The 144,179-nt window shown below is 43.1% G+C and overlaps 1 protein-coding gene and 1 long non-coding RNA gene across 3 annotated transcripts; one reads left to right on the top strand and one right to left on the bottom strand.

Annotated features, from left to right (window-relative positions):
- Positions 1-43,004: 43,004 nt before the first annotated feature.
- On the bottom strand, positions 43,005-71,413 carry LOC120862221. Its single transcript, XR_005720716.1, has 6 exons — positions 71,346-71,413; positions 65,868-66,002; positions 64,682-64,744; positions 52,186-52,319; positions 44,716-44,877; positions 43,005-43,195 (listed from the first exon to the last, which is right to left on the bottom strand). It is a non-coding gene; the product is annotated as an uncharacterized LOC120862221 (long non-coding RNA).
- A 169-nt stretch (positions 71,414-71,582) lies between these two features.
- Positions 71,583-107,544, top strand: HS3ST1 (heparan sulfate-glucosamine 3-sulfotransferase 1). 2 transcript variants are annotated; one of them, XM_040238342.1, is made up of 2 exons: positions 71,583-71,792; positions 105,758-107,544. In XM_040238342.1, the coding sequence occupies exon 2, from the start codon at positions 105,869-105,871 to the stop codon at positions 106,805-106,807; it is 939 nt and encodes a 312-aa protein (XP_040094276.1). In that variant the 5' UTR covers positions 71,583-71,792; positions 105,758-105,868; the 3' UTR covers positions 106,808-107,544. The 2 variants fall into 2 exon arrangements, with proteins under 2 accessions (XP_040094276.1, XP_040094277.1); XM_040238343.1 differs by lacking the exon at positions 71,583-71,792 and adding an exon at positions 71,825-72,592.
- Positions 107,545-144,179: the final 36,635 nt, after the last annotated feature.

Genomic DNA, 144,179 nt, shown 5'->3' with positions numbered 1-144,179 from the left:
GACATGGAGTTCAAATGTTACCCCAGTTCAAATAAACATTGATTTAGTTGTCAAGCAATCTTTACTTGTAAGTGTTTAAAGTGATCACCATTTGGACAAATCTGAGCTTTGCAGTCAGTTTCTATGCCTGACATCTATGGAATGAAGTTTTCCATCTTTAAATGAAAGGCCACTATCTGGGTTTCAACACTCTTTTGCAAAGTGACATTGATAATACCCACCTCACATATTTGTTGAAAGGATTCTGGGAGAAAGTCAGTATTAGAGAATCAGTACAGCATCCTGTTTAGGAGCATACACTGGATTCAACTTCTGTGTTTCAAGCACAGCTTTGCCACTCATTAGCTGTACAAACTTGGACATATTAGTTAATCTCTCTGTTCCTCATCTTTATAAAGAGGTATAATAGTAATAGGCATTCATGACAGGGTTAGTGTAGAATTAAAATTTAAAAATATATATATTTTTAGAAGAAAGCCAGGCAGATTATAATCGTGATACAACCATCAATAGTTTTTATTGTTATAATTTGAAAGTATTCAGGCACAGAGTTTATTCTGAACAAATATTAACTACATCCTTTTCCTCTCTACAGTAATTCAGTAGCTGGGAGGCTGGCTTTTTCTCTCCGTGCAGCAATGAGAAGGTAAGGAGGCAAATAGAAGGAAAGACTCTTGGTCTGCATGCTTTACCCACTTGTCTACAACGCTTCCAGATAGCATCTTTTTGGCTAATTCCTAAATATGACTAGACAACCCAGAAAAACCTGGAATGTGAAGAAACTGTGATGGAGAAAGACTAAGATAAACTAGTTGAGGAATGAAGACCAGGAAGCAGATTCTAACTAGTATCTACAGAAAACTAAGGGCACACTGCTATCAAAAAAGAATAATTTGCCATGAGAAGCAAACCATGAAACAACAAGGAAGAGTTTCTTTGGAGTTTACACACACACACACACACGCACACACACACACACATATATATGTGTGTGTATCACTGGAAGGACTGATGCTGAAGCTGAAGCTGCAATACTTTGGCCACCTGATACAAAGAACTGACTCATTTGAAAAGACCCCGATGCTGGGAAAGATTGAAGTGGGAAGAGAAGGGGATGACAGAGGATGAGATGGTTGGATGGCATCACCGACTCAATGGACATGAGTTTGGGTAAGCTCTGAGAGTTGGTGATGGACAAGGAAGCCTGGCATGCTGCAATCCATGGGGTTGCAAAGAGTCGGACACAACTGAGTGACTGAACTCAACTGATATATATATATATGATAAAATTAAAGGAAAAACATATACATGGGTTGAAGATAATGTCAAATAAATGACATAGAACCTAGAGCTAAAAAGATAAAGATGAATTTGAGAGAAAAGATGAGAAATAAGTCAATGGGCCCAGCATTGGACTCAAATGAATTCTCAAAAAGAGTAATGGTATTGATTGGGGAGACAGGCAGAGGGATATTGCCAAATAAATAATACAAGAAAAGTTTTCTGAACCTAAGTATGAATACTCCAAAGAAAAGTCCAAATCAAATATACAACTACACAGATATCAAACTGTCTAAGATTAGAAAATAAATAAAATTAAAAGGGAAAATACTAAGTGATGGGAACAATGAGGAACAACAAGTATTCTTATACACTGCTGATATGAAAACAGAAAGCTGCATCCAACTTCAGAAAACAAATTGGAGATATCATATAAACTTAAACGTAATTATGCTGTGACCCAAGATATGCTGTTTTCAATTATTCACACAGAGAAGTGAAAACAAATGACCACACACAAGTCTGTAAAGAAGTGCCCATGGTAGCTTTATTAAATATGATTATTTATTATTTAAAAAAGCAACCCAAGTGATCAATTCATCAACTGGTGATTGGATAAACAAATTATGGTACATCCAAATAATGGAATACTATGGAAACCAAAAGGAACACATTACTGATATATTCAACAACATGAATAAGTCTGAAAAGTATTTTAATAAATTCAAGAAGTGAGACATGAAAGCCTACATATGGTTTGATTGCATCTGTATGACATTCTGAAAAAAGCAAAACAATAAAGACAGAAATAAGATGAATGTTTTCCAGGGATGGGAGATGGAGGACTGGGGCTTACGAAGAAGCTTAAAATTCTGGAAAGATTCTGTATCTTGATAGAGTGGTAAATTTATAATGATATGTTTTATGAAAACTTGTCAAAATGAACTTCAAAAAAATAGGTAAAATTGCTTGTGAATTTGCCTTTAATAAACCTGGATTAAATAAAAAGATAAAAGGTTTACTGAATAAAAAGGAGATAATTTGTTAAGACCCACATTGCATATGTCATTAAGAAATTTCAGGAATGATACCAGCAAGATGATAGAGTCGGAAGCTTTGGAATCTTCTTGCCTGTACAAACACCAATTCAGCAATAATTCATGGACAAATTATCTTTGTGAGAAATTCAGAAATTAGATGAAAGACTCTTATAACCCAAGAGAATGTGGAACCAGGCTCACAGAAGCCAATAGGGAGATTCAGGTTACCTTCTCACCTCTGGACCTGCCTCTGACACAGCATCAAATTACCAGGTATTTTGCCAGGATAAATAATATGTTAGATCACAAAACAAGTCTTAGAACATTTAAGATTGAAATCACACCAAGTATTTTTTTCTGACCACGATGGATTGAAAGTAAAAATTAATAAAGGATGCTGAATCTGTAATACTTTGGCCACTGGAAGAGAAGAGCCGACTCATTGGAAAAGACCCTCATGCTGGAAAGGATTGAGGGCAGGAGGAGAAGGGGACTACAGAGGATGAGACGATGGGATGACATCACCGATTCAATGGACATGAGTTTGAGCAAACTCTGGGAGATAGTGAATGACAGGGAAGCCTGGCATGCTACAGTCCTGGAGTGGCAAAGATGTAAAGATAGGACACAACTTAGCAACTGAACTGGAGAAGGCGATGGCACCCCACTCCAGTACTCTTGCCTGGAAAATCCCATCGACGGAGGAGCCTGGTAGGCTGCAGTCCATGGGGTTGCAAAGAGTCCAACACGATTGAGCGACTTCACTTTCACTTTTCACTTTCATGCATTGGAGAAGGAAATGGCAACCCACTCCAGTGTTCTTGCCTGGAGAATCCCAGGGACGGGGGAGCCTGGTGGGCTGCTGTCTATGGGGTCGCACAGAGTTGGACACGACTGACGTGACTTAGCAGCAGCAACTGAACAACAACACAACAATAGCAGAAGGAAAACTGAAACATTCATAAATGTGTGCAAATTAAACAACACACTCTTGAATGACCACTGAGTCAAGGAAGAAATAAAAAAAGAAACAGAACATATTTTGAGACCAAGGAAAATGAAAACACAACTTACCAAAAACTTAGGGGATACAGTAAAAACAGTGTTAAGAGAAGTGTGTGTGTGTGTGTGTGTGTGTGTGCACGCACGTGTGCATGCACTCAGTTGCTCAGTCATGTCCAGCTCTTTGCAACTCCCTGGATTGTAGCCTGCCATGCTCCTCTATCCATGGAATTTTCCAGGTGAGAATACTGAAGTGGGTTGAGAAAAGTTCACAGCAATAAATAGCTCTATTAATAAAGAAGAAAGATCTCAAATAAACTACCTAAATTTCCATCTAAGAAAGTGAGAGAAAGATGAAACCTAAAGTTAGCAGAAGGAAAGAAATAGCAAATATTAGAGCAAAAATAAATAAAGAATAAAAAAATAATCAACAAAAGTAAGAGTTGGTTTTCAAAAAAAATGAACAGCATTGATAATTCAGTAGTTTAACTAAGAAACATAGGAAAACACTCAAATATATAAAGTCAGAAATGAAAGAGGAGACATTATATCTAATACCACAGAAATAAAATGGATCACAGGAAACTACTGTGAACAATTATAAGCCAACACATGGTATCACCTATAAGAAATGGATAAATCTCTAGAAACATATCCTGGTAAAACAAAATCATGAAGAAATAGAAAGTCTGAGCAAACATGTCACTCATATAAACTGAATCAGTAATCAAAACCTCCCAACAACAACAAAAAACTCAGGATCTGATGACTTCGCAGGAGAATTCTACCAAATATATAAAGAAGAACTAATGTCAATCCTTTTCAAATTCTTCCAAAAAACTGAAGAGGATGAAGCATTTCTAAAATTGTTTTATGGGCCCAGTAATATTTTGGTACCAAAACCAAACAAACATACAGTTAGAAAAGAAGACTACAGGCCAATATCCATAATGAACACAGATACAGAATTTCTCAACAAAATACCAGCACACTGAAACCAACAGCACATTTAAAAAATTATACACCATGACTAAGTGAAATTTATCACTGGGGTGCAAGGATAGTTTAACATAAAAAAGTTAATTAATGTGACACAGTACATTAAACAAAACAAAAGGCAAAAAACACATTATTGTGCCTATAGATGCAGAAAACATTTATCAAAATCTTGTTTGACACAATTTAACCTTTCATAATAAACACCATCAACAAGCTAAAAATAAAAGGACATTACTTCAACATAATATAGGCCATACATGACAAGGTAATGTCATGGTCAACAGCAGAAGATTGAAAGTCTTTCCTCTAAGAACAGGAATGAAGCAAGGATGCCTGCTGACTCTCACCACTTCTATTCAACACTTTACTGTACGTCTTAGAGTAATTAGACAAGAAGAAATAAAAGGCATATAAATTAGAAAAAAAGTAGAATTGTTCCCATTTACAAGTGTCCTGATCTTATATATGGAAAACCATAAAGACTCCATTAAAAACAACAACACAAACTCTAAGAACTAATAAGAGCACTAATTTCATTCATGCAGGGCCCACCGTCATAACTTAGTACCTCCCCAAATCTCACTTCCTCATATCATCATATTGAGGATTAGGATTTCAAAATACGAATTTTAAGGGATTACCAACATTTGGACCATATCACATACTCATAACAAATTAAACTCCAAAATATATAAGGAACAATTCAGTGGTGAAAAACAAACAAACATTTAACTTGATTTTAAAATAAGGACTTAAATGAACATTTATCCAAAGAAGATATACAAATGGTCAGTAGGTAAATGGAAGAAAAAATGGTCAGTGTTGCTAATTGCAAATAAAAACCACCATGAGATATCACCTCAGACCTGTCAGAATGGCTATTATCAAAAATAAATAAAAAATAAAAAGGCAGCAAGTATTGGTGAAATGTGGAGAAACTGCAACCCTTTTAAACAGTTGATGGAAATGCAAAATGGTGCAGCCTCTATGGAAAGTAGTTTGGAAGTTCTTCAAAAAAATAAAAATAGAACTATCATATGATCCCACAGTCACACATTCAGTGTTTATCCAAAAGAATAGAAATAAGGATCTTGAAGAGATATTAGCACTCCCATGATCACTGCAGCACTACTTACCAGGCAATACAACCTAAAGACACATTTATAGATAAATAGATAAAGAAACTGTGGTTTATACACACAATGGAACATTACTCAGCCTTCACAAAGAAGGATACTTTACAATATTCAATAGCATGACTGAATCGTGAGGACATTGTGCTTCATTTTAAAAAGCCAGTCACAGAAAAGCAAATAGTGCACTATTCCACTTGCAGGAGGTTTCTAAAATGTTCAAGTTCATAGAATCAGAGTGTGGAGTGGTGGTTGCCCAGGACTGGGGGCAGGGGTAAACAGAGATGCAGTCATCAGCAGGCATAAAGTATCAGTCAAATGAGATGAATAAGCTTTAGAAATATGCTCTAAAACGGGAAACTATAGTCAACAGGGATGTATTACACATCCAGAACTTTGTTAATAGGCTGGGTCTTACACTGCGTTCTTTTCTCACAATAAAATAAAATTTTAAAAAAAAGAAGAAATTTCAGTACACTGAAGAGTAAACAAAGTATTAACAATCACAGAGAGAAAAATAGGTTTTCTACAAAGAAGTGAAGGACAGGGGACTTCCCCGGTAATCCAATGGCTAGGACTTTGTGCTGCAAAGGCAGTGGGCATGGGTTCCATCCCTGATCAGGGAACTAAGCTCCCACATGCCCATGTGGCATGACTTAGAAAGAAAGGACAAAGCATCTTCAGATACATTAAGAACACAAGATGCCACAAAACAATAGAGAGAGGATTCCAAAGTAATAAGGGAGAAATAATTGAATTGTATATGAAGGCCAATTGTCAGGACAGACAAGAATGTATGAACTATATACCCCAAACATTCACTCCTAGGAAGTTACTTGGGAATATACTCCGGTAAAATTGACAATAAAAACTAAGAGAAAGACGTGGCTTAAAAAATAAAGATAGTACATTTAAATCAAGACAACAATAAATGTAAGCCCAGAGAACAGGGTGCTGTGAAGCCATTTTAGAGAACATACAGTTTAGATTCAACCAGGTCATGGAAAGAAGGATGCTATGAGAAAAAAAGAATTAAACAGAATAAGAATAATGCTTGAAAATGTAGATTGGCAAGAGTGACATCACCAAGACGGTGACAGTTTATTCCCAACTTTGCTTCCCCCCACCACACACGCACCCAACAAGAAGAACAACTAACAATTATTCATGGACAAGACACCACTGAGAAAATTCTAGAATTTGGTGGTGAGGTTGAGGCACCCTCTGTACTGCAGAGACTGGGAGAGAATGATCATATGACAAGGGCAGAGTTTTCAAGAAAAAAAGTTTAAAAAGAAAAGGAAAGCTACTGGAAACTTCCAGAAAACAAAAATGGCATCAGGGAGTCATAATCTTTATTTGAAACAGCCTTAGAATTTTGAAACTGACAGTAGGCTTTCAAGAGGATTCCAAGCACCCCTCCTCACAAATTTAATACACAATATGAGAAAACAAGGCAAGACTGAAGATGCGTTGATTTAAAGAGTTTAGTGCTAAAATCACATAAAACAAATGCCCAAAGTGACTCAAAAAACTCACTGAGATAGAAAATGAAACAGCAGAATTACATGTTTGTACAACAAAAAATCTAATTTGAATAAACTGCCGTAGAAAATTGATCTGATGTGTGGGAATTAATTTTTTTCTTTTATTATCAAAACATAAACGAGGCATATAAAATAAATTAAATATGAAACTGTGCAAAATTAAAACAAGGATTTGGTGGATACGACACAAACTTTGGGAAGCATAAACATTACATGTTTCCCTACTTCCACCACCATTCAAGTTAAATTGTTATACAGAGGAGTGCCAAGTTTATCAGTTAACCTCATATATCATCTTCCCTGCGCCCCCTCCCTGCTCCACCAGCACACAGAACTTGCCTCTTGGTGTAACAGAGTTTTAGAACTTGTCTTAACATGATTTTCATTTACTGACTTCAATCATTGCCAATTGGCACTGATACTGTGAGTACATATGCTCTCTTTTCAAACATCTCTAGCTGAGTCTCAAGGTATCATATTGGCTCACCAGAATGAAGATTGTCTTAAAATTAGAGAAAGGTTCTTTTCCTTTATTAACTTCTTTCAAAGAGATATATTCTACTGGAAAATAAAATTCTTACTGAATCAAGCAGCCTTGCCAGTCTATGGTACTGTTCACAAGTACCTAAATCACAGATATTATGTTCCTTTGATTGCCTTGAATAGTATTGAGCGTTATCTCAAGTAAGGAAAATGAAGGTGAGATTTACCTAAAATACCATAGTTCGCTTATTCAGCCATTCATCAGTCGTGCACTGATGAGCTGTGGTGCTGTTGCTGTTTAGTCACTAAACAGTGTTTGACTCTTCGGCAGTCCCATGGACTGTAGCCTGCCAGGCCCCTCTGTCCAGGGGATTTCTCACAGAATACTGCAATGGGTGGCCATTTCCTTCTCTGGGGGATCTTCCCAGCCCAGGGATCGAACCTGTGTCTACTGCATTGGCAGGTGGATTCTTTACCACTGAGCCAGTAGAGCTGCCCGGGATTCTTATTGAGCATCCAATTATTGATCAATTATTGAGTTATTGAGCATCTAATACTGGCAGGCATGCTGTATTATGGGGGTACAACAATGAGTAGATTGTATGTAATAAGATTTGTGTTTGAAAAAAAAAAGTTGGCTGCAGGGTAAACAGGTTAAAGAGTGAGAAAAGGCTGAGAGTGGAAGGAGACTGGATGCCTGAGTGACAGATAACCCACAAGACCTGATGTTGGGGGAGAGAAAGAAGGATGTTTCGAGGTCACCTCCTAGGGGTCAAACTTCTTACCCAGATAATGTTCTAAGGAGAACCTCTAACAACTATCCTGCTGGGCTATAGAAGGAAATCCTTTTGCAGGAAATCCCTGAGAAGCCTCCTGTTAGGGTGGTATGTGCCACAGGCACTTGGCTTATCTCAAGAGTTTGCATGCTCATAAATTCATTCAACTTCAAGACTCGCTAATTACATTCTCATATTTTAAGCCTACGATGGAAGAAATTCAAACCACATGGGTGTGTGTCTACAAGTCAAAATTTGCTCAAGATAAACCAGTGGTAATAACTTAACCTCAGGCCCAGGGACTCTTGAACATACTTAAATCTTGATGATTTAAGGGGGATGATGATGGCTAATAAACATGTTGGAGTTCTTTCCAGATGGAAAACAAAGATTTTCTCTTCCTAATTCCCCCTTAAACTTGTCATTATTTGGCAGAGCTGGTCAAAATAAATGTACCATGCTTCAAAGCAGCCAGCACGTGAGAGGCCAGATAGCAGCGAGATGAAGCCACTTGTCTCAGCAGACATATGCTCTGAGCACAGATGTTTGGGAGATGGGGGTGGGCACTTGTGATAATGTATGGCATCATTTCTGTGACCTCATGATAAAAGCAAACAAGAGAAGCAAAATATGCCACTCACCCGACTATAAAAATGAAACTGCCACACAACTCTGATCCAGTGCATGAATTCTGTCTTTGCCTGAAAGAGTATTTTCATCAGAAGGCCAGTTATTCCTGGTTCTGGAACACATTTTTTGTGAAAGAGCATACCACTTAGTCACTCAGTCATGTCCAACTCTTTGCGATCCCATGGACTGTAGCCTGCAGGCTCCTCTTGTCCATGGGGATTCTCCAGCCAAGAATACTGGAGTGGATTGCCATGCCCTCCTGCAGGGGATTTTACCAACCCAGGGATCGAACTCAGGTCTTCTGCATTGCAGGTGGATTCTTTACAATCTGAGCCACCAGAGAAGCCCATGAATACTACAGTGGGTAGCCTAGCACTTTTCCAGGGAAACTTCCTGACCCAGGCATAGAAGTGGGGTCTCTTGCATCGCAGGCAGATTCTTTACCAGCTGAGCTACCAGGAAGCCCTGAAAGATGGAGTATTTTTATCAGAAGACCAGTTAATCCTGGTTCTGGTATGTTTTGTGTGTGTGTGTGTGTGAGAGAGAGAGAGAAAGAGGGATGGAATCAGCAAATAGGAAAGAAGGGTTTAAGTTTAATTTAGCTAATATATTAGGCCACATTCATGAGCTGTTCCAACATTCTAAAAGGATAAAGAAAAATGAACAATTACCCAGCTTCTAATGTCATAAACTTTGAATGCATGTCTTTACTAATGTGCTCAGCAATCTTGTGAGGATGCCATTATTTTCCCTAATTTCAGATGATGAAACCAAAGTCTAGCAAAGTTACACAACTTGCCCAACATCAACTAATCAGGCTTTAATATGGCAAGGAACAAATTCGAATCTAATTCTAAAGCTCACATGGTCACCTAAGTCTCACTTCTCAGTGGTAGATAATGTGTAAAATACAAGGCTGTGTGGTTGTAATAAATATAAATAAAACAACGCAAGAATGATTGAAGATGGCTCACATTTGAATACTAAGTCATGTGATGCTTAGTGCAAAGCTACAGGATTTCCACAGAAATGTGTAATGAAAGAAATATGAGATCAAAAAGACCCTAGTTCTGTAATAGGGAAGAACTAATCTGACTCCATAGTAGATCTGTGTCTTTTACTTCGATCTTTGTATTGCTCTTGCTTCCAGTGAAGAATGTTTGTGGGTGAACCTAGAGCCTGTTACATGGAGTGAAATAAGATAGAAAGAGAAAAACAAGTACCGTGTAATAACATATATATATATATATGGAAGCCTGGTGTGCTGCAGTCCATGGGGTCATAAAGACATGACTTGGCAGCTGAACAATGAACAACAGTATGGAATCTAGGAAAATGGTAGTGAAAGTGAAAGTGAAGTCGCTCAGTCATGTCCGACTCTTTGTGACCCGTGGAGTGTAGCCCACCAAGCTCCTCCGTCCATGGGATTCTCCAAGGAAGAGTACTGGAGTGGGTTGCTATTTCCTTCTCCAGGGGATCTTCCCGACCCAGGGATCGAACCCAGGTCTCCCACATTGCAGGCAGACGTTTTAACCTCTGCACCACCAAAGAAGCCCTTAAATACAAGAATACCTCCTATAGAGACAGAATTTCAGCTCCAAGTACTAACATCAAAGATTTCAAGGGAGGAAAGGAAGCCAGGTTGAAAGAAGAAGGGGGAGGAGGCGGGAGAGGGGGCCAAAAAGGGTGGCCTTGCAGACATCTCCTGCCACCTACAGATACCCAGGCGTTGTGGGACTTTTCCCTGGGCCTCCAGAGAAGGGAGGACTGGGACTCGGCCCTACCAGAAATCAGACCAGACCAGAACCAGACCAGAATTCGAGTTCTCTGCCAAGAGGAGGTGATCAGTCTCCAATCCTCAGCTCAGGCTGAGGGCCCTTTGACCAGATTCCTGCGTCCAGGACTGGGGGACTAGAAAAACAGGGAAGGATAGGAAGGGTTAAGGAGAGGAAAGAGAGAGGGAAGGGGAGAGAGGTCAACTGATGAACCTATTTGCAGGGCAGTAATAGAGATACAGACACAGAGGGTGGACTTGTGGACACACTGGGGGAAAGAGAGGGTCAGATGAATTGAGAGAGTAGCACTGAAATATATACATTATATGCATAAAATGGACAGCTAGTGGGAAGCTGCTGTATAACACAGGGCGCTCAGCCTGGTGCTCTGTGATGACTTAGAGGGGTGGGATGGGGAGGGTGGGGTGGGTGGAAGACTCTAAAGGGAGCAGATACATGTATACTTACAGATGGTTCTCTTTGTCCTATGGCAGAAACCAACACAACATTGCAAAGCAATTATCCTCCAATTAAAAATAAAAATTAAAAAAAAAATTTTGCCTCTGGCCTGAAATATATAGGCTAGCCTATTCTCAATGCCCTTACCTGTAAGAGTACAGCACTTTTCCATTTATATATAAAAACTCAACATTCAGAAAACTAAGATCATGGCATCTGGTCCCATCACTTCATGGCAAATAGGAACGGAAACAGTGACAGACTTTATTTTGGGGGAGGCTCCAAAATCACTGTAGATGGTAACAGCAGCCATAAAATTAAAAGATGCTTGCTCCTTGGAAGAAAAACTATGACCAACCTAGACAACATATTAAAAAGCAGAGACATTACTTTGCCAACAAAGGTCCATCTAGTCAAAGCCATGGTTTTTCCAGTAGTCATGTATGGATGTGAGAGTCGGACTGTGAAAAAAGCTGAGTGCCGAAGAACTGATGCTTTTAAACTGTGGTGTTGGAGAAGATTCTTGAGAGTCCCTTGGACTGCAAGGAGATCCAACCAGTCCAACCTAAAGGAATATTCATTGGAAGGACTGATGCTGAAATTGAAACTCCAATCTTTGGCCACCTGATGTGAAGAGCTGACTCCTTAGAAAAGACCCTGATTCTGGGAAAGACTGACAGCAGGAGGAGAAGGGGACAACAGAGGATGAGATGGTTGGGTGGCATCACTGACTCAATGGACATGAGTTTGAGAAAGCTCTGGGAGTTGGTGATGAATGGCGAAGCCTAGCATGTTACAGTCCATGGGGTTGCAAAGAGTCAGACATGACTGAACAAATGAACTGAACTGAAAAAGTTTCAGAATGGAGAATAGCGCTGGTTTTGTTGGAAGTTTACAGAAACATTGTGACCTGACCTACCCCAACAAAAGATTCCTGCATCAAGAAGTTTGCAACAACCAATCTTGCCCCTCACCACCTTGTCTTTAAAAATATTTTACTGAAAGCCTTTAGGGAGTTCAAAGTTTGGCGGGTGGTCATGAACAACCTCTTTTCTTACACACACAAATATTTTCCAATATTCTTTCCTGGAAAATTTGATGGACAGAGGAGCCTAGCAGGCTGCAGTCCATGGGGCCACAAAGAGTCAGAGATAACTAAGCAACTGAGGGTGCGCATGCACGCACACACACACAGACGCACATGCCACCTCTCTCCTTGTATGGCCCTGCAGTAAACCTTTTTCTGCTCTATATGCCAGTGTTTCAGAATTGTTTGCCTTCACCATGTATGGTCACACAAACCTGTGTTCTGTGACATTTTGAGTCTCAGCTCTCACCCTTACTTTCCCTGTGACCTGGAGCAAATTCCATAACCTCACAGCCGCTGGTTCATCATCTAAAAAATAAAAGTTGCCCATATCATAGAGTTTTTGTGAGATGAGATGATGTGATTAAATTACTTGACAGTATGCCTGGTCCAACGAGTCCATCCTAAAGGAGATCAGTCCTGAGTGTACATTGGAAGGACTGATGCTAAAGCTGAAACTCCAGTACTTTGGCCACCTCATGCGAAGAGTTGACTCATTGGAAAAGACTCTGATGCTGGGAGGGATTGGGGGCAGGAGGAGAAGGGGACGACAGAGGATGAGATGGCTGGATGGTATCACCGACGCGATGGACATGAGTTTGAGTGAACTCCGGGAGTTGGTGATGGACAGGGAGGCCTGGCGTGCTGCGATTCATGGGGTCGCAAAGAGTCGGCCACGACTGAGCGACTGAACTGACTGATGCCTGGTCCACAGTACCTGCCTGCCAAATGTCAACTTCATGTCACCTCAAGCTAGTGACACTGAGAAAGAAAAGTCAAGGAGGAATTCATGAACCAAGCTACTATCTACAAGGCAAGCTGAAAAAGCATTTATGGTAAAATTATGGGCAGACTTCTGTATATGTTTGTACATGAATGCACATATATATGTACCTTTAAGGTTTATGTAGCTAGAAAACAAGGTCATTTCAAAACTCTGCCATTATTCTATCTATCTGAGACATGTTACTCCAGTTCTCTGCCAGAAAAAAAAGCAAATTTCCTATTCGTGTCACCAGCATGATGGGTGATGCACACTTGTACATTTCCAGCCCAACTCCCAGGAAGAATGAGTATGAATGCAGCAATTAGCACACTGTTATACTAAACTTCAAAACCTTGTCTGCTATACTTAGGATCACAAACTTGACACTTGAGCACAGTTTGGCAAGGAAAGAGTTTCTCTCTGGCTAAATAAACACTGTTTTCCATTTTAAAAATGATAACTCCAATTATACAAAAAAATAGAATATACTCCTCCCCTAAAAATGTCTCTTAGTGCTCCCAAGAGATATTGCCTCTTCCTGTAACGGTTGTTAGCAGAGTTTGCTTACATTCTTACAGTTTTATTATAGATACCCTACAATTTTACCCAGGCTTTTCCTTCAATATCGCAAAGATTATCTTTAGCAGAGTGGTTAAATCTCTGAAACATTCTCTTCCAACAACACAAGAGAAGATTCTACACATGGACATCACCAGATGGTCAATATCAAAATCAGATTGATTATATTCTTTGCAGCCAAAGATGAAGAAGCTCTATATAGTCAGCCAAAATGACTAGGGGCTGACTGTGGCTCAGATCATGAACTCCTTATTGCCAAATTCAGACTGAAATTGAAGAAAGTAGGGAAAACCACTAGACCGTTCAGGTATGACCTAAATCAAATCCCTTACAATTATACAGTAGAAGTGATACATAGATTCAAGGGATAAGATCTGATAGACTGAGCGCCTGAAGAACTATGGACAGGGGCTCATGCCAGTGTATAGGAGGCAGGGATCAAGACCATTCCCAAGAAAAAGAAATGTGAAAAGGCAAAATGGTTGTCTGAGGAGGCCTTACAAATTGTTGAGAAAAGAAGAGAAGCTAAAGGCAAAGGAGAAAAGGAAAGATTCCCAAAGATACATTTGAACACAGAGTTCCAAAGAATAGCAAGGAGAGATAAGAAAGCCTTCCTCGATGATCAATACAAAGAAATAAAGGAAAATAATAGAATGGGAAAGACTAGAGATCTCTTCATGAAAATTAGAGGTACTGAGGGAACATTTCATGCAAAGATGGACAAAATTAAGGACAAAAATGGTATGGACCTAACAGAAGCAAAAGATATCAAGAAGAGGTGGCAAGAATACACAGAAGCGCTATACAAAAAAGACCTCCATGGCCCAGATAACCACTCATCACTCATCACTCACTCATCACTCACCAAGAGCCAGACATCCTAGAATGGGAAGTCAAGTGGGCCTTAGAAAGCATCATTACAAGCAAAGCTAGTGGAGGTGATGGAATTCCAGTTGAGCTATTTCAAATCCTGAAAGATGATGCTGTGAAAGTGCTGCACTCAATATGCCAGCAAATTTGGAAAACTCAGTGGTGGCTGCAGGATTGGAAAAGGTCAGTTTTCATTCTAATCCCAAAGAAAGGCAATGCCAAAGAATGTTCAAACTACCGTACAATTGCACTCATCTCACACGCTAGTAAAGTAATGCTCAAATTTCTCCAAGCTGAACTTCAACAATACATGAAGTGTGAACTTCCAGATGTTCAAGTTGGATTTAGAAAAGACAGTGGAACCAGAGATCAAATTGCCAACAATCTGCTGGATCATCGAAAAAGCAAGAGAGTTCCAGAAAAACATCTACTTCTGATCTTTTGACTATGCCAAAGCCTTTGACTGTGTGGATCACAATACACTGTGGAAAATTCTGAAAGAGATGGGAATACCAGACCACCTGACCTGCCTTCTGGGAAATCTGTATGCAGGTCAAGAAGCAACAGTTAGAACTGGACATGGAACAACAGACTGGTTCCAAATCGGGAAAGGAGTACATCAAGGCTGTATATTGTCACCCTGCTTATTTAACTTATATGCAGAGTATATCATGGGAAATGCCAGGCTGGATGAAGCACAAGCTGGAATCAATATTGGATGCAGAAATATCAATAACCTCAGATACACAGATGACACCACCCTCATGGCAGAAAATGAAGAAGAACTAAAGAGCCTCTGGATGAACGTGAAAGAGGAGGGTGAAAAATTTGGCTTAAAACTCAACATTCAAAAAACTAAGATCCTGGCATCTGGTCCCATCACTTCATGGCAAATAGATGCAGAAACAATGGAAACAGTGACAGATTTTATTTTAGGGATGCTCCAAAATCACTGCAGATGGTGTCTGCAGCCATGAATTTAAAAGACACTTGCTCCTTGGAAGAAAAGCTATGACTAACCTAGACAGTATATTAAAATGCAGAGACATTACTTTGGCAACAAAAGTTCATCTAGCCAAAGGTATGTTTTTTCCAGGAGCCATATATTGGTTTGAGAGTTGGACCATAAAGGAAGCTGAGCACTGAAGAATTTATGCTTTTCAACTGTGGTGTTAGAGAAGACTCTTGAGAGTCCTTGGACTGCAAGGAGACCCAACCAGTCAATCCTAAAGTAAATCAGCCATGGATATGAATTGCAAGGACTGATGCTGAAGATGAAACTCTAATCCTTTGGCCACCTGATGCAAAGAACTGACTGCTTAGGCAGAAAGAGAAGGGGACAACAGAGGATGAGATGGTTGGATGGTCTCACTGACTCGAAGAACATGAGTTTGAGTAAACTCCAGAAGTTTATGATGGACAGAGAAGCCTGGCATATTGGAGTCCATGGGATTGCACAGTCAGACAGGACTGAGTAACTGAACTTAACTAAATCTTTGAAAACAAACTGTGATATCCAGGGCATTCCCTCTACCTGCTCTGTGTCCCTGAGCTGGGGACTCAAAGTCTGTAAACCTCAAGCTTTTACATGCAAAGTGAGGATAATGAAAGCCACCAACTTATTACAGGGCCCTGTGAGGGTAAAGTGAAATGATCCATGTAAAACTCTTAGGAGAATCCTGGGTAAAAAGTAAGAACTCAATAAAATTATTATTGTTTATAAGTAGGAAGACTTTTTTTTATTACAAATAATGACAACAACAAAAAATTCAATTGACTTCAGCTTATGGAAGCACATTTATTTCCAAAATGCCAAGTCTGAACGTAGACCTGGACAGAACCAATCAATGTGGTGGTTCCCACTCAAAGACAAGCCCTGCCTATCAGGGGGCAGGACACCCACAGCGGAGTGATGTTGGTCCAATCCCCCACAACCCTAATGCCAGCAGAGAGAGCCTCTTCCTGTTATCACATGCACAACTCCCAGTAGTCCTTTGGACTGGCTCAACCTGGGTCACTTGCTCACCCAAAGTAATGACAATTGCTTAGGGAATTTGATGCTTTGAATGACTAATTGTGGGAGGTCAATTAGTAGCCCCCCAAAGATGTTCACTGATCCAAGGAACTTGTGAATTCGATACGTTACAAGGCAAAAGGAACTTTTCAGATGTCGTTTGATTAAGGACTGCGAGAGAAAAAGATTACCCTGGATGATCTGGGTGCCCCAGTGGAATCACAAGCGTTCTTATAGGAGGAATGCAGAAGGGTCAGAGGTCAGGCAGCATGACAATGGAATCAGAAGTTAGAATAAAATAACTACAAGCCAAGAAAGGCCAGCAGGCTGTGCAATCTGAAAGAGACAGGGAACATATTCTCTTCCTGGGGCCTCTGAAAGGAAACAGCCTGCCTGCTGAGACCATGAGGTTAGCCCCATGAGAACCATTTTTGACCTCTGACCTCCAGAATAGTAAACCTCTATGTTTATGATCACTTGTTACAGCCACACCAAGAGAGAACAAAGATGCCAGTCTTGGGTCATGATCTTCACTTCCCTGTGTATTCAGATCACATGCAGGAAAATGGAGGAAGAATAATTCTCAAGAAGGAAAACAGAGATTCTGCCATCAGAATAGAATGAATATTGGGGTAAAAGTTCACGTCTGCATATCAATGTTGGCTTTGTTGCTGTAGCCTTTTGCTGTTGTTATTCTTTTTTTAAAAAGTCTGCATAAAAAACACTCCCATTGTTGACTATATCTTTGAGTAGCTTTCTATAGTATATTTACTTCATCTTCTATACTTCTAAGTTGGATCCTTTAACAAGGTATTTTTCTTTGTTCATCCTGGACATGCATGATGTTGAGATAACAGCAAGGCGATCTGTGCAGTCAGTTGACAGGTTATATTCCTATTAGTGTTGATCACTGGACAAGATCACATGACCTAGTAGTAGTTATAACCATGATCAGACAATCGAAAAACGAAGTCAGTTCTGGCAAGTTAAGTGTTAGGCCCTCTTCCCTCCCTAACAGGTTTGTTCATCTTAAAGATCCTGCTTTCCTTCTTTGGGTCCTGATTCATGATCTGCAGATTGTGTGTGTTCTGTGTGTGTTCAGTCGTTCAGTCATGTCTGACTCTTTTTCGACCCCATGGGCTGTAGCCCGTCAGGCTCCTCTGTCCATGGGATTTCCCAGGCAAGAACACTGGAGTGAGTTGCCATTTCCGTCTACAGATAAGTGGGAGCTGAATGAACAAAGTGATCTCAAAGTCATCTTCTGAGTTCACGGATCTGTCACTCCATATTAGTGGCATCGATTGCAAGGGAATCACAGCCTCTGGTGCACAGAGATTTTGGGATGTGGGGAGCAAACAGTTCTGAGTTTGGAAATGTTGGGATAATAGTCAAAAGAAAGTTGACGAGAGGCCAGAAACACTCAATTCCAGGGCCAAATACAGCATCACCCAGTTTTCTCTCTTACGTACTATTACGCCTGTGCTCATCAGGTCCGACTCTTTGTGGCCCCATGGACTCCAGGCTCCTCTGTCCATGGGATTCTCCAGGCAAGAACACTGGAGTGAGTTACCATTGCCCCCTCCAGGAGGTCTCCCCGACCCAAGGATCATGAACCCTCATGAATCCTCATCTCTATGTCTCCTGCATTGGCAGGGAGGTTCTTTACCCCTGTGCCACCTGAGAGCCCTCTTATGTAACTATAAGAACAATGTATTGAATCCACAGCCAGGATAGTAGAGGAGGCTATTAGTGAGTGAGGAAATGGACAGGGAAAAATTATTTTTCTGAGAATGGCAGCAGTATACTGAAATCATCTGGGAGACTTTTTTTTTTAATTGTCAATGACGTAATCACAGAAAAATGCCCCTCAGCCAAGTTAATTCTGATAGTCTCTTTAAATGTCAGGATTCAAGGTGGAGGGTCTTGGGCAATGTGATCAAAGTCTCACAAGTGATTCTGGCATCTTCATTCCCCAATCTACCCCAGCTGCCCACTCCTATTGGGTCTAGATTATATGTAATGTCTTTTGCATTTTCGGTCTTAATTTGGATTTACCTTCTATGTGCTGCTTCTCCTGGTGTAGGAACTCAATACCCACTGAAAAAAGACATGGAACTATCCCCATTATCTTATTTCCCACCCGATAACTTTTCCTGGGCCAAGGTGCAGACAGAGCTTTATTCCAGCCATGTCCAGAGCGCAGAGCACTAACCCAGCCCAAAGTGACCTCCATCTGACAGGCTTAGGTGGCAGAGGTTCCCCCAGGACTCAAAGGTAGAATCTTGAGTTTCCCAGACAAATGCACACAGGTCAGAACTCAAAAGTGGCTAACACACACAGGCTGTCCCCCACAGAGGGCTTCTGGCCACTACACAACATGGCAGGTTCAGAAACTCAATTTTCCCTGACAATTCAGTATCAAGCTCTGCAAGACAAGCTACTTCAAGATCTGTCTGGCAAAGAGGGACAAACAATTTTGTCCTGGTCAATGGGGGTAGATGCTCTATCCAGGGAAGTGTCTGTCATCAAGACCCATGCTATGCTGGACCATTTACAACTCTTTCTAGGACTGCTCTAAAAAAATAAGAACATCTTTATCTAATGTGGGGTCATTATCACTATTTATGACTCAGAACAAACATTCAAATCATGGGGAAATAAAGCAATTCAGCAAATGAGAAGAGACTAGAAAACTAAATAAAAAGAACCACTGGGATAGGACATCTCTGCTTTATCAAAGACAACAACACTTTTTAAAAATTAGAATATAATGGCTTTACAATATTGTGTTAGTTTCTGCTGTGCAATGAAGTGAATCACCTATACATATAAATATATCCCCTCTCTCTTGGACCTCCCTCCCACCCCAGCCCCATCTCACACATCTAAGTCATCACAGAGCACCTAGCTGCGTTTCCTACTCTTTGTAGTGGGTTCCCACTAGCTACCTAACTTACGCATGGTAGTGTATATGTGTCAATCCCAGGCTCCCAATTCATTTTACCATCCCCTTCATCTCCTGCATCTACATGTCCATATTCTTTGTCGCATTTCTATTCCTGCCCTGGAAATAGGTTCATCTGTACCATGTTTCTAGATTCCACATATATATGTTAAGAAGCCATGATTTAAAATGAGAAGACTACATCAATGTCTTTTACAAGAAAATGAGGAGTCAAAAGACCTATAAGGAATGATTTACTATATGTCAAAAACTGTGTTACTTCCTGTTCACAACCTTATTTAATCTTCACAACCAAATTTAGAACTATAGATGATTCTATAGATGAAAACATTGAGGAACAAAACACCAGAATGTATTGTACTGGTGTATATGTGGGAAGAAAAATCTCTCCTTCCGCCCTTTCTCGCACAACCTAAATGCTTCTCTTGGTTTGAACTGAAGACTCTTTGCCCTCTCATGCAAAATATTCCAGGGCTCACTTCCTGGAGGAGTTAAGGTGATGGTGATGCCTAGAACAGGGCCTCATTAATACCCACCAGTCACTGTGCACCTGATCAGATGCTTGTCTGGGACTCCTTGACAAGTCACTCGTGTAATTTTAGAATTTTGTTTCCCAGTGACAGAAACCAGCATCAGTTGGCAAAAGTAAAACAAAAATTTGGTATGGACCAAATATTGGGGCATTTGAACAAAGGGGCTAAATAAGGTGAGGGGATAAATGTAGGACCTATTGGTTTTTAAGAAAACTGAAACCAGGAACACAGAAAGCTGCCAGAACACATTCTCTTTTTATCCCTACCTTGGTTTATACCTATAGTCCCACATGACCCTCAATATCTTGCTAGGGGTAGACTTACTCCATGTAGTAGGAAACTTATCTCTCACCTTCTGAGAAGGACTGACTTATATTCATTCTGGTCACAGATTTAGAAATTAGCTCATCTCATCTTCTTTATCCTTTCCTCTGTTGATGGACATTTAGGTTACTTCCATGTTGTGGCTATTGCAAATCGACTGCAATGAACATTGGGGTGCATGTGTCTTTTTGAATTGTGGTTTTCTCTCTGGGTATATGCCCAGTAGTGGGATTGGTGAGTCACGTAGTAGTTTTTTGGTTTTTTTTTTTTTTTTTCAGTTTTTTAAGGAACTTACATATATACAATGGAATACTGAAAGTAAAATTGAAAGTGCTAGTTGCTCAGTCGTGTCCAATCCTTTGTGACCCCATGGTCTGTAGCCCACCAGGCTCCTCTGTCCACAGAATTCTCTAGGCAAGAATACTGGAGTGGGTAGCCAATTCCCTTCTCCAGGGGATCTTTCCAACCCAGGGATCAAACCCAGGTCTCCCAGACTGGAGGCAGATTCTTTACCAAAATGAGCCATCAGAGAAGCCCCAGTGGAATACTATTTAGCAATAAAAAGAAATGAAGTTGGGTATTTTGTAGAGACATAGATAGATCTAGAGTCTGTCATGCAGAATGAAGTAAGTTAGAAAGAAAAAATCAAGTACCTTATAATGACACATACATATATAGATAGATCTGAAAAAAAAAATTAGTACAGATCATTGTATTTACAAAATAGAAGGAACAAACATATGGATACCAAGGAGGAAAGGGAGGAATGGGATGAATTAGGAAATTGGGACTGACATATATCCTCTATAAATACTATGCATAAAATAGATAATTGGTGAGAACCTACTCTACAGCAGAAAACTCTACTCAGTGGTCTGTGAAGACCTAAATGGGGAGGACATCCAAAAAAGAGTGCATACATGCATAGGCATAGCTGACTCACCTTGCTGTAGAGCAGAAACTAACACAACATTGTAAAGCATCTATATATCAATAAAAAAATGTTTTTAAAAAAAGAGAGAAAGAAGCTCACCTCATGTTGGCTGTCCACCCTTGGACCATCAACTAAGGCCAGAGAAGTAGCTCTGTATGTTCATGATAGCTCCTGTTCTGACAACACAGATAAAGAGGAAAAAACAAACTTTCCAGAATAGTAAGCCTACTGGGCTAACTGTACCACTGGCATCCAGGACATAATGGAGGCAAACATCCATGGGGCAAGAGAGAAGTTTCTACTAAGTCTAAGGTAAACATTTCAGCATCCTGGAAACTCTGTTACATTTTCAAACTCGGAGTAGGCGGTTGTCAAGACTTTAGAGCCTGCCTGCACTCACTTATTCATTCCTCAGACATTTACTTGTGCTAAAATAGAAGAGAAAATAAGAATAAGATATGATCCCTACCCTCAGAGTTTACTGCCTGCTGGGGGAAACAGACAAATATACTAATGATGTCAGTACTGTGAGCAGAGTGTATTAATGAAGGTACATAGAGGGCAGTGTTTTTCACGCTGTGTGTTGAGACCCATTGGCAGGTCATTAAATCAATTTAGTAGGCTGCAGACAGCATTTTTTTTAAAAAAGAAATAAAACAGACCAGAATATATCAGTGGGCATTGCACAGCAGTAAAGATGCAAGAATTTTGGTGAAACAATTGCATTTCAATTGCGTGGGAAGCTGCGTATGTATCGGCTTGTGCACAAAGTCATGATGTAAAATATATTTCTAACTTGAGGTCACTGTCAAGAGTCTTTGAAAGATGCTAATATGGTGTGAGTGGGAACAGGGAGTAGAGATATCTAGATGAGACTCCTAGGAGATGGAAGAGGAAGTTTTCTGAAGAAGGGAGCTCTTCGGCTGAACTTTGGAGAAAAGGCAGTAATTTCAAGAGAAATGGCTCAGTCATGTCTGACTGTTTGCAACCTCATGTACTATAGCCTACCAGGCTCCTCTGTCCATGGAATTTTCCAGGCAAGAATACTGGAGTGGGTTGCCATTTCCTTCTCCAGGGGATCTTTCCAACCCGGAGGCTGAACCTGTGTTTCCTGCCCTGCATTGTTAGGCAGATTCTTAACCACTGCACCACCTAATAGAAATGTCAGCTTCTGAAAAAGGCACAGAGAAGTCATTCAGAAAGCAGGACAGACTGAAGAAGTCTTGTGACTGGAGAGTAGCAGTTGTTGACCTACAATGGGTCACGCCTTGTGCCTTGATCCCTCAAGTTACCACCCAAGGACCAAGAGCTGATGATGAAGAGATGGGAAGAACATGTTTATCACTGCAGGCATGAAGTCATGAATGACAATCAGATTAAAGTATTACAGAAATTTAGAAGTGTTAAATGTTGCTTTTGCTTAAGAACCCAAGAAAGCTTCATGAAGGAGGAAGCGGTTTTTTTTTTTTTAGTTATCTATAAATATTTCACAAATTTGGCACAGGAATCAAACAGGCAGGGTTTATGTGCCTGAGTGTGGGGAGCTGGATGGGGAGGAAGATGGAGAAAACATTCCAAGAAAATTTCAGCACCAAAGAGAAAAAGGAGACTTTGAGTAGGTCCACCTCTTCCATTGAGGCTGCCTCAAACCAATGGTTGTTGTTGTTTAAGTTCTTTATACAATGGCAAATAAAATCAAATTCATTATTTGACACTCACACATATGCTCATTGGAGGGAATCAGTCTTGCATTTTGGTTAAAAATCAGATCTGCAGACAGGCTGCCTTACTTGCTGTGTGATGTTGGAAAGTTACCTCATCTTTCTGGGCTTCAGAGTTCTCATGGGTGAATTCATAACTGTGGCCACCATGGAGGTATGCTGCTCAGATCTTGAAGAAAGAACTGGATAAAAAGCTGACAGCAGTGTCATCAGCTATCTGCAGCACCACCACTGGTTTCCCCTGCAGAATTCAAGCTGAGGCCATGCCCTTCAATGAAGAAAATGAAAGTGAAAGTCACTCAGTCATGTCCAGCTCTTTTGAAACACCATGGATTGTATAGTCCATGGAATTCTCCAGGCCAGAATGCTAGAGTGGGTAGCCTTTCCCTTCTCCAGGGGATCTTCCCAACTCAGGGATCAAACCCAGGCCTCCCACATTGCAGGCGGATTCTTAACCAGCTGAGCCACCAGAGAAGCCCAAGAAGACTGGAGTGGGTAGCCTTTCCTTTTCCAATGGATCTTCCCAACCCAGGAATCGAACCAGGGTCTCCTGCACTACAGGCGGATTCTTTACCAACTGAGCTGTGAGGGAAGCCCTGTGCCCTTCAATGGCCCTAGTCAATGACAAAACATGGATACACACACCATTTGTCCAGCCTGGGGCTTTGTTAAAAGGCAAGCTTCATTTTGGATCTCCTCCTTGGGACTGCCAAGACATTGTCAAAACTGCATCATAATCAGAGTCTCACTCTGCCTATTAGTGATTCTGCTTCCTCCAGACTCTGCCCATTCAGAGGTGTCAGGGCTGCTCTGTGGCCTGAAGGCTTTCCCCACCCTCTCCTGCATCGTCCCTCTTTATCTTTCACTGGCAAAATGGCGAAGGAGCCCCTTATACTGCCCAAGCATCTATTTCCCTGAATGGACACAACACCCAAATACTGACTGCTCCAGGTCTCAGTTCTTGAATCGCTGCTCCTTCTTATTTCCCAGATAAGCCCACTTCATCTTTTAGGGTTTTGATCCCATTCCCATGTTGAAGTCTCTCAAATTTGTGACTCCAGCCCCAAACTATCTCCTGAACTCCAGATATATCCAATCCCTCTTTAACATCTCTACTGGCTCTCCAACAGGAACCTAAGACAGAACTGTCCAAGTTTAAGCCCACCATCTTTTATCCTAAAGCTGGCCTTTCTTCTTTCTTTCCCATCTCGGTAAATAGCAACTCAACATTTACAGGTGCACAAATGCTTCAGAGTCATCTTTGATTTCCCTCATTCTCTCATAGTCCATATACCATTCATCAGCAAACCCCATGGGCTTTACCCCTCAATAAATAAACCAAAAGAACAACAACCAAAAACCAAACCACTGAACCCAAGCAGTTCTCATCCCCTGCACCAGTACAACCCTGTCTCAGCCACCTGTCCACCTCTCTGGATTACTGCCGTGGTCCCCTACTTGGGCTTCCTATCCCTGCCCTTGACCCATCCAATCTATTCTCAACACACCCAGCGCTGGGTGCTCTGCTGTGCTCAGTCACTCAGTCAAGTCAGATTCTTTGTGATCCCACGGACTGTAGCACACCAGGCTCCTTTGTCCATAGAATTCTCCAGGCAAGAATACTGGAGTGGGTTGCCATTTCCTACTTCAGGGGAGTTTCCCTACCCAGAGATCGAACCTGAGTCTCTTGAGTCTCATGCATTGGCAGGTGAATTTTTTTTTTTATTTTTATTTTTTTATGTTCAAGTAAATCTTTATTTACAGAAAGAGGCAATAGAAAGATTTGGGACCCCAGCTGCAGTTTGTCAATCCTTCATTTAGAATAGTAACTTTAACTGTGAATTCTTTACTACTGAAATCAGAATACCCTTTTAAAATGCAAACCATCTCATGTCATTTTCATCTCAAACCCCCCAGTAATACCCCCTGCCATTCAGAATGAGCCTTTCACAAAATAGTCTGTAAGACCGCTGTTAGTTGTTCCCTCCTCCACAGTGTTCCCCTTGTTCACTCATTTCTTGTACTCTATGTATTCATGCATGTATGTCTATGTATGTATGTATGTGTTTAGTTGCTTAGTCATATCCAACTCTTTGAACCCATTTATTTGACTGTAGCCCGCAAGGCTCCTCTGTCCATGGGATTTTCCGGGCAAGAATACTGGAGTGCATTCCTCTCCAGGGGATCATCCCGATCCAGGGATCAAGCATGCATCTCCTGTGTCTCTTGCATTGCACGTGGATTCTTTACTTGCTGAGCCAATGAGGAAGCTCCTGTACTCTAACTACATGAAATTCACACCTGATCCCAAATATTCCAACAAGTCCCTGAAAATGAAAGTGAAAGTGAAGTCGCTCAGTCGTGTCCGACTCTTCCTGACCCCGTGGACTGTAGCCCACCAGACTCCTCTGTCCATGGGATTCTCCAGGCAAGAGTACTGGAGTGGGTTGCCATTTCCTTCTCCAGGGGATCTTCCCAACCCAGGGATCGAACCCGGGTCTCCAGCATTGCAGGCAGACACTTTACCCTCTGAGCCACCAGGGAAGCCAAACATGTCCCTAGCCTGGGGTTTTCTTCATGCTATTTCCCCCAGATAACTGAGTGGCTCCTTCTCTTCCCCTCTCCCCATTTCTGCTCATACATCCCTTATCAGCAAAGCCTTCGCTGAACTCTCTCTGAAAAATTGCATAACCCAGAACTCCCTTTTCCCTCCCTTGCTACACTTGTTTGTAACACTCTTAACATTTAGCTTAATTGATGTTTGTCTTACTGCTCTCTTATGCTCTGCTAGGATGTAAATTCCAATGGGCCAAAATGTTACACTTATTTTAATCCCTATCATATTTCCTAATGCCTATCTCAATGCATTGGGCTTCCCTTGTGGCTCAGCTGGTAAAGAATCCGCCTGTAATGTGGGAGACCTGGGTTCGATCCCTGGGTTTTGAAGATCCCCTGGAGAAGGGAAAGGCTACCCACTCCAATATTCTGGCTTAGAGAATTCGGTTGCAAAGAGTCAGACACAACTGAGCGGCTTTCACTTTCACTTTCATTTCAATGCGTTGTATGTGGCAGGAACCCAATATGTGTCTGGTGTATAAATTAACGAATTAAGATAATAATAGTACTGACCTCATACAGGGGTTGTGGTCTCCAATGATTGATATAAATACTTTAGAACAGTAACTAATACATAATAAATACTCAACAGCTGTGTTTGTGCTACTAATATAAGCATTGACAAGTATTAGTCATGTCTTCCTTGTATAAAGGGAGCACATAAATGCAGTCTCCATTCTGGGGACAATGTTTAACAAAATAATCAGGTAGGGGCTACAGAATCTAGACGCATCTATAAAATGGTTTGTTCAGGAAAATTTAAGACAACACATCCCATGTAAGTAAGAATGTAAAATTCACCCACAAAATGAGAACTCTAGCTTACTGTCTTCCTAATAAACACATTGTATAAATACTGCACAGTTAGATTTCTAGTGTAAATGTCAATTTCTTCTTCAATAATGTGAAGGATTTTTAGCTAGGTTGAACTGAAAGGCATAACTCTAGTTTGCCTGGATTTTTTCCTCTTTCATCTCTGAAGTTTGGAAACTATTTTTTTTTTCAACAAATATTTTTGGAGTGCCTGATATATCAAGGCACTGTGTTAGGGGAAAATGATTCAGCAGTTAACAAGACAGGCTTGGTTTCTGCCTTCATAGAGCTTATGCTATGAGGGGGACTTCCCTGGGGGCTCAGCTGGTAAAGAATCCACCTGCCAATGCAGGAGATGCAAGAGACAGGGATTCGATCCCTGAGTTGGGAGACTCCACTGGAGAAGGAGATGGCAACTCACTCCAATATTCTTGCCTTGGAAATCCCCTGGACAGAGGAGCCTGGCGGGTTACAGTCCAAAGGGTCTCAAAGAGTTGGACGTGATTGAGCGCTCATGCACACACATACTTAGGCTATCAAGAAAGGGGCTAATTAAAGAAATCACAGTAGAAAACTGCTACTGTAGTGGAAGTACAGGATGCATATGATAGAAACAAGTAACTTAACTCAGCGTGAGGAACAAAGATGGGAAAAAAGAACTCTTTGCTTCTCCAAAAAGAAGATATTTAAGGTGTGTGAAGTTGTCCTTATAAAGATTAAAATGCAAAACAAAATCAAACAAAAACCCTCCTAACAAAGAAGTTATCCTGGTAAAGCATACAAGGATACTTGTAGACAGATGGGAAATATGTACAGTGGCTTGAAGCCTGGCGAGAACATCAGATCTCCCAGTCTTAAAAATTCTGGAAGGTGTTCTTCAAGGTAAAACAAGGCTTACCTGCTGTGTCGCATGAATGACTTGCCCATAATGAGTTGAGTTTCTCAGACTCTATTAGCAAATACAGAAAATTCTTAATCTTCCTTTAATGCATGTTCAAAGTTGTCATTAAACATTAATAAACAAGGTTTCATTTTTAATATGGCACACTCCAAATATGTCTCCTGAACACTTTTAAACTCTGGCCAGGATTTCCTGTCTGTTATCACGGCCCTGCAATCTGTCTCACTTAATGGCAAGAATCTACAGCTGGCCTTCCCTGCTGGCACAGGGGTAAAGAATCTGCCAGCCAATGCAGGAGACCCAGGTTCAATCCCTGAGTCAGGAAGATCCCCTGGAGAAGGAAGCAGCGATCCACTCCAGGATTCTTGCCTGAGAAATCCCATGGACAGAGGAGCCAGGCGGGCTACAGTCCATGGGGTCACAAAGAATCAGACATGACTGAGAGACTAAACAACAACAATGGGCCCTGGGCTTTGGACATTGACCTTCTTTCCGGGCTGGAGTATATGACTACTATTGCTCTTCCAACTTAGTACTGGAGACAGTTCAGTTTAGTCTCTCAGTCGTGTCTGACTCTTTGTGACCCCATGGACTGCAGCACACCAGGCCTCCCTGTCCATCTGGAGACAGAGCTGAACATAAATCCTGAATGCAGGCACCACATGAGCGCTTTGCCAATTCCATCTACTCTCAGGCCAAACTCCAGATGTTCCACAGGCCACTCGAGGGAGTGACAGATCCCAGGAAATCTACAGGGTAAATAAGGAGATAGGGCATGTAAACGCAAAAAGACACTTAACAGCACAATACGAGCTTTGTAGAACGACCAGTGGTTTCCCCAGATAACAATAGAAAATCAAGAAAAGGAAAGACCATCATAATCAGGAAAGATATCTCAAAGCAATAGCAGTTTGAACTGTATCATGAGGAATGAGTGGGATTCTGAAAGATGAGTATCAGCTGGATAATTCACACAGGGAGAGGGAAGGTGTGAGAGGGGGAGGCAAAGAGGCAGCGGAGAGAGCATAAGTTAGAAGATTTGTAGCAACCTGCAATCAGCGTTCTGAGGTATAAAAGAGACTCTGTCTTAGTGATCTCTCTGCTTGCAAACTTAGACTCATTCACCCATCTAAATGCGGACGTGGCTGGTTATTCAAAACCTAAGATTCTGCAAAGTTTTAGGATAGGATTTAAATCAAACCAAGGAAATAAAAACCAATGTTTAAAGAGTAAAGTCATGAATCATAAAGTCAGCTATTTTATAGTTTGAGCTATTTAAGTTTGAAGCTCAAGAAATTACATGTTTAAGTGCCTAAGTAGTCTTCAGTTGACTTTTAATTAACCTCTTTTTCCCATTTCTCATCTAGGGAAATTGAAAAATATTTTTATAGGCCAACAAAACTTACTTTAGAAAAAAATTATCCAAATTTGAGAGTCACTTATAATAATCTTCCAAAACATGTGATGTTTGCAGTTGAATCAAGCCAAATTGTATTTATTCCATATCAGTCCTAGCTATCTTGGCATCATTCTCCTATTAATAAGATTCAGGCAAGGCTTAGCCTTCTGGTGCAGAAGTGAAAACCCACAGTGATTTTGAAATGATTTTCTCTAATCAGGTTACATCTCGTTAGTTGTGATTCCTTTCTTTTAAATTCTGATGTTTGCAGATGCTTTTTGTGGTAACAATATTTAAAATGTTCTCCCAAGTATATGCCTGCCTCTTCCTACAGATCCTTCTTTCTCTGTCCTTCTGGGTTGGAGGAGAAAGTTGTTTTTTTTTTTTTTTTTCTATTTAGCTTAACGTATATCTCAGTACAGAAAAGGAAGGAGTTTCTATTTCTTTACACTTCCACCTCCAGCTCTAAAGAACAAGATCATGGTAGATTTGCCTATATGTATATGTGTATATATATATATATATATATATATATATAGAGAGAGAGAGAGAGGTTCAGTTCAGGTCAGTTCAGTCGCTCGGTCGTGTCCGACTCTTTGCGACCCCATCAATTGTAGCACGCCAAGCCTCCCTGTCCATCACCAACTCCTGAAGTTCACTCAGACTCAGAGGTTAGGTCATTCATTTTTGATTTTGATGGTGGTAAGTGGAGTCCCCTAGCCACTTTGGAACCCCAAATTATGAGATTCTTATGCCTTCCATGATGACTAGCCACCAAAAAATGATCCCCTAGTGTGTCAGTCAGGGTAGGCTAGATTGTGCTGCAGTAACAAATATACTTTACGATCATGGGGGCTTAGAGAAATGGAAGTTGATTTCTTCCACCCACAAAGTCTGATGTGGCTTGCCTGGGATGCTCCTCCATCCTGTGATTCAGAGATCCAGGGTTTCTTCAGCTTATAATTTAGCCTCTTTAGCATGTTTCTTCTAAGGTCACTTTAGCATAGGGAAGATAAATGGGGGAGAAGCACACTGGCTTGTTAACTGTCTTCACCTGGAAGTAATGTATCATTCTGTTTCAGATTCTTTGGACAGAAGGAATCACTGGCTTCAACCTAATGGCAAGTGCAAGTGAGAAATGAAGGGAGATGCCCAGAATATTTGTTGAGAAATAACCATCTCTGCCTCAGTCAGATGACTGATTGCACTTGGTTATCCTAAATCAAGCTCAGAAGAAGCAAATGGAAAACATACTCTTTTCAACACATTGAAATGAAATCACTGTCCAGAAGTAACCTGGAATGCAAAGTATATACATTCTGGAGAAAAAGTATACTTATTGCCCCTTTCCAGCAATAAGACTTTTGGCAGGTCTCGTGGACACTCTGAGTCTCAGTGTCTTCATCTGTAAAATGGAAAGAATACTGACAAAACAGTTGTGAGGATAGAAAAGGAGGTAGCAAAAATACTACATATTCAATTTGAAAAGCAGTCATTATTATGATTGTATTTTGTTGATACTAATAAAATGGTGATATCATTATCATCATGCAAAATCATGTTTGTCATATTTAATTGACCAAAAATAATTAAGACAATTTTTAAATGTAAGCATCTCTGAGACTTCCTAGTTAAGCTCACAAGTGGCTTTTGAGCATTTAACTTACTATTAGCAGGAAATATAGCATATTATTACCTTCAGAATATCTCATTTCAGATATTTTTTAAACACCAAACTTTTGAGGTAATCCCAACAATTTTAAAGAGAACTTGGAGTAAGCAGAGAGGTGTGTTTCCATGGCAATATCTTAAAAATACACAGGGAAGAGAAGAAGGAAAGGGGGTGCTCATTTAATGAGCACCTACATGATATTACATAGTGTGCTTTAGATCCAATTTCTGTCTAGAATGTGGGGAATGCTATGACGTCAGTATGATGATCACAGTTTTATGGAAGAACAAACATGGTTAAAGGTAGAGAGAGTTTCCTCAACCATTTAGAATGTGGCCCCAGTGGGATCTGACCCATCCCTTTGCCTGCAGCTCCTACCCAGGTTCTCCCTGAACCACTGAATCTCCTGCAACTGCAACTTCTTTCTGATTCCCATGCTGAATTTCCCATGATCCCTTGGCTTTATTTCTCTTTGTTCCGAGACATTTTCAGGGCTTCTCAGGGGAATCTTCATCTCCAGCTTGCTCTCTTACTAACACACTTGTCCTATTCTCTTCTGACAATAAGATAAATATCCTTAGATGCATCACCTTGCCAACTCAAAAAGAGTTCTTTCTTACTGTAGAATGCCTGTGATAAAAGTGGAGAGAGGGGCCTTCCCTGGTGGCCCAGGGGTTAAGAATCCATCTGCCAAAGCAGGAGACATGAGTCTGATCCCTGGGAAGATTCCACAGGTCGTGGGGCAACTAAGCCCATGGGCCACAACTACTGAGCCCAATTTCTACAACAATGAGAAGCCCATGGACCACAGTTAGAGAAAGCCCATGCACAGCAATGAAGAGCCGGTGCAGCCAAAAATAAATAACTTTTTTTTTTTTTTTTAGGAAAGTGGAGAGAGCTAGAGTACTGGAATCACAATGCTGATCTATCTTATGGAAGATCTAGTAGGCAGGGATCGTCAATGCTGATCCAAATCTAGGGGAAGATGTGGTGAGGAGCAGAACACTGGCATGATTCAAAGGGTCTCCCCACAGATTGCTTCTTAGTTGAAAAAGGAAGACCAGTCACCATACGCTGGTGAAAACGGATGACACTTAGGCTTTGTGCTCAGAATTACCCTTGGCCGTGAGGAGCAGGTGGAGACCATAGCCTCTGGATGTAATGTGTTGAAGAGGAAACACCATCCCTTACAAGTCACCTGAATCTAATCAAAAGGGAAAAATCAGGCAAACCCACAGTGAACAGTTTATAACTGGTCTGGATTCTTTAAGGACTGAGAAACCTTCCAGATTAAAGGAGACTAAATAAATGTGATGACCAAATGGCCACCAGACTCTGTACTAAAAGAGAAAGGGCTTAAAGGACATCATGGGACAATTCACAAGTATGCGATATTAGAAGGTAGATTTAATCAAAGTATTGTAATAATGTTAAATTTCCTAAACGGAACAGTGAAAGTGAAGTGAAAGTCATCCAGTCGTGTCCAACTCTTTGTGATCCCATGGACCATACAGTCCATAGAATTCTCCAGGCCAGGAGAGAATGGAGTGGGTAGCCTTTCGCTTCTCCAGGGAATCTTCCCAACCCAGGGACTGAACCCAGGTGTCCTAAATTGCAGGTGGATACTTTACCAGCTGAGCCACAACGGAAGCCCAAGAATACTGGAGTGGGTAGTGTATCCCTTCTCCAGTGGATCTCCATGATCCAGGAATCGAACCAGGGTCTCCTGCATTGCAGCCAGATTCTTTACCAACTGAGCTATCAGGGAGGCCCCGGTGGAACAGTAGTGTGGCTGCTTAAGAGAATATTCTTATTCTTAGGAATTACACACCAAAATATTAATAAGTAAAAGGGTAGAATATATGTAACCTACTTTCAAATGGCTCAGAAAAACAATAGTTTAGACTTTATAATTTACACATACATAGGTCCATGTATGTGCAGAAACATGTGTGTATGGGTATATAGCTGTATGTATGCGTGGAGGACGATAAACCAAATGTGGCAAAATGTTACAGACGGCTGAATCTGGCAGAAGTGTAACTACAAGTTCTCTAGAGAGAGAGAGAGACTGTTTTTCTGCCAATTCAATGAGCTTTAGAAGTTTAAACAAATTGAAGTTTCTATTAATAGTGAGTAATTACTGTGTGCCCATCATTTGCTATGGTGTGTCCTAGGCAGGTCACAGGTATTTTTTCTAATTTTTTTTCAGTAGCTCTGGATGTGGAAATCATTTTCATATTTTGATATGAGGAAATTGAAACAAGATATACTCACTGCCGGATGTGGCAGGGTCCTGGATCTGAGCTCAGGCCGGGGTCATTGTATATCACTAGACGGGGTCATTCATTTGTGGTCAAGCAGAAAGAGGCAGGGCTTTGCCCTTCCAGAGCTCACAGGCCTTGCGAGGCTAGAGAAGGAATATAGATAGAAAAGACAAATACCATATGATAACCCTTACATGTGAAATCTATTTAAAAATACAAAATACCTTATTTACAAAACAGAAATAGTCCTACAAACACAGTAAACAAGCTCCTGGTTGAGGGAGAGGGATGAATTAGGAAAACAGGATTACCATATACACCCTGCTGTATAGGGGCTTCCCAGGTCACTCTGCAGTAAAGAATAAGGCCACCAATGCAGCAGCCCCGGCAGACAGGAGTTTGATCCCTGGGTCAGGAAGACCCCCTAGAGGAGGAAATGGCAACCCATTCCAGTATTCTTGCCTGGAGAATTCCATGGACAGAGGATTCTGCTCAGCTATTCGCAAAGAGTCCAGCGTGACTGAGCAACAGAGCATATGCAAGCAATTCTGGATATAAAATACATAGACTCTAAGTATCCACTTACAGCACAAGAAGCTACACTCAGTATTTTATAATGACCTACAAAGGAAAAGAATCTGAAAAAAGACAGATGTATGTCTATGTATAATTGAATCATTTTCTGTACACCTGAATCTAACACATTTTAAATCAACTATACTTCAATTTTAAAAAAACACACATAAATAAAGAATTAAAAAAATTAAACTAGAAAAAAGGAAGAAAAGTAACTGGATGGCATAGCTGTCTGAAGTGCTGTGAGAGGTACTGTTATAGTCTTCCAACCATTATTCATTGAGCACCTACTAGGTGCCAGGTGTTATGCTAAGCTCTCTGGGACCAGAGCTATGGGAAGCAGAGCCCAGAGCTCCCATTGCAGTGTGTGTGGTGATGCTTGAGGGCAAAGTACCTCAAGAGCACCTATGATGGATGGGCATCTCATCCAGACTGGGGGCCTCTCAGAGAGGACACACCTGCTGCCTTCAGATTCCTAGAGATGGATGAACTTGTGAAATCTGGCTCACCTCTATGTTCTCAAGCCTAGCATGTAGGGAACTCACTAACTGGTGAACTTGAAAATAGAGGTGTTATATCTTGTGTACCTGGAGAAGGCAATGGCAACCCACTCCAGTACTCTTGCCTGGAAAATTCTGTGGATGGAAGAGCCTGGTAGGCTACAGTCCATGGAGTTGCAAAGAGTCAGACACGACTGAGCGACTTCTCTTTCTTTCTTTCTATAGTTCCTTTTGGAGAAGGAAATGGCAACCCACTTCAGTGTTCTTGCCTGGAGAGGCCCATGGACAGAGGGGCCTGGTGGGCTACAGTCTATGGGGTTGCAAAGAGTTGGACGCGACTAAGCAACTAACACACACACATACACACATACATCTTGTGTACAGACTGCAGTATTCCTAATTGAATGAATGAGTGAATGCAAGAGCAAGTGAATAAATCCTCACCTGCAAGGAGCATAGTGAGACGAGCTCTGCCATCAGGCAAGCTTCTCTGTCATCCTTCCAGGCCCCCAGGGTCAGCAAGTCTTTCCCGCATTGGTCTAGCAGTTAGAGGAATTTGGGGGGAGGCAGCTGATGATTAACACGTCAGGGTGGTTCCTGGTTACCCTGGCTTCTGTGTTTTCCTTTCAATTGGAGGAAATGCTTTACTAAGAAAAGCCATTCAGATCTCTCTTTCTCTCACAGTCTCTTTCTTTGCTTCTGGTGCTGCTAAGTTGCGTCAATCGTGTCCGACTCTGTGCGACCCCATAGACGGCAGCCCACCAGGCTCCTCTGTCCCTGGGATTCTCCAGGCAAGAATACTGGTGTGGGTTGCTATTTCCTTCTCCAATGCAGGAAAGTGAAAGTGAAGTCACTCAGTCCTGTCCAACTGTTCATGACCCCATGGATTGTAGCCCATCAGGCTCTTCCGTCCATTGGATTTTCCAGGCAAGAGTACTGGAGTGGGTTGCCATTGCCTTCTCCTCTCTTTCCTTGAGTCGCTCAATACTTTTTCAAACTCTTATTTTCACCAAAGAAAATCAAGCCACCTTTCTGAAGCTCTACCTCTTGTTTTGTCTTAGTCAATGTTGGGCAAAGCCAGCAGCCCACAGGCCTTTGTAGATCAGAAACAAGGGTCCTTTCGCTCCATCCAAAGACCATAACCATCACAGTAACACAACTACATCCTTCCAGTTTTGCTAGGGGCTTTTCCGTATCTTTTTTCATGTACAGAGTACTTTTAAAGAATGTGTACAACATTTGTGGATATACTGCTTAGGGATTTCCACATTCCTTTTGATTGTGCTGCAAAAACCTGTTTGGAAACCTCGGGGGCCTGCTCTTGGTGGGAAAGGGCCCCCTTAGGACAGAGCTCACTTATTTCTCTGCCCTTTGCTCAGCCAAACATACCAGCCAACTCAGCTGCTTGCTCCTGCAGTAGCAGTAGCAGCGTTAGTCGCTCAAACTGTAGCCTGCCAGGATCCTCTGTCCATGGGATTCTCCAGGCAAGAATACTGGAATGGGCTGCCATTCTCTTCTCCAGAGGATCTTCCTGACCTAGGGATCCAACCCAGGCATTTTAGGCAGATTCTTTACCATCTGAGCTGCAGGGAAGATCTATACATATTCCATATATTGAAGCCGCAATGGCAATCCACTCCAGTACTCTTGCCTGGAGAATCCCATGGACAGGGGAGCATGGCGGGGCTACAGTGCATGGGATTGCAAGAGTCGGACATGACTTAGCGACTAAACCACCACCACCAGTTCTAGGTATCATACATTTCATTTGATACATAGATCTCATAGCAGGGGAAGAAAAAAAATATCAGTTGGAGACTAGTAATCAGTGGCAAAGTTACAATATCTTCTTCATAGTGTTTGTAAAGAAATATAGGCCCAGAAAGGGAAACTGTTCACCTAAAATCACAAAGTTAATTAGTGAGGGAGCAGAAACTAAGTCCTCATCCTCGGTATCATTCTGATTTCTACTACAGAACACGTGACTGCCGCATCTGGCTAAACCAATCAGTGAATGAAAAGCACAAGTGATCTGGACCAAGAAGGGAAAGAAACACAATATTTTTTTTTTAAGATCTTGAAAACTGAAGTTTCTGTGTTCCTGGTAGATCTGATTCTCTGACTCTTGAGAGGTTCCAAAAGGCCAGGTGAAGCCACCTCTCCCACCAGGAGCCATACATTCCCTCCAGAAACTCACCACCATCTCTTCTGGCTCCAGAATGTTCTTCCAGGCAAGAAATAACTCACCCCCATCCTGACTAAGTAAAAGACTGGATTAGAGGCTTGAATGAAATAATGGAAGGGGACATTTTCTTTCTAATGTAAAACAATAGGACTTTATCATGTTCAAGCTGCCTTGCAGCAGCAGAGAAAGGCAATCAGCTTTAGGCAATGGAATCACCAGAGCTTCCCTGCTGGCTCAGATGGTAAAGCATCTGCCTGCAATGAGGGAGACCTGGGTTGGATCCTGGGTTGGGAAGATCCCCTGGAGAAGGAAATGGCAATCCACTCCAGTACTCTTCACTGGAAAATTCCATGGATGGAGAGCCTGGTAGGCTATAGTCCATGGGATCGCAAAGAGTCAGACACGACTGAGCTACTTCCCTCACACACTCACTCCACGAAATCAAGGACTTCACTGGTGGTTCAGCAGAAAAGAATCCACCTGCCAATGCAGGAGATAAGGGTTCCATCCCTGGGTCAGGAAGGTCCCCTAGAAGAAGACTAACTCCAGTATTCTTGCCTAGGAAATCTCACGGACAGAGGCTACAGTCCATGGAGCCTCAAAAGAGACACAACTCAGCGACTAAACAACAAGGGAATCAAGGCTCCACCATAGCTTTCAAAAACCACAGAAGGGAAAAGGTCCCCAAGCTGCACGAAGTTCCTTTGAGAAGGCAAACTCAGATCTATTTTAGCCTCTTCCTGTGAGTGAATGGCAGCCCTGGAGATGATCCTTGGGGACACGGCCACACCATGTCCCCCAGAGGCTCTGGGAAAGTAGGGGAGACCAAGGCAGTGGCTGCAGCTGAATTAGTATCTCCAGGGGGGCCAAAGGACAGTTATTTACAAATTTTCATCACTTTCTGCACACTTTTTCCTTCTGCAAAGAAAAAGATGTTGGTTTATAGCTTCCTTACCTGTAATTTCTTCCAATGGTTTTTATACTGTCTCTTTCTTCCTTTTTTCCTTCATTTCTTTCTTCCTTCCTCCAGTAATCAATCTCTCTCTCTCTGGCAAAACAGTACCACATTTTCCTGTTCAATCCCTGAAGAGTGTACCAATTACACTTATTTTAAAATGATGATAATAGTATAATTACCAAAAACCATTAAAAGCAGTTAAATCCTAAAAGCTTGAACGTGCTGATCCTCCATGAAATTATACTGATTTGATAGAGTCATGTGAATAAAATGTTATCTTTTCATCTTAAAAGAAGTGGTTATATCAGTATTTCTTTTATGATGTCTGCGTTGTTTCCTCTCTGTGAAGAAAGAACTTTCATTTCCATAGTCACACAGGAAATTAAGGAATGTCTATTCAACTTTTACAGATTGGGGCATGCACTAAGATTACCAGTTTCCTCCCCACTCTTATTGCCTGGCTAAGCAAAAGAGAAATCGTTCTGTGGTTGTTTGCTATATTACAAAGCACTAATATTGACCAATAACAAGTGAAATGACCTGTCAAATTTTCCACATGTCCCATAGGTTAGAGTTGACCAAACGGCTTCAAAATTTTTCCATACACTTTTTTTTCTAAAAGTTTAACCTACATTTAATTCTACTCTCTCACATTTGCTGAATCTGTAAAGTTGAACATGTTACCATACTTCTCTGCAAGTCTCTTTCTGCATATGTAAAATGGAGACAAGACCAGTATTCACAGGTTGTGGCTAGACTGAGCAAGTAAAGACGAAGCTTAGTGGGATGTCCCACATATAAAACTCCTTCGTCAATGCGATTTCCTCTAATTTCACTGGAGCTGCGCACTGACCTGATGAGGTTGATGGTGCAGGTGAAAAATATAATTTGTGTCCCACATAGAGGCAACTGAGCTGAGAGAAATAAAATGAACTGACCAGAATCTCACAAGTGGTTAACTATCACTTTAAACCACTAGTTCTCAACCGAGGGTAATTTTGCCTCCAGGGGACATTTAGTGATATTCACAGACTGGGAATTGTCACATTAGAGGGATTATGCTATTGGAAGCTAGTGGGCAGAGGCCAGGGATGCTATTAAACATCCTGCCATACACAAATACAACCCCCTACAGAAAAGAACTGTCCAGACTAAAATGTTAGTAGTGCCAAGGTTAAGAAACCCTGGCTTAGATCCATGTATTTTGACACCAAATCAAAAGTTCTTTTCAATTTGCGTTACATTTCCCAAAGTACATCAAAGCACCCTGTGAAACTCACGCACTATTTTTGTTGTTTGAAAGACAGTAGAATAGAATAGAAAACTTTAAGGTTTGACATATCTGGGTCCATTCTCAGCTCTGCTATTATTAACATTTAATCTGTATGACCTCAGGCAAAATTAACTCATCTGAACCCTGGTTTCTCTAGTTATGAATTGTAACAGGACACTTCAAAAGTTAGAAATAATATAACAATGCACCATTCACAGCAGCTACAAATACATTTATTATTACAGTTGGTGTATCATTTATGGATGAGGGTGTGGATAAATGAGGTACTTTCCAATTTTTCTACAGATACTAATGAATACCCACTATGTCCTAAGCACACAGGGGAAAGAGAGAAATAATACAGAAGAATGCACACTTAACTCCATGGAAATCCATTATCCCCAAAAGGGAGGATTCCAAATCATCTAAATTATTGGATAAGATTTAATTTTCTAGGTAATCTAAATTTAGATTATCTTCCATAACCCAGTATAATAGAAAGACTAAATAAGAAATAGAAAAATTTCTTTGCACACTTTGAGGGTTAAGTCTCTAAGTTGTATCTGACTCTTTTGTGACCCCATGGACTGTAACCTGCCAGGCTCCTCTGCCCATGGGATTTTCCAGGCAAGAACACTGGAGTGGGTAGCCATTCCCTTCTTCAAGGGATCTTCCCAACCCAGGGATCAAACCCCCATCTCCTTCACTGCAGGCAGATTCCTTAGCACTGAGCCACCACAGAAGGCCTTTCAGTATACTATGAATATGTGTGACAACATAAGAGAAAAAAGTTGAGATCAATCTAGAAGCTCCCCAAATGTAAGGTGAGCACAAAAGCAAAACTGTTTTAGAGAAATGAAAGAAGGAAAACAGGTCAATATCAAGTGGGGGAAGAGAGTCTCCTCCTGTAAGAGGGCCAAGTCCTCCTGGGGGTGTGGGGATGTCTGACCTCATCCTTTGTGCCTGCCTTTTCTTTCTCTTTACCTTTGAGACTCACCCTCAGTGCCTGCCCCAAATTCTGTCTATCAGCCTGTTAATTGCTGATGTGTCAGTTCTCTGCCTGGGAAGGGCCTGACTTTGGTAGAAGCTGAATTTATGATTAAGGCTGGTAGATAAAATACAGGATGCCCAGTCACATTTGAATTTCAAATAAATAACAAATTAGTTCTTGTAAAAGTATAAAATCCCAAATGTTACATACAAATAATAAGACATACTTATAAAAAAATGAATTATTGTCTACCTGAAATTTAAATGTAACAGGACAGTCCATATCCTTAATCTGGTAACCTTACTCTGAACAACGGCAAACCTAGATTCTGATCCAAAACCAAGTTGAAGGGGAAGAGGGTACCCATATAATCATCCATCCACACTGTGCCCCATCTAGACTGAGAGACAGGAAAGACCTCACCTCTAGTATTCATGAATGTATAAATATTAATACAATACAAATATAACTTTAAACAGAAGTATCTTCAAAACTGAAGTTTTGGGGAAAGAGTGCACTGGAAGGTTGAAAGTACCCAACCACCCTGGACCTCACCAAGGAAGGAGGCCTTCTCTTTATATCAATTTTATATCAGTATTATTGGACCTCACAAAGCTCTCACAGGCAAGCATCATTATGTGTATTTCACAAATGGGAAACTGAAAGCCAAGGAGTAAAGCAACATTGAATCTTAGTCAGAAGTGAACTAGATGTACACCCTGTTAGTGAAAGTCGCTCAGCCATGTCTGACTCTTTGCAACTCCATGAACTATACAGTCCATGGAATTCTTGAGGCCAGAATATTGGAGTGGGTAGCCTTTCACTTCTTCAGAGGATCTTTCCAACTCAGGGATCGAACCCAGGCTTCCCACATTGAAGGTGGATTCTTTACTAGGGAAGCTGCTATATGTATACCAAGAAGGCTAAATTTTTAATTTCAGCTCTACGCAGATATTACTACCAGAAATACCTTAACATTTTTTAGTCTCTGATTATCACCTTGTGGCAAATAACACACAGACCACAGGGTAGAGGGAATATTTCATATTTGATGAATGCAAAATAAAAACTTGTACTGAAAGAGGTACCCAAAAACTGATAACTACTGGTATTAATTTCTATGGAGTAAGTTTCCCATGAACAGTGATGCTGTGACTAAAATCAGGGACCTGGTATGTAGCAGTCATGGGGACATGGAGTTATTTAATAAAACAGATTTAAATTCATGCCTAGTACTCAGATAATTTCTTCAAATTAAGCACTGGCCTCCCCTATAACCCTATTTTTAAATGTAAATTATAATGTGATACTTTAGTAATATCTTGAATCACACACATGTTTAATGAATTCAATTTATCAAATCAATTTTCTTATTAACAGCAGACTCTGGCCAGTGACATGTCCTGACTATAAAGTTCTTCATGGAGAATATCCCATTCTTTGCTCATCTCTGAGAAATTGGAAGAGAGGGTATCAACAGGCAAAGATAAGGTGGTGGGGAAATCTGGAGCACAAGTAGGGAAAGTGAAGGCCAGTGAGTGTTTATAGGAACTCTTTTGATGCAAATCTCTTTGATGACAGATATCTTCCACAATCCCCATCTCTTTAAGAAATACAACATCCATAGCATTTTTCAATGAGGCAAAATCATTGTTATTTGCCACCAGGGATCGTAATCTTGCAAAAGGATAAAGTTAGTAATATCATTTTACTAATCATTATATCATTAACTTTAAACTTAGTGATATAAATATTATAAATATTTAAAGTTAGTGAGATAAATATAAATATAACTTTAAAGTTAATGATATAAATAAATAAATAAAGTTAGTAATATAAATACAAATATTAGTGATATAGAGTTAGTGATATAATATCACTCAAAAAAAATTTTGAGCGAAAGTCAGCCTCCCTCATTTATACTGGAACTAATAGTCAAGAGTCCTGGGATGTAGGAAGTGGAGGGCTGAATGTAAGTGCCATTAGTTCATGCCACACATCACACCTGTTCCCAACTCCAACCAACTTTGGAAACCTTCTTGGGAGTTGACTTTGAAGGAGTTTTTGTCTGTACAAACAATCAAATTTACTACTTGCTATTTCTTTAATGTTCAATGTAATTATTTAGAAGTATACCAGGTAAATTTTCTCTAAATATATAAGCAGACTTACTCTATTCGTAAATCAAAATGTAAACTATAAATCATCTTACACCTTGAAAGGTTGATTGCAAACCTTAGTCAAATTCTCTACCTCAACAAAAGCATAAACCTAATGTATAACATTCCTTTAGTGCTTCAAACACCTTAGAAACATATTCACAAATACGTGATATTCACAAAGTATCATAATGCTTATAAAATATATTGTTATATTCATACTCAGCCTAGCAGAAAATTAGTGATCATACAGGTTTAGCTAATTTATCCATTACTCACATACTTTAATATATTTTACTGCATCTTTCCAGGTTACAGAGATGTATTGAACATAAAGCAAAGAGATTATGGTTGATCAGCTGAGATTGTTGAGTTATCAGTGAATTCACTAGTAGTCACACCAAAGGCCACAGTTTGAACTTCTAAAGTGAGTGAAACCCTAGCAGGTATTTCTTATCAAGGTTGTTTCATTTTGTCAATCAGAATGTCCACAGTCACAGCTTTTCCTGCAACTCGCTGTCTCTGCTCTCTCCCTTCATTATTTCTGCATCATGGATGCACTGAGCTGACTTATGTCCTCCCCAAACTCCTTTTATGAAGTCCTAAACCCCAGTATCTCAGAATGAAACCATAATTGGATATGGCATCTTTAAAGAGATAATTTAAACTGAGGTCATATGGGTAGACTCTAATCCAATATGACCGATGTCTTTATAAGGAAAGTAAATTAGGACATAGGTGTATGCAGAAGGAAGACAATATAAAAACAGAGCAAAACAGCCACCTATAAGTCAAATAAAGTTGCCTAGGACAGATTCCTCCCTCATGACTCTGAGAAGGAACCAAGCCTGCTGACACCTTGATCTCGAATTTTTAGCCTCCAGAACTATGAGAAAGTAAGTTTTTGTTTAAGCCACTCAATCTGTGGTATTTTGTTCCAACAGTCCTAGCAAACTAATATAAGTCAGTTAACTCCAGTTTACAATTTAACACAACCTACATGTTTTGCATCTCAGGAAAATTGATGGAGTCATGCAGCCATTTCTTTCTCTAGGAGACAAGAGGCTGAGTTAACCTATCACGTAGTCTTCTTGAATTTGACCCATTATATGGAAACCATAGGGCTTCCCTGGTGGCTCAGATGGTAAAGTGTCTTCCTGCAGTTTGGGAGACCTGGGTTCGATCCCTGGGTCAGGAAGATCCTCTGAAGAAGGAAATAGCAACCCACTCCAGTACTCTTGCCTGGAAAATTCGATGGATGGAGGAGACTGGTAGGCTACAGCCCATGGGGTCGCAAAGAGTGGGATACGACTGAGAGACTTCACTTTCACTTTCTTTTCATGGAAACCAACTGGCATGCTTTCTACTCTCATTTTTCCCTATGGTCACTTGTGCTCACAGATCTTTGCTCCTCTGGGTGTAATTTCTATTTCCTAGGTAAAGAAACAAAAAGACAAAATGTAATACATATATTTACTTGGAAAAGCAGAATGTCATCTATAGCAATAGTTCCTTACCAATTTTAGCTCATTTTAAAATTTCATTCACCCTTTCTTTTGTATTATAATTATCATCTTATACATTTTAATGAACTTATTTCATCTTTGAATGTCATAGCTTTCTTATAGACTCAATTCATTCCAATTAGCTATAGTTAATATTCTTGTTTGATGCTTAAACTGTTATAACTTGACAAGTAGGAGTTTCTTAAAACTATCTCCTTTGTCCTTGCAGTATGATCCTTGCATTTTAAAAAAGTTTCCTTATCTTCTGGCACTCACTGTAGCTCAAACTCCATCCTAATTTTTCTCCATCCCATGGAGTCAGTTGATCTCCCTGGAGTCTTGGTTCTCTCTTACCTAGTATTGGAAGATGAGATGTGGCCACTTGGTATTCATAGCTATGTTTTCCACATGAGTGATGGGGGATAGGAAGACACCAATGCTGGAACCACCCTGGGGAAAAAACTGAAAACATCTATTTGTCATCAAGGTCATGAGGCTCATAAGCTCTAATTTAGCTGTAAGATTAGCATGTGTTAAGTCACTTCAGTCATGCTTGACTCTTTGTGACCCTACGGACTGTAGCCCGTCAGGCCCCTCTGTCCATGGGATATTTCAGGCAAGAATCCTGGAGTGAGTTGCCACACCCTCCTCCAGGGAATCTTCCCAAACCAGGGATCGAACTCAAGTCTCCTGCACCTCCTGCCTTGCTGGTGGACTCTTTACCATGTGGTGCTAGTGGAAATGATACCCCACTCCAGTACTCTTGCCTGGAAAATCCCATGGACGGAGGAGCCTGGTGGGCTGCAGTCCATGGCGCTGCTAAGAGTCGGACACGACTGAGTGACTTCACTTTCACTTTTCACTTTCATGCATTGGAGAAGGAAATGGCAACCTACTCCAGTGTTCTTGCCTGGAGAATCCCAGGGACGGGGACCCTGGTGGGCTGCCATCTATGGGGTCGCACAGAGTTGGACTCGACTGAAGTGACTTAGCAGCAGTAGCAGCAGCAGCTATTGGAAAAGAACCCATCTGCCAACACTGGAGACAGCGAAAGATGTGGGTTGGATCCCTGCATCTAGAAGACTCTCTGGAACAAGGCGTGGCAACCCACTCCAGTATGCTTGCCTGGAGAAACCCATGGACAGAGGAGCCTGGTGGGCTACAGTCCATGGGGTAGCGATGAGTCAGATACACTGAAGCAAAGCATTCTTTCGTTCTTCTTTACCACTTGCACCACCTGGGAAGTTATTTTAAAAAGAGCAATACTTTATTTTAATTTATTTCCATTTCAATGTGCTTAACTTAAATTTTAACCTATCACCCCAATTCTAATCATGGCTCCATTTTTACTTTCTTTTTATGTCTCATCAACCACCATTTTGCAATCACTTTACTGACCCCAAAAAATTGAAAGCTGCCTCTATATCTCCTCCCTCACTCTTGGGACAGATGCAAAGTAATCCAGCCCCGTTCACACATGTGATCCCATTTAGGTCCCAGAAGGTGATATTTCATAGGCTTCAGGCCTCATTTTCTAAGGATGTAATTTACAGGCTGAGTGACCTTTACCTACTCTCTTCCCCTCTTTGGACCTCACTAACTCATTTATACTGTTTTTTTTTTTTTTTAACTGAAAAAAGAAAAGAAGAAAAAGAAAAGGCCAGGTCTCAAATTCTATGATTCAGGAAGGCATCAGGTCCAGGATCAAATCTGCTTCATTAACTAAAGTATCTTTACAGAATGAATATGGAGGGAAGGAAGAACAAAACACCCAAGAGCTCTCCTGGTTCCTATAAAATCAGACCCTGAGAGCCACTCAGTCATTCTTTGCCGATGCGAACCCAAAGATGAAAAGGGTTAACCTGTGTGTGAAAGCACTTTCTAAGCTTAAACCCTGGGTAAATTTTCTGCATTTTTATTATGAATTAGCAATCACAATAATGACTGAGTTAACACAGGCATTAAGCTGTTAAAGCTCTCACCTCAGTGTCAGCAGCAAAGATCTTCCAAAGTCCACGGACCCTGGATTTCCAATTCAGGACTCCATCCACCAGGTCATGCAGCATTTCAAATATGAAAATGAACTCCGTGGATGAAAAGCAATCATTCACCCATGGGCCAAGCTCTCATCTTTCTCTGCACACCTGTCGGGAAGAGAGCCAACCGGAAAGGCTCTACTTACCTGAGATAAAGGCCAGTCCACTAAGGACCGTGACGCTTGTGCCCTGCCCTTGAGCCCTGTAGCACACCAGCTGCATCAAGGTTGTAAGGCACACAAGCCTTCCTGGCCTATTTTATTCATTGCAGATCCCAGGGATAGTGTTCCAAACTCTGAATGAGAGGCACACTTTTGTTTCCATCCCAGTGTAACCTAAGAAAGCAGGCTCTTGATACAGCAGTTTAATTAGAGTATGCAAATCGCTATGCTTCCATTTCTCTCCTGTGTGTTACCAGTTGTGCCTTATTTACAGGAGAAGAGAATGCAGCTCAGAGAAGTGGTGGGGATGATCAGAAAAATTTTAAAAAGGAAAAAAATAAGGAAGCAATCTCCCCTCCTCCAGAACAATGTGCTTGTGAGGATGGTGAGGGATAAAGGGTCACAAACTTGCTCTCCCAATTCCCATCATGTGACATCATTCAATATGCTTAACTTGTGAGATGACTGGTTAAACCATGTCCCTTCAGCATGGCTGAAAAGTGAGGTGCATGCATTGTAAACAACATGTGACTTGTGTAAATTTATTTTTAATATACAGACTCTAAAGTATACTCTTTAATTATTGAAGTATAGTTGATTTACAGGTTGTGCTAGTTTCCTGCAAGGCAGGAGACCTGAGTTTGATCCCGGAGTTGGGAAGATCCCCTGAGGAGAGCACGGCAACCCACCCCAGTATTCTTGCCTGGAGAATCCCACGGACAGAGGAGCCTGGAGGGCTATTGTCCACAGGGTCTCAAAGAGTCAGACAGGTCTGAAGTGACTTAGCATGCACGCATGCATGACTATATCAGTCGACATATTGATCTTCATTTCCATGTTAGAATGGCAAATAAAGAATTCCATTTTGGATATAAGTTTCTAATATCTGAGAGAGATTTGAATGGAGCTGTCAAGTATACAGTTAGACTAGCAATCACAAGAAAAAGTGAACTGGAGCCATAAACCAACGAGGTGTCAGGACAGAGAGGGGAGTTGATGGGGTCCTTTAGTAACAAGGTTTTAAATAGAAGGGAATGCTAACATTTGGGCGTCCCAGGTGGTTCTGTGTAAAGAATCTGCCTGTCATGACAGGAGACACAGGCAACATGGGTTCAGTCTCCTACGTTGGGAAGATCCCCTGGAGGAGGAATTGGTAACTCACTCCAGTATTCTTGCCTGGGGAATCCCATGGACAGAGGAGCCTGGTGGGCTACCGTCCGCAGCATCACAAAGGGTCAGACAGGCCTTGGTGTCTGAGCATGTATGCATGCTAAGATTTAGAGCTTAAGCAGGAGAGGGAAAGCAATTGAAGGAAACAGAGAAGGCAAGTGTAAAGAGTGTGCAGAGTAGCAAGCTTGTTCCCAGGAGAGAGTGGTGTTTCAGAAAATGGTAGACAAGGGTGTCAAGAAAGACTGATGAACCATATTACATTTTGCTGGAGGGTTTAGTAAGATTAGAGGAGGACATGCCTACTGGATTTGATTCCCAGGATGTTTGGTGACCTCATGGTGATCTCAGCAAGAAGGTGGCCATTTCAGAAGACTCCGATGCAAAGTGAAGCACACAAAGCTCATGCCCCAGGAAGGGTATTTTCTTGTTATTGTTAACAGAAGCATGTTTTATTTTGGTATAGAGAAATATATGCATGTTCTGTCTGAAAATTAAGGGAATTAAAGAAACGCATGAGAAGACCAACAAAAATGTGTTTTAAATTTAATCATCAATAATCCTCGCCTAAAATAAAGCCCTGGAAGAATGTTGTGTGTCCAATTCCTCTGTTTTCTGTTGGTAGATTCTGCTCCTTTAATTTACTCCGTGTAATTATGATTAAATTTTATGCACTGTTCTTTTTTCACTTCAGTTTTTAACAAACAAACTTTAAATGCTTTGTAAGCATAGTATACCACAAAGTGTGCACATCATATATTCATCCCATTTAGATTGTTTCTAATTTGAAAGCTATTACAAATAGAGCTGAAACGAATGTATTTCTATATAAGCCTTCTCCACAATTATTCTGGATTAAATAAAAAACAGAAATATTCATAGGGAAAAATCTAGGTTAAATGGAAATATAGCTGATTTGGGCTTCCCTGGTGGCTCAGCTGGTAAAGAATCTGCCTGCCATGTGGGAGACTGGGTTTGATCCCTAGGATGGGAAGATCCCCTGGAGAAGGGAAAGGCTACTCATTCCAGTATTCTGGCCTGGGGAATGCCATGGAATCTACAGTCCATGGGGTGCAAAGAGTTGGACATGACTGAGCGACTTTTGTGTTTGCATTGTGTTTGTATAGCTGACTTACAACATTGTGTTAGTTTCAGTGACTCAGCTCTATAGTGACCCAGGGATCGAACCCACGTCTTCTGCATTGGCAGGGAAGTTCTTTACCAGCTGAGCCAGCAGGGAAACCTGGTGGGCTACAGTCCATAGGGTCATAAAGAGTCAGACACAACTGAGCAACTGAACACACACAGTCTGTGCTAAACAGTAGGTCCTTGTGGGTTATCTGTAACTTTTTAATGAAAATTTCAAACACACAACAAATTTGAAAGAATGTTACAGTAAGCACCCATACACGCAAACCTAGACTCTACTATTAGTATTGTGTTATACAGTGTGTTTGCTAAGGACTTATTTTTAAAATGAATATTTGTATGCTGTGGAATGACGAAAAGGACCACAAATTGATCCATAAACAAGATAATAAACTCTTGCTAGTTTTAATTCAGCAACTTTCATGAACATAATTTCTAATTTCCTTTCTCACCATTCAGAATATTACTTTTCTACCTTTACCTTCCCTGGTGGCTCAGACAGTAAAGCTTCTGCCTACAATGTGGGAGACCTGGGTTCGATTCCTGGGTCAGGAAAATGCTCTGGGGAAGGAAATGGCAACCAACTCCAATACTCTTGCCTGGAAAATCCCATGGATGGAAGAGCCTGGTAGGCTACAGTCCGTGGGGTCACAAAGAGTCGGACAGGACTGAGTGACTTCACCTTACCTTATCTTTACCTCCAAGGATTTAGAACTTGTCTAATACTGAGCAATAGAACATTGCTGCCAGTACGAGAAGACACAAATGGGTCAGAGGAGAGAGAAAAACAGGACAGGAAAGGAAGGAAAGGAAAGAGGAGGGAAGACCATTTGCTACCATTGATTTCAAGAAAGCCTTTACAATTGTGTAACTCTTTTTTTTCCCCCAAATATTTGTGTTGTCCAAAGCAGGAGCATCCACATAGTAGACACTGTTCCTGCTTCTGGGACAACCAGCCTCCTTTTCCTGTCACCCTCAGTCTGGTATTTGAGAAACTCCTATTAAGTGGAGTCCTGGGGAGAAATACCCATCCCTCACTAGGCAAGGAGAAACAAAACAGTTCTTGTTCTGTCAGTAGGACCCTGACACATGGACTGGGCTCTGCAAGTTGGTAATCAAGTTCAGCAATCAATTTGGATCTTGAGAGAATGATGCACTTATGTGGGAATAGAGGTCGTAGTCATCACTGTTGCAGCCTGAGCAGGCCAGCCCATACATGTCTATAGTACCTTGTGCTGCAGTCTTTGGTGGTCATCTGTCCCTGGCTATTACTTGTTTCTACATCTGCTCTTCCACCTCTTGTAATTTCTATGGACCCTAAAAACCCTTCAATAATCACCCTAGCCACCCAAGTTGCCACAGTTCAGTTCAGTTCATTCACTCAGTCATGTCAAATTCTTTGTGATCCCACGGACCACAGCACACCAGGCCTCCCTGTCCATCACCAACTCCCGGAATTTACTCAAACTCATGTCCATTGAGTTGGTGATGCCATCCAACCCTCTCATCCTCTGTTATCCCCTTCTCCTCCCACCTTCAATCTTTCCCAGCATCAGAGTCTTTTCAATAGAGTCAGTTCTTCCCACCAGGTGGCCAAAGTATTGGAGTTTCAGCTCCAACATCAGTCCTTCCAATGAACACTCAGGACTGATTTCCTTTAGGATGGACTGGTTGGATCTCCTTGCAGTTCAAGGGACTCTCAAGAGTCTTCTTCAACACCACAGTTCAAAAGCATCCATTTTTTGGCACTCAGCTTTCTTTCTTTTTTTTTTTTTAAATTTCTCATTTTATTTTATTTATTTATTTTTTATTTTTTTAATTTATTTTTTATTTTACTTTACATTTCTGTATTGGTTTTGCCATACATTGACATGAATCCACCACTGGTGTACATGCGTTCCCAAACATGAACCCCCCTCCCACCCCCCTCCCCACAACATCTCTCTGGGTCATCCCCGCATACCAGCCCCAAGCGTGCCATATCCTGCATTGGACATAGACTGGCAATTCGATTTGTACATGATATTATACATGTTTCAATGCCATTCTCCCAAATCATCTCACCCTCTCCTTCTCCCATTGAGTCCAAAAGTCCATTATACACATCTGTGTCTTTTTTGCTGTCCTGCATACAGGGTCATTGTTGCCATTTTTCTAAATTCCATATATATGTGTTAGTATACTGTATTGGTGTTTTTCTTTCTGGCTTACTTCACTCTGTATAATCGGTTCCAGTTTCATCCATCTCATCAGAACTGATTCAAATGTATTCTTTTTAACGGCTGAGTAATACTCCATTGTGTATATGTACCACAGCTTTCTTATCCATTCATCTGCTGATGGACATCTAGGTTGTTTCCATGCCCTGGCTATTATAAACAGTGCTGCAATGAACATTGGGGTACATGTGTCTCTTTCAATTCTGGTTTCCTCAGTGTGTATGCCCAGCAGTGGGATTGCTGGGTCATAAGGCAGTTCTATTTGTAATTTTTTAAGGAATCTCCACACTGTTCTCCATAGTGGCTGTACTAGTTTGCATTCCCACCAACAGTGTAGGAGGGTTCTCTTCTCTCCACACCCTCTCCAGCATTTATTGCTTGCAGATTTTTGGATCGCAGACATTCTGACTGGTGTGAAGTGGTACCTCATTGTGGTTTTGATTTGCATTTCTCTAATAATGAGTGATGTTGAGCATCTTTTCATGTGTTTGTTAGCCATTCGTATGTCTTCTTTGGAGAAATGTCTATTTAGTTCTTTGGCCCATTTTTTGATTGGGTCGTTTATTTTTCTGGAATTGAGCTGCAGGAGTTGCTTGTATATTTTTGAGATTAGTTGTTTGTTAGTTGCTTCATTTGCTATTATTTTCTCCCATTCGGAAGGCTGTCTTTTCACTTTGCTTATATTTTCCTTTGTTGTGCAGAAGCTTTTAATTTTAATTAGGTCCCATTTGTTTATTTTTGCTTTTATTTCCAGAATTCTGGGAGGTGGATCATAGAGGATCCTTCTGTGGTTTATGTCGGAGAGTGTTTTGCCTATGTTCTCCTCTAGGAGTTTTATAGTTTCTGGTCTTACATTTAGATCTTTAATCCATTTTGAGTTTATCTTTGTGTGCAGTGTTAGAAAGTGATCTAGTTTCATTCTTTTACAAGTGGTTGACCAGTTTTCCCAGCACCACTTGTTAAAGAGATTGTCTTTACTCCATTGTATATTCTTGCCTCCTTTGTCAAAGATAAGGTGTCCATATGTGTGTGGATTTATCTCTGGGCTTTCTATTTTGTTCTATTGATCTATATTTTTGTCTTTGTGCCAATACCATACTGTCTTGATGACTGTGGCTTTGTAGTAGAGCCTGAAGTCAGGCAAGTTGATTCCTCCAGTTCCATTCTTCTTTCTCAAGATTGCTTTGGCTATTCGTGTTTTTTTGTATTTCCATACAAATCTTGAAATTATTTGTTCTAGTTCTGTGAAAAATATCGCTGGAAGCTTGATAGGGATTGCATTGAATTTGTAAATTGCTTTGGGTAGTATACTCATTTTCACTATATTGATTCTTCTGATCCATGAGCATGGTATATTTCTCCATCTATTAGTGTCCTCTTTGATTTCTTTTATCAGTGTTTTATAGTTTTCTATATATAGGTCTTTAGTTTCTTTAGGTAGATATATTCCCAAGTATTTTATTCTTTTTGTTGCAATGGTGAATGGAATTGTTTCCTTAATTTCTTCAGCTTTCTTTATAGTCCAACTCTCACATCCATACATGACTACTGGAAAAACCATAGTTTTGACTAGATGGACCTTTGTTCTCAAAGTAATGTCTCTGCTTTTTAATATGCTGTCTAGGTTGGTCATAACATTCCTTCCAAGGAGTAAGCGTCTTTTAATTTCATGGCTGCAATCACCATCTGCAGTGATTTTGGAGTCCCCCAAAATAAAGTCAACCACTGTTTCCCCATCTATTGGCCATGAAGTGGTGGGACTGGATGCCATGATCTTAGTTTTCTGAATTCAGTCTTTAGTGTTTGTAAAGAGGTCTCTCCCTGAGCCCAGTGGGCAAGCCCAGGCTGCATTAGGATTTTGGACTTTAGAGTGATGGAAAGTTTCTAGTGGATAAAAATTCTTTCATCACAGGACTATTATCCAGGGAGGCTGGAGACCTCTCTGAAAAAGAGTGGCAGTCAGAACAAAAGGACACACAAGAGTGAATGCCCCCAGATTGTAAGGAGCCAAAAAAAAGGGCTGCTCAGAGTGGCTGACACCCTGGGAGCAAGGACCTTCTCCTTTTCCCATCATGCAAAGGCTCAAGACACCAGGGAAATGAAGACACGAGACACAGGCTATGACTGCACCTGTCTGAGATTTCCAGGGACAAATGAAGATGCCAGTAGAGGCATTCCATAAGGCTCCTGTGTAGACTCTGGAGCTGTGAGTTTTCCACTTCATGGAGCCAAAAAGAATGAAAAATTGATAATTATTGGTTCTTCTGACAGCTCCTGACTCCTCAATGTTCATCTCCAACATGTCAGGTGGGAAAATTCCACCCAGCCTACAACCCCCACCTCCACCTTCAAGAATAGTTTCCTAACTCAGATAGGGGCTCTGTTTCAACCTAGAGGGGTAGGATGGGGAAGGAAATGGGAGGGAGGCTCAAACATATATATTTATAGCTGATTCATGTTGAGGTTTGACAGAAAACAACAAAATTCTGTAAAGCACTTATTCTTCAATAAAAAAAAAATAAAAAAAGAATAGTTTCCTAAACTTCACAGATAAGATTTTAACATGAAACTCTGGTTAAAAACCCAGCTTCCCTAACTCTGCACCCAGAGGGCATGAATCAGAGAGTAGAGGTGAAAGCTGAGATTGATTTTTACCATGTTATGCCTTATGACTCTTGTTATCATGGAAGTTTGTGAAACACCATTTTAACGTCTCTTACCTGGCAAAGGTATGAAGTAGATGCCTAGCAGGGATTTCCCGGTCATCTGTGGTATCATCACAGATTAAGGTGGTTTCAAGGGTGAGACGTGGTTCTTGATACATCCCAGCACCTCCTGGAGTCTCCTGGGGGACCTGTGACAAAACAGACCACTGGTCCCACTCCCAGAGTATCTTATTCAGAAGATCTTGGTTGGGGTCTTAGAATTTGTATTTGTGACATTCTTAGCTGAAGCTGAAGCTGCTGATCTTGGACCACATTTTGAGAATGACTGACCCAGAAGTCCATAGGTATTCACACTGAAGTAATTACCATGGTAATTATCACTCACCTATATCACCAAAGGAAATCACTCACCCAATCAATAAACTGGTAGAAAAGGACAGGAGATTCTCAGTCAAGAATTACATACCCTGAGGCACTAGAGGCCAAGATTCTCCCTCCATCATAATATATCAGACAATAAGATCTAGAATCCCCAGTGTGGTCATCATGTAGACTCAGAGATGCAACGCAAATCCTAACCCTCTTTAAACTGAATAAAGTAGGAAGTTGTTGGGACATGGATGCCTATACAGTGGTTGATGTTTCTACAGTTCAGCCTTAGGAAACCCAAGGCAGAGTCAAAACAAGGAAACTGAGACAAGGACACCTGGGCCTTGGGACACATCGCTAGTGTCAGGAAGAGGCCAGCTGACAGTAGGGGAAGTCATTCTGGGGGGGAGGGGACAACTGGGAAGAGTTGCCAAAGCCAGGCTGGAGCATCCAGTTTGCTCTGCCATGCTCTGGTGGGATGCCACTAGGCGTAGAGTTGGACTATAGAACCCAGTGCATATGGTCTACGGTTTGGTGGATGGGAACTCGTTCAGTTGTGTCCAATTCTTTGTGGCCCCATGGACTATAGCCCGCCAGTCTCCTTTGTCCATGGAATTTTCCAGGCAAGAATACTATCATGGCTTGCCATTCCCTACTCCTGGGTCAGGATCTTCCCGACCCAGGGATCCAACCTGCATCTCTTGCATCTCCTGCATCATCAGGCAAATTCCGTACCACTAGCACCATCTTGGACACCCTATTATTGGAATGCTTTGTAAATGCCTGATGCACTGTTCAAAGAGCCTTTCGTGAAAAAACTCCCTTAACACACCCCAGCCCCCAATAGCAGGTACTGATAACATTGACCTTTACTGATTAAGGAAATAGGGCACAGAAAAGCCAAGGATGCTGGTGGAAGACACAAGGCAAGCACTCAGTGGAGCCTCATATCAAATCCAGGTCACGTGACTTCAGAGGCTTTTGGCTTACCTCAATATGCCACTACTTCTCCTTAAGAGACTATGTAGTTCAGGATTTATTGTTGTTTAGTCACTAAGTCATGTTCAACTCTGCGACCTCATAGACTATGGCTCACCAGGTCTCTCTGTCCATTGGATTTTCCAGGCAAGAATACTGAAGTGGGTAGCCATTTCCTTCTCCAGGGTATCTTCCCAACACAGGAATGGAACCCGTGTCTCCTGCATTGGCAGGTGGATTCTTTACCACTGAACCACCAGGGAAGCCTTATTTCACGATTATCTGCCACCTTTAAGTGCCCATTTTAGCCACCTTCTGTGGGGTCTGGAGGTAGGGTATGTAAAAGAAAAAAGATACTTTTCCTGGAGAAAGATGATCATCTGGTAGGACAGACAGATCCTTTACAGTTAACAAAACAGATGACAGGTAGAGGCATCTATGTCCAGCTAAAGGCTGTGAGGATGCAGAAGAGGGAAATGAGGGAGTAGATGGTCAATTCTGGAGACCTGGTTGATAGAAGCGACCTTCAATCTAGGCCCTAAGTGGACTATAAGCAAAAAAGAAAAGTCCTTCCAAAGTGGACACTTAAAAGAGAATATCTTAGTGGAAGAAGCACCTGATGCTGAGGTTCTGACCTCGTTTTTCAGATTCCCCTTTGTTCTGCATCCCTCTCTGGTTCCTGTTATCACCATCCTGCTGGCCTCAGAGGGTAGTAATCTTCTTCAGATATCCTGGCCCAGACAGAAAAGACCTTTCTATTAACTCCCCACCATACAGCTGAGGCCAGGCTGGAATTAAAAATAATGAAAATCAATATGCCTTTTGCTGAATGCTCAGGAGCAGAAACAAGGAAATAAACAGTCTTATCATATCAAAACTTTGTCTAAGAGGTCTTCTCCTTCTACATGGGATCCCTGGGGTAAGAGCATCAGGGCTGATGCCTTCCCTTCCTAGACCCTGGTCTCCCTCCACTTAGGGGATACTGTTTTCATCCTTGCCTGCTATCAGGACTCCTCAAAGTCTAGACAGGAGATGGACAATGGTCTTCCCTGGATCTGTGTGCCTGTCCTTTCAGCTCTGGCCTCGTGTGTTCTCTCCCACCTCCCCTCTGAGTAATTAGAAGTGATTGACTTTCTCCTCTGGACTTTAATTTCTTTACAGCCTTTTAAAGAACACCGTGGCTACCTTGTCTGAAATCAAGTCTGGACGGAGCCATGAATTAACTGCAGAAATTTGATCCAGGCATTTGACCTTTCTGTGTTTCTGTTTTTCTGCTGGCAAAATGAAGGGTTGGAATGAGTGGTTAGCTCAGTCCCCTTTCTGATCTCTCTATTATTCTAAGGCCATCTAACAGGCATGACACAAATTGCTCGTAGCCTATTTTTCTTCTACAGCGATACATTTGGGGAAAATTGCCTGAACCTGAAAAGTCATGTCTAAGATCCCATTGCTTTTAAAGAACAAGCCTGGCTGAGTAGGATCTGGGCTCCTAGATTCTCTATCTCCATAGATATGGTATTTAAAGTACATGAGGGGGACTTCCCTAATGGTCCAGTAGTGAAGACTCTGCTCACCATGCATGTCCAAAACCAGATCCTGAAATGCTGTAATTAGAGATCCCATGTGCTAAGACCCAGTGCAGCCAAAAAAAGAAAAAAGAGTGCATTAGGTCTAAAGAAATCCAGAGCCCTTCCTATCTCTGGCAAGCTCAACAGCATGTAAAAACAGCATGGCTGATACAAACACAAAAGCCCAATCATTAGCTTCCTCCTCAGGCCCCAGTATCCAGTCTCTGATATTATAAGCAGGATTCAAGCTAGATTCATGATAACAAGCACTTTTGCAGGAACAAACAAATTGGTATGGCTGGGACATGCCAACGGGCCATCATGATATACATACAAACAACTCTGAGCTAAACATTGGTAGTCACGGTTTCCTTTTCATATGTGAAGATGTACACAGAGTTTAACTATGATGATGATAATGACAAGATTCATGTTCAAAGAGTAAAAGAACTCAAGTGGAAATAATAAAATGTTTGAGGTGACCCCACTGCTATCAGCACTATATAAGATTGTGTGGAAATTCACACTATTGCCTGAAGGCTTTTTACCAGTAAGGATCTAGAATATTAGATGCTTCTCTTTTGGCAGGAGACCTGGGAGAACCAGACCTGGAAGACATAGATATAATAGAACCAAGATGGAGACACCTCTCAATAAAAGTCTAGGAGGCAGCAAAACCAGGAACCCCAATCCAGTGAAGAAACAAAATTAAGAGATCAGAGTGCAGAAAGAAAAATCAGACTTGGGTACAGAAGCAAGGAATTCAAAGGCAGGGAAACAGAAGACAGGATCATTGAATAAAATGAATTAGCAGAAGATCATTTGGACAAATACCAGGAAAAAAAATCTATATTGTCTGAGGTTGGATATTAAGGTGATCTTCTAATGTCCTGGTTATATGGTACACAGGGTTCACCAAAGGTTCTGTAAGTCAATCCAACCCACCAAAAAAGACAAAGGATGTGTGTTTTCTGGGTTTCATGATGGCTTTGGCTTCCAACTAAATTTGGTTTCATGATATATTAGTACATATCCTGCTACATATCCTTGAGTAACAATTAGCAAGAAACTTAGCAGCTTAAAACAGCATATCTTTATTGTATCACAGTTTCGCTCCAGTAGTCTTGCCTGGAAAATTTCATGGACAGAGGAGCCAGGTGGGGTCACAAAGAGTGGGACACGATTGAGCACATACACCATTATTCTGTGGACCAGCAGTCCAGGCCTTGCTTTGCTGGGTTCTCCACTTCAGAGTCTCATTTGAAAGCTTCAACCAAGGTGTTGGCCTGGGCTGCAATCTCACTTGGAGTTTTGGCTGGGGAAAAAAATCCTCTTCCAGGGTCACGTGACTGTTAGCAGCATCACAACTGAGGTTGTGAGACAGACTTCAGTTTCTTGCACAATTAGAAGCTCTTTTCAGTTCCTCTTCATGTGGCTTCCTCCACAGGGCAGCTCATGACATGCCCAGCTTCTTCAGAGCCAGTTAGGAGAACCTTCTAGAAAGACAGTGTTACAGTCATATGTAATGTTACTATGTGCACGCACATATGTTCTATCACCTTTGCCATATTCTAGTGATCTGAAGCAAGTTAAAAGACACATAGGCACTCAAGCAGAGGGAATTATGCAAAGGCACTATTAGAAGGCGGGGATCATGGAAGCCCCTTTGAGTCTGTCACCCGTAAATAGAGGTGTTGTTTGTTGCTGGATCTCAGTGTTCTTCCATTCTCTTTGACAGATTCAGAGACGACACCACATGCTTGGCAATGAATGACATCACACAGTTAAGTGCAGGCTGCTGGACCAGACAATGCAGCTCTCTAATCATTCCTTAGCTGATGACACAAGGTTGTTTCTCCTTTCTCTTGGCTAATAGATGAGTTTCCATTCCCAGAAATCTAAGCTTTCCTTTTCCTGAGTAGACAGAAACCATGAACCAGATGAAATGAGGTAAAGAATTTAACAAGGAAAAGTATTAGGGTTGACATCTGGGTCCCTTAAACCTACCTCACAAGTCGGGGCATGATGTGGTCATAAAGACTCGTGAATAAGGCTTAAGGGATTTGACTGACTCAGTCTGAGTCAGCAGTGTGATGAAGCTGCCAAGAACAGCAAAGGCTGTGTTAGATGCAATGTGATTAGTCCAGATGGGCGATTACTCCAGAGGAGACGACCCTTTCTCACTCTGGGCTGCTCTGACCACACACTAAGACTGGTGCTGATGCCAAATCTCATATTCTGGAGGGGACATGGTTACATCATGCTTAGTCGCTCAGTCGTATCCAACTCTTGGCGACCCCATTGACTGTAGCCTGCCAGGCTCCTCTGTTCATGAGATTATCCCAGCAAGAATACTGGAGTGGGTGGCCATTTCCTTCTCCAGGGGATCGTCCCAACCCAGGGGTCAAACCCACATATTCTGCATTGGCACGCAGATTCTTTACCACTGAGCCACCCGGGAAGCCCAGGAGTGCATCTCGGCACCAAAAAAGTAGAACCCCTCAGGAGGTTGAGGAGGTGAAAGCATGAAAGATAATAAGCCAAAAGGAACAAACTCCTCAATAGTGGACAGCACTGTTTTCAAACCCTAGAGGGCTGTCTTATGGACAGGTATGAAATGGTTTTATGTGAGTCCAAAGAAGAACACTGATACCCTTAGCAGAAATCGTGGAGGATCAGAGTTCTGCTCAGAATGAGAAACATTTTTCAAATGCCACAGCTGCCATAGAAGAGGTTAGATGTTTGTCACTGGAGAGCTTCATCAAGTCATTCAGTTATTCAACAAATGTTTATTAGACAGCCAAGCACCAAACTGTGCACATAACCAACAAAGCAAATGCATTCCCTGTCTTCAAGGAAGGTACCTTGAATAAAACAAATTAATAAACAGTTTCAGTGACAAGAAGTATTCAACAACCTCGAAGCCTTAGATAATCAGTTCTTGCTGATGGCCCATGTAGGAGACTGTAGCTTGGTTCCTGGCATGCCACATGCATGCTCATTCTGGAACAAGAATGAAGGAACTCAGGACAAGAGAAGAACAAGAGTGATGTCATTGAAAGCTTTCCCTTAGATGAGGCTTATCTACTCACATCTCATTGGTTAAAGCACGTCACATGGCCAATGCCAAAGTCCATGGACTGTACCAAAAATACCGTCTTGCCACAAGGGGCGCTATAATGACACAGCAACAGTCAAGTATGTATAACCCTATACAAGAAGGTGGGAGCAATCAGTTCAGTTCAGTTCAGTTGCTCAGTCGTGTCCCACTTTTTGCGACCCCATGGACTACAGCATGCCAGGCTTCCCTGTCCATTGCCAACTCCCTGAGTTTACTCAAACTCATGTCCATGGAGTCCGTGATCCCATTGAGCCATCTTATCCTCTGTTGTCCCCTTCTCCTCCTGCCTTCAATCTTTCCCAGCATCAGATCTTTTCAAATGAGTCAGTTCTTCACATCAGGTGGCCAAAGTATTGGAGTTTCAGCTCCAACATCAGTCCTTTCAGTGAACATTCAGGACTGATCTCCTTTAGGATGGACTGGTTGGATCTCCTTGCAGTCCAAGGGATTCTCTAGAGTCTTCTCTAACACCAAAGTTCAAAAGCATCAATCCTTTGGGGCTAAGCTTTCTTTATAGTCCAACTCTCACATCCATACATGAGTACTGGAAAAACCATAGCTTTGACCATATGGACCTTTGTTCGCAAAGTAATGTCTCTGCTGTTTAACATGCTGTCTAGGTTGATCATAACTTTTCTTCCAAGGTCGGAACAATATCAGGAACAAAAACACACTTTATCCTTGAATTAAGTCTGTAGAAGTTGAGAGAACAAGATTTTGTGGACTATGTAACTCTTTGAAGGGGCTCAAGGATGAAGAAGACTATTTTCTTGACAGTCTTAGGCCAATCACTTGTTCCTTTCCAAAATCATTCTATATTTACACATATACTTATATAGAATAACACAGTGTGGATGTTTATAATTTAGTTAACTCTGGTCTAAGGACATGGTTTTCTTGCCTGGGGAGAGAAATGAAAAAATAAACAAACTTTCCACTCAGAAAAGAAATCTCCAGAAATTTAAATGAGGTAAATGAAATTTAACAGTTGAGAAATTACAACTATGAAGAACTAGGTTAATCCAGGAATGAAACAGAGTGAATCAGGAAAAAAAAATATAAGAAGCTGAATTTAATTAAGGGACCAAGAAGGAAGATATTAGTAGCTGTTCTCTGTGAGGAATAATAAATGAAAGATTGTCATTTTTGGTTATAAAGGCCTAAATTATGGTCTTCTACGTGCCTCCCTTCTCAAAAAAGAATGAATTTAATTTATCTGTAAAAATTTCACAAATGGAAGGAGCCAAGGCAGGCTGACTACAGTTGGTTGATTTGTTTGTTTATAAGAAATTCTACTGCCTTGGCTACTAGAGGCAAAGTAATTCCCAAATGGGGAGAAAAGAAATGTCCTTTTTTCCTAAGTGTGGTTGGTGAACCAAGAGAAGTTGTTTGAGGCAGAGATGGGCACTGAGCCTAAAACACTTCATTGCTCACACTGCGTAACTTCAAATACATTTAATTCCTGTGTTTGGGGAGGGTTTTTTTTGTCTGTGTGTGTGTGTGTATGTGTGTGTGTTTAACCTCCTGGTGCAAAGTCATTCTATAAAAACTTTTGGAATCTTGGAATCAACATGCCAAATGCACCATGCAATGGCAGCGTGATAACCACTAGTTCAGTGATTTTCAGTCAAAACCCTTTGTTCTCTTCAGAGGAAAATCACTATTTTAATATTTTAAAAACATTGTGGTGATTATAATAAAATCACAACCAGCATTTTCCTCTAAAGCTGTGACCAGGGCCTTGTGTATGTCACTCAGTCACGTCTGACCCTTTCAGTCCCACGGACTGTAGCCTGTCTGGTTCCTCTGTCCAAGGGATTCTCCAGGTAAGAATACTGAAGTGTGTCCCTTCCCCAGAGGATATCCCCAACCCAGGAATTGAACCCACACCTCCTGCATTATAAGTAGGCTCTTAACCACTAAGCCATCAGGGCCCTAGTTTGGCCCAATTAAGGGTGACTAACATGAATTCCTGGAGAAGGCAATGGCACCCCACTCCAGTACTCTTGCCTGAAGAATCCCATGGATGGAGGAGCCTGGTGGGCCACAGTCCATGGGGTCACTAAGAGTCAGACACGACTGAGTGACTTCACTTTCACTTTTTACTTTTATGCATTGGAGAAGGAAATGGCAACCCACTCCAGTGTTCTTGCCTGGAGAATCCCAGGGACAGGGGAGCCTGGTGGGCTGCCTTCTATGTGGTCTCACAGAATCGGACACGACTGAAGCGACTTACCAGCAGCAGCAGCAGCAAGGTGAGTTCCAATCTTTCTGGATCTGTAAAGTAACTGTTTGCAAGGCAATGTTGGTAAATGGGAGTTTGAAGCCTCTTTGGAGTTCTGTGTCCACAATGTGCTAGCCATGGGAACCTGACCAGTAACAAAAGCAAAGGCTTACAGAGCACTTACTGTGTGCCACATATGGTTCTAACTGTTTACATGCATTAACTCATATAGTCCTAGCAACAACAAGATGTAAAGTAGGCATTATTATTATTCACATTTGTAGGCAGGAAAACAGAAGCACAGTAACTTGCCCCAAACATATAAAGATTTTCTATAAATCAATAAACACAAGACAATAGAAAAATGAGCAAAAGGCATGAATAGGTATTTTATAAAAGAGGGACAAATTAGGGGTATGGGATTAACAGATACAACCTACTACATATAAAATAGACAAGCAACAAGGTTATGTTGCACAACACAGGAAATTATAGCAATCATCATCTCATAGCCTATAATTGAGTATAACTGCAAAAATACTGATTCACTATGCAGAAACCCTACTCCTAAGTTTACAAAAAACATAAATGTTTACATTTTTGCAACGAAAGGACACACACTGAAATGTTCACAGACGCATGATTTGGGAAAGTCCTAAACTGGAAACAACCTGAACGTCATCAACAGTAGGACTAAGAATCTTCCAACACTCACACAATATTCAGCAGTAACAAAGAATTCCATCTCCAAGCAATGGCATGGATGAATTGTATAAGCAATGTAGAAAACAAGGTCTGGGACTCAGAATAGAGATGCGTGCTGGTATTTAAATCACATTCCAGTTTGCAAATTTAATCTCTAACTTTAAAATTCAGGAGAAGGGGTGACTTTGGGGAAGGAAGATGGGGAGGACGTTTGATGAGGAAGAGGCCGGAAAGTCTAGTGGAGGTAAAGACCTACTCCTCCATCTAAACCATCTAAACCCCACTTCTTCATTCCTGTCTCAAGAACTGGGTGAGAGTGAATTGCTTGACGAGTTGCCCTTCTTCAGACTTCCATGCGTCATCAGACAAGAATGTATTTGTTCATTTTCTATATAAAGTAAATATTGAGGTATTACTAAAACTGAGTTTTTAAAAATCAGAAACCAGGCCCCGGTTTGCACCCTTTCCTAAGAAATCAGAAATCCAAATATACAATAATGTTATGTTTAATAAAGTTAAACAACTTTAAATGCTATAGACTTAGAAATACTCTAGTACAACAAACTGGTGATTTCAATTTCGTTTTTCATTTAAGTTATCTGCCCAGTCTTAATCCAGGAATTGCCTTCAGGTAGTTGTATTATTGTTTCCTTTTTTTCTCTGTCTAATTTTCTGTGATTTTGAATGAACAAGTATTACTTTATAACAAAACAAATGCCAAAGTAAACTTTAAAATCCAGCTTAATCCTTAATACTGGGATGTGGAAGTTTAAAAACAGTATTTAGTCCTCACTTGTGTGTCATTGGTGGCCTGTATGCTTTTTTCTCCTCTGACCTGTTCAGTAAATTCAGTAGAGAATTTTGCTATTTGAAACTTCTACTGAAACCAAGCATTATGTTACATGGCTGTGGCCCAGATCCCACCTCTTTTCGAAGGATTCTGTTCCCTGATCAGCTGATCTTTTTCTCTGAATCCATCAAACACTTTGAGGGTAGGGCTTCCCTGGTGGCTCAGTTGGTAAAGAATCTGCTCGTAATGCGGGACACATGGGGAAGATCCCCTGGAGAAAGGAATGGCAACCCACTCCAGTATTCTGGCCTGGAAAACCCTATGCACAGAGGAGTTTGGCTGACCACGGTCTATGGGATGGCAAAAAGTCAGACACGACTGAGGGACTGACACGCTTTCACGTGATAAGGGCTTCCCGAGTAGTGCAATGGTAAAGAACCCACCTACCAAGGCAGGGGATTCCAGTCTCGGGTTCCATCCCTGGGTCAGTAAGATTCTGTGGAGGAGGAAATGGCAGTTCACTCCAGTATTCTTGCCTGGGAAATCCCACGGACAGGAGCCTGGTGGGCTATAGTCCATGGGGTCGCAAGAAGTTGGACATGATTGATCATGCATGAAGCAGCTGTCATATGCGTAGAACTTAGTGGTATCCATCTCTTGACTGATTAAATGATTTACTAATTAAGTACCTCAAAATTTGATTCCACGGTTTTGGCTTTCCTTATTCTCTATTATAACATATAACTGCAAAGGTAATGTGAAAATTACAAGAAAAAATTAATGATACACCATGTAGGGGTGCCATTTCAAAGATTCTAAGAAATAACATTGCATTTCACTGACTTTAAGGTTTTTACATCTTAATATTTATGAAACTGAGATTACACGACAATTGATAGCATCTCACCATTGTGCTCGGCCAAGAAGTTGTCATGAGGCTGATGTCGCTGCCTGCTTGTGGATGGACTTGCCTGTTGCTGCATTTAGTGTGTACTATATACCAGGCGCTTTCCATGTAATAAGAAAAGGAGGCCATTTTCACGATTTTACAGAAGAAGAAGCTGAGGCTAAGTAACTCAGGTGACATCACAGAGCTCATTCTGCAGATCTAGGATCTGAACCCTGGCAACTGGGATCTGGAATCTGCCCTCTTGAGGTGTGTCATATGTCCTGAATGTTTATTTTGGAAGAATTCACTTCACATTCTCTTTCCAAGAATGAGTAGGGCCTAAAAGGTATAAACTATGAACCCAACAGACTTACAGTAACCCCAGGAATTGACCTTGGCCATGGTTAACAATTAGAGCACAGGATGGTACATAATGAGTGCTAATTATGAGCAGTTCAGCTCAATGAACTATGAGCCATGCCATGTAGATCCACCCAAGATGGACGGGTCCTGATGGAGAGTTCTAACAAAATGTGATCCACTGGAGAAGGGAATGGCAAACCACTTCAGTATTCTTGCCCTGTGAGAACACCATGAACAGTAAGTGAATTAAGACAAAGGGGAAAGAGTTCATCAGTTGGGAGATCAACTTCTGTATGTGGCACCCCTATTCCATGCGATGCCATAAAGACCAAGATGGACATCAGCTAAGTAAGTCTTTTTTACTGAGGGAAAAGAGATTGCAGAAACTTACCATGTGAGAGCTAAGAGGGCTGCATAGCTGAACCCCAGAACTGGGCACTTACCCAGGGGGGAAGAGACAGCCCCGGGCCAGAACAGACCTCTCTCCCATAGAGGTGGATCCCAAAGAGGCAGCAGAGGAGTCAAGCAGGTTGGACGCTTCCTACAGGCATCTTGCTCCCAAGAGGGAGAAAGGCAGACCTAACGGATAATCTGAAGACACACTTCTCAGCTCATTCACAAGTAAGTCCAGTCATTGAGCTTCCCAGGTGGCTCAGTGGTAAAGAATCTGCCGGCCAATGCAGGAGATGTGGGTTCAGTTCCTGGGTTGGGAAGATTCCCTTGGAGGAGGAAATGGCAACCTGCTCCAGTATTCTTGTCTTGAAAATCCCATGGACAGAGAAGCCTGGTGGGCTACAGTCCATGGGATTGCAAAGAGTCAGACACGACTGATCAACTGAGCACACATATACACACTGACACACAAGTTCATCCACTTCCCTATGCAGGCAGAGTGTCTCTACCAATCAGAACAGCTTCCAGGTAGAGTGAATCCAGAAAGGCAGGCTGACTCCAGATAAGGAACAAGAGCTGGGAAGGGCATTCAATCCTCCAAAGGATGTTTGGACACCTTCCTGATTTTCAGCTCTAAGACAACAGGGAGCGCTGTCTCCAGTCCACTCCTGTATCTCCAGGGCCCACTTTGTGCCTGACACAGACTAAGAACTAAAAACTACATGATGCTGGAATAAATGAATGAATGACCACAAACACCAGAGCTGAGATCTGAAGCCCTGCCTGAAATCAAGGGCCGCAGTATGAGATAAAGTTTGCCAGCGAAACATCTTCATCATAAATGTATGCAGGACGAGAAAAACAATTACACTGAGAACTGAGCTTTTAAGCCTGGAGTTAGTTTACTAAATGCAATTATAACAGTATCATGAATATGGGATTTAAATACCTTATGGATAATTCCTAGAATGTAAGTATCTTTTCAAGGCCTGAAGAGAACCCCTAATCTCTTCTTCATTTGGAAGAGATAGACCATAAACTCCACTGGACTCTTCTTTCTTATGAAGTGAATATAAGAAATTAAGCAAGAAAAGAGAGATTAATATCATGAGACAGGGGGGAAAAAAACACAGAAGGACTTGATGTTCACCTGGTCCTAAATCCAGCATTGCTGGTTGTATGTCCTTTAAGAACTTCCTTAACTGCTCTATGTCTGTGTGCAAAACAAAGATAAGATATTCAGATCTCCTAGCACAAAGTTTATCAATAAACGCCATGATTTTTATTTACCTCTTCATACCTCCACCTTATTTCCCATGCTGTCTAATACATTTTCCCAACTTTGTACAAGTTAGCCATTTTTAACATGGAATTCAAGCATGGTTTCATTTACTCAAAGTCGCTCAGTCATGTCCAACTCTTTATGACCCCATGGACTATATAATTCTCCAAGCCAGAATACTGGAGTGGGTAGCATTTCCCTTATTCAGGGTATCTTCCCAACCCAGGGATTGAACTCAGGTCTCCCACGTTGCAGGCGAATCCTTTACCGGGTTTCACTGAGTCTCTGTCCTAATCAGTCTTTGATCCATTTGTTTTGACATCTTCTGTGTCCCAGAGGTCAGATCTTGTTTCCACATTGAGGTCTCTCATGGTCACAGGATAGACACAGAAGGGAACTGAGGTATCATATTTGCAAGCTAGCCATTTTAGCTTTTTATAATAAATATTGTTACCAATATATTGAGATATGTCAACTTGATCATTTTAAATATTCAATGCTTTTTTTTTTCTTTTAGAGCTAAGTTGTCTGAGCTTCAAAGTGTTCTATAAAATACACATTACTACCATAAAGGAGAAAAAAAAAATATATATATATATATAGCGAGTTCTTTCGGAGTATCATAACAAACTCTTTTATAAGAAAAGTATTATAAAAGTCAGAAAGAGAACTCACGAGCACCTTTCAAGACTTTTCTCATCGTTTTGATTCTATTTTAAATCTGGAATCAAAACAAGGCTCAGAAGTGAGAAGGCAGCCCTGCCGGTTTTCAGGGACAATAAGGCCACACTCTGGAGGACTTCAGCAGGGACTCCGAGAGGAGAGAGCTACTAGAAATAGCAAGTGCTGCTTGAAGCTGCAAGTTCAGGGTAGAATGTAAGGGCGTGAGAATCACATTCCAAATGTTCCATCGACCTTCCTCGTACACCGGGAACCTGAGCGTGTGAGAATCGTCAGGCTGAACTGTAATTTTTCTGTTCTGCACATCTGTGGGCCCCTTTGGGTTAGGGCTTACACTTTACTCTTCTCTGTACATCTCCACCCAGGTACTTACCATGGCTGCTATCTAGGACGTACCCAGTAAATGTTTCCACTGAACTGACAGGGCTAGAGAGAGAGAGGTAAAGATCCATTTTTTTTTTTTCTTTTTCCTGAAGAGCTTGAACCTCTCAGGATCCTTGAATGAGGCCTAAAAGAGAGAAACAGCAAGATTCGCTTGTCAAAGCATCATCAGCTTTGGTCCCTGCAAACCTGAAATCAAAGAGAGTGCCACAATTTCCCATGGCCCCGAAACTTTTCTGGCACTCAGCAGGGTCCAACAATTTGAACAAGAGGACCACTTCAGGGCTGCAATATTGCAATTTTTGCAGCACTGATGTGTGTAATTTGGGGCAAAGCTTGACACAGGACCCGAAATAAAAGCAGCATGTTTTCTATGGTTGTTTATCCAACATAACAAATGGACCTTGAAGTATGAGTCTGGAATTGCGGTTTCATACATACTCTGTGTGATCAGTCTCTCAGTCATGTCCGACTCTCGGCGACCCCATGGACTGTAGCCCTCCAGGCTCCTCTGTTCACGGGATTTTCCAGGCAGGAATACTGGAGTGGGTTGCCATTTCCAGGGATTCTTCCTGACTCAGGGATCGAACCCATGTCTCTATCTCCTGTACTGGCAGGCAGATTCTTTACCACTGCACCTCCTTACCAGAATCAATTAAGCAACATCACCACCAACACAGGGCCAACCACGCCATTAGAAATCTTGAGAGCCCAAGGTACTTTCAGGGCCTTTCAAAAATATTGTAATTTCTTTTAAACTCCCAAGAAATACTGATTTGGGGGGCCTCAGAAAATATTTAAATAAATAAAAATAATATCAATATATTCTGGAGGAGGAAATGACAAGCCCTTCTAGTGCTCTTGCCTGGAGGATTCCATAGACAAGGGAGCTTGGTGGGCTACACAGTCCATGGGGTCATGGGGAGTCAGATCACAACTGTTTGACTGAACATGAACACACATGCTTCTTTATGGCGATGTAGGCATGCCATATAATTTTAATGTTTAATTAATTACATAAGCAATATGGCAGAAGGATAGGTCCTATAAAGGCAAGAGTTAGAACTGAAACTTGTCACCACATGTGCCGTGAGTATGTCCAGTGTTACTAAGGGGAGAAAGTCCTGTTTTCAGAAAAACATCCCATAGTCTATTAATCACAGAGGCGTGAGTCATTTTCAAGGACACACAGATAAGGTTGGGAGTTGGACAGGCTGGTGGGGTAGGCAGGTGACAGGTGCGCTGGCTGGGAGGAATCACAGTCCTACGTATTTTCTGGATATGACCATCATTTTTCTATTCTCACAAGCCTTCTGCTCCAGCTAATTAGCAAGTCAAAAGAAATGGAAACAATTCTAGACCTCAGCACAATCAAATTAGAGGAGTTATTTGAGGATACCATTTTCACACAGTGCAATCACACTCCCTTTGTTTTGGTCAAATGAGTGAAAACTATCTTTCATACCGAACGCCCTCTCCTCTCCCAACCAGCTCTGTGCACAGCGGCAGTTCATATCTGCTCTCATCCATTATACACGTGATCTTTTCTATGAAGACAGGGATGCACAGTCTACAATTAAACGACACTCATGCAGCTTTCTCTACAACAAGGACCTTTTAAAAATACATTGATTGTTAAGGTGATTCAGCACTGAAAGCCAATAGTGCCTCATCTAAATCAAGACTTGGAAAGTTTATTAAAATTGGATTTTTAACCTGATCCCAATTTCCTCTGCTTATAAAGAATCCCATCGGACTCCTTAATATTCATGCTATTAACCTGAAAGTTTCAAATGGCCATTAAGGGAGGAAAGGCTGAGGCTGTACAGGGGAGCCTTACAGATAAAATCAGGTTGAGCTCAGGAAGGTAGAGTGACTCTGAGTCCTCGATGTCTTCCGAGGAAGCAAGCCCTCTCTTTCTCTCTCTCTCTCTCTAATTCTCCTTCTCCTGACCTCTCTTCCATCATACATTTGAGGAAAAGTAGAAAACCGGAGATAACAAAAACAAACATTAACTATTCAAGTACAGAAAGCACTGGGCAAGGAATCTTTTTCATGGCAAATAGATGGGAAAAAAATGGACACTGGCAGATTTAATTTTCTTGGGCTCCAAAATCACTGTAGATGGTGACTGCTGCCATGAAATTAAAAGATGCTTGCTCCTTGGAAAAAAAGCTATGACAAACCTAGATAACGTATTAAAAAAAGAGATATCACTTTGCCGACAAAGATCCATATAGTCAAAGCTATGATTTTTCAAGTAGTCATGTATGGATGTGAGAGTTGGACCACAAAGAAAGCTGAGCACCAAAGAGCCGATGCTTTGGACCTATGGCGGTGGAGAAGACTCTTGAGAGTGCCTTAGACTGCAAGGAGATCAAGCTAGTCAATCCAAAAGGAAGTGTTAGTTGCTGAGTCATGTCCAATTCTTTGTGAGCCCATGGACTGTAGCCCACCAGGTTCCTCTGTCCATGGAATTCTGTAGGCAAGGATACTGAAGTGGGTAGACATTCCCTTCTCCAGGGGATCATCTTGATCTAGGGATCAAACCTGGATCTCCCATATTGCAGGCAGATTCCTTACCATCTGAGCCATTAGGGAAGCCAGGAAATCAACCCTGAATATTCACTGGATGGACTGATGCTAAAGCAGAAACTCCAATCGTTTGGTCACTTGATATAAAGAGCCAACTGATTGGAAAAGACTCTAATGCTGGGACTAAGGGCAAGAGGAGAAGGGGGTGACAGAGGATGAGATAGTTGGATGTCACCAACTCAATGGACATGAGTTTGAGCAAACTCTGGGAGATAGTGAAGGACAGGGAAGCCGGAATGCTGCAGTCCATGGGGTTGTGAAGAGTCAGACAGGACTTAGTCAGTGAACAACAATAACAGCAACAAAGATGCTAAATAAGAACAAAATAACCAGTGAATACTTTCTTATTTACCTAAGCATAAGAATATTGATCACTGATCGATGAATGCTGGCCAAAATCAAAAAAGAGAGAGAAGCTAAAACACCAATCCTTGCGAGTGGCCAGATCTGTCTGGAGTCATTTGGGGCAAGAGAAGCTTGTGACAGAGACTCAGGGCTGCGGCCTGAAGTTCTAGTTCCCTTTTAGGGCTTGTAATGGGGGAACTAAGTAGATCAGTTAACCGGACTTTGGCTCCCAGGGTGCAAATGGAATCACTGCCAGTCTCACTTTGCATCTCACAAATGAGTTGTGAAATCCAGACTGTGGGCCCAAAGGCACTTTGAACTCCTAAGGAAAAGCAATCATACCAACTTAGGACATCAAAGTGGCTCCCTATTTTGAAGAACTTGCGATCTGCGCGCTGGGCTTAGCTGCTGGTAGGAGCTTAAGGACTCCAGTACTTGGCAAGGGTATATTTGAAACTACCATTTGACCTGCACAACCTCATCATACATGATTTTATAGGGCTTCATCGAATGAGGCAGGAAAAGTACTTTTTTTTAGAAGCTAATGCAAATTTGAATGTTAAGGCTTTTCAAAGAGAGGTTTTAAACTGACTTTGTTTTTTTTTCCAGGTTTACTGAGATGTAATCAGCGCACATCATTTTAAGCTTAAGGCATACAGCCTTCTGGTTTGATTTATGTCTATTGTGATATGATTATGACAATGAGTTCAGCCAACAGACACCTTCTCACATAAACCCAATAAAAGGGAAGAAAAGAAAAACAGAAAAAAAGGCTCTTTGTGATGAGAACTCTTGGGATTTACTCTATTAGCAACTTTCCTACATACCATACAATCGTGTCAGCTATAGTCATTATGCTGTACATTATACCTCTGATATTTATCTATCTATTAACTGGACTTGTACTTTTTGACTACCTTCCTCCACACCCAGCCCCCAACCACAAGTTTGATTAAAGTGACTTTTAAAAATACATATGTGTGTGTGTGTGTGTGTTCAGTGGCTCAGTTGTGTTTGACTCTCTGCAATCCCATGGACTAGAGCCCACCAGGCTCTTCTGTCCATAGAATTTCCCAGGCAAGACTGTTGGAGTGGGTTACCATTTCCTTGGGCTTCCCAGGTGGCACTGGTGGTAAAGAACCACCTACCAATGCAGGAGATGTAAGAGAGGACTGTTAGATCTCTGGGCCAGGAAGATTCCCTCCAGGAGGAAATGGCAACCCACTGTAGTGTTCTTGCCTGGAGAATCCCCATGGACAGAGGAGCCTGGTGGGTTACAGTCCATGGGTCACAAAGAGTGGAACATGACAGAAGCAACTTAACACAAAGGTACTCCAAACGTATTTTAAAAGTTCTAAAATATTATGGCAATATTAGTCTGGCTCAAAGAAGCGATCAGGATCATTAAAACTTCTATAATCTTATTTTCCAAAATAAGACTTGGCCTTGGCTTCCCAGATGCTACTGGTTTTATTAGACAGCCAGAAAATGCTGATCATCGTTTTGCTTTCTAAAAGGACAGTGGGTAACACTACACGAGAAAGAGGTCAATTTCCTACAGGATTTATTGCTTAGGTGGGTGTGTATTTTTAATCTGAGCAAAGTTAATGAGAGGTTTTTTACACTTGAAGGGCAAATTTGATTTCTTCCAAACATTTATTTTCCAATACTTAAGATATGGAAGAGCGACTGAAATGTCATCTAAAATAAATTACTTTGACACTCATCTGGCACGTTTTCTTTTTCTTTTATTTAATTTCTTAACGTATTGGCTGATCTGCCTTTTAGGGCCACTAGTTTGGGCTCGGATAGAGAGACAGCCTAGCTTCTCCAAGGGGATTCCTACCCCGGGTCCCTGGAAACCTTACATCTGAAATTAGAGTGAAGGCTGGTCTAGTTCTGACACAAAACTTCCCAGGTACAGGAACGCGGGGGAAGGGGACAGGGGGACCGGCTTAATTTCAGAGCTGACGTTTGCAATCCCGATGCACTAGCGAAGGCAGAGCTAAAAGCTCTGCGTTCTCAGGGTGAATCCGCATCCGCTCCGGGGACGCGAAACCGAAGAGGGAGGGAGTGAGTGTTCAATGGCGACACCGAGCGCTGGGGAGCCGGGTCCTCGCGCGGATCCTCGCTCCAGCTGCCAGGCCGCCGGCGTCCGGGTCCGGCTGCGGTGCGAGTGGATGGCTCCCTTCGCTTCCTGGGCGGCGCAGGGAGCAACCGATGCCTAAGGTGGGCACCTGCCCTGACGGAGATCGGCCGTGCTGACGCACGTGGGAGGATCCGGCGAGGCCGGGGAGTGGAGGAAGACATGGGCTCCGGGTTAGGACCTCGCCTTCTCTAACAGGAGAGACAGTGGAGACAGGATGTCCCAGGTTCGCAGGGACGGCCATCACCCAACCCACAACCGGCCCCACCCTCCCGGGAGGGAGCGCTGGTCCCCTCCCCAAGTTCCATCCCCACCCCCAGCTTCCCAGGGCTGAAACCCCGGGAACCTGCTCCAGGGAAGGGGCGGGACTGACTCGTGCCGTACCTGTCGGCGGGATTTCCCGAGCCCTGCCCGGCCGCCCCGGGAGCAGCGTGGCAAGCCGGACTCCGAGCCGACCCGACCCCGGGGCAGCACCGGAGCGGACCGGGCAGCAGTGGGCGCTCGCGATCCTCCTCGGCCCGACCCGCTCTCCCTGCGGGCCGGGCCTCCTCTGTCCCCTCCTCCCGCTCCCGCTCCTCCCTCTGCTCCTCCCCTCGGCGGCGGTGATAACCTCGCCTCCCCGCCTGCAAAGTCCCCGGCGCGAGGGCAGCCGCGAACCGCCGCCACCGCCGGGTCTCCGCGGGCGCCTGTGCCGGCGTATCGCCCGCCGGCCCGGATCGTCCTGAAAAAACTCGCTCCGCAGGCCGCCGGGGCTCCACGGCGCTGCCCATGGCCAAGCCCAGGAGCCGACTTCGGGCGCCGGACCGGCTGGACCGCCGAGGCGCGGCTCAGGTGAGTGCGGCGCGCGCTTGCGGCGGCGGGGGTCGCCAGTGTGGGGAGCGGCAGGACCCGGGGCCATCGAGGTGCCCCGACCTGCCGTCCTGAACTTCAGGGCGAGAGCAGAGCCCAAGGTGAGTGGAGGCTGGCGCAAGTAGGGTGCACGTAGGTGGAGGAAGGAAGGAGAGCCCAGAGCTTTCCCCATCCCACTAGCCTCCTGACTTCGTCCCTCAGCTAGGCAAGTCTTCAGGGACTGGTTTTTTTCAAGCAGGTTTCTGACTTAGTGGATTTTTTTCTCCTTTTTTCCCTTACCCCCTAGAAGAGTCAGGAGGTTTGCTTCTGCCCGACGCGTCTCTGTCTCTCTAGGACCGACCGTGGGGGGCAATAGGAGCGCAAAGCGCCGCGGAGCCTGGGTACCACTCTGGCTGGCAACTGGGGCGGTGATAACAGCAAAAAGTCCGTCTTCAGGGAGCATCCAGGGTGGGGAAACCTCAGTGCGGTTAGCTTTGGGAACGAAGCAGAGATGGGACATCTCCCGAGGGGCGGGGAAAGCTCGGGAGGAGAGAGAGGGAAACGGCGGACAGACAGTAAGTAGCCTAGCCCCGTCACCCCCGCCGATGCCAAACATGCACGGTTCTGGTTTTTCGTGTTACTTTTTACTTTTTTTTTTTTTTAATCCTGCGTCTGTTTCTATTTCGAGCACCTTGGGTGGTGACGGCAGATGAAGGTGAGGGGAGGAGGGGCGCCAACCCGCGGTGGAAGCGCGTAGACCCGGACTCCGAACCGGGCACACTCGCGGAGCCTGAAGTCTCCAGGTGCGACCTCTGGCCCAGGCGGCCGACTGCGCGCGGCTCGCGCTTCTGACCCCAACCTGCCCCGGACGCCGGCCAAAAAAAAGAGAGAGAGATGGAGAGGCGAGAGGGAGCGAGAGCTGGGATGCAGGGCGCGGGGCGGGTGCGGGGAGTGTGAGGTGAGGTGTGCTCTGCTCCGCGGCGGTTTGCGAGCTCCGCGAGTCTTCCATCTCCTCCCCTCGGCGAGGCGAGCGTCCACGCTTCCTCGCGCACCCAGGCCCCTCTCTCGGGAGGGGATCGCACCCCTCTTCCTCCGCCCTCCACTTTGCAGGACCAGTCGGATCCTTGCTTAGCCTTGCGTGAGTCTCGCTCCTCCCCCCCCCCCCGGCGCGGTCCGCTGGCTATTTTTATCCACTACTTGTACAGAGATGCTTTCGGGGGGGATTCTGGGGAGGCGACTCCAAATCTGGTGTCTTCTCGCTCCGCTCCCAGAAGCGGTCCCCTGCTAGCAGGGAGCAGCCGCGAGGAGCGGCCGAGGGATGAAGACGGAGCTCTGGAAACCCCGGTTTCACCTGCCTCGCTTCTCCGCCTGCCGCTAGGTGCGGGCGCGGATCTTCAAGGGTCCCATAGCGCCCGGGTGCCGGTGCTTAGCTGGCTTTTGTGACCGCAACCCGTTTACACTCAGGATCCTTTGGGACCTACTTGGGCGTTATTGCTCTGCAGCCACATCTTACCCTATTTTGTTGAAATGCAATTGCCCACTATCGTTCAAGGGTTAATTTCAGGAATGTTATGTTAAAAATAAAGAAATAAAAAGAAGGAAAGGACAGGGAGATAACCCAACTTCTGCCTCCTTGCATTTCTAAACCCCATCCTTTGGCGTTCTGAATTATTCTTCCTTTCTGCTTCCTCGGTACTGATTGGGTGCGACTCGAATAAGCCTGACCGAGTGAAATTCCAGGAGATGAACGCTTCAGCTGCAGATCCCCGCGTTACTCTTTGTATTTCTAGCGCTTAGATTTTTTTTTCCCTTTCCTCCCATAGGATTGCAGAAATAACATATTGAAATGGCCCGTTGTGTTACATAAGATTTTCTCCAGCGCTCGGCAGAGCAAAATCAACTTCTCATGGAGCGTATCAGGGCTTCAGCGGGTCCCTCTAACTCAGCTGAGTTTGCCTGGGATCAACAACTTCGTGACTAAGCACTCTTAAGTCGAAACAGTTCATTACCCTGGCAGCATACACTGAGGATCCCTTTCTGAGGCATCCTGAACCTTGCTTTGGGGGCTTCGGATTCAGGCCAAAGCTGCCTGCTGTACAGTGCACTGTAGCTTTAAGATGAGAGATTCTTTGCTTGGGAAACTGGTGAGAAAGTGATACCTTGAACTCTACAGGGGAGAACAGGAAAAGCCCATGATTCTAGCTGTGTTGTTGGTGTGCCTTGTGTGAAATTTCAAGTCTTCCCCGTTGTTGTTCAGGAGTCCTTTACTTGTATTCTCCCATGTAATTGGGGATGTGCTTTTGTTCTGAAAAGAAGACCGTTCTCTTACTGGAAATGTCCAGAGAGCTCCTTGAAGGGAAATGCAATGTGGAAGCTTTCCTTATCTTGAATTAAAATTTGATGATGGCTAGAAAGAGGCTCGGAGAAGGCAATGGCAACCCACTCCAGTACTCTTGCCTGGAAAATCCCATGGACAGAGGAGCCTGGTGGGCTGCCGTCTATGGAGTCGCACAGAGTTGGACACGGCTGAAGTGACTTAGCAGCATCAGCAGCAGCAGAAAGAGGCTAGGGAGAGGGACGGGCTGATGTAATGTGCTTGATTGGTACACAGTGGCTTTTCCAGAACAGAGCATATACCCAGGGTGGTCCAAACCCACAGTGAGTCCTGAGCCACGTTCTGGCTATAGAAGGCAGTTTGGAGAAAGGCATAGGTACTGATATCCTGGTGGAACTGAGTCTGTATTCAGGATCAGGGCTGAGAATTCAGGCTCCAGGGCCTGCTTCTATGCCAGGGTTCTTGTGTAAGAGACAGTCTTGGAGGAGTAAAGGCAAGTAGCAACTTTGGTGAGAAGCAGCAGCCTTCTCGCTGCTCTGTGGGAAATGAAGTGACTTTCTGGCTGTTGCTGAAAGCTGTAACTTTCCAGCTGGTGTTGGAAAAGATCTGCGTTTTTCCCCATCACTTTGATGTAAGTATCTTCCTTCAACCCCACTAATGGCCCAGTGTTTCCCAATCAGGCCAACCTTTTCCAGTGGGGAATGGCAACACTGCTAGCTGGATTTGGAACCAGCTTCTTGCCTCAGGACCCTAAGCAAATGCTTTTTCCTCTCTGAGCCTCAGATTCATCCTCTAAAAAACAGAGCTTGAAAGATTATTATGAGAAAGTGGGAAGATACATGTGGAGAGCATTTGGGCAGTTCTAAAACACTGGTGAAAAACGGACTGGGTTTCTTAATTTCCTTTTCCTGCAAATTTCATTTGATCTATTTTAATGCTAATTTTCATTTTAGTTTGTGAATGTCTATGTGAATTACATACTCTAAATATTCAATGAGGGAGAGGATTTCATGTAATGGGCCAATATCTCCTGATTATTCCACCTGAAATTCACCAGCATCAGGCCTCACTACTTCTGAGAACCATTAGTTTCTTATTTGTAGAATCAGAGTTAAAGTTTTTTAGTGCTATTTTTTTTTTTTTTAGCTTAATGCATTTTGTATATCAGAAGGAAATGTATGTTTCAGGAAGGGCCTTAGTATTGATTAACGGAAAAAGGAAGAATGTTGCAGATTGGTGTTAGCAGTTGGGAAAAGGGATACATGATCAGTTTTAGAAGATGACCTGGGTCTCCATTGTCTAATCTGTCATCTAGCATAAAGCACTGTCTCTCTGTTGCATTTTTGGTGTTTAAAGTCCCCAGGTGCTATTTAAGTGGCTTAGTAAATGCTCAAATAGTAATTTCAAAATAAGTGAATTAATGCTTGAACTGAATCTTCACAGAAAGCTCATGGGCAGATGGCAACATTTCTATTTTAAAGATTTGGAATCTGCAGATTAGAAAAGTTAATTAATTTTCTAAAGGTACAGTGGATTCCAGATTGGAGTTGAGGTCTGCCTGTTCTCATTCCATTCTGCTCTTCAGCCTGTGTTGCCCTCTCTCCCATCACCACTTAAAATTCTCCTGATCCATAGTGGACTTTTGCATTTTGTAAGGTTTCCAGCAATCAAACACCCTTCTTCTTCAGGGAGGTACCAACCTTCCCTCAGGGAGGTACCAACCTTCCCTCAGGTTGGTTTCACAGTAGAGAATCCACCTGCCAGGTGACATGGGTTCCGTTCCTAGTTGGAGAAGATCTCCTAGAGAAGGAAACAACCCACTCCAGTGTTCTTTGGAAAATCCCATGGATAGAGGAGCCTTGTAGGCTACAGTTCATGGGGTTGCAGAGAGATGAACGGGACTTAGCCACTGCTGCTATTGCTGCTGCTGGTAAGTCGCTTCAGTCCTGTCCGACTCTGTGTGACCCCACAGACGGCATCCCACCAGTCTCCCCGACCCTGGGATTCTCCAAGCAAGAACACTGGAGTAGGTTGCCATTTCCTTCTCCAATGCATGAAAGTGAAAAGTGAAAGTGAAGTCGCTCAGTCGTGTCCGACTTTTCACGACCCCATGGACTGCAGCCCACCAGGCTCTTCTGTCCATGGGATTTTCCAGGCAAGAGTACTGGAGTGGGGTGCCATTGCCTTCTCCAGACTTAGCCACTACACAACAGCAACAGCTACCTCCCCTCATGGAGGGACTTTAACACAGGGTGGGGCGGGGCGGGGGGCTCTTTCTCTGTATCCATATGTCTGAGCTCTGAACTGGGGCTCAGCCTGGTGATCCCACCTGAGACTTGGAATCTCAAAGGACTGACTCAAGGACAAAAGGACAATCGAGCGTTTATTTACCAGCGTGAGTCATGAATCAAGAGGCGTCAGCTGCAGCCTCAGTGTCTTAGGATGTTCCAGGGGCAAAATCCTGATGCTTCCAGGGTCTCTTCATTCCTTCTCATTTCCAAGACCGGCTTTCCAGCTTCTCATGATTTCCTCGAGGTAACTCATAGTCTTCAAGTAAATTCCTTCTCTCTCGGATTCAGTCAGTCTTGTAACCAGCTGATGTCAGCCTCTCACAATGCATCTTTAGGCCTGCCTCCAGCATGAAGCTTTCTCAGCTTCCTCTACCCACAGGGAATTAAGTTTCATAGCTTTTTCAGGCCCTTAGAGGAATATTTACTGGGCCATAGTATGTCAACAGTTATGTGATACTACCAGAGTTCTAGAAAAATGAATACATTATTCTTCCGAGAAATAGCCTGAACATAACAGAAATAGGTCCCAGTGGGCATTTTTTCTTTTCTTTTTTTTTTTTAATGCTGTGTTTTTTTGGTAACTTTCCAGCAGGGGTCGCTCACTCAAATGCCTTCAGCAACCCGGCAAGTAAATAGCCAGAGTGAAACAGGCCTGGGGACAGGCTGGGTAAGGGGGATGTCTTGGCTCTGACTCAGCACACAAGCTGGGACCTCAGGCTCTGTCTTGCCGAGTATGATTTTATTTTCCAAGATAGGCTGTGAGTTTACAATTTTATGTAGAATCGACTGACGTAAGTTGTTGTGTTAGTTGTTCAGTGTGTCCAACTCTTTGTGACCCCATAGACTGTAGCCCACCTGTAGGCTCCTTTATCCATGGGGTTTTTCAGGCAAAGAAAACTGGAGCAGGTTGCCATTTCCTTCTCCAGGGGATCATCCTGACCCAGGGATGGAACCCACATCTCCTGCACTGGCAGGTGGATTCTTTATTGCTGAGCCACCAAGGAAAGCCCTTGACTTTTAATTGTGTCTGTGTGTGTGTTCAGTCATATTGGATTCTTTATGATCCCATGGACTGTGGCCTGCCAGGATCCTCTGTCCATGGAATTTTCCATGGACAAAATGCTGGTGTGGATTGAAATTTCCTACTTCAGGGAACCTTCCCAACCCAGGGATCAAACTCCAGTCTCCTATCAGGAGCTAATTCCGTATTTTTAAAATAATACCATGCGGACCAAACAAAGCACGTCTATAGGTAGACCTCCTTCCTCATCTGTACCTGCATCCCACAGGCCTCCAGTTTATGGCCTCTTGGTTCCAGGCATAGAAAAGAAATTGGTGGGACTACAGAGGCTCAGTATAATCAGTATTCATAAGCTCGAAGCAAGAGTGCATCAGGAGTGGAGTTTTAGCAGCGTTCCTGTGAGTTAAATTTTGCGTTTACAGAATTTCTCTTTGTGGTGTTATCTTTTCCTTGTCTTGTAAGCAGCTACACCGATCACATTTATGCCCTTAACACATGTTTATTGAGTTCCAGTCATGTACCAAGCACTGTTCTTCTCACTGGTGACACAATAGGGGATAAAACAGATGGAAAGCTCTGCTCTTCTGCTTGTCTTCAGTGGAAGGGACAGGTAAAAGCAAGATGGAGAAGGACCGTCCATCTTAGGTCAGACTCTTAGGTGCTAAGAATAAAGATGAATTAGGGGAAATGTCAGGGTACCAGGGTAACACCTTTGGCAGGGGGCCAGGAATCTCCAGGTTCAGTCTCTGATCCAACATAACCAAAGTCAGGTCTGACATAAAGGACATAAAGGATTTGAGGATTTGGGAGTTTGGACCTAGTATTATATTCTGGGAGTTGCTATTGTGGGTAAACCCCTAAGAGCAGACTCTTCTTTTAGTTTTAATGAAGTCACCTCTTGAGCCCATTCATTGAGTGTACAGCAGGTGGTAGGTGCTACATTAGATGCTAGAATCCATTAACACAAAATTTCCAGTCCTCCAGGAAATTGTAGGCCAGTGTGGAAGACATGAACAAATGATCACAAAAGAGATTATTAAAGTGAGTGACAAGGGTGAGAAAGGAGTTGTAACCACTGAGTTTTGACACTCAGAACGCTGACATTCAGCATCTTTTTGACTTTTTTTAAAAAGATTTTTTTACTTTTTAACATGGACTGTTTTTAAAGTCTTTATTGAATTTGTTGCAGTTTTGCTTCTATTTTGTGGTTTGACCTGTTGCCTGTGAGGCATGTGGGATCTTAAGTCCCTGACCTGGGATCAAACCCAGGTGCCTAGCATTGGAAGGCAAAGTCTTAACCACTAGTCTGCCAGGGAAGCCCCCATTTAGCACCTTTTTAATGGACCATCTGAGATGTACCAGGAACAGTTTAGACCTGTGCTTTTCAACCTCCCCATTATCAATAAAAAATTTTTGAAGCTTTTTTTTTCCTTTTAAACATGGCCGTGGCATTTTGTATTCTTAACCAAATTTCATTTTGTATCAAGAAAACTGAGTCTTTAAAAAAATCTTTTCTAAGTGTGAAATGCACTTTGGCCCTTTGAGACTCCAGTACATCTCCCTCTCCAGTCGACTCGACTCTGCCATTGATGCTACCCTGTTGTTGCCAGGGTAGCTGCACAGAAGCGGGGGGGCGGGGGGGGGAGTTATTGTTCTTGAGGAACTTACAGTTTAGTATGGCAGTCAGATAAATGAGCAACTTTTTGTGTATGAACCAAGAAATGCATCCTGTTTGGGCCTTTGCTTGTGGCATCAGGTAGGCCTGCCTTTGAGAACAACTTCTTTCCAGTCACTCGGTTTCCTTCTTTCATGGCAATCCTCCTTCCCACAGCATAGTTTTGCAGCCATAATGTTTATCTGGAGTCGTCCTGTTACTTCCTTGGTTCTCGTCCTCCCCACCTTTAACGCCCCCGTAAGAATATACACCCAGTCTGAGCAGGCATCTGGAGCCTCAAGTTTGTTTCTGCCACTAGTTTGTAGAACAGTGTGTCTGGTTCCAAGTAGTTGCTCAGAAAGGAAGCAAGAGGCAACATTTCTGCCTGGGGGAACTGGGAAAGGCTTCATGGGGGAAAGAAATATTTAAGGAAAGGGAGAGGCTTGCAGAGAAAAGCCAATGAAGGCTGATGATACAAGATAATCAAAATACGGCCCCAAGCCATCCCATTTGTCCATTTTAGAGATCCTCAGTGTGGTCAGTCCAGGTAAATAGTTGGCATGTTAAACACAAGCCCTTCCCTGAGTAGATTCTGGCAGCACAAAAGCACTCTGGCATGAAAAGCATGAAAATGATTTAAAAAGAATGAAAAAATGGAAAAAATAAATAACAAAATAAGAGAAAAGAATGAAAATGATAACTCTTAACTTCCATCTAGAACTTTCATACTCACTGTCTCCTTTTTCTCTTGTACCTGGTCCTTCAAGGGAGATAGAGATCTCTTAGCAATTTTATTTTATATTTTAGGAAACCAAGATTCAGAAAAGTGGCTTTTCTTAGCTCCTCAGAATGAAGACAGCAGACCCCGGTCCAGGACCACAGTTCTTCACTTGCAGTGAGCAGACTGCTCAAGGTGGAGACAGATTAAATCCCTGGGGGGCTGAGTAGCCCACATTTTCTATAAGCAAAGAAATGTATTTAGATTTGAAACATTCATTTCTCCTTTGATTTGTTGAGAACTTCCACCCCAGCACTTTCCGAGATGTATTTTGTGTCTTGATGAATTTCCCCTAGAATTCCTACAGATTAGGTACACCCTGCAATAGGGTTGTTTTTGTGCAAATATCTTCACTCCTTAAGGAGAGTAAATCAGAGGCCTGTATCAGCAGTTAACATACAGTGGGAGAAAGGTGATTGCAGATGCAGCTGAAATGAAAAGGCTTGCTCTTCTAGCTGTGCTCAGAGAAATACACACTTGAGTGGCACAGAGTGAAAGCAGGCTGGCACAACACCACCTCTGAAAAACTCAGTTTCACTTGATGTAAATTCCATCTTCAGCCAGATTTTTCCCAGTGTCCCTGATAGGAAGGCCAGAGAAGGTGTCAATTACAAGTTTCTGGAATTAGGTCTAGGAGTTATTCTCGAAGAGTGTGGCTTTTGAAGTCCTGTCTGTTTGAATTTCTGATCTCCTCCTTACTGATGATATCACCCGGAGAAATAGACAGTTTTTCTGGGTCTCAGATTTTTCAGTATTCTAATGAGGATTAAAGGAGATTGCCCTTGTCAAATGCCTAGCCTAATGCTCAAGAAAATGCATGTTCTTCTTATGCAGGGTTGCCTGATTTCACAAGTAAAAATACAAGATGATCAGTGAAATTTGAACTTTGAATAAAGAACATATATTCTTTTAGTATAGGTATATCCCGGATACTTCATATTAAGACATGATTGATTGTTTATCTGGAATTTAAATTTCACTGGAAGTCCTCTATTTATTAAGCATCTCTATTCTTGCAGTGACAGTTGTAGGTGATGCGTTTGGTGAAACTTCTAGAGCTGTAGGCAGTGAGAGAGGGAAAAATACAGTCATTTGAAGGTGAAATAATTTAGCCATTGTATGATCCAAGGAGAGAAGGAAGGGCTGTTTTCTCTGATGAGCTTAGCAACAGATCAAACCGAGGCAAGCTTACTTGTTTGCGAAAAGAAGCAGAAGAATTGTGGACAAGTCAGATCTCTCCCATCTATGCAGCAGATTATTCCCAGCACCCTTTGGGAAGGAGGCATTTCACCCCTTGAGGCCACCAGGGAAGCAGCCAGTCCACCAACGCAGCACATTATTCAACACAAACATTGCTCTGAGCTCATTACTGCAGGACCAGAGTTGGAACCATGAGATGCACACAAGGGCTCCACTGAGTACAGTGAAGGAGTGCTTTGTGCTTTGAAAACTCATGCTTGCAATTGCTCCCTCCTCGGATGAATCCAAAGCTAATAAAACAGTGAGGGGCCTTTCAGACTGGCTCCTCCCAAGCAGATGATCTCAGGTTATGAACTGAGTCCGAGATCTCCCCAGGACTGCTGGACCGTGTTGTTCTGAGGATGGCCATGGAAATGTGTTTCCATTTCAGGTAATAATCTGGCAGAAACTCAATAAGCAGTACTTTGGTTGCCAGTGGACTTTTCCCAAGCAGAGTTTAATGCTTTCTTCTATAGTAAAATAGTGCTTATGCCAAAATGATGTTTCTGTTGCGTCTGAAATTACTAACTCTTCATTTAACTTGAGCTGCTTACTAGCAGTGTGTTTATATGGAAAATGGACCAGAAAGAAAGCAAAGTGGTTTGCCAGGTTGCATGTAGAATGACTCAGCCAGAGAGATCTGGTTACATCCACTTTGCTACCTCTTGGCCATGCAACGGGAAACGAGTCGTCTCCCATCTCTAAACCTCAGTCTTCACGTCTTCAAAATAGGCATAATTAAAATTATAGCAGATAATTGTTTAGTGCAAATTAAACTAAATAAATAATGTCAAACATTTACACAATGCCTGAATCATCACCATTAAAAAAAAAAAGATGCTGTTAATACGATAACAAAAGAAAGCAGTGTAGACTTCTAGATTGCAAACTCAATGTTATATCACAGAGAGCATGGATCTCATAGCTCACATTCTTAGGAGACTGTTTGGTCCTTTGCCCTTTGTTTCTTTAGTCCTAATTTATATCGTGTGAGCAAATCTTATTATTTCATTTTCTGGGCCAAAAGCTTAGAAGCAGCAATGCAGAAAGGGTACAGCAGGAACCGTCAGGGGAAGACAAAGTACAGAGAGAGAAGGGAAGGAGGAAGAACCCAGGAAAGAAGGAGGGAAGAGAAGGGAGGAGAAGCCAGGACAGAAAAGGATTATGAGCGGACAGAGGATTCGTAGCCCAGGGAAATGCAGTGGCCTCTTGTAGCAGGAAGTCCTTGGTTAAATCCTATCTAGATACAGTCATTTAAGTAAATGTCACTCCCTCTCCCTGTCCCAGGGCTTCTCAAGATCTGTGCTTAATACCTATGACCTTGAGGGAAGGACGTACAAACTGTAATGGTGGAACTGGAAAAAATGTGGAACGTGATGGAACTAGAGACGTTGAGGCCTTTCTCCCTGCTCTGAGTCAGCACGAAGTCACAGATGACGGCTGAGCACAAGGGAACCCAGTGCCATCTGGTGGAGGCACCAGCCACCATGCCCCTCATGGTCCTCCGCATGATGCCAGGAGTGGGTCTGTTACTTTGGATTTGGTTTTATTTCCATTCATTACACAGGAGCTCCTTTTGTTTTTTCTTGGGGTATAGCCAATTAACAATGTTGTGATAGTTTCAGGTGAACGGCAAAGGGACTCAGCCATACACATACGTGCATCCATTTTCCCTTAAACTCCCCTCCCATCCCAGCTGCCTTGTAACATTGAGCAGAGTTCCATGTGCTGTGCAGCAGATCCCTGTTGGTTATCTGTTTTAAACATAGCAGTGTGTACATATCCGTCCTAAACTCCCTAACTATCCCTTCCCCTCATCCTGCCCCCAGCAACTCCTTTTCTAAGTCTATGAGTCTCTTTCTTAAACATGGGCTCTTATTAGAGAGAGTTTCGGGTGGCATCTCGCCTGCCCTGCTTTCTCCCTGTGAAATGGTTCCTTCCCTCCTGACCTCTCAGCCCCATCTACACACACATCAGAGGAACTGACCTTTTCTGGGGAACAAGTCGGTCCTCAGTTGTTCAGTGAGGCAGGAGCATCCTTGGGGACAGAGCATTATTGGAGATCACAGAACCACCCCTGCTCCCGACAGCACTGCATTATTTGAGGTTTTTGACGTTGGAGAAAATGCTTTTGTTTTTCCCAACCTCGACTGTCCTGTTAAAGGGCATTACATTTCCTCATAGACCTTTTTGGCTTCCCTGGTGGCTCGGTGGTAAAGAATCCACCTGCCAATGCAGGGAACACACGTTTGATTCCTGGGTTGGGAAGATCCCCGGGAGAAGGAAATGGCAACCCACTCCAGTTTTCTTGTCTGGGAAATCCCATGGGCAGAGGAGCCTGGTGGGCTACAGTCCGTGGGGTCACAAAGAGTCAGACATGACTGAGAAACTAAGCAACAGCAACATCGTGGACCTTTTGCTGGTAGAAACATTGGATAATATATGTAAAATACCTATTGGAAAGTCTGGTGCTGAGTAAATGTGTATAAAGCAGCACTTAGTAGTGATTATGAGCTTTTCTTGCTGGTAAGCCTGATCTCGTGTGAAAAGCAGATTAAGAATGTTACTAAGGCTCAAGCTGTATATCCCCACCCAGACCACCTTGTCCTTCACTGATCTGTCCAGGTGGGGAGAAGGCCAGGATGACCCTGGCAGCTGCCCTTACCCTCTGCTCTCACGTAGGAAGGGAGCAAGGTTGAGGGACTCCTAATCAGGGAAGAAATCTTTCTCAAAAGCCTGCAGGAGATTTCCCTGTGAAACAGAGAAGTTTGAAAGTTAGTCACTCAGTCGTGTCTGACTCTTTGTGACCCCAAGGACGGTAGCCACCAGGCTCCCCTGCCCATGGAATTCTCCAGGCAAGAATACTGGATTGAACCCAGGTCTCCACATTGCAGGCAGACTCTTTACCAGTTGAGCCACCAGGGAAGCCAGATTGCCCTGTAGGTCCCCTTATCCAAAAGTTTGGTCACATGCACATAGGCTAGAACTGCGGAACCAGAGACTAAGGCACAGCCATGTGAAACTGTGGAAGAGCCAGTTAATCGAACAATAAGCCAATTAATCTGGGCCATCCAGAATCGATCCCTTTCGCCTTTGAGCAACTACAGGAGACGTGAGGGAGACTCAGGTTCGATCCCTGGGTCGGGAAGATCCCCTGGAGGAGGGCATGGCAACCCACTCCAGTATCTTGCCTGGAGAATCCCCATGGACAGGGGAACCTGGCAGGCTACAGTCCATGGGGTTGCAAAGAGTCAGACACAACTGAAGTGATTTAGCACGCACAAGCCTTTGAGCAACAATTACATTTATATTTGTATCTTGCAATTGGTGATGGATGCTGCTCCTCTCTAAAACATCTTTGACTGCTGTCTTCAGCCGAAATATAAATCTTATATTTTTCTGGTTTTGCTTTTCTCCCCCACCTCAGCTTCATAACGTTTAAAACTGTTTGCAATCTATAGTATTTCTCTATGTTAATTTCTCCAGCTCTGACCCACTGTGCAGAACACAAATATAATCTGGTCCCGGCCCTGTCCCCTGGTGCACAGTGTCCCATGGAGTCCATGGTTTACAGCATTGGTGTTTGAGTACAGGACACTTAAACACAGATGAGCTCTGGGCCCAACTATATTGCTACCTCACAGTATCCCTTTGGGCAAGGTTATCATTTCTGCAAACCTCACATACTCTTCATGAGTTTTTCATACACTTATTTAATGTTTAATCTGTTCCAGTAGATTAAATCACAGGAGGATGGAGGCTTTGTCTGGACCCCCAACCCCTAGATCAATCCTGAACCAGGGTGTGGTAGGCAGTATCACCCAAGAAATAACTACTGACCAAAAAAAACTGAGGACCCCAACATATTCTGTTTTATTGATTTGCCAGGTTAAAGGCAGTGGTGTATAGAGAACATTTAGTGTTCATGTTGTTATTTAGTAGCTAAGTCACGTCTGATTCTTTTGCAACCCCACGGGACTGTAGTGCTCCAGGCTCCTCTGTCCATGGGATTTTCCAGGCAAGCATACTGGAGCGGGCTGCCATTTCCTACTCCAGGGGATCTTCCTGACCCAGGGATCAAAGCATCATCTCCCCTATCTCCAGCATTGGCAGGTGGATTCTTTACCACTGAGCCACCAGGGAATCCTTAATGCCTGTAGTGGTTGCTCCAGACCTAACTGTTAATAATGCAAGTAATGATGCAATTCCAAGTCCCTCAGCCTGGCACTCGCACTCTACTCTTTCAAGCCTTGTCCCTTGCCGTCCTCTGTTCTGACTCCTACCTCGTGGTCTGCCCACAGGACTGCCCCCTGTTTCCCTAGATGAATCAGGAACATGGACATCCCCACCCTGTGCCCGGGCTGTGCTCCCTTTGCCAGCCCACTCCCCTTTCTTCTTAGCTCCAGACTCTTGTCTTTCCTCCAGATCTGTCTTGAATGCTCTCCGCCTCCCGCCTCCCATCCACAATAAATAATAATGCCTGTGGCAGCATCCTACTGTCTGTCTTTAGGTTCAGAGTAGGGGTGCACTCTCCCCCATCTGAAGGTCAGATGGCCTTGGGATTTGCTGAGGGCAGTGAAAGTGACAGGAAGCACTGTGTCGCTTCCTGGAGCTGGAAGGGCCAGCTGAGGTTCCATGCACATTCTCCCCGCTCTGGCCCCAGATGGCCGGCGCTGTCCTTCTAGGTCTCTGAGACCCTCGAGTGGGCAGAGTCCTGCCACCAACCCAAGTGGGACAAGAAGCTGAGGGTTGGAGGTGCTGAGATGCAGGGTCTATTCTCGGTGTTCCCAGCTCCTCTGGTGCTGTGACATTGCTGTAATCCACATGGGCTTGGCTGCTTCCCGCAGGAAACGCCTGCCACGGGAGAGCAGGATAAACCTCTGCTGTCAGCTCTGCACCCGCTCCTGCCTGGTCCCAGATCTCAGTGCAGGATTGCACAACAGAAAGTGGATATATGCAGGGAGAAGGCAGGAAAAAAAAAGGCTCCCGTCGCAGCTGCTGGAAGTGAAAGTACCGTTACCATAAACAGAAACAGGAGTCTTTGAGAGAAGCCTGAGGTTTTGGTCCAGATCTGTGAGCTCAGATGGGCAGCTGTCGTTGGTGGTCCACCAGGGAATGAAAGTGAGCTGAGTCAGTGGTCTCTGGGTAACATCAGTGCCAGCTGGTGCTCTGTTCTCTCCTGAGCCCTGTGGTTGCAGGCAGCCCTGTGTGCACCAGCCTTCCCCCAGCCTGGCAGCCCCTGTTCCAAGGACGGCTTTACATTATTTAGTCTTGAAAGTGGGCTTCCCCCGTGGCTCAGCTGGTAAAGAATCCATCTGCCAATGCAGGAGACATAAGAGATGTGGTTTCAATCCCTGGGTTAGGAAGATCCCCTGGAGGAGGAAATGGCAACCCACTCCAGTATTCTCGCCTGGAGAATCCCACGGACAGAGGAGCCTGGAGGGCTACAGTCCGTAATGTGGCAAAGAGTTGGACATAACTGGGCACATGTGCACACACACACAGTCTTGAAAGTCAAGCTTGCCTTGACCTTACTCTGCTCCCAGCCACGCTTCCTGGCGGCACAGATTCCAACAGAAGCTGCAGCAGGGCTCAGGGTTGGCATGGAGCCACTTAGGAGGATTCCAGTTACACAAGCCACCAGACCCTGCTGATTGAAACAATCTCGTGTTCAGAATTGCCTTCACCTGCCGCCTTTTCTTACTTGAAGAGTTCTTTACAGTCCTCTGCAAAGATGGTGCCAAGGCTAATTGTCTCGTAAACGTTGTCCTTTAAAAATATTAGATTTAAGAGCCACTTTGTGCTCTTCATTCTGCTATTTCCTTTGTCATCTCTCTCTCTGTGAATGGCTCTCAATGCTCAAAATTTTCCGCTTTCCCTAAAGAATACTTTTCCTTACGTGTCAGTTTTTGGAATGTTGCGATTCCTTTCTTTACTTAGGACCATTATTTAAGCAGGCTAGATGTTATAAAAATCTGAATTTTAATTGCTATTATTGTCCTTTTACTTCTCTTTTCAAGCTGATGTCATCATGCTCCTGTTACTCTGGTATTTTTGAACTCCTTTGTCTTGAGGGTTTAACCTTGTATCAGGTGAGCTAAAGTGTTTTTCCTCAGTATCTCATTTGAATCTTACAGTCACTCAACAATGTAGGAACCACCCCGTTTTTTGCATATGTGGGTGCTTAGTTGTGTCCAACTCTTTGCAACCCCATGGACTGCAACCCACCAGGCTCCTCTGTCCATGGGATTTTCCAGGCAAGAATACTAAAGTGAGTTGCCAGTTCCTTCTCCAGAGGATCTTCACAATCCAGAGATCGAACGTGCATCTCCTGCATCGGCAGGCAGATTCTCTACCACTGAGCCATACTGGGGGAGCCCCCCACTTTCTTTAGATGGGAAAAATAAGACCCAAAGAGATGTGTGACTTTTTCATGATCAAATAACTAAGCCAGGATTTAAACCCCAGCAGATATCAACTCACTTGCTTTGATCTTCCCACACCATTCTATTTATTTCTCTGTTTATATGCTTTACACTGGATGTCATTTAAAAGCATATTGAACTTGGTCTTTGTCCTCACCAGACTTCTAAGTGTTCCCTAGGTGTTTTTTCCATGAAGTATGTCCCAAACTTCCTCTTCCTGGCTTCCTTTAATTTGCTAAAATAGTGTTTATCCCAGATCCTCCTCCGACTGATTGGGCCAAAAGTGTCTATTTCCACATCCATCTTTCTCTGTCCACAGCGGGCCTCTGGGGGATGTGGAGGGACCTGTCTCCTTCTTGTATCCCTGACCGGAGTCCAGAAGGGATCTGTGCTCTGGAGACCTGGAATCCATGCCCAGAGCAAACCATGTAGTCTCCTGGATGGTATCTGAGAGACAAAGGAGGGTAATGTGTGTAAGAAGAAATCTTGAAACTTAATTTAGTGACCCGCATTATTAAATGTCTTTCTTCCTGTGACTCTAAATACTTGAAAGACACTTGTGGACAGCCAAACCAGAAATGTCAGCATAATCGGCAATACCTCATTTATTGGGAACTGTTGAGCTTGGGCCAAGTCCCTCATTTGCCCTGACATATGGGACACCAAATGCTGAAGAATTGGTGCTTTCGAACTGTGGTGTTGGAGAAGACTCTTGAGAGTCCCTTGGACTGCAAGGAGATCAAACCAGTCCATCCTAAAGGAAATCAATCATGAATATTCATTGGAAGGACTGATGCTAAAGCTGAAGTTCCAGTACTTTGGCCACCTGATGCGAAGAGCCAATTCACTGGAAAAGACCCTGATGCTGGGAAAGATTGAGGGCAGGAGGAGAAGGGGATGACAGAAGATGAGATGGCTGGATGGCATCACCGACTGTATGGACATGAGTTTAAGCAAGCTCCAGGAGACAGTGAAGGACAGAGAAGCCTTCAGTGCTGCAGTCCATGGAGCCACAAGGAGTGGACAGGACTGAGTGACTGAACAACGGTGAATGCTGGTTTGAGTTTGATCCTGGTCTGAAGCACAAAGCCAGGGCATCAAGTTCACACCAGCTGATGGGGAAATGAAGGTGATTGTCAGCATGGGAAATCTGTGTGGCTCAGTGACCAAGATGGCTGTAGTGATTTATTCTTTGACATCTTTGAAAATGTCCCTTTGGAAATGCATTTCATAGAAACGTCTCATAGGCAATACCTCAAGGGATGTGTTAGCTTCCTAGTGCCTTGATTGTCTTGAGAGGATGTAAAAGTTGCAGAAAGTCTTAAAAACCTGGTCTATCATCAGAGCTCTAACACAAAAACACTCAGGCATACACATACATACACCACCCCGTCAAATCAAGTTGACACCATGAAAGAAGGAGAAATGGAGAAATTTACACACAGACTCCTATCTCTTCTCTCCCTCTCCCACTACCTTTGCTTTTTCCTTCCTGTTCACTAAGACTTGGAGGAAGAAATTCTATTATTCTAATGTGCCTATTATTGGGACATGATAACTCATTCTCACTCCACTTTCCCGCCTTTGATTTTGACAAATAGAACAAATTGTTTCTAAATGTAACTTTGTTACAATTCTGTCTCTTGACACATTAATATGACCAAAATAATTTGATGTGTGATGCATGTATACCCATCATTCCATTGTCTGTTAATCTTTATGCTAGTAAGCCATGTATCCATGGCCATTTCTCAGCCCTAACCTTAGTGCAGTTATCACGTACGTTGCCTCCTCTCTCTCATCTGCCCCCCAAAACACCCTATACCCCTGCATATACCTGAGTTATTGGAGGGAAGGAACAAAGATGCAAGCTGTGTCTTTTAATTCCCCAGGGCCTGAGACACAGCAAATCTTTTTAGGTCTTGGATGGGTTCTGGGTATGCTGGGCCAGCTGATATTTGTTTTGCACTTCCTACTATTCTTTAAAGGTTGCATCTTCATTGATTTAGGAAGAGACTGGATTTTATGTGTGATCAGGACCAAGAAGCGGCACCCTTCTGGCAGCCCTCAGTCCTTTTCTGTTTTCTTAAGGAATTCTGCTCACTCCCGAACTTCCCTCCCAAATGTATCCAAGTGAAAGTCCTGAACTCAACTGCCTCCATCCAGCCCAGAAGGTGCTGAGGCTCACCCACTGGAGTTGGGTATGGGGAAGGCTTGTCCCACAGCACACAACCGCTCGGTCCCCACCCCAGCTGGAAGGACTTAGTCTACTTTCTATATTTTCCTTTCATTGAGAAGCTTTTATATAATGCTATTTTTCTTCATTTTTCCCCCCTGGGGGTGATGAAGCCTCCTTCAGAGAGGGTTCCTCTCTCCTGTATATCTGCCTCTTAATCAGGTCCTGGCTTTCACTAATATTTGTTGATTGAATGCTGAATATGATCTGAATAGAACCAGAGCAACAGGTAGCTTGGGAGACCCTACACCTGTTAATACAGGAGACATAAGAGATGTGGGTTCAATCCCTGGGTTGAGAAGTTCCTCTGGAGTAGGAAATGGCAACCCACTCCAGTATTCTTGCCTGGGAAATTCCATGGACAGAGGAGTCTGGCAGGCTACAGAGTCACAAAGAGTAGGACATGACTGAAGCAGCTTAGCACACACATACCCTCAAAGGGAGTCCTTCCTGCTAGGAGCTATGTGATTTTCCTGAGTAGCAAAAGGACCTCAGAAGTGTAGAAATTCAATATACGTTGCTCCCTTTAGCCTATGAAATGGAAAGCTGATGCCAAGTGACAAAACGTTATTAAGATTTATTTTTAACAGTGATTGTTTTATTTAGAATCTTGGATAATAGTGTCTTGCTTTGACAGACAAGAATGTTTCTTAATTCTCTAAAGCCTTTATATTGTAGATGGATATAAGAGGGCAGATGTTCTGAGAATTTATGGTCCAATTGTTTTCTTTTGTAAAAGAGGCTTAAGAGTGTTTCTGGGTCTTGGCCAAAGTCACGCAGAAGTCAGGACAGACTTGGGACTAGACCCCAGCTCAACACCCTGCTCGCTCTTGTGTATGGGTCCTTTCAAGCCAAGATGACTTTGTGGAGATGCATTTTATGTGCCTAAAATGATCGATGTTAGAGAAATTGATTACCTGGATTAAAGATGGAAAACAGAGTTCTGCCAGGGCTGATGATCACGTTTGGTGAAGGTTTTCTACATGCCAGGCTCTCTTCTTAGCACTTCATGTATGTGGTAATATCTTCTTTAAGCCTTGCAACAACCCTACAGTATTAATGCTGTCATCCGTGCCTGTTATGTATAAAAACAGAGCCCACAGTTGCCACATGACCTTGGTCACATAGTGGGAGTAAGGGATGGAGCTGGGGTTCTAACCCACACTCTTAACCACCAGCTGGCCCCTCTGAGCTCATCATTCTTGAAGATTCCTGAATGTCTCCCTCAAATGCCAGATTGTTTCAGATACATTATTTAAGGAAAAATAAATTGAAAATATTTTTAAACTATAAACCACTTTGCAACAGCATTCAGAAGGAATACATGATCAGGCTGACGATGGTTGAACTTACTGTATAGTATTGTAGTTAATCTGAAGATACTGAAATTATCACAAGCGATAACAAGAGATCACAGAGAAAGTAGCGTCAAGTGCAAGATCTAGGTGTAGTTCTTCTGGGCCGATTAAACAGCATTTAAAGATTCCAAGATGACTGAGATCATAAGGCAGATGCTTTCTGTTTAAATTTATTATAGATAAGTTCAAACTCGATTCAGAGGCAAATGAGACACTAACTCATTTTGTAAAACCTGAAGCTTTAAGAATAAGGAAATATTTAACTTGAATAGTATTTAAATTTTTTTTTTGTTTTAAGTAAGGAATGAACAGAAATCACAGTTCTGTGTGTATGTGTGGGAAGAGGGAGAAAACAGCCGTTACTTTATTCAGTACTGTTACAGGAACAGCAACAACTCAATTCCGAAAAGGAAAAAAAAAAAAAAAATTACAGACAATGTAAAATCGAAACCAGCTATGGTACCGTGCTTTAATTCTGCCCATGCCTGTTTCCCCTCAGCAACTTGCAGTCAGGGGTATCTCAGTCCCCCCTCAGCAACTTGCAGTCAGGGGTATCTCAGTCCTTGCGCCACCCCGGTGTCTTTCAAGGTCAGTACTGAGCTCACACTCAAATGTCTGTTTTTAAATGATCACGTTAAACCAAGAACACGCATATCCAAGAGGAAAGACAAAAACAAGCTCTTGGACCAAGAGTGAGCAGTAGTTTCCAAGATTTTCCATTAACATGTCCCAGCTTGGAGTCTGTGAGTGGCGTTTCTGGGACTCAGGCTTAGGACTTTTTCCTTTGTTCTATCGCCAGGGCTCTTTCCCCTCCCTGTGCTTCTGAATCTCAAGTTGTGGCCCCTATGGGCTCCTGCAGTCTCGTATCATCTGCCGCTTTTCCCCAAAGACCTTACCTCCACAGCCAACCCCAGCACGGGCCTAGTCCCTGGCCCCTGCCCAGCCCTGATTCTGCTGCAAACTCTTTCTGCGCTGATTGTCCCTGGGGACTTCCTGCCAAGCAGACCCCAAGCCTCCTCCTGGATTTTCTGGCCATTGATGTTGATTCCTTTCAGTGCAGTGATGCCAGGCCCTCCCTGTCTTCTTCCTGTGTGGCCTCTCTCCCCTGCGCTCTGATACAGTGGTGCCTAATCCCTGCTCACCCTGGACACCGTAATAGGTTTCCTTCCATGGGTATCTTCTACATTACAGGGTGCTCTGAGGGCAGTGACTGGGTCATTTCTGTGTCCCCAGGAATTCCCTCCTCCGGGGGCAGGAATTCTCTCCTCCAGGGGATCACATTTTGTTGGAACTCTTCACTGTGACCTGTCTATCTTGGGTGACCCTGCACAGCACAATTCAAAGCTTCATTGAGTTACACAAGCCCCTTCGCCACGACAACGCTGTGCTCCATGAAGGGGATGGAAGCATCATGCTGCTGCTGCTAAGTCGCTTCAGTCATGTTCAACTCTGTGCGACCCCATAGACAGCAGCCCACCAGGCTCCCCCGTCCCTGGAATTCTCCAGGCAAGAACACTGGAGTGGGTTGCCATTTCCTTCTCCAATGCAAGAAAGTGAAAAGTGAAAGTGAAGTCAGTCAGTCATGTCCGACTCTTTGCCACCCCATGGACTGCAGCCTACCAGGCTCCTCCACCCATGGGATATTCCAAGCAAGAGTACTGGAGCATCATAGGTGTCTTGTAAAAGTGTGAAGTGATCGCCTGTGGGCAAGCATAGACCTGAGGCATCAGTCTTTGCAGACTTCACCATTTTGAGCATCCATAAAAATCAAGAACTTTAATATAAGTATCCATAATAGAGTCTCAAAAAATCCAAAGATCCGACAACACTGGTCCCTTTTCCCCAACAACATCGGCCAGAGTTATGGCAGCAGCTTGCTCATTACACCTCCTGTGTACACACGGGGCTGCTTGCTGCTGTCCCCCTGCCCCAGCCACCCAGTTTCCAAGGTTCATGTCACCTGCCTGGATCCAGGAGACGGTGGTGTGCCACTCTGGGAAGACTCACCCAGTGAAAACAGTCCCAGGCAGACTTTTCTTTCTTCTTTCTCCTAAGGGCTGTGTAGCAGCCCTCGTGGCTCAGATGGTAGAGAATCTTCCTTTAATGTGGGAAACCTGGGCTCGATCCCTGGGTTGGAAAGATCCCCTGGAGGAGGGGCATGGCAGCCCACTCCAGTATATTCTTGTCTGGAGAATCCCCAGGGCCCAAGGAGCCCGGTGGGCTATAGTCCATGGGCTGTGGTCTCACAAAGAGTCAGAAACAACTGAGAGACTAAGCACAGCATAGCACCTGAGTGTGCTCAGGCAGCTGTGACAAAATGGCAGAGGCTGGGCGGCTTAAACAACGGCAAGTATTTATTCTTCCCAGCTCAAGTTCAACATGCGAACAGATTCAGTTCCTGGTACGAGCTCTCTCCAGGTTGCAGATGGTTACCATTTAGCACTGGGGCCTTCCCGATGGCTCAGTGGGTAAAGAATCTGCCTGCAGTGCAGGAGACACGGGCGATGCAGGTTCAATCCCTGGGTTAGGAAGATCCCCTGGAGGAGGAAATGGCAACCCACTCCCAGTATTCTTGTCTGAAAAAAATCTCATGAAGAGAGGAACCTGATGAGCTACAGTCCACAGGTTCACAAAGAGTCAGACACGACTGGGCAACTAAGCAAGCAAGAGCACTCTCAGTGGCAGAGATAGAGCACGGATCTCTCTTCCTCTTTTCCCAGGGACACGCATCTCATTACGGGTCTTATCCTCAAGACTTGATCTAACTCTAATTACTTCCCCAAGGCCCCATCTCCAAATATCCACCACACCAGGGACAAGGGCTTCAACCTATGAAATTTGAGATGGAACAGCATTCAGTCTTTCCAGCCTGGCTCAAGAAATGAGACAAATTCACCCTCCACCTTTGCATACCGAGGGGAAGAATTTACTTTGACTTGTATATATTTATTTTCAGTGACAACTATTCTAGGGCTCCATGATGCCAAATAAAAGAAGCACAGGTTTTGGTGTGTTCGGGGTTCGGTGCATGGGTATTAGCAGATCTTGCTTTCTGATTCATTTTAGCCTCTGTGCCCTTGACCTTGGGGCTCTGGTCCTCTGTGACCTGTGTCCTCATCAACAGGGATGCAGACAGGACAGGGGGTTCTTTGGCCTCTGATGCTCTGTGTGTGTTTACTGTCCATTTCTGGGGAAATGGATTGCATGGGTGCTGGCCATGAGTGGGGTGATGAGGACTGTCCACCTTGTCCCGGGACATTCTCACAGTCAGATGGCACCTGTCGGGAGATTGGCTCATACCTGGAGCGGGAGCTGAGCCGTGCGTATCCGAGTGCACCGAGGCAGTCAAGATCCTGTCTCCCGTCTGCTGGCATGGCCCCCTTTTCCACTCAGCTGCACTGAGTAATAAGAGAGGCCCCGTCTGCCCTCCCGTCATGGAGCTCAGCCTGTGCCAGTGTGTTTCTGCTTCTAATGAAGGATTTATTTAGGTCACCACTGCCTCCTGTGCACAGCACCGCAGATTAAACATGAAGGGGGTGGGGAGTCCTCTTCATCCCTCCTGCACACACCTGGCCGCCCATCACTCAGGCAGGGGTCCTTTCTAGGGGACCCTCTGTGAGCCCCTCCCCAGACAGAGAGCCTGTGTGCCACTGTCCTTTCTCCTGCAAGCCTCTGTCTGGTTGAGTCACTGCAGTACTTTGGATCATGAACAAATGCGTTTGACTAATTATCATCCTTGATTCCCATTTATATCACACAGCCTCCTTTTTTTTTTTAAGAAACAAAAATAGCTGCCACGATTGAAGGGCTTGCCATCGGCCAGGCAATATGGCAACTTCGTAAGCACCCTCATAGGCTGTTCTGTTTAATCCTCACAATAGTGTATGTTGGCCAAGGCATTCGATCGAAGGCTCTGGGTTTTCAGTGCTCTCTCGTGGATTTTAAGTTATAAAGCTGAGATTTGTGCCTGGGTTTTTGGCTCTAAATCCTCTGAATTCCAGCATCGGCCCTCCACCGCCCTCCAGATAACACCACCTCTGTGACCAGAGTGATCCCTCTCTATTTTGTCTGCTGCAATTGTTTCCAGCCTTGGATTTAAAAACAAACTACCCTAACAACCATTGGAAACCGAATCCAAAGGCAACCTTCCCAGCCCAAGGCCAGGGGCATCAGGCTCTGAATCTGAATGGATGCAGTTGTTCCAAGCTCAAGGGAGTTCTTGAGTTCTTGCCATTCCAAAGGCTGTGGGTGGGGAGACCGGTTCTCCAGGCAACTGGTTAGAAACGCAGACTTCCAGGCCTCTGCCCAGAACTCTTGGATTAGAATCTGCATTTTGAACTACATCCCCAGGGAATCGATGAGCACTTGTAAGTCTGGAAAGCGCCTGGCGATGGTGATGGAGCAGCCTGAGCTCCTGGCGGGGATGTGGGGAGCTTTAGTTGCCTCTGACTTGCAACCCCTTAACCAGATCCTTCAACCTAAACTCTTACCTAATTTGGAAAAGTATGTCCTGTGGGTTGACTTCAGGCTACCATTGAGGCAGTTGGCATTTATCATCCATCATTGGATCAGGGAATTCTCAGAAGCTTGGAAATAACACGGTGATTGAAATCCACTGGCCCCAAATCCTTGCCCCACCATGCTGCCCTCCCTGGCTGACCCAGGCACCCCCTTCCTTCAATTCCAGGAAGTTGCATTCATTATCCAGGTACCCTTCTCTATATATGGAACCTCCCGTGTCATGGAGGTAACAGAGCCTAGAAAGTGGAGGAGGGAGTGTTGGAAGAGTCCAGTCTTTTTCAAGAGGAAAATAGAGCTGGTCACTCCTCCTTTTCCCAGGCAGTCAGTGTGGCCCAGGGAAACTTTTTTTCTTTAAATTAGAATATGGTTGCTTTACAATGTTGTGTTTATTTCTGCTGTACAGCAGAATGAATCAGCTATCCGTATACATGTAACCCCTCTTTTTTGAATTTCCTTCCCATTTAAGTCACCACAGTGCACTGAGTGGTATTCCCTTTGCTACACAATAGGTCTTCCTTAGTTATCTATTTTATATGTAGTATCAATACGTATAAAGCAGATACATATCAATGTTCATATGTCATTCCAATCTCCCAATTCACCCCAGTCCCCCCTTGGTATCCACATGTTCTCTGCATCTGTGTCTTTATTTCTGCTTTGTAAATAAGATTGTCTATACCAATATTTTTTCCGATTCTACATATATGCATTAATATTCCATCCTTGATTTTCTCATTCTGACTTACTTCTCTCTGTAGTAACATTATGTGAACTGACCTTGGGTCTTTTGTACCCTGAGTTCTTTTCTACCCCCAACTTACCTCACAGCAATTACCATGAGTAAATCCAAGCAAAAGTCAATGTCAACAGCTGTTGATGAGTGTAATGTGCAGGCAGTTTCAAGAAAATAAATATTTATGGGAGTCTTGAGATCTTACTGTCCTTCTGTAGACTGACAGGCAGGAGCTAAATCTGTTTCCTCTTTCTTGGTTTCCACGATGACCTGCCAAGGATGGAAAGTTGATGCTGCTGCCACATGCTCTTAAATTAGCCACGCAGAGGTAAAGGTCTCCTAAAGGCAAACAAAAAATCATACACCATTGGTTGCTCAGAAGTTTGGCTGAATACAGAAAGGACAGTTCTCATCAAACCGTCTTTACTCGGGTATTAGTGCATGCCAGAAAGTTAAATCACTCGACACCCCAGCATGCATGGAGAGACGCAATTCTTGGAGAGCAACACAAGAGCTCTCATCCTTCCTGCTGTGTTATCAGGCTTGGAGTAAGCTCTCCCGCTCTGCCTGGAATGTGCTTTGCCACAGCCCAAGGAAGGCATCCCCACTCAGAGGCAAAGCAACACACTTCTTGGTCCTGTGACATTTTTGTTCTAGTTCAGTTGCCCCGTTTTGTCTGAGTCTTTGTGACTCCAGGGAATGCAGCACTCCAGGTTTCTCTGTCCTTCACCATCTCCCGGAATTTGCCCTAACTCATGTCCATCAAGTTGGTGATGCCATCCAACCATCTCATCCTCTGACGCCCCCCTCTCCTCCTGCTTTCTATCTTTCCCAGTATCAGTGTCTTTTCCAGTGAATTGGCTCTTCGCATCAGGTGGCCAAAGTACTGGAGTTTCAGCTTCAGCATCAGTCCTTCCAATGAATATTCAGGGTTGATTTCCTTTAGGATTGACTGGTTTGATCTCTTTGCAGTCCAAGGGACTCTCAAGAAACTTATCCAGCACCACAGTTTGAAAGCATCAATTCTTTGGCACTCAGCCTTCTTTATTTGAGAAGGTCTTTTAACCTTACTCAGCTGAGCCACAAGGGAAGCCCAAGAATATTGGAGTGGGTAGCTTATCCCTTCTCCAGCCTTCTCCAGCAGATCTTCCTGACCTAGGAATCGAAACGTGATCTCCTGCATTGCAGGCAGATTTTTACCAACTGAGCTATCAGGGATAAAGAATCTGCCTGCCATGCTGGAGACCTGGGTTTGATCCCTGGGTTGGAAAGATCCCCTGGAGAAGGGAAAGGCTACCCACTCCAGTATTTGAGCCTAGAGAATTCCATGGACTGTATAGTCCATGGCGTCCCAAAGAGTCGGACACAACTGAGACGTTCACTTTCATTTTAACCTTAATAGCATGTCTCTCTGTCTGCCTTAGGGAGAAAGGCAGGCCATTAGCATTCGTAGTATGCCCTATAAATGCCAGACATTGCTTTGTCTCTTTGGCATGGATAATCTTTCGGAATCACGATAGCATCCCTATGAAGTAGAGTTTAGCCCATTTTGAAGAATGGCACACTGAGGCCCAAAGAGATGAGAAACTAATCTGAGCTCAGTTAGCTATAAGAATTCTAGCCTGGGTCTGTCCAATTGCTTTTCTATTACCACTCACTGCCCTTTTATTGCTTAAAAATATATAAGATAAAAGGAGAATAGCCACCCCCTTGATACTGTTACAAATATTCAGAGTGATCATTTCTACATGAGGGCCTACTGCCTGACACACAGTAGGCACTCAGGGAGAGAGTAATTGCTTCCTTTCCAACCCTTCTATCAAATCCCTTGGATGACTGGATGACTTTTGTCCCCCAGATAACCATCCCTGTTATCCAAGAAGATTCTCGCCTGTGCCGACTGGTTCACCATCTTTTTCTGAGGGGCGAAAAGGTTTTCCTGCAGACGGAAGGACCACAAGCATCACTGTGCTTGATGTACTGAATGTCCCTCCTGTGAAATATTCTAGTTCTTTAATTTTATCCATGAATATGTTCTAGTGATGGGGCTGAGAGCAAATGTGTTGTAGTGGTTACATTTGATCTCGGTCATAATGTGAATTTTGTAGTAAGACTTAAGAAGAAAATTAAAATATTTTTGAAGGGTTATCTCACTACTTCCCATCCTTTTTTAATGAAAATGCATTCTAGGCTCTCAGGTGATTTTTGTCTGTCTTCCATGAGAAATTTTGAGCCCCCTTCTCAACATCTAGTTTCTGTTTGATCTTCTAGGGAGAAAAGCTTACTACTTTTTGCCACTCTCTTTTTCACAAGTGGCAAATGGTTAAGTTTCTCTTTCTGCTAAATGAAAAGCCTCTGACAGTGCCTTCCGTCATTTGCCTGACTTGCCACTACATTCGATGTGTTCATTCAGCAGTGTCTCTAGCACCCGCTGGGTACCAGCAATCACACCAGCCCCCGAGGATGCAGCAGAGGGAGGTAGGATGCTGATAAGGAAGCTCTGAATTGACTTTGTTGGGTGGAGAGGCAGGCAGTAAACAAGCAAACATAATTTTGGATAGTATATCAGGAATATAAAACAAGATGATGGGAAAGAAAGTGATTAAAGGCGAGAGGGTGGGCTCATGTTGCCGAGGAAAGCCAGCGTTTGAAATAAAATCCGTGACAGGGGACAGCCAGCCTCAGGAAGCCTGTGGGGGGTGGAGCATCCTAAAAAGACGGAGCAGAGAACGCCAAGGCACAGAGCTGGCGTGAGCCTGGTACCATCAAATGAACCGGAAGGCCCGAGCTTGGCTTAAAAGGGCAGTGAGGTGGGAGGGGCAGACAGATCCTATTCTAGGTTCATTCCTGACCTGAAAAGGATTTGGATTTAACTTGTACTTTTTTCACCTCGAAGCATGCGGCTTCCCAGTTCCCCGACCCCATGCCTCCTTCAGTGGAAGCTAGGAGTTTTAACCACTGGACTGCCGGGGAAGTTCCCTTGGATTTAATTCTTAATACAGGGCAATCTCCAGCTGGAAAATTCTGTGTCCTTTCCTATGTGTCCCCCATGCCTGGTGTGTGGTCAGTATCTTCATATGGAATCCAAGGAAGCCTAGTGCTCCTGATGGGAAAGACTCTTGGCTTCGGAATTCTTGAAACTCAGGGCTTGGTTTATCACAGCAGGATGAAGCAAGCAGCCTCCCTTGTCAAAGGGAGTGAACAGAGAGTGAGTTAGATCTCTTTCAACAGTGAAGGATGGGACTTCTTAGGTGGTGCTAGTGGTGAAAGAGCCCGCCTGCCAATGCAGGTAAACAGAAGAGACGCAGGTTTGATCCCTGGGTCGGGAAGATCCCCTCAAGTAGGAAATGGCAACCCACTCTGGTATTCTTGCCTGGAGAATCCCATGGACAGAGGAGCCTGGTGGGCTACAGTGCTTAGGGATGCAAAGAGATGGACATGACTGAAGAAACCACTCCGTTTCTCTGAGCCTCACTTTCTTGTGACAACATCAGTTCTGTCCAGCATGCAGTGTGCTCACACGGGTCCTGTGTGCAAAGTGGCTAGCCTAGTGTCTGCTCAGTAGCAAGTGCTCCGGATGACTGCTGCCAACATTGCTTTTTGGAGGAATGTGGACTGGCCTCCAGGTGCTGTTGAACAGTCTTTGTGCTGATGCCAGCTCAGGCTCCAGGCTTCCAGAAGATTCCCTTTGACAGTACCTAGTTTACTTCTGAAGAGAGAATAATCCGTTTATTTTTGTACTGCTTGCAATTTCAAACTTGCCTTCCTGGTTCTTTTCCTGTTTGAGATGCTCCTGATTTGTGAGTGGGGTCAAGGATCTTACTTTTGAAGAAAGCACGTTCCGCAATTAACGAGCTTTCAGAGTAAGAATTGCAACACTGCTCATTGTTGTGGATCTCTGGGCTGTCCACTCCAGTTGTCAGAAGCCACAAGTGGCCTTGTACCCCAGAGTCACCTCAGATGGTGATTTCAGCCACGGAATTAAAGGATGCTTGCTCCTTGGAAGTAGAGCTATGACAAACCTAAACAGCATATTAAAAAGCAAGCCTGGCTTTGCAAAGGGGTTGCAAAGCCTCAGACGTGACTTAGTGACTGAACAACAGCAAGAAGAAGCGGCCTGAGATGTCCTACAAATGTATACACACCGGCTTTTAAAGACTTGAGACAAAAAACTGCAAAATATCTCCTTCATTTTGTGTTTAAGTAATTACATTTTGGATAGGGTTACAGAAAATATTCTGTTTTTAAAACAGGGCTCCTGGAAAATGTACAAGTGCATATGTGGGTCATTTTAACATCTATAATAAAAATAACAAGATATGATCCATCTTAGGGCAAGCTGTCACTAAGTGTTAGAGAAATAAATGAACAGTGGTTACTGTCAGATTTGAGAGGGGTTGCTCTTACCTTCTGGAGAAGGCAATGGCACCCCACTCCAGTATCTTGCCTGGAAAATCCCATGGATGGAGGAGCCTGGTAGACTGCAGTCCGTGGGGTCGCTAGGAGTCGGACATGACTGAGCAACTTCAGTTTCACTTTTCATTTTCATGCATTGGAGAAGGAAATGGAAACCCACTGCAGTGTTCTTGCCTGGAGAATCCCAGGGTCAGGGGAGCCTGGTGGGCTGCCGTCTATGGGGTCGCACAGAGTCGGACAGGACTGAAGCGACTTAGCAGCAGCAGTAGCAGCAGCTCTTAGCTTCCTGAGCAGCTCTTAATGACCTGTGGTGATTTGAGGTTTCCTGAATATCTTGTAAAACAGTGTGTTACACTTTTACTTACATGACTCCTCTGGGGAAGGCAGTGTGGTTGGAAGAGTGGAGGGGAGAAGGTATTGTTAAAAGTAGGGAATACCAGATTACCTTACCTGCCTCCTGGTAACCTGTATGCTGGTCAAGAATCAACAGTTAGAACCAGACATGGCACAGGGGACTGGTTGCAAATTGGGAAAGGAATAGATCAAGGCTGTATATTGTCACCCTGCTTATTTAGCTTATATGCAGAGTACATTATGTGAAATGCCGGGCTGGATGAAGCACAAGCTGGAATCAAAATTGCCAGGAGAAATATCAATAACCTCAGATAAGCAGATGATACTGCCCTTATGGCAGAAAGCGAAGAGGAACTAAAGAGCCTCTTGATGAAGGTGAAAGAGGAGAGTGAAAAATCTGGCTTAAAATTCAGCATTCACAAAACTAAGATCATGACATCCACCCATCACTTCATCGCAAATAGATGGGAAAACAATGGAAACTGTCAGATTTTATTTTCTTGGGCTCCAAAATCACTGCAGATGGTGACTTCAGGCATAAAATTAAAAGACTCCTGCTCCTTGCAAGAAAAGCTATGACCAAACCAGACAGAATATTCAAAAGCAGAGACATTACTTTGCCAACAAAGGTCCATCTAGTCAAAGCTATGGTTTTTCCAGTAGTCATGTATGGATGTGAGAGTTGGACCATAAAGAAAGCTGAGTGCCGAAGAATTGATGCTTTTGAACTGTGATGCTTTTGAACTTAGAAGATTCTTGAGAGTCCCTTGGATTGCAAGGAGATCCAACCAGTCAACCCTAAAGGAAATTAGTCCTGAATATTCCTTGGAAGGACTGATGCTGAAGCTGAAGCTCAATTATTTTGGCCACCTGATGCAAAGAGCAGACTCATTAGAAAAGACCGTGATGCTGGGAAAGATTGAAGGCAGGAGGAAAAGGGGATGACAAAGGATGAGATGGTTGGATGGCATCAGAGACCCAATGGCCATGAGTGTGAACAAGTGCTGGGAGATAGTGAAGGACAGGGAAGCCTGGAGTGCTGCAGTCCATGGGCTTGCAAAGAGTTGGACATGATTAAGCAACTGAACAGCAACAAGTTTTTAAACTACATATTAGTCTTTTGGTTGTTTTGGAGGGGGAGTTGTTTTGGAGAGGTGTTGTTTTTGTTTTGAAGGACAAACTATATTTAGTTTCTTCTCAGGAATTCCCTGGTGGTTCAGTGGTTAGGACTTCAGGCTATCACTGCTGAGGGCCCAGATTTAATCCGCAGTAGGGGAACTAAGATCCCACAAGCCTCCTGGTTCAACCAGAAAAAAAAAAAAAAAAGTTTCTTCTTTCTGCTGTCTGCTGGTAACTCCCCTTTAGGAAAGTGATCTCGGATGCTCCCTGTGCTAACCCGCATGCCTCATAATAAAGTGAAAAGAGCATGGATAGTCAAAGGGTGTGCATCTCAGGTCCGGCCTCTGGCTCTGTTCCTTCGGTGCCCCAGGGTCGGGTTGTTTTCTGGGATGTGAGGCTGTGAGATGGAGAGGGTGTCGCTGCTCAGTGTGGAAGAGTTGCTCTCTCCCTCATGTCACCCACCCCACACCCTGCACACGCACACACACACACATGTACACACACGTACACATAAACGTGCAGACACAAGCACACACGTGCACCTGCTCACATACCCAAAACGTGTGAAAGGCAAGCACAACTGGTCCCTTTGGCTGACCCACACTCGAAGTGGAAAAGGAAACAGAATTTCACTGAGTCATGCTAAAACATGCCTTTGACTAAAGCAAATGGCCCATTAAATTGAGCTCTTCTAATCAGTAAGACAACCTTGAACCCCATCTGGTTTGGCCATCTCTCCAAAACTTTTTTTTTTTTTCCTAAATGAGCATGTGGTGATTTTGCAGTTTCCTTTTCCAGTATTCTATTATTTTTCAACTTTTTAATTGTTTGATCTTGAATATACATTTTTCAAAGTGGTTAATACAGTTGATATCTGAAGGATATCAAATCAATTTGATCATAAACAAGGAAGCCCTGTATATTGTTTTTCATTTACACATTCGAGACGAGTTTTAGTACTTCTCTAGTCGATCAGCCAGTAAATAATCTGCCTGCAGTGCAGGAAGTCTGGGTTCAATCCCTGGGTCGGGAAGATCCCCTGGAGAAGGGAATGGCAACCCAATCCAGAAGTCTTGCCTGGGAAATCCCACGGACAGTGGAGCCTGGTGGGCTATATAGTTCATGGAATCAAAAGAGTCAAACACAACTAGCAACTAAACCGCCACCACCAGACAAGTTTTAAACTAATAAAGTGAATTTTAAACCTGGCATAATGAAGATGATGGGCCTTCTTGATAGAAATTATGTTTTCTGGCTTTGTAAGTCCTACAGTCCCCAAACTGGGCCTGTCTCCAACTCTTCCTGAGCTGTGTTTAGACAGAGATTATTTAAAACAGAGCTTCCAATTGCCTCTTTCCTGGAGAGGGTCAAACACGGATTGCTGCTTATCAGCCCTGTAAAAACATCAACTGTGGCTCATGTGTCTTGGGGGCCCATGCACCTCAGCTCAGCAGCGCCTGTGTTCCTTAGGGACTTTCATGCGCAAATGTGATAAATCTCAGAGAGTTAAAAGAGGAGAAGGCATAAAGGAGGCAGTTCATGGAAAGAGCCCTGCGTTTAGAGCTTTAAATTTGGACCGTGAATTTTGAAATGGAATAAATTTTTGTGTCCCTGGGCAAGACCCTCATCTATAACTGTCCTGCGTTTCTACCTTCCACTGTCGTGTTGGGGTGACATTCCACTGAGCAGACTGCAAGACCCACTCTTTATAAACAGTTAACCTTTGCTTGTGTGAAAGTTTTTTGTTCCTTCCACTAACCTCACCTGTTCATCCCTCTAGGCCCACTGCACACACTTGCTCTACTAGGAAGACATCCCTAATTGTTTCAGATAAAATGAAGGAACACAGGTCCTCAAAGTACCTAAACTGTGATCATAACGGGTACCACACTGATGCTTGCAGTCAGGTTGTGTCGGTTAACTTTTGCCAAATTTGTACTGCAATACAAACCAGCCCAAAACTCAACAGCTTAAAACCACAAGCACACATTCTCACACATGAGGGAGATAGCTAGGCTGCGCACGGGACAGATGGGATGGCTGTATGCCAAGTGTGTTTCATCTTTCTCCTGGGACCAGGGCACATTTCTTTTTTTGTTTATCACAATGGTGTAAGGGACGAGGACATGTGAAAACATACAGTCCTCTTAAGGCCTATGCTGGGCACTGGCACACTGTCGTTTCTGCCCACATTGTTGGGCATTCACTAAGTCATGTCCAACTCTTTTCAATGCCATGGACTGTAGCACGCCAGGCTCCTTTCTCTTCCACTGTCTCCCTGAGTTGGCTCAAAGTGATGCTATCTAACCATCTCATCCTCTGCAGCCCCCTTCTCCTTCAGCCCTCAATCTTTCCCAGCATCGGGGTCTTTTCCAATGAGTGAGCTCTTTGCATCCAGGGGCCAAAGTACTGGAGCTTCAGTTTCAGCATCAGTTCTTCCAATGAATATTCAGAGTTGATTTCCTTTAGGATTGACTGGTTTGGGCTGAGTGCCAAGGAATTGATGCTTTTGGATTTTGGTGCTGGAGAAGACTCTTGAGAGTCCTTTGGACTGCAAGGAGCTCAGACCAGTCAGTCTGCCCACGTGCCACTGGCCAAATCTAAAATCAATGGGAAGTACACCCCCCTGCACTGAGGCCACAGCAAGAACTGGATCCAGGGACAAGTGAACAATAGGAGCTAACCATTCCATTTTTCAAGCAGGTTCTGCGGTCCTATTAAATCAGAAGCCCCTCATGGGTAGGGGAGCAGAAACCATGCCTGCTTCACTGTCACTTGCCCCTGGGCCTGGGGCTCGAAGCTAGTTGCTATTCACTGATGTCTCTTGAGGTCCAACAGATCTTCCCAATCTTTTTCCTTTGTAGCAAAGGTTGGCAAAATAGGGACTACAGACCAAATCTGGCCTGGTTTTTGTGTCAACAGAGCACTAAACATATAAATGTTTGGGGGGGGGAAAGTAAAAGAATAATAATTTTTAATGCCCCATGAAAATGATATGAAATTCAAATGCCAGTGCCCATGAATAAGGCTTTATTGGAACACAACCACACCCAGGCCTCCGTGCATTGTCTGTGGACACTTTAGAGCAAAACAACATAGCTGGAGGAGTTCCCATGGAGACTATATGTCCCCCAAAGCCTAACCATTTACTCTCTTGCCTGGTACAGGAACTGTTTGCCACCCCTGCTTGATAGGATAAGTGAAAGTGAAAGTCACTCAGCCATGTCACACTCTTTGCTATGGCTCCTCTGCCCATGGGATTCTCCAGGCAAGAATACTGGAGAGGGTTGCCATTTCCTTCTCCAGGGGATCTTCCCCATCCAGGGATCAAACCGGGTCTCCAGCATTGCAGGCAGATTTTTTACCATCTGATAAAGAACCTGAGAAAACCCCTGGGAAGTGAATGTCTTGCCAAAGATGACAGAGTTGTCAGCTTGATTAAGCCAAGTATTTACGTGGGGTTAATACTTTCCCCCTTTGTTTCCTAGTAATCAGAAGCCTGCGATACCCATGTGTCACTGATCTGGAGACGTCCCCTCGCGGGCAGCACTTCATGACCCAGCGGCGCCCGGCCCAGTAAAGCCACCGTGGTGTCCGGCATGGCCCCGCTGCTCCTGGGCGCGGTGATGCTGGTGGCCCAGCTCCAGCTAGTGCCTGCCCGCCCCGCGGTGGTGCCAGGGAACGAGCCGGGCCAGCCGGAGCTGGTGCGGAAAGCGGCGACCCTCCAGGATGAGATCCCCCACGGCACAGCCCCCAATGGCTCCGCCCAGCAGCTGCCGCAGATCATCATCATCGGTGTGCGCAAGGGCGGTACCCGCGCACTGTTGGAGATGCTCAGCCTGCATCCAGACGTGGCGGCTGCCGAGAACGAGGTGCATTTCTTCGACTGGGAGGAGCACTACAGCCAAGGCCTGGGCTGGTACCTCAGCCAGATGCCCTTCTCCGCCCCACACCAGCTCACGGTGGAAAAGACCCCCGCGTATTTCACGTCGCCCAAAGTGCCTGAGCGCGTCCACGGCATGAACCCGGCCATCCGGCTGCTGCTTATCCTGCGGGACCCGTCGGAGCGCGTGCTATCCGACTACACCCAAGTGTTCTACAACCACGTGCAGAAGCGCAAGCCCTACCCGTCCATCGAGGAGTTCCTGGTGCGCGAAGGCCGCCTCAACGTGGACTACAAGGCTCTCAACCGCAGCCTGTACCACCTGCACATGCAGAACTGGCTCCGTTTCTTCCCGCTGCGCCGCATCCACATCGTGGACGGCGACCGCCTCATCAGGGACCCCTTTCCCGAGATCCAGAAGGTGGAGCGGTTCCTGAGGCTGTCCCCGCAGATCAACGCCTCCAATTTCTACTTTAACAAAACCAAGGGGTTCTACTGCCTGAGGGACGGCGGCCGGGACCGATGCTTACACGAGTCCAAAGGCCGGGCGCACCCCCAAGTGGACCCCAGACTCCTCAATAAACTGCACGAATATTTTCATGAGCCAAATAAGAAATTCTTTGAGCTTGTCGGCAGAACATTTGACTGGCACTGATTTTTTTTTTTTTGGCAATAAGCTAGGCTCGGAACCTTTCCTATTGTAAGTTCTGGTGTACATCTGGGGTGGGGAAAAGAATTTTAAAAGGGCATTTAAGTATAATTTATTTGTAAGATCCATAAATTACTTCTGTACAGTATTAGATTCACAATTGCCATATATACTAGTTATATTTTTCTACTTGTTAAATCGAGGGCATTTTGTATTGTTTTTCATGGTTGTTAACATGTGTAATATGTCTCTATATGAAGGAACTAAAATATTTAACTGCAAAAAAAAAATGAAATTCTGGAGATGCAGTCTTTTTTTGAATATAGTTAACTTGCCCCCAACTCCAAATAGCTGTGTGTGTTCATTCATCGCATATATTTCTTTGTTACTCTTTTAAAAATATGTTTTTCATAGTTATTACCTTCCTCTCCCCTTCCCTCCTTTCTTCATTGTCTTTTTAAAGTTTTAATGTTTCCCTGAGGTCATCAGATTTATTTTTTACTGCATTGTGAGATTTCTCTTCATTGAGATGCCCGTTATTCTTGGAGGAGACAGTTTCACCCATTTCCAGCTTTAGCAGGTCCCTGAGTGTGGATTCTAACTCCACGTAAACTCCAAGAGGACAAAGCAATTAAGCTGGAGAAGTTAGTTGCTAACCAGCGAGAGACTTGCTTCAAAGAGTGCTTACACTTCCTTCTGATTGCAGCAATAAATGAAACAAAAATAAAGGAAATTAAACCTGGCTTTCAGAATGATCTTGGGGCTGTGTACTTTGCCCCAGGTGGCAGTGGGTCTCCAGAAAGTCACTTAGAATAGAAAAGAGGAATTGCAGAATCTATGCATGTCCCCATCTGTGAAAGTCTGACTAAAGGGATAACCATTTGCTTGGGCTGGGAGTCTAATAATCTATTTCCTGAAAGATCAATATGCACTTAAAGACATATATTCCATATGCTTTGAGATCTGGGTGTGTACATGTTTAAACATCAGCTCCAAATTTGGAGTCCTGAATGTGAAAGGAAATTTAAATTCCCAAGGATTGAAATTGAAAAGAGAAAAAAGTTCAAAGCAGTGGCAGATATAGGTTTGGAACCCCTTGCACCTGCCTCAGAGACGAGGAGCCCACCTTCAGTTTCACTTCTGCCCTGAACACCTGGGTTGTTAGGAATGATCAGATAACCCCCCTGAGCCTCAGTTTTCTCATGCATTCTTCGTTCAGTCAGCCTCATACAGAGTTAAATAAATCAGACTTTTTTTTCTTATTATGAATACAAATATGTTTCGTTACAGTAAAACAAAAAAATACAAGGACACAAATGCGTCTCCTGATATAGTTCTCACTTAAGGCAGAGGAGTGAAATAGACATTTTGTAGAGGAACTCATTGAGATTTCCCTGAAGCAACCCCAGGAAGGAGGAATTATTATGGCAAGTTCAAAGTGGAAGAAACAGGCACAGTGAAGATAAGGAACTCGCCCAAGTTCACGTTGACTATAAAACAGAGCTCAGAGTCCACTTATAGTCAAAGCCCAAGGGTGTGTGTGTGTGTGTGTGTGTGTGTGTGTGTGTGTATTTTTGTTTTTTTTTTGCTCTACCCATTTTTTCCCTAAATGCAAATGGAAAGACCTAGAGACAGTTCTTCCTGACATATTCCTTTTCTGGTGCCAAATGTCTTCCATCCCAAGAGGTGAGTCTGAGCCAGAGGGAAGAGCAAGAGGGAGCCTGAGGTTTTCTCAGGCGTGCTATCAGGGAAGTGAGTCACCTTAGTTATGCTTCAGCAGCTTCAGTTTGGCTTGACCTTAGCATGGCCTGCACCCCACCCTGGGCCCTGCACAGACAACAAAAAATGCCTTCTCTGCACCTTCATTAAGTGAAATTGAAGTCGCTCAGTCGTGTCTGACTCTTTGTGAACCCATGCCTACCAGGCTCCTCCATCCATGGGATTTTCCAGGCAAAAATACTGGAGTGGGTTGCCATTTCCTTCTCCAGGAAATCTCAACCCAGGGATTGAACCCGGGTCTCCCGCATTGTAGGAAAATCCTTTACCGTCTGAGCCACCAGGGAAGTCAAGGTTGTCATTAAAAAAAAAAACAGCTCCCCAAAGGGTGTGACAGAAATAGACTGGGCTTCCTGTTGACACGGAACTTTGCCATCTGCAGAGTGTTTCACTCTGTAGTGCATCACTGGATCTTACTTCGGTTATGAGTGAGTGAAGTCGCTCAGTCGTGTCTGAATCTTTGTGACCCCATGGACTGTAGCCTACCAGGCTCCTCTGTCCATGGGATTTTCCAGGCAATAGTCCTGGAGTGGATTGCCATTTCCTTCTCCAGGGAATCTTCCAAACCCAGGGATCAAAAACCCAGGTCTCCTGCATTGTAGACAGACGCTTTACCATCTGAACCACCAGGGAAATCACTGTAATAGATGAAGGCTGAAAAAATGATAGACAAAGGTGAAATCAAGTTATCAAGGTTGCCCAGGAATTGGGTGACTAAGTAGAGACCCTGGTATGTGTTTTCTGACTCCAAAGAGGATGTTTTTTGCAAAATACCTAAGCATGCCAGCACCCTCGGGATGGTGTACTTGAAACTTGCGCTGTTGGGGCAAGAAGGTGTTGGGTAGGGAAGAAGGAGGGAAGGACCAAGCACTGGACACATGGTCTACCTTTTGTGGCTGACACAGCTGATCTAGGGGATGACTGAATTTAAGATGATCAATGGGTATAAATTCAATAATTGTTGGTTTGGAGGTATGCTTGTGTGCTCAGTTACATCTGACTCTTTGCAACCTCATGGACTACAGCCCGCCAGGCTCCTCTCTGCATGGGATTTTCCAGGCAAGAATACTGGAGCAGGTTGCCATTTTCTGCTCCAGGGGATCTTCCCAACCCAGGGATCGAACCCATATCTCTGGCATCTCCTGAATTGGCAGGTGGATTCTCCCCCACTGAGCCACCTGGGAAGCCCAATGGGGGTGTTGTTGACTAAAAATGCTGTCATGGAGGTCTACCACAGGCAAGGGTCAGGGGCCCTAGTAGCTATTTCTATTCATCTGTTTTTGGTACCTCCTGAGCTAGCCATTTGGAAGGGATAAGCAGTATGAGGCCATTGCTCCAGACCTGTTCAAGGCCCTTAGCTCTCATCTGAGCACGGTCAGATTCAGAGGGGTCCTGCCCAGGGTGGGCCTACTCAGAGGCCCAAATGCAGTTACTCAGGAGTCAGATCCGTCTCCAAATGCCTCATCAGTTCAGTTCAGTCCAGGCACTCAGTTGTGTCCCACTCTGCGACCCCATGTATTGCAGCATGTCAGGCCTCCCTGTCCATCACCAGCTCCCGGAGTTCACCCAAACTCATGTCCATCAACTCAGTGGTGCCATCCAGCCATCTCATCCTCTGTCGTCCCCTTCTCCTCCTGTCCCCAATCCCTCCCAGCATCAGAGTCTTTTCCAATGAGTCAACTCTTCCCATGAGGTGGCCAAAGTATTGGAGTTTCAGCTTTAGCATCATTCCTTCTAAAGAACACCCAGCACTGGTCTCCTTTAGGATGGACTGGTTGGATCTCCTTGCAGTCCAAGGAACTCTCAAGAGTCTTCTCCAACATCATACTTCAAATGCATCAATTCTTGGATGCTCAGCTTTCTTCACAGTCCAACTCTCACATCCATACATGACTACTGGAAAAACCATAGCCTTGACTAGACAGACCCTTGTTGGCACAGTAATGTCTCTGCTTTTGAATATGCTATCTAGGTTGGTCATAACTTTCCTTCTAAGGAGTAAGCGTCTTTTAATTTCATAACTGCAATCACCATCGGTAGTGATTTTAGAGCCCCCCTAAAACAAAGTCTGACACTGTTTCCACTGTTTCCCCGTCTATTTCCCATGAAGTGATGGGACCAGATGCCATGATCTTCATTTTCTGAATGTTGAGCTTTAAGCCAACTTTTTCACTCTCCTCTTTCACTTTCATCAAGAGGCTTTTTAGTTCCTCTTCACTTCCTGCCATAAGAGTGGTGTCATCTGCATATCTGCAGTCTATTAACAGAGAAAAGCCTAGGGAGTGAGGTTGCTGCCTGGATTAGTCTAGGCTCAAGGCCAGCCTGGGTGATGACCTCCTCGCAGGATGAAAGAGAACAGCTGAGCAGGGCCTCAGCTATTGTGTTTGGGACATTTGGAATATTCACTTCACTTGATGCTTCTGAGGCATCAGACAGCCCCCTCCCATCCTCCAGGAATCATATAGTGCTGAAACCCTGATAACACAATTTTGGTTATCAGCTCACAGCCTGGAAATTTGCTGTTTTAGCAAAACTGCTGGTGTGCCTCTGAGCAGAATGCCTTGCTCTTTCTATCTTGGGAGACGGTCCACAGCAGAAAGGAGATGTGGGGCAGAAGAGGCCAGCATTCAGAGTGCCTGCTACCCGCAGAGGCAGAGTCAGAGATCACTGCTGAGAGTTTGAGTATTCATTACAATTGTGTTTTTCTTTTGAGACCCTACTATGTGCTTAGCATGGCACTAAGCTCTCAAGAGAATGAAAATGTCAATGCAGGAATAAATAGTCATTAACTGTTCTGTGTTTAAAATAAAAACAACAAAACATAGAAGTGCTAGGAAGGCTATTCTGTGTTTAAATTAAAAAAAAAAAAAGGAAAGGCAAGGAAAGCAGGCAGCTTAAACTGTGTACAGATTAGCCAGTGTAGTGGGCTTAGGGCCTTCAATATGAATTCAAGAACATCCCTGAGAGAAGTCAGTTAGCCCTAAGACAGAGTGGACTAATTGAGGCATAAGATATGGACCTACCCCCATTGTTTTAAAAGAAAATAAATAAAGGGAGCTTCCCTGGTGGTCCAGCGGTTAAGTCTCTGCATTCCCAATGCAGGTGGCCCAAGTTGGTCCCTGGTCAAGTAACTGGATCCCACAAACCACAATTAAGAGGTTGCATGCTGCAGTCAGGAATTTGCCTTCCTCAGCCGGGGGTTCACGTGATGTGACTGGGCCACATGCCACAACTGGGACCTGGAGCAACCAGATAAATAAATATACATATTTTTAAATGATAATAATAAAGAGAGGAATACTACTCTGGCTATGGGGATGGTGGTCCCAGAGACGGGGAATGTTGGCATCGAGGATCATATAAAGTGAGGGATGACAGAGGTATCAATTAACCACACCATTGCTCAGAGTAGGAAGAGATGGGAAGGGTGACGTGGCAAAGCTGTGACCCAGATCGCTTATCCTGTGGGCCACGGGACGCTGTCCTTACTACAGGAAGGCTTCTTGGAGGAATTGCAGTAGAGTCGGAGCGCAGGAGGCAATGGAGGTAACCAGAGCAGGGTGTTCTGGACAAGAGCAGGTTAAGGAATCAAGGCAGTGGGGGTGTGGAGATGGAGGAAGTAGAGATGCAAGCAGGAGAAGGTCTCCTGGGCATGGGAGTGGGTTCAACACACTGGGAGCTCACTCTGTGGCCTTGACATCTGCTTTCCAAGTGGCGGAAGCTTGCTTAGTAGGCATCCATGCATCTCTCTCTCTCCTGTGCAGGTGTATATCTGTTATATAAAAATAACTACCTTTTTTGCATACCTGCTATGTGCTTGGTATTTTAAATATGTTGTTTTTAACCCATGTGGTAATTCTGAGAAGTCAGAAACGACACAGCCCTAATTTTACAGGGGAGGAAATGCAGACGCTGAAGGGCTTGACCACGTTGCCAGAGCCATTGATGGCTGTAACTGGAATTTAGGGTCTAGTATCCACACCCTGCTACTAAAAGTCTATGCAATTGTAAGTCAGCAGAGGAAGAAGTAAAGCATATGCCTCAGGCTCCTCTGTCCATGGGATATTCCAGGCAATACTGGAGTGGGTGGCCGTTTCCTTCCCCAGGGGATCTTCCTGACCCAGGGATTGAACCAGGTCTCCTGCATTGACAGGCAGATTCTTTACTACTGAGCCACCAGAGAAGCTTCTAGAAACATAAGAGGCACCCAGAACCTCAGGAGACACTCTCTAGTGCTATTGGATCATCTTCAAGCCAATAGTGGCTGGATCCTGATACAAAAGGGATGTGATACAGCGGGTTCCTTACAGGTAGACGTTCATTTAGAAAGTCTGAGCCTGAGCTAAAGACCAGAGCAGCACAAAGGTGCTCTCCAGATGGCAAGCAAGGGATGAGGACCAGGATGCTGAGATGCTTGACTGAGGCATTTAACTGAAATATTTTGGTGGAAGGAATGACCCTGACTCTTCCGTTCACCCTGAAATCAAGATCCTCACTCCACTTTCCTCAAATTTCCAAGTCAGGCGACCTGAGAGAAAAAGCAAGGAGAGCTAGGAGACCTGAATCAATTGGAATCCCAATTCCACTAGTTATTGGGTTCAAATTCCCAGAAACCCAATTTTTTTTTCTGAATATAAATGGACTGATATTTACTAAACTCTATTTTGGGGAGAATTCAGTGAGATAAAGTAAAAACTGTTAACTTTGTGGGTATGTGGTTTAGTGGTTAAAAGCATCGAGAACTCTGGGAAGTAGATCAAGACTGGTTTGAAACAGGAGGCACCAAGGCCTTGGTTTCCCATCATTTCCCAGCTTCAGGCCCACGGCCTTTGCTGCTGGTGTCCAGTCTGGACTCCATTCACCAGAAAAATACTCTGCTTCCCCATCGCCCATTCCCCACCCCCATCTGGTGGTTAAAAGCTCAACCTGTGTACTATGTTCTGGGCATTTCTCTTAATTGTCGGTTTCTGCCTTCCCTGGAGGTGCTTGGAAAGTAATGCCCACCCTTCTTCTCTACTCTCCATGGGGTTGCCTGTGACTAACGATTGATGTGGCATGAGGCATAGGAATGCGGGGAGGCATCCCAGCCTCCTGGTCTCTGGGCAGGACAACCTCTATGGTACAACTCACGTTCCAGAATTTGTGGGATCAAGTGGAGGCTAGACTTCTCCTGAGGGCTTCCCAGGTGGCACTAGTGGTAAAGACATGCCTGCCAATGCAGGAGACACAAGAGACATGGGTTCGATCCCTGGGCCCGGAAGATCCCCTGGAGGAGGGCATGGCAACCCACTCCAGTATTCTTGCCTGGGGAATCCCGTGGACAGAGGAGCCTGGAGAGCTATGGTCCATAGGGTTGCACAGAGTCGGATACGACTGAAACGACTTAGCACACACGCATGCACGCAGACTTCTCCTGAAGCCACACTTATGCCTAGTTTTTTCTCCTGTTTTATTCTGCATCCCTGGTTATCTATTTCTTCCACAATCCCATTCTTAGTAAATGACTCACCCAAGAATACAGGCGGAGAAGGAAATGCCAACCCACTCTAGTATTCTTGCCTGGAGAATCCCAGGGACGGAGGAGCCTGGTGGGCTGCTGTCTAGGAGGTCGCATAGGGTCGGACACAGCTGAAGCGATTTAGCAGCAGCAGCAAGAATACAGGGATCCCCATCCTGGGCTTCTCTTCTAGAGTAGCCACTCTAAGATAGTAAACTTGCATACAGGTCTTAGTCTTTCTGTATTTCATACAAGTAATAGGACCAGCCAGTAATACAATAGGGTTATTCTAATTTTTCTGGTAAGGAATGAGACCACTTTGTTCTCTGACACACAGAAGTGCTAAATACAATAGACTTAATCATTATCAAGGAGTAGTCTCTTCTTTTGGCTTCTCAGAGTATCAACAGTGTCCATGCATTACCATCAACCTCCAGCTACATGAAAGCTTTCTGGTTCTCACCAATATGAGGGCATCACTCCATCTTACTTATGTTATAAGATATCGTATCTCTATTGTTTGGTTAGTAATTAATTTAGAGCTCCTGAATGAATGTCTTTTGGTTACAACACCCTGGAACTCAGCACTGTGCCTGGCACATGGCAGATAGCAAATACTTGTTTGTGGATTGAATTATAATTCTAGCCCAGATGTCAATGTGATGTGAAAACCCCCTTCACCATATCCTAGCTTTGTGAGCTGATGTCCTGGGAACACCTTCTCTGGGCCAGGCACTGTTAGCAGTTCACAGTATACTGTTTTACTTAATCCTTTCAAAACCCGGGGGAAATAATCAATCCAAGCTCATTGTTTTTTTCGGACCATCGTATCCCAAGCAAATAGAACAATGTTTGACCTAAGAGTTACAAACATTTATTAACTAAATGAATCATTCCAGCATCCAAGCTTTCTCCACTATGCCATATGATACAACCTCTTCCCGAATATTGCACTAGTAGAGAATCCACTATTCCCTAAGGCAAGCCATTGCATCTCCAAATTGCCCACTAAAATTCATGTTTCCTCTAACTACATCTCTATTCCCCTAGGTCCTCCAGTGGATATGAGTTCTACACCAGGTCTTATGAATAACAAATCTCATTCTACTGTTTTCATGTTAGCACACTGGAAAAGAACACTGACCTTGGATTCTGAAGTCCTGAACTTAGAGAGCTAGTCCTGAACCTAGCTTTTCACAGCAATGTGACCTTGGGCAATTTCCGTAGCTTCTCTCAACTTCTGGTGCCTCTCTGCAAAGCAAGATAAATGATGCCTTCTTCACATAGATTCTGTGAGTCTTGCATGGCTAGTGGCCAATGTACAAATATAAGAGATCATAATTCTACAAAAACTCATCAACATTGAAAAGTAGCTTAGCTGTCATGACTGGTGTCACCCTATTTAGAGGGTAATGGAATAATACTGAGTATTAATGAAAAGCTGGGTATGTATTATCTCAGTTAATTTTCAGGTCAGCCTCTGAGGCAGACATTACTATTAACCTCATTCTATGGATGGGACATCTAAGGCAAGAGACATTAAGTAATTTCTCAAACTCACATAACTAGTAAATAGAGCTAGATTTGTTCCCTGAACTGTCTTCTTGGCTAGCATAAGGATGTAGTACTAGCTAGTACTAGCAGGGTAGCCTAGTATCTCCAGGTTACCCCACCTTTCAGTGCAGACGGGAGTCCTTTCTTTAACATACTTGCTCATGAAAAGAGCTAGAGCATAAGGAAAGCAAACACAGAGATTAGGAACTTCAGATAAACATCTGCAAGGAAATGTAGTAGGTAGAATTCGAGAATGTCCTCCCAAGATTCCTCCTCCCTGGTGTACATGCTCTATGTAATTTTCTCCTCTTGAATGTAAGCTGGAGTTGAAATGAGATGGGATATTTACCTTCTTCATTGGGTTACATTATCTGGTCAGGATAATCGCATGTGACGTTATCAGGTTTTCTGAGACTCCAAGTCAACTTAGCATACTGAGGAGGGAGAAAGATTCTCCTACTAGTTTTGAAGTCACCTGCCATGTAAGAGGCTTAGCAAGGGATTGCAGTGGCCAGCAATACTGGAAGTGTCCCTCAGCCAGCATCCAGCAAGGAAACAAAAGCCATGGTCCTACAGGTGCAGAGAATTCAGTTTCCCAACAAGATGTCAACTTCAAAGAGGGCCCCAAGCTCCAGATGAGAACATTCTGGCTGAGAATTTGACTGCCACCAGTGAGGGCCTGCTTGGACTCCTGTCTCAAGGAAACTGAAATACCAGCTTAAGCCAACATACTTCTACTATTTCAGTTTCCATGAGATAGGAGTCCAAGCAGGCCTTCACTGAGTGGCAGTCAAGGTCTCAGCCAGAGTGTTCTCATTCAGAAAATTACTTACGGTCTCTTGCCTTAGATGTCCCATTCATAGAATGAGGTTAATAGTAATGTCTGCCTCAGAGGCTGACCTGAAAATTAACTGAGATAATACATAACCAGCTTTTCATTAATACTCAGTATTATTCCATTACCCTCTAAGCGGGGTGACACCAGTCATGAGAGCTAAAGTACTTTTCAATGTTGATGAGTTTTTGTAGAATTATGATCTCTTATATTTGTACATTGGCCACTAGCCATGCAAGACTCATAGAATCTATGTGAAAAGGGATCATTTATCCACAGCGATCAATGCAAAGAACTAGAGGAAAGCAACAGAATGGGAAAGACTAGAGATCTCTTCAAGAAAATTAGAGATACCAAGGGAACATTTCAAGCAAAGATGGGCTCAATAAAGGACAGAAATTGTATGGACCTAACAGAAGCAGAAGATAATAAGAAGAGGTGGCAAGAATACACAGAAGAACTGTACAAAAAAGATCTTCATGACCAAGATAATCGTGATGGTGTGGTCACTCACCTAGAGCCAGACATCCTGGAATGTGAAGTCAAGTGGGCCTTAGAAAGCATCACTATGAACAAAGCTAGTGGAGGTGATGGAATTCCAGTAGAGCTATTTCATTTCCTGAAAGATGATGCTGTGAAAGTGCTGCACTCAATATGCCAGCAAATTTGGAAAACTCAGCAGTGGCCACTGGACTGGAAATGGTCAGTTTTCATTCCAATCCCAAGGAAAGGCAATGCCAAAGAATGCTCAAACTACTGCACAATTGCACTCATCTCACATGCTAGTAAATTAATGGTCAAAATCCTCCAAGCCATGCTTCAGCAATACGTGAACCGTGAACTTCCTGATGTTCAAGCTGGTTTTAGAAAAGGCAGAGGAACCAGAGATCAAATCGCCAACATCCGCTGGATCATGGAAAAAGCAAGAGAGTTCCAGAAAAACATCTATTTCTGCTTTATTGACTATGCCAAAGCCTTTGACTGTGTGGATCACAAGAAGTGGAAAATTCTGAAAGAGATGGGAATACCAGACCACCTGACCTGCCTCTTGAGAAACCTATATGCAGGTCAGGAAGCAACAGTTAGAACTGGACATGGAACAACAGACTGGTTACAAATAGGAAAAGGAGTCTGTCAAGGCTGTATATTGTCACCCTGCTTATTTAACTTCTGTGCAGAGTACATCATGAGAAATGCTGGGCTGGAAGAAGCACAAGCTGGAATCAAGATTGCCAGAAGAAATATAAATAACCTCAGATATGCAGATGATACCACCCTTATGACAGAAAGTGAAGAGGAACTAAAAAGCCTCTTGATGAAAGTGAAAGAGGAGAGTGAAAAAGTTGGCTTGAAGCTCAACATTCAGAAAACGAAAATCATGGCTTCTGGTCCCATCACTTCATGGGAAATAGATGGGGAAACAGTGGAAACAGTGTCAGACTTTATTTTTGGGGGCTCCAAAATCACTAAAGATGGTGATTGCAGTTATGAAACTAAAAGACACTTACTCCTTGGAAGGAAAGTTATGACCAATCTAGATAGCATATTCAAAAGCAGAGACATTACTTTGCCAACAAATGTCTGTCTAGTCAAGGCTATGGTTTTTCCAGTAGTCATGTATGGATGTGAGAGTTGGACAGTGAAGAAAGCTGAGTGCCGAAGAACTGATGTTTTTGAAGTGTGGTGTTGGAGAAGACTCTTGAGAGTCCCTTGGACTGCAAGAAGATGCAACTAGTCTGTTCTAAAAGAGATCAGTCCTGGGTGTTCATTGGAAGGACTGATGCTAAACCTGAAACTCCAGTACTTTGGCCACCTCATGCGAAGAGTTGACTCATTGGAAGAGTCATTGCAAGAGCTGACTCATCATTGACTCTGCTGCTGGGAGGGATTGGGGGTAGGAGGAGAAGAGGACGACAGAGGATGAGATGGCTGGATGGCATCACCAACTCAATGGACGTGAGTTTGAGTGAACTCTGGAAGTTGGTGATGGACAGGGAGGCCTGGCATGCTGCAATTCATGGGGTCGCAAAGAGTCGGACACGACTGAGCGACTGAACTGAACTGAATAATAGAAAATTCCCCGGTTGCTCAGATGGTAAAGAATCTGCCTGCAATGTATAAGATCCCTGGATGGGGAAGATCCCCTGGAGAAAGGAATGACTACTCTCTCCAGTATTCTTGCCTGGAGGATTCCATGGGCAGAGGAGCCTGGTGGGCTACAGTCCATGTGGTTGCAAAGAGTCAGACGACACTGTACAACTAACACACACACACAAACACACACACACACACACACACACACGACAAAGTCTTAAATCTACTTTTTAGCCATTCTTCTCAATTTATACTCACTTTTATATACTCTCTATTGAAAACAAACAAAATGCATGATTTTTTTGCTACCCAAGGAATACATGTTCTTTGTATGAAAACTGAATCCTTTAAGTAAGATTGTAAATAATCACTGCCAATATTTTGTCTTGCTTCAGATTTTTCCAACACATAACTTTGTGTATTAAAAATAAATTACATATTTTTGATAACTCCCTCAACACCCTGAGGGTAAACATCAGCTGATACCTATCCACTGATAAACTTGAAAGAGTACTTAGAAATAATTTAAGCTAATCTTCTTGTTTTATGGAAGAAAGGTGTGAGTTCTAGAGGAGTGAAGTCACTGTTAATGCTGAATTTATAATGGTTGAGAACTCAGAACTACTCCTTAATACCTTCCACACTGTATGTTTAATGTCATATCACTTGTGTAACTCCCTTCCAGAGAGTTTGGTCCCCAGAGGAAGATCTGTTGCTTCCTACGAAACCACTGCCTCACAGTGTTTTGCAGGAAGCCAATAACTAGGTGACAGCGGCTGAGTAAAGTTAAAGTCTTCATTTAGTAGTCATTTTGGTGCAATGGGAAAAACAACAAAAGCTAGGTAGACTTGGTATTCTGGGCTTAACTGATGGTGCAGTGGTAAAGGAATCCACCTGCCAATGCAGGAGAAGTAACAGATTCAGTTTCAGTCCCTGGGTCGGGAAGATACCTTGGAGTAGAAAATGGTAAGCCAATCCAGTATTCTTGCCTGGAAAATTCCATGGACTGAGGAGCCTGACAAGCTGCAGTCTCTGGGGCCACAAAGAGCAGGATATGACTGAATGACTGACACGCACATGCACACACACACAGACCTAGTATTATAATTACCCATTGCGATGTTACAAATTACTCTAAAACTTAGAATCATGCAACATTTATTATCTCTGGTAGTTCTGAGGGTGGGCTAGGAAATTCTGGCCAGTTCTTCCTCGGGTGTCCACCCAGTTGCATTCAGATGGTGGCTAGGATTGAAGCTGCCTGAAGGCTGAGCTGCGTTGGAGATCCAAGACAGCTTTGTTAATGACATGTTTGATGCCTTTATATTTTGGGGCTCCAAAATCAGTGCAGATGGTGACTGCAGGCATGAAATTAAAAGATACTTGCTCCTTGGAAGAAAAATTATGACCAACCTAGACAGCATATTAAAAAAAAAAAAGACATCACTTTGCTAATAAAGGTCTGTCTAGTCAAAACTATGGTTTTTCCAGTAGTCATGTATGGATGTGAGAGTTGGACTATAAAGAAAGCTGAGTGCTGACGAATTGATGCTTTTGAACTGTGGTGCTGAAGAAGACTCTTGAGAGTCCCTTGGACTGCAAGGAGATCCAACCAGTCCATCCTAAAGGAAATCAATCCTGAATATTCATTGGAAGGACTGATGTTGAAGCTGAAACTCCAACACTTTGGCCACCTGATGGGAAGAACTGACTGATTGGAAAAGAACCTGATGCTGGGAAAGATTGAAGGCGGGAGGAAAAGAGAACGACAGAAGATGAGATGGTTGGATGGCATCACTGACTCAATGGACTTAAGATTGAGCAAGCTCTGGGAGGTGGTAATAGACAGGGAAGCCTGGTATGATGTAGTCCATGGAGTCACAAAGTATGGGACATGAATGAGCGACTGAACTGACTGACTTGATGCCTCAGGTGGAATGACTGCTCTGCCTGGGGGCTGGCTGGGTCTCCCTCCCTCTGCCCTCCGTGTGACCTACTTGTGCTTCCTTACCATAGCAGACTTAAGGTGGAAACTTTTCTATGGTAGCTGACTTTCCCCAGAATGAGTGTTCTAAAAGAGCAAAGCAAAAGTTGCCAGTGTTACCTAGAGAAACTACTGCTACATGGTATTGTTACAGTGGGGCCAGCCCAGATTCATTAGAAAAGGGCTATTTAAGGAGCTGAATAATAGAAGGCGTGGTTCACTGGGGGGACCTCTTTGGAGACTAGCTGCCATGCTTGGTTGTTCCTTGACAATAAAATGGACAGAACACCTACTTAATGGACTTTTGGTCATATTTAAAAGAGAGATTAATATAGGTATGAGCTTTCATGAGTCTTAGAATCCATTACACAAATGCAAGGTATCATTATTAAAAGTCCTCAGGCCAACTATGTAATTTCAACTATTTTGACCTAAAAGCATTTGCCTATTTTCAGTCCAATCTTTTGATTGTGTGTGATGGTGATTAAGTGATTTTGCATGAATCACTTGTTCCATGATACTTACACTGTGTTTTTATTATAGCCCAACCAAACCTTATGAGGAGAAAAGATACACTTAGAACAAATTGTGGACTGGGTCAGCAGGGAAATTTTGTCCTCTGTGTAGGCAGAGCTACAGGACCTCTCAGATAATCTGTCAAACACAAAAGAAAGTGACTGAGACATTTAACACTGCATATTAGAAGCTGTGTACAGCATTCTAAAAAGAATGCATGGCAGATTCCATTTCTACTTTCTTTAATTTGGAAGTTCTATCTTTAGTAGCGATTTACATTTTCCACACAATTAAAGACTCTACCTAGTTCTGATTTGCACTTGAAGTATCCAATTCAGCTGTGATTTACATTTTTTCCTCTATTTATCTGTTTCCCAGTTTAAAAGAAAAAAAAAAAAAACTAGGTCTTAAACTTGACATTAATTGGGGGTAATACTGGACAAATGTGATTAACTATTTCAGAAGATCAATTAGCTCATATGTTAAATAGGAATAAGATACTATTTAAGGAATTCTTGTGCATATTAAAGGCCACAAGCACAGACAGGCACGTGGTAGACAGTCAACACACGTGCATTCATTGTTCTTTAACACACTCTTTGTGGATCCCTTCAAAAGGTCTGTAATAAAGAACTGGCTATTGGAAACAGAAGAGCCCCTTGGTATCACTGCCCATTTTGAACATCAAGGCCAACATGTCAAAAAATCAGTGAAATTTTGTTGTGCCTCTAAATATAAGCATCCACATAAATCCAGGCCATTGACAAGCAAACACAATTTTTGAGACAATTAGCTGAATGATAAAGGTCTATTTGTTTTTCTGAAGTATTTAAATATTGAAGAAGATAAGTCTGAATGTCCTCTTCCTTCCTTTCTTTTCTATACATGTCAGATGCAGATTAAAGGTATTTTAAAAAGAAAATCTCTTCCACTAAATAGTTTGGAAATTTACCTGTTTTGGTAGAGAAGGCTCCTAACTACTTGCTAAGGACATAAAATTACTGTTTTTCAATTAGCTGCCATTTCTGTCATCTGTGTGTGTGTGTGTGATCTGTACCATAATCATTCATTTAAGATTCAGTTCTCCCATCTCCCAGTGTATGAACTTTGAAAAGGAAACTTGAAAGAGTTTGAAATTTCAAGGGATATTTTACCCATGCTTGTCATCTATCTATTAAAATCCAATCTTTTATTTATAATCACCCACTGGTAGAAACTGGAGAAAGAAATGTCAACCCACTCCAATACTCTTACCTGGAAAATGCTATGGACGGAGGAGCTTGGTAGGCTACATTCCATGAGGTCGCAAAGAGTCGGACATGACTGAGCGACTTCACCTTCATTTTCACTGGTAGAAACAACTCAAGTGTCCACACACAGGTGACCCAGTAAACCAATGTGTTCTCTCCATACAATAAAAAGCTATTCAGCTGTGGAAAGGAATGAATTCTTATATATGCGACAGCATGGATGAACCTTGAAAGCTTTATGCTGATGGAACTAAACCAAACACAGAAGAACAAACACTGTATGATTCCAATTATAGGAAATGAATAATTGATCAAATTCATAAAGACAGAAAGACAATTAGAGGTGATCAGGGGCTGGAGAGGAAGGAGAAATGAAGAGCTATTATTTAATGAGAAGAAAGTTTCTGCTACAAGGCTTCCTGGGTGGCTCAGTAGTAAAGAGTCCGCCTGTCAACACAGGAGATGGGAGTTCTATCCCTGGGTCAGGAAGATCCTTTGGAGAAGGAAATGGAAACCCACTCCAGTATTCTTGCCTGGGAAATCTCATGGATAGAGGACCTGGTGGGCTACAGTCCATGGAGTTGCAAAAGAGTGAGACACAGCTGAGCAACTAAACAGCAACCACAGCAAAGTTTATGCTGAGATGACAAAGTTTTGGAAATAGACAGTGGTGACCAATGTACATTTTTTTTGGAAATAGTGATGACTGATATAAGTAAAGTGTATGCTTAAAAATGATTAAAATTTGTTATATTTCTTATCACTTTATATATATATATATATATATGACATAAATTCAACCTTAGGGTCTATATTAACTTTTTACTTAATTGCAAGCAAGTCAACCATGATCTTAATTCATCTGCAATTTATGCAGGTGGACTTTCATAAAAGTATTAAATCCATGTATCACCAATCATTGCATAACAATTCTAGTTTATAATTGCTACATTATATATCAATTTATAGATGGAAAATAAACATGATACTTATTGTAAAGCAGGTCTAATTGGATCCACTTTTCATGTCCCTAACTGGTGACTTATCTTGAGACCAAATACTTCATTATCAGTTATAATTTAAGCTACTGTACACAGTTTTACACTGTGGTATTGAAGAAGACTCTTGAAAGTCCCTAGGACTGCAAGGAGATCAAGCCAGTCCATCCTAAAGGAAATCAGTCCTGAATATTCATTGGAAAGACTGATGCTGAAGCTGAAGCTCCAAAACTTTGGTCAATTGATGGGAAGAACTGACTCACTGGAAAAGACCCTGATGCTGGGAAAGACTGAAGGCAGTAGGAGAAGGGAATGAAAGAGGATGAGATGGTTGGATGGCATCACCAACGTGATGTACATGAGTTTGAGCAAGCTCCAGGAGTTGGTGATGGACAGGGAAGCCTGGCGTGCTGCAGTTCATGGGGTCACAAAGAGTTGGACAAGAGTGAGTGACTGAACTGAACAGTTTTCCAATCCCTCCCATGAGAAATGCATTATTTCCTCTGCAAATGGTGCTCTTCCCAACCTTCCTGTGAAATGTTCAGCATCACAGCCTTAGGGTGTCTGCATCATCCAGGATGAAAATTAACCCATGACACTGTCAGTTCTGTCTGACAATAATTTCTCATCATGAGTTGGGACTAACTGATCAAACTGTTGGAAATAAATGATAAAAAAGATTACCTCCTTATAAGCAAAAACAAATTATATACATATTTAGAGTGTCTGCCTTGTACAGGAATGGATTGTTCACCAACATGTTGGTTAAGGTCAACCCAGAAGACCCATCAATGTGCTTGTATTTTCTTCCTAAGGATGTTATAACAAATTACATGCTCAGCCACTCAATCGTATCTGACTCTGCGACCCCATGGACTGTAGCCTGTCAGGCTCCTCTGTCCGTGGGATTCCCCAGGCAAGAATAGTGGAGTGGGTTGCTGTTTCCTTCTCCAGGGCATCTTCTCAACTGCATCTCCTGTGTTGCAGGTGATTTCTTTACCATTGAGCCACCTGGGAAGCCCAGAAAGGAGTGTAGCTGTTTACAAAATGGAGGTTCTGGATGGGATTTTTTATTTTAACAGCTCTGAGTTTTGGCCTGGAGCTCGTTTCTGCCTCCCAGCCCTGGGCATGTTGAGAAATGGGACCAGAAAAGGCAGACTTGTTTTCACTCAGTTTCTTTTCTCCCCAGACCATCCTGTCCTGTTGCCTCTTTTCATACTTTGTGTCTCTGGGTCTGCATGCTGAAATCCTAGTGTAGGTACCCATGGGCATTCTTTTCAATTCATGCAGTGCATTGTAAGAGGTCTCTAATGTTTGCAAAATGGGAACACGGCGTCCATCCTGGAGGAGCCTGTGGCCCAGGAGAAGGGATGTGACTGCGTATCCTGCCAGCTGTGATGGAAAAGTGGACAGAGAGGATGTAAGAGAGGACATGTCAGTCACCGGGATGGGGGAAGGCATCACAGAACATTTGCTCCAGGTCTTGAGGATGGCCCTGAGTTTGTCTCCATCCACCACTGACTGAAGCCCCCATTCTTCAGTGGATTCTTGAATAAATACACAAGGTTTTCTTGAATTTCATTCCACCCCACCCCAACCAGTGTTGTCAATCATCGCTAGATGTACAAGTCACCAAGGTAGCTTTTCGAGAAGCATGACTCTACCATCTCCACTTCCAGCAGATCCTGATTCACAGTGAGGGGTGGGTAGGGTCCTTTGGATTCTGAGTTTTTGTTGATTGGTTGGCTGGGCGGTTAGTTTTGAGACCTCACAGATTATGAAACAGGGCATGATTGACTCTTTGTTCTGTCAGTTAGATCTGGAGAGGGGTGGTTCCAAAGCTTGAGATGTATCCCCACTTAATAGAATTGAGGCAGCGCCCCCATAATGATTGAAGGCACAGCCCCAGAGTCAAGCTGTTGGTCTCAAATCTCAAGCTCTTCTTTTTCCAGCTGTATTAATTCCCATTGCTTCAAGTCATCGGCATCAATGTGGCCAATGTTAGACACCTCCTCACTTGGCTACATGAGAGCTGACTAATTTAACACGTAGAAAGCTGTTAAGAACAGTGTTTTCTGGACTACATGATTCATAAATGTTAGCCATGATTATTACTTCACTTGAAATTAGATCTCTGCTCAGATATCACCTCCCTATAAGGGCTTCCTCTGTTCTGCAACTTTTTTTTTCCACTCTGTTTTATTTATCTTCATAGAACCTGATCATTACTGGAGATGATATACATTTGTTTTAGATTATATACATATGTAATTGAAATTAGAGAGACTGTTTATATAAATATATATACAATGTGTAATTTGTTCAATTGAATAAATACATTTGCATTAGTAATATATTACTATATCATAATATTTATAATAGTAATATATTACTAGTCTCTCTTATTTAACTTTTTGTGCCAGATGGAATTTATTCAATCATTCCATGGATATTAACTGAGTACCTTGTGGGCCAGACACTGTTCACAGGGTAAGGAATGCAACAGTGGATAAAAAGCAAAGTTTTTTCCATCAAGAAGCTCTTCTCTGGTGTTGGCTTACTGCCCTTCCCTTCTAGAATTCCAACACCATGAGAGTAGGGATTTTGCATCTTCCGTTCCTTCCTGAGCTCTCAGAGCCAGCAGAGTGTCTGAGCCCTACTGTTAATATTTAGTGAATGAATGAACAAATGGTCTTTCATCCAGCACATAGAAATTGACACCAGGGAGGAAAGAGTCTCTGACAGAGAAACCTGAGGATCTCTTAACAGAAGGGGAAATTGAATTCTTCTCCTATTTCACTCTCATGATTCCTTGGGGTCTTTGTCCCTATGTTTGGCTATGGACAGTGAGAACCAGAGACATCCAGTAACTTCCTCTAGGACACACAGCTGGACAGAAGCAGAGTCTATTTGACCCCCCAGCTCAATACTCTACATACTGTATCCATGCAGAACAGCACAAGCTTACTGATTAGTGACTGAAAGAAACAGTGAAGGACTGGCGAGGACCTCAATGACACATGCAGTTTCTCTACACTCTCAGTACCACCACCACACTCCATGTAAAGCAGATGTTGGGATGAACAGCTAGGGTTTAGGTACCTGAAAGTATAAATCATCTCATAAAAGAAGGAGAAAAAGACGAAGGAGGAGGGATTCAGGGAGACAAGGAAAAGGAAGAAGAGAAAGAAGAGACTAACAGAGGTGGGACATTTAATTGACTGTTTGCTCACATCAGTATTTCATCCTGGCCTGCAATTCTGCACTTGATGGTGTTTACCATCCTGAGGGATTTCTCACTGGTTTCTTAGGCCTGATTCTTATGCACTCTTCAGCTGAGAGCCAAGATTCTCCTCCCAGTTGGGTGGCTCCCTCCCATTCACTGCAGTCCCTCGATGCCTGTCCAGAGCCCAGCTCCCCTGGCCAGTGGCGAGGAATTCAAACAAGCATAAAAATGAAGTACATTTATACAAGTGGGTGGCTAGACTCTGCAGTTCAAATCTGGAGCAGAAAATCACGGAGCACACCTTCCCCTCATCTAATCTGTTGTTTCTCTAGACAACAGGGGACTATGGGAATTGCTGCACAAAGTTTCAGTCCATCCATTCACTGGTTCTGTGGTTTTAGACACACATTGTCATCTCTTTGAAGCCTGAGATTTCCTTCTTTGAAAAGGGTTGTAGGACAAGATGATCTTTAAGTCCCTGGAAAGTTCTAGAATGTTGTAACTTCTCCTAGGTAAGAAAAAGAAGAACATTTTGTCTTTGCTCCCTCCCTTCTTTCTTTTCCCTTTCTTACTCCTTTTTCTTTCTTTTCTTCTTCTTTATGCCAAGATTTTAAGTCACAGTCTGCTCTGGCTGAAATTAGTACCTTAAATTTTTGAAACTGTTTTGGGTAGAAGCCAGAAAAAATAAACTCTTAAAAACTGCTACCATTTTGTTTTGCTCTTAGAGGAGGGAACTGAAGGGCTCCTTTGTTGCTTGTGTCCTGAGAACCTCTGTTTACACATTTTTGGAGAGTCACTCACCCCTCCATCCTGACAGGATATAGAGACAGGATTTCAGCATGGGTTTGGAGGTGCAAACCCATTTTCATTTCACGTCTTGTTGATCAGTTGCTGGTGGGGTGTGAATGGCTAAGTCAGGCTGTCTTGATCTAGAGGTGGAGCCTTGAATGTTCTGCAAACTATACCTTATTGCTATAGAAATGGAGGTGATGTTTTAATGTTTGCTTTTTGAGACTTGCATACAGGAGATGGGCCATGGAAGAGGGTAGCTGAAGGTGCTAATTTCATGGGAGAGTTTGTGAAATTTTGGGTAGAGTAGGGTTTCCTTAGGATCAATGAAAAAGTGTCTCTGAATAGGAGGGGGTCCACTGTCTACACCCCTGCCCTTTCCTCCCCAGCCATACAGATGGTGGTTGTCAAGCCTTTGAGATTCAGGACTGTTGCTATTATATCATACATTGCATGATACAACCTAAAGCTTAACCAGACAAATAACCCACAGAGCTATAACAATGAGTTGATAACTGTGAGCATGTTATACTCCTTTTGGGGATCCAAGAAAGAATTGGAAGATGCTGATGAGAGGAGATAAGATCCTATAATCAAGCCAGGAGGGTTCACTAGCACCATGATTTTGGACTGCATGTAGATGAGAACTTGCTTGGATTCAGCATTCATGTCTATGGTATACTTTGTGTCCTTGAACCTTGAGGAGAGGACCTTGAGGCTGGGGTCTGAGTCAGGACTATCTCACCTTACAGTCAGCTCTCCCCATCACACAACACTGACAACATCTTCTCTTTTGCTCTGCTCTTATCCCTGTCTGGCATCTGTATCATTTTAATATATGCATAATCATATCACACTATGTATTTTATTATAACTCTGCTAGAGACAATGGACCCTTCCTACTGAAGACCTTGTCTTATTCACAGTGTACAAAACAACAACTAATGTTTACAATACTTCAGGCTTGGTTCCTCTTCCTATGAAACATTCTTGGAGTTTGAAAACTTTATCTAACTCTTGCTCCAGAACTGTGGGGGGCTGATAGAATTGAGGTTTTAAATGTAGAGGAATTTGCTGTTTTCTTGACAATCTCATCTCATAATTCAAATGACTTCAAGTTTTTAAGTGGTACACTTGTGGTATAATATGCATGCTAAGTTACTTCAATCATGTCTGACTCTTTTCAACTCTATGGACCATAGCCCACCAGGCTTCTCTGTCCATGGGTTTCTCCAGGCAAGAATACTGGAGTGGATTGCTATGCCCTCCTTCAGAGGATCTTCCTGACTCAGGGATCAAACCCATATATCCTGTGTCTCCTACATTGGCAGGTGGGTTCTTTATCACTAGTGCCACCTGGGAGGTCACTATCAGTCAGTTCAGTTCAGTTCAGTTCAGTCACTCAGTAGTGTCCTACTCTTTGTGACCCCATGAATCACAGCATGCCAGGCCTCCCTGTCCATCACCAACTCCCGGAGTCCACTCAAACTCATGTTCATCAAGTCGGTAATGCCATCCAGCCATCTCATCTTCTGTCATCCCCTTCTCCTCCTGCACCCAATCCCTCCCAGGATCAGAGTCTTTTCCAATGAGTCAACTCTTCCCATGAGGTGGCCAAAGTACTGGAGTTTCAGCTTTAGCATCATTCCTTCCAAAGAACACCCAGGACCAATCTCCTTTAGAATGGACTGGTTGGATGTCCTTGCAGTCCAAGGGACTCTCAAGAGTCTTCTCCAACACCACAGTTCAAAAGCATCAATTCTTCCGTGCTCAGGTTTCTTCACAGTCCAACTCTCACATCCATACATGACCACTGGCAAAACCATAGCCTTGACTAGACAGACCTTTGTTAACAAAGTAATGTCTTTGCTTTTGAATATGCTCTCTAGGTTGCTCATAACTTTCCTTTCAACGAGTAAGCATCTTTTAATTTCCTGGCTACAGTAACCATCTGCAGTGATTCTGGAGCCCCCCAAAATAAAGTCTGACACTGTTTCCACTGTTTCCCCATCTATTTCCAATGAAGTGATGGGACCGGATGCCATGATCTTCGTTTTCTGAATGTTGAGCTTTAAGCCAACTTTTTCACTCTCCTCTTTCACTTTCATCAAGAGGCTTTTTAGTTCCTCTTCACTTTTTGCCATAAGGGTGGTGTCATCTGCATATCTGAGGTTATTGATATTTCTCCCGGCAATCTTGATTCCAGCTTGTGTTTCTTCCAGTCCAGTGTTTCTCGTGATGTACTCTGCATATAAGTTAAATAAGCCGGGTGACAATATACAGCCTTAACATCACTATAGACAGTCATTAATGAACGTAAATGGGTTTTTGAAATTTAGATAAAAGTCAGTAAATAAAAAGAAGAAAAACTCTATGCAGAAAGCAGGTGGATGGTGTTGGGGACTGTGCTTTGGCAGCTGGCTGGTATTTGCATGGAGTTCAAGTTATCTATGTTGACTGTGACCCTTAGGGGGGTGTTAGTTATTCCTCAGTTTCATATCTTGATGGCTGCCCATTGATGGAAGGTAAGTTTCCTTTGGGATTCTTAAATGTGGCATTTAAAGCCTTTTGCAAGATTGGTCCAACTTTATCTTCCTGATCCCTTTCTCTTCTCCTCTATTTGACCACATTTTAAGACAGAAGAGTATCTGACACACTAGCCAATTTTCCCAAAAAGGCCACATTTTTTCATGCCTCTATGCCTTGCTCAAAGCAATTCCCTCCCTTTGCTCCCCATTGTTGGCCTCCGTGGCTTTCAGAGCCCTGCTTGGATTTAACTTCCCCTGGTCCTCGTGGGTGGAGGGACTTGGCCCGTCCACGACACCCTCAAAGCACTTTCTAAGAATATCCTCAGTGGGGCAGGCCCAGCCATCCAGTGTAATTGTCACTCCTGGGCCCAAGTCCCCAGCTAAGAAGAACACCATGAGTATCTGTCACCTTGACTCCCTTGGACCTCACACAGCAACGGCCTCATGGCCAGTGCTCAAAAAGGTTTGTTGAAAGAATATTTGAATAGTTCATACATAGTTGATAGGTATTGGTATTCCTCCAGCTGCCTTCATTTAACATTTTCTTTCTCCACTTGAGAGAAGGACTTGCTTTTGAATCCAGGGGCCTTCCAAGGGCAGAGCAGAGAGAGATGTCTTCCCTGAGTGCGTGTACTGAAGTGCACACTGTATGTGTGTGTGTGCTCAATCACTCAGTTGTGCCCAACTCTGCAACCCCATGGATTATAGCCTTGCTTTGTAAAGCAATTATATTCCAATTTGAAAAAAAATAAATAAAATTCTAGTAAAAAGAAAAAAGCCAAAATGTGCATGCCCAGTTTTCATAAACACTTCTGGGGACACTTATTGACATATGTTAGTTTTTCTTTGAATATTTTGCAAGCATCAGGCCCCTCTATATAAAATATGGTACAGTGGGCTATACTTCAAAACTTGATACTCTGAGTCCTTGGGTCAGTAACCATTTGTGTCAATGAATAAGCATTAGCCAAAGCCATAATGGCACTAGAGAGGGTGGAATTGAAATGTTAACAGGACATGCATCTATAAACCACCAACTAGTTGCAGGCTGGGCATTCTGCTTCTGGGATTCTTGCACTAATTGTTCTCTTCATTTTGAAAAGTAGGAAACTGAGACACTGTGTAGCCTAATTTAAGAAATGTATGTGTAGAGGAAGGAGACTTTCCATCAAGATCCACCTTTAATTCCAGGATCAGGAGGAAAAAATGTATACTCTCAAAAGGTAAACTAGTTACTAACAAAATATAGATAATTGCTCCAGGAATATTTTTAAATTACTTGTAATAAAAGTTCAGGTCTATTTATTCATTAAATAATTAAATAATCAAATATTAAGTACCACTGAGCCACCTGGGAAGCCCATTAAAAAATTAAGTATATGTATATACATACACAGTTTACCTGTATGTAATATTTAACACTGAGATGAGTGCCAAAAAACTGATACTTTCTAACTGCGGTGCTGGAGAAGACTCTTGAGAGTCACTTGGACTGCAATGAGATCAGATTAGTCAATTCTAAAGGAAATCAATCCTGAATATTTATTGGAAGGACTGATGCTGAAGCTCCAATATTTTGGCTACCCAGTGGGAAAAGTCAAAGCAGTGGAAAAGACCCTGATGCTAGAAAGATTGAAAGCAAAAGGAGAAATGGATAGCAAAGGATGAGATAGCTAGATAGCATCACTAAGTCAATGGATATGAGTTTGAGTAAACTTTGGGAGATAGTAGAGGACAGAGGAGCCCAGTGTGCTGTAGTCCACGTGATCGAAAAGTCGGACATGACTTAGTGACTGAACACCAAACAACAAATGGTTAACACTGATAAGGATCTATGGATAGGTTAAAGCATGCTCATGAAATCTCAAATTCAAAGGGTAAAAACATTCTGAAAAACAACTGAACACTATATATCAAGGTTGTTAAAATGAATAGAGTCCTCTGCTCACTAATTCTGTGGCAACAAATCTTTTTTAAGAAAATAACAATACCTGGGATAAAGAAGATACGGCACATAAATGTAATGGAATATTACTCAGCCATTACAAGGAATGGATTTGAGTCCGTGGTAATGAGGTAGATGAAGCTAGAGCCTGTTATACAAAGTGAAGTAAGTTAGGAAGGGAAAAATAAATATACTATATTAACTCATATCAATGGAATCTAGAAAAATTATACTGATGAACCTATTTTCAGGGAAGGAAAATAGATGCAGAGAACAGACTTGTGGACACAGTGAGGGCAGGAGCAGATGGGACAGATGGAGAAAGTAGTATTGAGATGTATATACTATGTGTGTAAAATAGATTACTGGTGGGAAGTTGCTACATAACCCAGAGAGCAGAGCCTGGTGCCCTGTGACAACCTAGAGTGGTGGAATGGGAGTGAGGGGGGAGGCTTAAGAGGGAGGGGGTATATGTATCATTATGGCTGATTCCCATTGTTGTAGGGCAGAAACCAGCACTACATTGTAAAGCAGTTTTCCTCCAATTAAACAATAAATTTTTTAAAAAGATGTACAGTTTGTCTTCATAGTTTTTTGCATAGTCAGTTGAGGGCAAATTAAAGGCTATAATACTTTATTCAACACAGAGAGGGCATCTAGCATCTCAAAGGAATGAGTAAAGAGAAGGCGTTTTCCTAAAAGGTGGTGAAGACTGGTTATATAAGTAGACTATTAAAAGTCTTGGACAGTTTTTTAACGGAAGGTGTACAAAGGATTTTTGAGTTCAGTAGGGTATTTAAGGGAAGTACTTAGCTTCTGAATTTTGTTTTTCATGAAATGCTTTCAAATTCTTTATCACAAAAGTCCCAAACTGAAAATGTCCAGATTTTTAGGTTTCTATTAAGATCTGCCTTGGATATACTTGAAGGACTTTTATTTGAAAAGGTAAATGGGACCCTTTCTGTCTGATTCCAAGGAATGGAACAAGGGTTTCCATCACCTCTATAAGGAAGACCTTTCTATCAGTTATCAACATCCGTAGTAGTCAGATACCAATGAGAAACAGATGGTAAAATCAAATGGAGTTATTTGAGATAGGCTTACCAGTGGAACTAGCTACAAAGGCATGGGTGGCCTGTCAGAGAATCACAAAGGATAATCTGATAACCTGGGCTAATAAAAACAGGTTGAGATGGTTATCAGCACCCACTAGCTTGAGGGGAGCCGTGACTCCAATCAGGGACTTGCCTATCCTACGTTATGCTTCAGATAGGACCCAAGGAAAAAAGGAGCCGATTTCTCTCTCCCGTCCACCAATATCTTGTCAGATGTTGGCTAAATCTATTGGTGAAATCTAGCTGGAAAGAAGAATACAGTTCATAGAGAAGTTTCCTTGGCAGTTCAGTGGTGAAGAATGCACTTTCACTGCAGGGGCTTGGGGTTCAATACCTGGTTGGGGAACTAGGAAACTACATGGCTTGTGACATGGCCAAAGTAAAAATAAAATTTAAAAATTAAAAAGAAAAGAATAGAGTTCACAGAGATCCCCCTTCATGGAGACAAGCAAAGGGTGAAAAAGAGTGGGGAGCAGATCTAGAGTCAGATGGAAAATAGCTTGAACACATTCAAAAAGGAATAGCCAACAGTATAAGACAGTATGTGTTTCATCATTGCTGTTGGTGAAGAAAGGCTCAACGATTGTTTCACTGGAAAATCCAAGCAGAGCATGGAGTTTGGACCAGATGGCTTAACATTTTCCATCAAATTCTGAGACTTTGTAATTCTAAGGTACCTCCACTGAGCTAGAAACGTAAACATAACCAGTGCTCCGTCATTGTGTATTATGGTCATCAGCCTCAAGTCAGGGAAATTGAGCTCCTTATTCCTTTTACTGAACTGACTGACTGACTGATTCATTTGTCAGAGCAGTAACCTTTTTGAGCATCCACACTGATTATCTGCGGAAGATTTTTACAAAGCAATAAAGCCAATGATATATTTAATTGAAGTGTAGGTGTTGGTGATCAACAAACATGATCTGGGATGAATGTGTAATGAGCATTCTTTACATTTGTCTTCCAAAGACAAGAGTGTATGAGAAATACATTTTATAAGAGCTGATGAATATATTTTTTTAATTTTGATTTATTTATTTGGCTGCTCTGGGTCTTCGTTGTAGCATGTGGGATCTAGCTCCCTGACCAGGGATCGAACCTGGGCCCCCTGCACTGGGAGCTCAGAGTCTTAGCCACTGGACCACCAGGGAAGTCCCAAGAGCTGATGAATATTAAGTGGTCACCATGTAGCAGACCTTAAGCTGTGTGTGTGTGTGTTCATTCTCAGTCATGTCTGACTCTTTGCAATCCCCATGGACTGTAGTGCACCAGGCTCCCCTGTCCAGGAAATTTTCCATGCAAGAATACTGGAGTGGGTTGCCATTTCCTTCTCCAGGGGATTTTCGTGACCCAAGGATTGAACCCATATCTCTTGCATCTCCTGCATTGACAGGTGGATTCTTCACCACGGCAGCACCTGGGAAGCCTTTAAGCCGTATACTTTATATTAACTCATTTCATCCTGCCAAGGATTGTTTGAACTATGTTCTGTTGTTAGTATCTTCTAATCTTTGCCCAGAAGCAGCCAGGGAAATGTACCCCTCGGATCTCTTGCAGGAGGAGCGCACTTTGCTGATGGTGCTAGCAGCTGCCCCCTTGCCTTCATTACCACGAGTGCCATACTTCCCTCCGGCTGCTCCCAGCCCAGTGACAGGGCACTCCTGTCATTCCAATGAGGTGTAAGACTCCTCCAGTGAGTGACTGTCTCAAGGACACCTACTAGAGCTTCCATGTAATACAGTTATCCCATTCCTGGGCATCTGTTTGGAGAAAACAGTAATTCAAAAAGATACACGCGTACCGGTATTCATAGGGCTCCCCTCGTGGCTCAGTGGTAAAGAATCTGCCTGCAATGCAAGAGATCTGGGTTTGATCCCTGCATCAGGAAGACCCCCTAGAGAAGGGAATGGCAACCTACTCCAGTATTCTTGCCTGGAAAATTCCAGGATAAAGGAACCTGGCAGACTACAGCCTATGGAGTTGCAAAGTCAGACATGACTTAGGATATATATGACATATATATATATATAGGAATATTATGTCACCATGAAAAATCATGAAATAATGTGAAATGTTACAATTTTTAGCAACATGAATGGACCTAGAGATCATTGTACGAAGTGAAGTAAGTCTGCTAGAGAAATACAAATATCATATGATATCACTTATATGTAGAATCTAAAAAAATAATACAAATGAACTTATTTACAAAACAGAAAGAGACTCACAGACATGGAAAACAAACTTACAGTTACCAAAGGGGAAAGTTGGGGGATGTGATAAATTAGGAGGTTGGGATTAACATATACACAATACACTATATAAAATAACCAACTAGGACCTTCTGCATATCACAACGAACTCTACTCAGTACTCTGCAATGACCTATATGGGAAAAGAATCTGAAAAAGAGTAGATACATGTATATGCATAACTGAATCACTTTGCTATATACCTGAAACTAACACAATATTGTAAATCAACTCTACTGTGCTATAAATAAAATTTTTTTTAAAAGATAAATATATGAGGTGATGAATGTATGAATTAATTTAACAGGGGGCACTGCCACAATGTCCATTTATTTCAAATCATCACGTTGTACAGTCTGGACATCTCACAGATTTTATTTGTCAATTATAACTCAATAAAGTTGAAAAAGAGAATTAAAATAAAAGGAAAGAACACACATTAGCCTGGCCAGAACTTTCTTGAAAGTGTGTTTCAGTCAAAGACCCTTCGTTCTCAAACCTTCTTCCTCCCTTTTCTTCTTCCACCGATATCAGAACCACATAGAGGAGGGAAGGCTCTTCCTGCTTTATCCTGCTCCCTGCATGCTACAGACTGTGTTTTAACCCCTTCTCCGGCTCGTAACCTCTCTTTCTCTCTCCCATAAGAGGAAACTGAACATCTGAACTTCAGGAAGCAAGCCCTCATCAGAAACCCAATTCCCAGTACCTTGATCTTAGACTTCCCAGCCTCCAAAATGTTGATAAAATATTTCTCTGTGGCTTAAACCACCCACTCCATGGTATTAATATTTTGCTCTGGCAGCCTGTGCTGCAACTGACCCACACCCCCAGTAAGTGTCTAACACGTGCAGTCCCATCTTGACATCTGGTTCTGGGTGGACCCACACGAACGCGCACACCATCAGGACTCTCATGTGTTTGCCTAAGTTCACAGGCCTAGGATGGAGCTCAGCCACAGGCAGCTGGACTCAAGGGTCTACCTGTTTCCCACACTGCCTCTTGAATTACGGCCTCACTTCTCTTGCCTAAGGACATCTTTTTGGAATCCCTTCTATCTTCATTTAACTAAGACATTTCTGCTTTCTTTATCTATTTTGTCAGACTTGAAGTCAGACATCTGTTGTATCCTATTTGAGACTTTGGCACTTCAGGAAAACACCTCTGGTACTTTCTTTCATTCTCATGATGGAGCTGCACTCAGATGCCTCTTCTCTCTCAGTCTCCTGAGGCAATTTAGACAGATGTGAATGTAACCGATTCCAGCATTTCCCAGCTGCAAAACTTCAGACACACTGACTGCCCTGAGGTTTTGTTTAATTATATGAGAAAAAAAAAAAAATGAGAACATCCATTCCTAACTCATGGGTTCCTTGGAGGACTCAGTGAGTGAACAAAACATATAAGGACCTAGGACACCATCTGATCCACAAAGCCATTTATAAATAATATGGTCTACTCCTATTTACAGACACTTTTTGATTTATTTAAATTTATTGCTCTTGAATCTATTGCCTACAAGTTCATAAAATGTTGGCATTTGCAACACTCCTCCCCTCCTGAAATTTATGATAAATATACTCATGGCATCTGACTCAGATTTTGTACCTAGATTTGACATTTCCCCTTATTTTCCTGGGAATCAAGAGAAAACATTTTTATTTCCCAGCTTGATTGTCTCATTCCCAAAGTTTCTTTTGAACTTGATAGTCAAGTTCATACTAACTTCTGAGTAATTGCGCCAGTTTATGGCAGAAGTTGTTTTTTCCAAGGAAGAAAAGTGAGTCAGGAAAGTCATTCTTTCTCACTCGGATTCCATCTTCAACAAAAATTACTCTACTTTCAACTATTGTTAATTATTCTTTACTTGAACCCACCTTTAAAAAAAAAGTTCAAAAAAAATTTAAAGCCATTTTAAAAGTTGGAAATGAGAGGCAGCCTATTATCCTGGAACTGAATGGCCTTTAGAGAAACAGAGGTGAGAATTCTGCTCTACTGATGTTGAGCTGTGTTACCTTAAAACGTTTCCTTAACTTCTCTGTGTTCATTTCCTGCAACTGGGGGAGGAGTATAACATTATCTTTCTTAAGATTACTTCTTTGGAAGATTAAATGAAACTATGAACAAAGCGCCTCCTTGCTGGCAGGGAGATGTGCCTAAATACATGGTCATTTGTATCATGCATGATATTCTCATTAATTTTGTATCCATACCATCTCTTCTTTCTCTAAATTGTTAAGTGTTCAAAGCCCTTTAGGATCTTTGAGAACTTCTAATAAAGAAATTCCACTGTTTTTGGTTTCAAGAAAGTTTAGGATGGCCTGTCAGAACTTGGAGGTTCCACTCATGATTAATATAACTAATGGACTCTGTTATAGGTTTTTGTTCCTTTGTTTATTTTAAATAAGAATTATTCATTATCTCCATCAAATATATAGGTTTTGTTGAGAAGTTAAATCCTAGGTCCCACACAATACTCCTTTGGCTGTGTTTCCTTGCTTACTGGTCTTGAAAAGGCTCCTTTTGAACATACTAGAACACCTGGAAAGTCCCACTGGGTGAACCGTTGGGTCATTACCTGCATTGTGAAACACCTAGGGCAGGAGCGGTTTCTTGTTCCTATAAGCTCTTGAAGAATTATACTGTTCTCTGAAGAATAATGTACTTTATTGTGTTATCTTCTTAAAAAGGATTTTGTTGCATATGCTGATTTTTAAAAATCTTAAAAAGCTTTTTGTTCTCTAGCTCGCTTCTTAATATGTCTCTCTGCATGGCAAGCTCTGATGTTGACAAACAAAAGCATATGCTTGTGTTGCGCCATGAGTCTTTCATAACATTAGCTTACAGTAATTCTTGGCCCCGGAATAAGTGACTGCATCTTGGTGAGATGGGCTCATGGCTGGGGTGCAAGGCCTCTGAGCTCTTGTGATAATCGGTGACTTTCATGAGCCGTATGTCTGTGTTAACTTTTCTTCTTACTATGCCATTTTAGACATTCTCCCTACATGCATCATCCAGTGAAAAATAAACTAAAAAGTAAATAAAGTATTTATTTTAGGCTCCTGAAAAGAATCCATAAGCCCTGCTTTTGACTTTGTGACAGTCCACTTCCTGAATGGACCCCAGGACATCCTTAAAGAACAAGACTTGTCCCTGCGGCTCAACTGTGTCGGCAACCTCAGTCTAGGATTCCAGGCGGAGTCTCGCAGAGTGGAAATGACCCTAGCATCCTGGCGCCACCACTTGCTAGCTCTTTGGACTTGGGCTACTGAACTCTGTACCTCAGTTTCCTCTTCTATAAAATAAGAATATAATACCCATTTTAGTGGTGTCCTTTGAGGGCAGGATATTACGTACAAAGTATCTGATACATAATGGATCAATAAATGTAACCTCTCATCATTGCTGTTTTTTCCTCTCCCTTCACATGTTCCCTGATACTGAGTCATTGAGTCACAATCCATCTACTTTGCTCTAAGCCTGTCCCTGTTTGTGAACAAAGAGTGACCAACAGACTGGTCAGATCTTGCAGAGTCATGCTAAGTCTCACCAGTTCTTAGTGACTTTGGAAATTTATTTCATCTGCAACTTAATTTTCTCATCTGTATGGGGCATCATACCATCATTGGGTGTATGTGTTAGTTGCTCATTTGTGTCCAACTCTTTGCCACCCCAAGGACTGTAGTCCACCACCACCCCACAGGCTCCTCTGTCCATGGGATTTCCCAAGCAAGAATACTGGAGTGGGTAGCCATTTCCTTCTCCAGGGATCTTCCTGACCCAGGGATTGAACCTGGGTCTCCTGCAGTGCAAGCAGATTCTTTACCATATGAGCCACCCATCATTAGGGATGATATAAAGATTACATGAGCTAATTCATGTTAAGAGATTTATAAAATTACCTGGTAGTATTGCTACTCAATAAGTTATATCAACATGTATGCACAACTGAGTTATATAAAGCTTTGAGCCCACAATATGCTGGGGTTGCTCTTTTAAGAATCCCCTTTGTGTCTACCTGCTGATGTTCATTTTTCTCATTCCTGTAAGAGTCAACTTGCACTGTGTCTTGTTTGTTTTTTTCTTTTCATAAAGCAGACTATTGTTCTGAAGAGCAGAGCCTTCACTTTTGAGAGTGGAGGCACAGAGCAGGTGTCACTGGTCCTGTTCTTACAGCTGTCCATAGAACGGCATAATTCATATAGGGACACTGAATACATTGCTACACTGAAAAGTGAAACTCAGCTAAATAAATATTCATAAAGTGCCATTTACAAAATGAGTATCTGTGCTAAGTGAATATGCATAAAGCAAAACCTCATTGAACAGGTACAGGATTTAACCAAGTTATAAAATTCATTAACCAGTGAGCACACTGGTCCATTAACAAATTAATCAGCTCTCTTTAAAAATGAATTCATAATTGAATGGCTTGTTATACTGCTCTTTCCTCACTGAAGACTTTTAATACAGGAACAGTGAACAAGGAGGCAAGGAAGGGGACTTCCCTGATGGTTCAGAGGCTGAGACACAGACTCTCCAAATGCAGGGTCCCGGGTTAGATCCCTGGTCAGGGAACTAGATCCCACATGCTGCAACTAAAGATATCGCATGCTGCAACAGACCTGGTGCAGCCAAATAATTAAAGAGGCGGAGAAGGTGTAGCTAAGGTATTTCTGTATCTTTGAAATGCTTCTAAAGGTGTACTGAGTCTTCGGTGAAGACTCATGTAAATTAATTGCATGACTGTGAAAGGACACAGTGTTTTTTGTTTTGCTGGTTTTGGTGTTTCTGACATTTACTAAAAGTCAATGAGCATTCCTCATTTAATTTTCATAGGCAGCTTCGTGGAGATAGGGAGCCATTTCGCCTTGGAGTTGGCTTGGACAGCATTATGGGCCACCAGCGTCTCAGAGCAGGGACGTCACTGAGGGCTGTCTGATTCTGCAGGCTGGGCTCCTTCGGTCACAGCTGCCAAGTGGAGATGTTAACACTGGTAACTGCCCATCCTGACGGCAGGATGTTAGCCACGCTCTGCAGCAAATCCCTGCTGCAGGCATTTACCTCTGTTCACAGACTTGCTGCCCGAACCTGCCGCCTGTGATAACTCTTCTTGGCAATTTTCCTGTCCTCCTCTCGTGAGCAAGTATCCTGTCTGTAGCCCTCAGAAAAGCCCTGGTATGAACGGGGCTTTGTCACACTGGAATCATTCGAACTTAAGGTTGAGGGAAGCCCAGAGACCATTTCCTTAAAGCTAGTTGGAATCAGTCAGGTTCATTGTCTTGAAGAGAAACAGCCAGTATTTAAGGAAAGTCAAGGTTGTTGTGGGTCACAGAAATTCAGAGCTGGGTGTCCTTTGTTCACACCCCTCATTTCCTCATAGATGAGGAAACTAAAACCCTCTTTCTTATGCTTTTATTGGCCAAGTTGTGTAGCTTGGGAAAAAAAAAAAAAACATAGTCCAACAGTGTTTAAAGCTGAAATAGCAACTGTTATGGGTTGAAGTGTGACTTCCCAAATGCACTTGCTGAAGTCCTAATGCCCAATACCCCTAAATACAACCTTGTGTGGAGGCAAGGTCTTTACAGAGGGAATCAGATTAAAGGGAGGCCACCAGCATGGGCCCTAATATTGAGTTGGACGAAATATTCTTCAGGTTTGCCATAAGGGTGTATAGAGAAACCCGAATGAACTTTCTGGCCAACTCAATACAATAGGACTGGTGTTCCAGCAGGAAAGATTCTCGACCCAGAGACAGACACCTGCAGGGGGAAGACAGTGTCAGGGGACAGAGCGAGAACGTGACCCTATTAGCCTGCTCAGGCTGCCGTAACAAAGTGCCACAGGCCGGGAGACTTGAAAAACACATGTGCTATTTTGTCACGATTCTGTTTTAGAAGTCTGAGATCAAAGTGTCAGCGGGGGGGATTTCTTCTGAGGCTTCTCTCCTTGGCTTGTCGAGGGCTGTGGCTTCACGGGGGATCCCTGTGTGTATCTGTGTCCCACTGCCCTCTTTCTGTCATATTATTAGATCAGGGCTCACCCAGAGGACTTCATTTTAACCGAATCACCCCTTTGAATCCCCTATATTATAATCCCCAATTATAGTCACATTCTGGAATATGGGAGGGGGTGGGCAGAGAGTGGTTTAGGGCTTCAATATCTGAATTTGGGGCAACACAGTGGACCCCCAAACAGCTCCATCTACAAACCAAAAAGGGAGGCATATAACCACCAGAAGGAGTCAGCCCTGCTGATACCTTGCTCCTGGACTTCTAGCCTCCAGAACTAAGAGAAAATAAAAGGAATGTGTGATATTTTGACAGGCAGCCACAGAAAACTAACACAACGATGTTTCTCTCGAAGTGCCTGCCTGGAGTTTTCAGCCACCCGTTACCCAGGTCTAGAGATTTTCGCTGATTTCTAAAAAAAAAACAAAGTTGCCTCTTTTGCACCCAGGTTCCTATCCTATAAAAAAATTGTCTCTGTCTTGTATTGTTTCATCCTAGTCTCTCACCAGGTCATTCTATTGGGTTTGGAGCATTTTATAAACTGCTTATACTTTGGGCGAGAAAACAAGACGTATCATTTTAGGGTGATAAGTATCCCAGACAAAATTGGTAGGGATTTGAAATTTACAAGAAAACATTCTGAAATTAAGTGTTCTCAGAAAGTCTGCAAAACAAAGGCCCCTTTCTCCATCCTCTGGACGTGTTTGTCATAAGACAAGGCAGCAGTTTCTTCAGCAGTTTGTCTTCCTGTTCATCCTCCTGTGGGTGTGAAGGAGTGGACCCTTCACACCTGAGTGACAGGCGTGTTATACTGCACTCCAACTCATTCCTCCCTGCCAAGTCCAGACCAAGCTCTGTCATTGATCTCAAAGAAGCATCACTTAACAGTGGTGCCAAGTGAGATCGTAATTCCCTGCCCAGGACTTGAACCTGTAGCCTGGATGAAAACCAGGAATCCTGGTCAGCAAACCAGCTACAGGCTGGAGCTATTTTTTCCTGGATCTTTGCCCCCACTGAAATATACATTTCTCACAGAGGCAGAAACTGTAAAGGCAGGTAAAAAGTTTATTACTAAAGACATACTACAACAAGTGGGAAGAGGGTACACAGAGAAATGGTTTCTTTAGTTAAGATAGAAGCAAGGCGTATGCACACTGAGAAAGAAAGGACATGGGCAGCCCCTAGTGCCGAGGAGTGCAGTAAAGAGGAGTTTAGTCACATACAGGTCAGTTCTTCTGAGTCTTTGCTTCCGTTCAGTCGCTCAGTCGTGTCCAACTCTTTGCAATCCCATGGACTGTAGCACACCAGGCCTCCCTGTCCATCAACTCCCGGAGCTTGCTCAAACTCATGTCCATTGAGTCAGTGATGCCATCCGACCATCTCATCCTCTGTCATCCCCTTCTCCTCCTGCCTTCAATCTTTCCCAGCATCGGGTCTTTTCTAATGAACCAGTTCTTTGCATCAGGTGGCCAAAGTATTGGAGCTTCAGCTTCAGCATCAGTTCTTCCAATGAATATTCAGGACTGATTTCCTTTGTTTACATTTGACCAATTATCTTGCTTCTTTTTCCACACCTGATGTACCCTAGGACCCTGCCCAACAGCTTTTTTTCCTGAGATGGACGGCAACCCAGAGGTCTATGGGATCACATATTAGCATCACATATTATGGGGTAGTGCCCCCTCTTTTTTGACCCCCCAGGAGCCTTTCTGTGCACATGACATGTCTCCCTTGCCCCAAGGATAGGAAATACATATGACCTCCTGATCCTTTACTCAAATGAGGTTTAGCCCTTGTCTGCTCCTGCCATGAATGTTATTTTAAAGCTTCCACAGGAGACAAAGTCTGACTGTTTTACCCTGTTTCAACTGTTACTTCCATTTTGGAGAGCAGACAGGAAGATGGTTATAAATATCTAACCTGGAGCCCACCTAGCCCCAGTTTCAAAAGATGTGAACAGGAGGCTAGTTTTAAATGTCTAGCCTGGAGCCCACTTTTTTCTTGCCCCAAGAAATGTAAACAGGAAGCCAGCTGTAAATGCCTAGCCTGCAGCTCATCTGTCTCCTGCTTCACTACTGGTTGAATTGTGTCCCTCCAAATTAATGTTTTTAAGACTTAACCCACTTTTAGACTTCTCCAGTGGCTCATGGTAAAGAATTTACCTACAGTCTGGGAGACACAAGAGATGTAGGTTCAGTCCCTTGGTTGGGAAGATCCCGTGCAGGAAGAAATGGCAACCCACTCCAGTATTTTTGCCTGAAAAATACCATAGAGAGAAGAGCCTGGTGGAAGATAGTTCATAGGGTTGCAAAGAGTCGCACAAGATGTAAACAGCTGGGCATGTAAGCGCATATAACCCCCTTTACCCCAGAAGTGCCCTGTTTGGAGACAGGGTCTTCATGGAAGAAACTGAGCTATATGAGGTCACCGTGTGCTCAGTCATTCTGTGCACCGTCATGTTCAACTCTCTGCAACCACAGGGACTGTAGCCCACCAGGCTGCTCTCTCCATGAGATTCTTCAGGCAAGAATACTGGAATGGGCTGCCATTCCCTTCTCCAGGGGAATCTTCCTAACCCAGGGATCGAACCTGTGTTCACCTGTGTCTCCAGCATTGGCTGGCAGATGCTTTACTACTGAGCCACCAAGGAAGGCAGTGATGTCACTGGAGGAGCCTAATCCAGTATGATTGGTATCCTTATAAAGAGGGAAAATTTGGAGTTAGGCAGGCATGGGGAAAAGTCTAAGTGAAGAGACATAGATAGACGATGGTCATGTACAAGCTTAAGAGAAAGGTCTGGAATCAATCTTTCGCTCACAGTCCTCAGAATGAACCAATCTTGCTGACTCCTTGATTTCTAGACTCCAGAACTGTGGGACAAAACAATTATTTTGTTTAAACCACTCAATGTGTGGTACTTTGTTACAGAAGCTCTAGAAAACTAATACTGCAGGGCTCATGTGTCTTATCCCACTCTGCCCTTACCTGCCTTGATCCAGCCTCTTCTCATC

Source organism: Oryx dammah, unplaced genomic scaffold (genome assembly GCF_014754425.2).
Source record: "Oryx dammah isolate SB20612 unplaced genomic scaffold, SCBI_Odam_1.1 HiC_scaffold_3, whole genome shotgun sequence".
In the NCBI taxonomy this organism is placed as follows: Eukaryota; Metazoa; Chordata; class Mammalia; order Artiodactyla; family Bovidae; genus Oryx; species Oryx dammah.
This window is presented reverse-complemented; position numbering and strand designations above follow the sequence as displayed.

Excerpts from the sequence above, each read along its gene's own strand:
- HS3ST1 (XM_040238342.1), top strand. The coding sequence starts at position 105,869 with ATGGCCCCGCTGCTCCTGGGCGCGGTGATGCTGGTGGCCCAGCTCCAG.